Source organism: Pleurodeles waltl, chromosome 2_1 (assembly GCF_031143425.1).
Source record: "Pleurodeles waltl isolate 20211129_DDA chromosome 2_1, aPleWal1.hap1.20221129, whole genome shotgun sequence".
Taxonomy (NCBI): domain Eukaryota; kingdom Metazoa; phylum Chordata; class Amphibia; order Caudata; family Salamandridae; genus Pleurodeles; species Pleurodeles waltl.
The window spans coordinates 705,452,346-705,575,908 of NC_090438.1; the positions used below are offsets into that span (position 1 = coordinate 705,452,346).

Genomic DNA, 123,563 nt, shown 5'->3' on the forward strand with positions numbered 1-123,563 from the left:
TTAGATGACCATATTGACAGATTTCTGCCTGCCATATAATTGGCATTTTCACATGATTATTTTATTTTACAGTGTGATACGGATAGGATTACTTCTACAAGAACCTTTTTGGGCCGCTTTGGTGATGCCAGAGTAGTATTTCACGAGCAGCATTAATTATCACTATCCAGATCGTTTTGTGTGACCCTCCTTGGCCTCCTAATTAAAGTAACCCATCATCGAACTCTATTGCATACATGCTTAGGGCAGATAAATTACTAATCAATTTTTTTTGGGTGGGAACCGAAGGACTAATTATCAATAGATGCTTGGGGAGAGACAAAATGGACTATATAGGCAATGGCACTTTTAGCATATGTTATTATCTAGGATCTTGATTAGTTTACTAACCTTTTGTCAATGTGTTAAATCGATATTCCAGAGCTGAAATCTTACAGGTTTAGGATAGCCCCAGGACGTTTACTACTTACAACTGCTCTACTAATTGTAGAGCAGGAAAAGTTGGTAGGGGTCAAGTGAAATGACCTGCCAAATATAGATGATTTTGTATCGTACTGTAGCTCTAGCGGGTATTCAGGTGTCCGGCGGGGGGGAGGGACGGGGTGGGGGGGCGTTGTGGACAGTACTTAAAGCCTTATGTACACAAGCGCTTTTTAAAGCAACTTCCCTTGGGGTTTTTCTTCCCATGCATCTTGATGTTTTGTAATTCGAAACTTAATACAATTAAACAAAGACCAATCCTACTGTTCCAGTGTCACTGCAAACAAGAATTCAGGGGTACCCATGATCACCACTAGAATTTTCAGAAGGCGCACACAACTGACAAAGCAATGGTGCTCAGAGACTGTTTTGGATAGACAGGTTTAGGGTGCTTTTGTGGGATTCTGATTAGACTTGCATATCAATGCAACATCGCATTCCTTTCCTTAAAAATGTTATAAAATACAGTTATAACATGTAATATAATCTGTTAATCCTTTCTAACAGACTTGAGAACTTTAGTAGTTTGAGAAATTGACTTATTCATACTATCTGTATTGTTTTTCAGTATCTCTCTCCGCTAACTATCTTATAATTAAGGCTCCGCTCTTATGGTATTTATTTTAATATCTCCATTTGTATTTATCCATATTTATTTTTTAGCAATCTTATCAGTATTTATTTTGTGATTTGTAAATAAATTCAGTTGTAAAATCACATATATTTCCTCATTTAACTGTTAAAGGAGCACTCGTATTTTGATGCCTGTCGTGTTTTAGCAAATTAAACAGCGAAATATAACACATTTTAACTCCCCATGCTATCTATCTGTTCAGCTGTTAGCCTGGAATTCATGAAAAACGGCATAGAGAGGCACTTAAAAGAAGCCCAAGTGTCTGTATTTTTCTGCTTCTATAAATAAATGTAGACAGAAAACACATTGTTTTCTTTCTATATTTAACTGTAACAAAAAAAATCTGTAACAACGGAACACAGGGGCCCTTACTTATATTACGTACTAAGGAGTTGATTTCTTTTCATCAGAGGACGCAAAGAAGCAGAAGGCTTTTGCCTGGGCATCACATGTAGGACATCTTGGAGCATCCCAGTAAATACTCACAAATAGGAAGTAGTAGTACATCTTTTCAAAAAGTGATATTTTCTTTAATTTTAATATAATGTACATTTAATATATAAAAACATGTTGTTTCTGTAACATCTGGAGAGGTGCGTGAAGAGCAGCTGTCTTCCCCGGTATGCTGAAACATGTAAATCACAGGAAGAAAATTCAAATCAAAGATCATATTATGGATTGTGCGGCTTTTCCATCATCTTTAGCGCCAGTCTTCCAACCATGAACAAACTGCCAAAGAGACATAAAAACAAGTTTTTACCGACATACTGTACTTAAAAAAACATTTTCCCAAAAGGTAGCTATACAAAATGTTTCTTGAGATCAATAAGTGTTTACATTCATTTCCAAACAGTCAACTTTAGAAGCATTAGCCCCTGAAATTAATTACAACAAACAAATTAGGGTCTGGGTTTCAAAATATTCAACTTTACTTCCTTTAAGCCGTTTCTTCTCAGCTTAGACGCATCATTCATTGATAAAATTAACAGTTATCTAGCTACTGAGGAAAACATTCTACCATCTACAAAAGACTGATATAATCAACTGGAAAGACGAAAACCAATGATGTGACTTTTTTGAGCCTTTCAAAATGTGAGGTGTGGAATTACAGCAGGAATAACGTGGCCTATGGGGGTTTCAGTCTGTTGAATTTGATCTTTTAATGTGTTCGGCGTTTAAAGCCAGGTGAGGCGCTCGTGGTTTACTCTGACGTACAAATTACCTGAAACTGTGTCTAGATTGGTCAATCCATCCATGTGTGTTATTTATAGTACAGAATGAATCCAGGTACATGTGTAACCCCGGACCATGTAGCTTAAAAGGGATATAGATTCCCACATCTGAACAACCAAGCACTCTTTCTTTTAGCAAGGTAGTCACCTTTGTGTTCACAAACGTTTGACTACAACTTCTTTGTGTACAAGGACTCAAAAGGAGCATAGAACTAATATAATACTCCGGTGGTTAGATTGCAGAAAGCTTTCAATATCAATGTGGTTGTCAGACCCTATGCAGGTGGGCATGCAGCGGCTTCTGGCAACAAATGTGGTAGTGTGCCACTGGTATCATGGACCTTGAGCTACTATAGACTTGCAAGCTGGACGATGTACACCCTTTCTGTACTTTACTAGGGCAGCGAAGATTATCTGTCCAAGGCTTCATAGTGGAGATACTGTGTGTTGCAACAACTCCGAACTCAAACAATCAAGCAGACAACTACTATCCAGCCCAATATGTCTTAGTAAAATGAAAATACTTTAATATCACAGCATACTGGAATACTACTCAATGAAATGTTGGATATGACTACAAGGTTAACTTCTCTCACCTAAGGACACTTAACTAAGCAATAACCCCAGACTACAGTGATCCTTAAAGTCTGTGATCCTCAACTCGATTCTAGGCAAGATGAGGCAAGGTGCAAGTTCACTAAGCAGTCTTCTCACCAACAACTTGTGGGCCAAGTATAACAATCGTTAAAAGTCTCAATAATAAAGATTGGTTCCTACTTCAGAATTATCTTTGTATGTTCACAATACAGTCTTTCAATCTATGGATGCCAGGCTTTGTGTTTCCTGCTCTACGGAGACATGGCTTGGCTGGCACATGTGCTCAGAGTCTGCATCTTCTTGGCATCACTCAATCGTAACCACAGTCTTACTCCATTCTCACAAAACTAAAGATTTAGGGCCAGGGCAGAATGATTGCTTTGGCTACGATGGTTCCTCAGGTTTATGCCTCAAGTTAGCATCTGAAGCACAAGTCATTTCACCACGCTACAGGGGTGTCAAAATGCAGGTCGCTGTTGGGTTCAAACTTTCTTTACAGAGTTCAGCACAAGAACCACGCTCTAGGAGACCAAATGACCCCTCATGACTCAGTCTGGTCCAGGCACAACCCACCTTGTCAGTGGGCTTCCTCTGGCTGTTCCTCACACTTTAAACATAGCTGGACTTCTCCTCCCGAGCAGTTTCTCCTCACAGTTGGCTCAAGCACTCTTTTTCCCACCATTAGAAGGAAAACAGGCTTCTAGGCGCTAGGCAGACCCACAACTTTTCAAGCAAGTTATGCAGACTTCAGGTGGAAGGTTACCTCTGGAAAACTGGCTATCATGTAGGCACAAGCACAGTTCTCACACTAGCAAATGGAAAACTCTGTTCCAGTTACAAGGTCTTCCTAACCAAGGAACTAAGTGGTTGGTCTGGGTCCCATTTTTATACTTATTTTCTATGCAGGGAATGTGGATCCACCATTTAAGGTCAGTTTGATGTGGTTCCCTTTTAAATGCAATTTTCTAGCTAATGGGCAGATATGGCCCTTGCGCAAGGTGACAATTCTAACAGGAGGGACACATAATGCTGGCTCCAATTAGGAGTATCCAAAAACTGTCACAATAAAGTGTGAAGACTGTAATCAGCCTTCCTGAAGTAGCAAATGGAAACAGACAAAAGCCATGCCTAGAACCTTTCACACCTTCAACATACTCTGCTGACTCACCCTCCTCTCCCATCCACCGAATGGCAGTGATCAGGGAACAATCAACAATCCCTTGCTTAAAGGTTTTTATAGAATTTCGCTCATACATACAACTCACACTGTAAGTCAGCACAAAGGTCAGGAAGTCACACTGAATGGAGCCTATACTCCAGAAGTAGGGTCAGGAGGCCACACTCTCAACACAGAAGTAATTTATGTTAGTGATAGTCTTCAGCACTGACAGAACTCATTTTCAGTCTTTTGAGATATCAGTACTGGTCCTTTACTTGAATGTGCTCTAGCCGAGGTCAGGATCTTTAAAAGATTCCAGGAAAATAAATAATATGCATTGTCACATTTTAAAGATGGTTCCTACTTACCCCAACTCTAACCCATCTCTAACCTGGCTTCAACTAATAGATTTACTACTCATTCAAGAATGAGGTTTATAAACCTGTCCGTTTTACTGGATTTACTAAGTGACGGCTACAAAGTGCACTGCAGACAATAAAGGTGATCATTTTGGAGTTTACAAGTAGTCTTCTATGAAAGAAGCCTTTCACTAAGATGTTAATTCTTAGACAAAGCAAGAGAAATGCAGACATTGGCGGACTGCATACAGTTAATACCCATTATGAAATGTATTTCACAATGCTACCAGCTAAAAACCGATCCAAACAATCATTTTTTTTTAACTTTTCTTTGCCCACGGGGCAATCAGATTAGGATCTTCAATGTGAACTGTTGATTTAGACAAACTTGCCCCGGGTCATTTTACCACGCTATCTGCTTGGGAAGCTCCATCCACATCAATTCCAGGAGCTCTCAGGGGAAATAATGATTGCATTATTTTGCGCAACTAACAATAGTATCAAATTTGATTAAGTTCCAGCCTTTGAAAAATGAGAAGGTATAGAAGGAGTTGGGCGCTCTCTGGTTCCGAAGAATGATGTGGGAAAATGTATCAGCCCTCTGAAAATGTGTGGCTCTTAGATCTAGTAACTATGCAGGCGGCAGGGGCCTGGGAAAGGATACAGGCTACTTTCCGTTGGCACCAATGCTGCATAGGTCTCTCAGGCATTACTTGAGGACATCCAGAGTTTCTTTCAGGATATACACGATGCGGTCAGATGGAAAAGCAGATAGCATTCATGTCTGCATTGCCGGAGGTGGTCTAAAGTCAGGTGCCATTTCAGCTGATGGCGACTGCAGCTGCGCCCTGGCATTTCAAATGCAAAGCAGGAATTTAGAGGATGGGAAAAATAATACTTTTGAAGCCATCATTTATGGCCCAAAACCTATTTGGGCCTCATTTGGATGCCTTTACTTGACTATCCCAGCTTTCAAAGCTTCCTCCTAGCAAACTCGCTTTTTTTCAAGTTATAAAAGCTCAACACAAGGTTAGCTTCAAGCCACGTACATAAGGAGTCGTCCACAAAGCCAACCAAAGTCCCAGAAAGAATCACAGACTTCTATATGTTGGTGTTCACATTCCAAAGAAAGGTTACTAGGTGGGACGTTTAAGAACGTCAGCAACCTATTTCCAGTGGTTGGGTGATGAGCTTTGCAGTAGAAGGCTACCAATTAATCTGTATGCTGCGTCTTCCCAAGGTCAACATACTCTCGCCTTCTGGTCCTCCGCTGGATATGCTTCTCTACATTTAAGTTCCAGCACTTTGCAACCTTTTTTTAGGTGCAAGTTTGATAATTTACCACGGGGCCGCTGGAGGTTTTCTTTTGTAGCTCTTTATTCTAAAATGCACTATTGAGTCCAGCACTTCACTGACCCATGTGGTAAAAGGTGGTAAACTCCAAGGCATCCACTGTCAAATCATTTGTACTGTTGGTATCGGGAGGTGGTAGTTCACTAAGAACGCTTTAAGTAGGCTGACATAATTTTCGACCAGGAGCACCCTTTTACATGTGTCATTTGTGCTTAATGAGCACAAATTATTGACTTGCAGTCCGAATGCAATACTGTGGTGATCTAGCCACAGTACCTTGATCGGTCCACTAACCATTATTCTATCATTACTGGTAAAGATTAGTTCAATTAAATGACATTTATGTGTGGAGGTGATGCTACTCCCACAGTGAGGGCACACATCTAGTCTACCGTGAATTTACTTTCCCTGCGTTTATTATTGTCAGTACGAAAGAGTTGCAGGAAAACATGCAAAGTCTACTGTAAATTATGACATCTGACAAGGGCAGCACAGGGTTAAGGCGCAAGGAACTTAATATCCTCAACAGACCACACCCAATAAAGTTGAACCCCCCCCCCCCCCCAATTACTGCTAGCAACGTCAAAAGAAAATATTCAATCCAAAATGTTTCAAAGTCGATTTCTGATGCGAAGAAACCCAAACCTTTCCGTGTAAAAAAAAAAAAAAAAAAAAAAAAATAATAATAATAATCCAAGCAGGGCCCGTGTCCCGAGATCATGCATGTGATGGCATCATGTAAGCTCAAAGAGTCTTAAGTAAGCCTCAGCATCCATTCCTCCTTGAGTGGTGGAATAAAGACTGGAGACTTCTATGCTAATGTTACCAGACATAAAGGTAACAAGGTCTGTAAGTGAATATCAACAGGCAACCGCTGCAATAGAGGTTTTCAGCCAATAAGATCTGTGCCTGGCCGCTATTTGGAACCACCTCTTAAAATAGATTTTGCAAATAGCCCAAAAGACTTCAGTAGGAAGCAAACAGATGTAAACAAAAGTAGAAGCTAACTGCAAACACAACTGTCACAATTTCACGATTTTATCCAATGTAAAAAATAAATACCTTGCACCAGCAATTAATCCTGCAGGCATGAACTTTCCAGAGTTGTAGAACCGGAATCCCATAACACCGGATAGGGTACCGGAAGCAACTATAAAAAGAGAAGTGCAAAGTTTAAAAAAAAAAAAATAGAAAAAGAAAAATTGCATGCGGTACATGGCCACACACAAGATGCAGTAGTCTGTCTAAAAGCATAAAATTGGAAAATACAGTAGAATGTTTTATTTACAAATAAAAAATAAATCATTTTTTCTGAAATTATTTCTCTTTTTATGACTCGCTTATGTGGTTTCCAGGGTTTCAACACCTGGGTGGAAAGAAAAGTATATCTAGGATACTTCAAGCTGTGGGAAATTCTTCAAGAAGTATAAGATTTACTTACCTTACCCACACGCTAGACTGTGTATTGCCAAAAAGCTGCCTTTTTACCAATTTGGTTTAATAACAAACAGTTTAGAAGTGATGTGCTGACGACTCATTCTGCAAAACACAACTCCATATATGTCTTAGTTTCTTGCCACTGAAAGATGGGTCGGTTATGTCAATTTGCTCAACGTCCTAAGTTTTCCAACCATGTACGGAGTCGTGTTTTGCACTATGAGGAGTCAGCCCTTCACTGCTGTACCCCATCACTGATTCAATAAAGTCAAGTCAGCAACTTATAAAACTCGCAGCACACATAAAAATAAAACCACTAAATCATTTTAAACATGTTTGTGTAACCTCTGCCAGTTTCCTAATCTTCTACCCATACCTGATGACTACCTTCCCAGCCCTAGGTGCACCAGGAGGCAAATTGACTTAACAACCTCTACTGGCGTAGGGTCCAGTTGTGCTGACATAACCGATTCTAGAACTGCTTGAATAATCTATATTGTAATTCCAGTTCCATAAAGATGCTGCTTTTTTAAATGTACATTGTTTCTTTTTGTGGTTTCGTAACAAAACACATCAATACAACAAAAAGGTACCACGACTGAGAAACAGTTACTTCTCCCAATGCCTTGCAATAGCATGACTTATTAAACCATACAATACATGAGAGCCAATAGAGTAGTTGGCTTTTCCTATGTCTACATCACAGCTCCTGTAGACACAGAAATGCAGCATATTTCTTCCGGCCTTGGGTTGCATGCAAATATCCCTTCTGCACCTGCAGGTCTGTCTTACTTAAGAGAGGGTACTTCCGGTGAGTCAAATGCCCAGTAGGACAGTAGTATTAGAGGAGGGAAAGCAGAGGTCGACTGTAGTGCTCTTTGAAACAATGTATCCATCTGGATTCTAGACACCTCTGCCACTTTACAACAACTCGTATGCCTTAACCTCTCAAACCTCATTATCCAAACACCTGTGTTTCGAAGAATGGTTAGCTAACATGTCTGCAGATGAGAGGAATGGTGGGCAGATGAGGTGTCCGTAATATCTGTATATTAAGGAATTTGAGCAAAAGAACACCTGTTCCTCGTCAGTAACCTGTCCAATTGGAGCTCCATCCTGTTCCCGCCTACCATTACTACAATCAATCCAACCATACCAAAAAAGTTGCTCACTTCATGTTTTGGAATACAATGTATTTATTGTGCATGTATGTATGCAATATTTGAATAGCATGGAATCAGCTGAAAGACAGTAGAGCACTGTACATGGTCACGGTCACAGACAGTCAAACAAGTCATCAAAGTGGTAGGTGGTGAAGTGGTAGATGGCAGAGTGGCAGGTGGGTTCTGAGAGTGGAAGTACACTGTAGAATCTTTAAAGAGTTGTGTCTTCAATTAATTCTTAAATGAGATTAGGATTGGGCTCAATCTGGGAAAAAATGGATACTGGGTTCCTGTTCCAGAGACTTCTACCTAGACGGGGAAGACCTGTTGCAGGTCAAAACAGGATAACGTGAATGCTTTTGCATTTGACTCTTACTTTTTCCCCACATGGCATTTGGGCACCTAGCTGGCCACCTGCTGTGGCCTCCAGTTCCTGCTTGTTCCAGCCTGATCCAGTTGCCGCTGTTTGACCTAGTTACACACCTGCTGACAGGATTTTCCCTATTCACAGTTATACCCAACAGAAGCCAAACACCAGGACCTACTTGATGCAGGTTGCATAGAGACTGCGCAGTGGAACTACCGCTGACATGTCAAAGGCAAACCTCTCTGTGCCTCTCCATGCCTTGACCGTGCCATGGCCCCACGACTATCCAATGCAATACACCAACCACAGCTGCCACTGGAACCAACGAATGTTGTGACTGCTCCTCTACGCCCTCAACAACACACGCCGGCATACGCACTGCTGCTGCGCATCCCCAGGAACCACAGTATGATCTTTCTCCTGCACCCATTGCGATTTCAGCTGCAACACCTCAGATGCTGACACAACCACCTCTAAACAACTGATGCTTGCTGTCAAAACCCACCCCCAACCACTTATCTGTCATGCTACACAAACTCCAATCCCTTGAGAAACACTGCACCGAAGTTTGGGACCTCCTCAACAGCAATACACCAGACCATCTATTCCTGACGGAAACATGGCTCAACCTAGCCTCTAACCCAGACATTGCCGCAGGACCAACCCACACAGCAGACCACACCTTTCATCCCATTTTCTCCTCCAACAACAGTATCATCACCACCCACAGAACCTCACTCACATGGTGCGATCAGTACATCATACATTTCAAGATACCCGCCCACCAGGCTACCCCACCAGAACATTCCCAAAGCACCATCAAGAAACTAGGGCAAAATATCTGAAGAAAATTGGACCAAAACCCTACAGGAAAGCCCAGCAAACAACCACAGAGAACTTTGAAGTCAACTCCAGATTCCTCAATATATGGCTCACTGACTGCACCTACGGCAACGCTCCCACCAGAAGCAAGGCCTCAAAAATAAAAAATAAAAATAAACAAACGTCCAAGCTGTAACACAAACGACCTCAAGAGTCCAAGCGCCAATGCAAACAACTTAAAAAAAAAACACCAAAAAAAAAAAAAAAAACACTAAAAGATCCATTTATAGAGCTGCCCTCAACCTCTAACACCAACAACTCCGAGACACAAAGAAAAAGTCCCCAACTCTCAGATTCAAAGTCAGTCCCAGCAATGCCAATGAACCCTTCACCATCATTAAGGAGTTATCCAGCCCCATAGCAGCCAACAACTACATCATGCCATACCAGGCTCTCTGCAAGAACCTCTCAAACTTCTTTGAACAGAAGATTGCCAAGATCCACAGCATACCGATATGAAAACCCAGCAGGACACCTATCTCATCACCAAACAGCAGCTAAGCAACTGGAAGCCCCTCTCAAATGAAGACACAACCAACCTGATGAATACCATACACTCAGGAGTCCCCCTCAGACCCATGCCCCTACTTCATCTCCAACCTTGGGAGAACCATCATCTCCCTCACGGCTATCATCTACTCCTTCATAACCACTGCCACCTTCCCATCTTGCTGGAAAAGTGCTCTATTGAAGAAACCAACAGCTACCGACCCATCTTGCTCCTGCCTTTTCCAGATAAAGTCATGGAGAAAGCCATCAATACCCAACTAGCAAACCACCTAGAACTCCATCAACTCTCAATCTGGCTTTTGCACCAACCACAGCACAGAAACAGACCTCACTGTGCAGCCACAGATGACATCAGAAGCATCCTCAACTCAGAAGAAACGGCCACACATCCTCCTAGATCTCTCCGCAGCTTTCAATATTGTCTCCCACAATTCACTCATCGAAAAGCTTCAGCACCTGGTCCTCAAATGGACATCCTTCTTCCTCACGGACAGAACTCAACAAGTTAGACTTCTCCTCTACACCTCAGAACTTAAGACATTCATCTGTGGAGTCCCTCAAGGAACGTTGCTCATCCCAATACTCTTCGATGTCTACAGGATGTCCCTCATGGACATCGTCTGAGCCCATGGCATCAATACAGTATCCTACACCAAAGACACACAGCTCATCCTTTCCCTCCAAAGCAAACTTCGCCAAATGCACGAGCAGCTTCGCTTCTTGGATGAAAAACAACTGCCTCCATCTCAACACAGACAAAACTGAAGTCCTTATTTACAGTAAAAATCACTCCCCTGAGAAGCCTCTTAGTGGCCCTCGAAGCTTGCCCCACCCTCCCCATATAACCCCCCCACCCATAAAGGCCATGCCAAGAACCTCAGGATCATCCTGGACACCAACCTCTTCATGAACAGAAAGATCAATGCTGTTCCTTCATGCTTCCACATCCTGTGAATGCTATGCAAGATTTTCAAGTTAATCCCACTTAACACCAGACAAAAAAGTCACCCAGGCTCTTATCACAAACAGACTTGACTACAGAAACGCCCTCTAGTTCAGAATCCCAGCCCTTGTGCTATGCAAACTCCAAACCACCCAGAACACTGTCAGACTCATCCTGAACATCCAGTGATATAACAACATCTCTCCACACCTCAACAATCTCCCCTTTCTCCCAGTACAAGAAAGGTGTATGGTCAAGCTACTCACCCATGGCTGCAAAGGTCTTCACAACACCAGCCCAGTGTCCCTCACCTTCTACCAAGTCACCAGACACCTTTGATCTGCATCCCAGGCAGGAGCACACCTTCCTCGCATCAAGAATGTTGGGAGCGGAGGATGCTCCTTCTCATACCTCACAGCCAAGACCTGGAACGACCTCCTGCAACACTTTAGAACCTCCTCTACCTCATACATTTCCAAAAGAACCTAAAGACATAGCTCTTCCAGGCTAAACAAGCAAAATCTCCTCTGCCTGTCTAAGGCCGGCCCTGCTCAGTGCCTGAAAACCCTCCCAGGTGATTAACATGACAAACACCACAACACAACATTCTCTCTCCATTTAAATTCTGCTCCAGAAGCAGTGAAGATAAGAGAGAGAAGGAGGAGGAGGGCTGCCAGCTCACCAGCTCCAAGGTCACTGGTGAGTCTCAGTACAAAAAAACTGGAATGCATGGACGGCGAACTAACTTGTGGTCTTTTACATTATATAACATTTAATATTCCTGCATTCCTTCTCTGCCAAAAGTTCGCTCCAGTCTTTAGACACTTCACAGAGCTGCGAGTACTAAAGGGAAGATTTAAGGCACAAACTCAACAGCACCCACTGTGACTGCAAGAGTTTCAGCACCAAAGAAACAAGGAGGAGTAAGTGGCATACTGGTGGTGTCCACACTGGGTGTCAAGTGCAAAAACTAGATTGCCACAGTGCCGTCTGGCCAGCGAGCAGACCAAGCTACAGGTTTTCAATCAGAGGAGCACAACATATCAGTATAGTAGGAGATGTTCGCTCTGGGAAAAAAATAAAATGCACACAAGTAACTATCATAATATATTTAACACTCAGACAAAGTACAGAGCTAATAGGAACTCTTGCAACAAAATATTTTATTACCAGGGACTAATGTGAATCAGCAATTTATTTTCTAAAACAACAAGCTCAGTAATGCCATCATAAATTAAACAGCTAGCATTGTCTACGCTTTGCTAAAGAAGCCAGTTTTAATGCGAAAGCAGGTTTTAAATATTACTAGACTGTCATGGTTAAGAAGCCACTTTACAAGATATAAATACAAATGTCTGCTTGCTTTGCTCAAAACTAGAAGGGAAGGTTAAAGTCTTAGTTATACTGTGACAAATCAGGAGTCCAAATTGATATTCAAATGCTGGTCTTGTACACTTCTACTACTGACGGCAAGTTTGGAAAATAAAATAACCTGGTAGAAATGATTAGTGAAACAGAGGTGAATAAAAAGTATAACTGCACATGCTTACCAGTCCTGGATGAGTTAGCTACTAGACGGGCGCCTAACTTTGGTGGCCTGTCTTAAGTTGTTATGAAATGAAAGAGGCCTACCCTTAATGACCAAACCAGAGGTAACTTCTTTAACAGGCAGTAAGGAGGGCCACATTCTGTTGGACACTGTAACAAAAAGGAAACGTACAGGGAAATAGAAGAGTGGCCTGGTGTGTGGTGAGCACCTGTGGCATTATCACCTTATACCAGGTCCAGGTATACCCTGTTAGTGAAGTGTAGGAAGTGTCTACGAAGCCAGGGCTCTCTAGAGGTAGCTGTGGATGAACAGCCAAGACTTATCTAGGAAACATGCAAAGTTTATGCAATACCACTATAGTCACACAGCACTTACACACATGAAAGAACCACACAGTGTTACAAAAATAAAAAGGTACTTTATTATGGTAACACAAATAATAAAATACTGTATAGGCAATACTCCACTAGCAGGTGAGTAAACCTACTATTATATATGCATTAGTAATAGAAAACAGTAAAATAACAGACAATAAGGGAGACCCTAGGGTAGACCAAACCATATACTAAGTAAGTGGAATGCAAAAGGCAGTCCCCCACACAAGGAAGTGAAATCTGTAGAGAGGAGCTGGAGGAACTATGAAGCCAAAAGGTACGTACCTGGGTGCCCCGCCAGTGACCAGGACAGAAGAGGCAAGTGCGTGGTTTTTCCCCAACCCAACAGGTAAATTTTGTAAAAGGACTGTGTAAGACCCAAGCAAGACTGGGAGAAACCAAAAGGTGGATCCTGAGAGAAGAAGACCTGCAAATGAATGAGACCAAGTCCAGTTCGAGGTGGAATGGTTGGCTAAGGCAGGAGCCACTCTTCTGGAGTTGCAGGACCAGGTTGATGGTGAAGGCAAAGAGTCAGCTGTGCAGCACAGGAGCAGGAAAAGAGTTCCAGGAGTGATGCAGTCGATGCCCCACGTTGGAAGAAGAGTTGCAGTCTGTCAGTGGTGTAGAAAAACACAAGAACAACAAGCCTTGGCAAAGGCAAGAGTCATAGGTGAAGAGCTGCAGAGCTGCTGGGGACCAGGAATTTCCAAGGGGACTCAACCCAAGGAAGGGAGTTCCAGGCAACCCTCAGCAGTGAGGAGAGTCAAAAGTGAAGGGTGCAGCCCCCACAGGCAACTTACAGGCAGCAGGCACAGAAGTCGCAGTGAGGCTCACTCAGCACACATGGAGAGGAGCCCCAAGTTGCTGGAGCAGCAGGCAGGAGACTGTGCTTTGCACAAAAGATTGCTGGAGGTTGGAGCTACACGGAGCCTGAAGATCCCTTGAAAGAACAGCCAACAAGCCTTGGTAGCTGCAAGAGTCGCAGTGCACAGGGGTACTGTCCTGCAAGGAGAGGCAATGGCTTGCCTTCTCCCAAGTTGGAAAGCTGGTAGAGAGGACCAAGGGGACCACTCCAGACCACCACCTGTGTTGCAGGATCCAGACAGTTGTGCAGGAGAGAAGGTCTATGCAGCCAGCAGTCATTGCAGTTGGTGCCTGCGGATGCAGAGGAATGACTCCTTCACTCTAAGGGAGATTCCTTCTTGCTTCTTGTGCAGGCTGAAGACTCGTCACCCTCAGAAGATGCACAGTCAGGGAAATGATTCTGCTGCTGGAAGGAGGTGGTAAAACAATGTTGCAAAACGGAGTCATTGCTGGAGTTGCAGATTGTCGGTTCCTGGAGAGTCCAGTTGCAGTCCCGGTGGCCAGAAGATGAAGTAAACGATGCAGAGGGGTCCTGCTGGAATCTTGCACGTCAAATCTGAGGACCTACCCAGAGGGAGACCCTAAATAGCCCAGGAAAGGGGATTTGGTCACCTAGCAGGTTGACCACCTATCAGGAGAGGGCTGTGACGTAACCTGCCTGACCTGGCCTCTCAGATGCTCCCACGGGCCTCTGCCCATCTTGGATTCAAGGTAACAGAATCAACTGGCCACCTGAAGGAGCTCTGGACACAACCTCTGGGGAGGCAATGGACATAGGAGTGTTCACTCCCCTTTCCTTTGTCCAGTTTCGCGCCACAGCAGGGATTGGGGCTTCCTGGACTGGTGCAAACCGGTTTATGCAAAGAGAGCACTAAATGTGCTCTTAAAAGCATACCGGTGGCTTGGGGATGCTACCCCTCCCAAAATATGTAACACCTATTTCCAAAGGGAAAGGGTGTTGCCTCCCACTCCCAAAGGAAATCATTTGTTCTGCCTTCTTGGGCTTGAGTTGGTCAAGCAGCAGGAGAGCAGAAACCTGCCTATAGGATGGCAGCAGTGCGGCTGCCTGAGAAAACCCTGCAAACTAGTAGAAGCAAAGGGGGGTCCTCTAAGGAGCCCCAGAGTGCATGGAATCATGCAACCAATACTGGAAACAGTATTGGGGTATGAATCAGACATGTTTGATACCAAACATGCCTAGGTTCAGAGTTACCATTATGTAGCTGGACACAGGTAGTGACTTGTGTCCAGTACACAGGTAAACCGGCTTCCCAGCATTTACAAAAGTCCAGGAAAATTGAGCTGGAGTTAGTAGGGGCACCTCTGCTCATGCAGGGCTACTTGCACCCTGCCCTCTGGACTAGGAGGGCCTGCCATAGGGGTGACTTACAGTGACCTGGTTCAGTGACCTGTGGTGAAAGGGTGCATGCACTTTTGCACGCAGGCTGCAATGGCAGATCTGCAGACACATTTAGCATGGGATCTCATGCGTGGCATAATACATGCTGCAGCCCCTGGGGAACCCCTGGTGCCCCAATGCCCTGTGTACCTAGGTACCATATACTAGGGACATACCTGGGGGCACCAGTATGCCAATTGTGGGGAGTACTAAATCAGGAACAACCAAATTTAGTGGGAGACAGCACAGTCCCTGGGGTCCTGGTTAGCAGGATCCCAGTGAACAGTCAAAACACACTGACAGCATGCAAAAAGTGGGGGTACCCATGCCAAAAAGAGGGTACTTTCCTACAACTGGCACCTCTACTTGTATACCCTTCTGAAGGCAAAAGGCCCCGGTCAGGAACTGCCATGTTATTACATGGCACCCAGGTGAAGGACATGGTTTTAGGTATGCAATGCTGTGAAAAGACTAGTCTGACTGGAGATGGCTACCACCATTATTTCTGCATTAATGTTAATGGCAGTACATATTACAGAATTATGATGGTGTAGCAATTCAGAATCCATTCAACACAAATTGAACTGTGAGCCTATGATGCCATCTTAGGCCTGATGGAGATATGGTGCAGACTACCAAGGGTAGGGAGTGATGTCTTCACCCAGGACACTTGCATGTGAAGCAGCATAGTTGGCCAATGCCCTGGTCAGTACACTCTGAAGAGAGGAGTTGGGGAGGGTTGGAGAGGAAGGGGAGGGGAGTAAAGTGCACAGGAGGGGCTATGTCATTGTGAATCATGTTGCAATAGGTTATGCACAGCAGTCATCACCATTAGGGGCCTCCCAAAGAGTGGAGAGGTCCTAAACATATGCATCATGTCCACAGTGCGGGCGTGACAGCAAAGGCAGTCAAGAGGCACTGCTGGGTATATTTTGAGTAATTTGGCTGGTGTGAAGTAGGCTCTGTGCAGTATGTTGGAGTGGATGCAGGCATAGGGGATGACTTTCTACATGGTTTTCAGCACTCTACCCCATTCCTTCTAGGTCAATGTGGGTCCTATATCTTGCTTCCAGGTTTGCCAGACGGATGCCAGTGGGTCATGTGAAGGATGGCTTTTGTAAGCCAGCTAATCAAGTGGCGGCCACGGTGCAGAGTACCTCTGGCAGGCGATGTAGATCAGACTCAGTGTCAGTGATGCTCCACAAGCACTCCAGCTCTATTGAGAGGTGCCTGTGCATCAGGAACTGGCCCTCTGGCAGTCCCATTTGTTCTAAATCAAACCAAGAGGGTTTGATGTACAGCAGCTAGCTGTGGGACCTTCTATCTCTACGTATTCTTTTTAAAGATATTTCTTCCCATTCTGGGATCGCCAATATGGATGATTTCCAAGGTCTCAGTTACAACGATGAGATGGTGTCAGCAATTTTGCAGACACCATCCATTCTTAGCAACGATGGGTCAGCCCCTACAGGTAGCCTCAAGGCTGAGTGGGAGAAATTGTCAACTTTGAAAAGGGAATTGATAAAAACTGTTATGCACGGGACGATCATGACTGAATATCTACGTGCTAACATAGCACCTAATGGTCTCCTTGTGTCCGATATACCTCATATATTTTTACAGGATTTGGCCTTTAGAAAAGACTGGGCACAGATAGCATGGAAGTGCACCAGAGATTGGCTGGTCTTAATCATCAATACTTCCAAAGTTTAGCTGACTCGATTAACATCCAAATCAGTGCCATAGAGAACTCTTTAAAAAACACTGTTACCTTGACGGTCTTTAAAAGCCGTCTATCTGAAATTACTGCAGAGCTCAATGAAACGAGGGAGTTTGTGACCCAACAAAAGATCACTAAACTTCAAAAAGATATTGTTAAATTTAGTAGAGAGAAGGTATACCCTTACATAAAGGATGATTATGAAGTGGATAATCAGTCTTGGTCATCAGATGAATCGACTTCATCTTATAAGAAACCACGGAATCATAATAGTGGATCATCATCCGATGGGTGGAGCTCAGATGAGAATCAACCCCAAACCTTTTATAATTATCCTCCATACCCAGTACAACAACCAATGCCTTGGCATCCTCCTTATCCTTACTTTCAACCACGCCCCATGATGCCTTTCGTGCCTTTTTTAGGCCGGGGCAGAGGCAGAAGGAGAGGAAGAGGCAGGCATATTCAATGGTCCGGAGAACAACCCCAGATGGTGACCAGGAGCCAAGTGAAAAACCCTCCAGCGAGAACCTAGTTGTCAATCTGTCTAACCGTCGCCTCACGGAAGAAGAAACCAGTGTGTTGAATAGGGGTCTTGGTTTTGTTCCTACCCCTGAGGATGATTTCTTTCGTCTTCATATTGACCTGGACCAATTTTTTCGTAAAGTTCACTTGCACTTTTTCTTTAAGGACAAAGCTGAGGCACCACCAACTACTAATTCAGGTTTAAAAAAAAAAACTCTAGTTTTGTTCCTCCATCGACTATGATGCCCAGTGAAGTCCAAACTTTTGAAAAAGCAGTTCTAGCGGATATAAACAAACTGAGTCCGAAACACTTGTACATCAACTTACCTTCTAAAGAAAAGAGGGCTTTGCTATCTTTAGCTTCAGATCCAAACATCACTATTAAGCAGGCTGATAAAGGAGGAGCCATCGTGATCATGGACTCCACTAGCTATAGACATGAATGTCTACGTCTTCTAAGTGATACCACCTACTATGCAAAAATACCGAATGACCCCACTGGAAAACTACAGATTCAGATCAGAAGCCTCATTGAAGAAGCCAGTAACAATAGGTGGATTTCACCCAAGGAGGCTGAATTCCTCTATATATATATCTCATCCTCGCATTCCATACTTCTACTGTTTACCCAAGATCCATAAAGGGTAGCATTCCTCCCCCAGGACGCCCTATAGTATCCGGGTTGGGTTCTATTTTGGAACCCCTATCAATATTCTGTGACCATTTTTTACAACCTCTGGTACATAGTTCATCTACCTACTTAAAAGACACCAAAGATGTCCTGAACTTAATAGAAACGATTAATTTGACAGGATGTGTGCAGGGTATCATCACTCTGGATGTGGAAGCCCTGTACACTAACATTCCACAGACAGCTACTCTACAGGTTATTGAATCAGCCTTTCAGGAAATATCATCGGAATTATCCACTCCTGTTTCCTTCATTACACAATGTGTGAAAATCGCACTAACAGAAAACTTCTTCCTCTTTGAGGATCAATTCTACCATCAGATTCGAGGAACTTCTATGAGGAGCACTTTTGCACCAAGTCTAGCATGCTTATATATGTAGGACTTTGAAAAAAAGTACATACTACCGTCCAGTAATCCATTCCTAGATTCCAGAAGGTTGTGGCGACGCTACATTGACGACATTTTGATTATATGGCAGGGTCCATTAAGAACTGCAGATCTTTTTACAACGTGGATCAACACTCTTGACCCTTTTTTTAAATTTACTGCTACAATATCTGCCACTCATTTACCTTTTTTGGATTTGATGATCACTATCACCAATGGTAAATTATCCACCAGTATTTACCATAAACCTACAGACCGGAACTCCCTTTTGTTATATGAGAGCTACCATCCTAAATCTCTACGGGATAATCTCCCAGTAGGCCAGTTTTTACGACTTAGACGTAATTGTAGTTCGCCCCATGAATTTGGCTACCAGGCGGATGCACTTCAAGAGAAGCTTTACAAACGTCACTACCCCTCCAAAATTGTGAACCAGGCACGTAAAAGAGCTAGGAACAACAATAGGGAAGCCTTACTCACTACTATTGAGAAGACTCCCCAGACTAGATTAACATGTGTTTCCACCTATACTCCTCTGTCTAATCAAATCAAGAAATTGATTGGTAAACAATGGTCAATACTTACGAGTGGTGGCAATGATTTACCTAGACCTCTTTTTGCTTTTAAACGCACAGCTAACATCAAGGACATTGTAGTGCACACTCGACCACGACCCTCACGTGAAATTTCTACTCAAAGGACGCTTTGGGATCTTCCCCCAGTGGAGGGGCACCATCCCTGTGGGACTTGCAATATCTGTTCTCTCACGAGACATTTGAAAACATTGCAGTTGAATCCCATAGGCACCTGGCGCCTTAAAAAAACATACCAATTGTAATACCAAAAACTGCATCTACATGATCTCATGTCCGTGTGCATTACGTTATATCGGCATGACTACTAGACCAGTCAAATTACGTATTAATGAACACAGAAGCAATATTAGGTGCCAGAGAATTACCACTAAACTCAGTGATCATTTTCTCGAAGCACCCCACACACCTGACGATCTTTGGTGGGTAGTGTTGGACGTTCCCAAAGTCCACCCTAATGACCCAGGATACCTTTTCAAGACCGAACAAAGATGGGTTTTCAGACTAGGGACTAATATCCATGGATTAAATGACGATATTCCATGGATCTCTCTGTCCTGAGATACTACCATCCACTTAAAATACCTCCTTAGATGTTGATGGTATTTACTAATTAATACCTATATTAGGTCCCCCTTTCCCTTGAGCTCCGAGTTCATGATTCACTATATGTATTTTTGATAAGAAAGGGATAGGAACTAAGTTTTAGATTATTTCTTTCATTTGGTGACCCACTATTGTATAGTCATGTCTATACAACATTTTGCTTTACTCTTTTACTTGTGCTACATTATTCACAGCTTGAAGCACAATTCATTTATGACAGTTTTTGTTAACTCTCTTTTGACAAGACTCTTTTTCTTGTGATTTGTGACAATGCCGATCGTGTTCATTTGTGAGTAATCACTCGTATCGGCGGACGGTTTAGTTCCGGGTTTTCGAGTCCCTCTTATTTTTAGTCAGGGCTCCAGACATTAGTCCGTCATTGATTTTTACTCGCATTGGCGCGAGCCGGAAGGAAGCGTCTCCCGCGACTTCTTTTAAAAGACTCGGACAGCGCCCACCGAATCCTGATACGGGGCGCTGTTTAGAGGGTAGGTCCATCACCCAGGACCTCCGTCACAATTGTAAGTACGCTGCCACTTTAGCATCTACACCTAATTGAGGTGAATTCACGGCACGGGTTCACCTTCAGGGACGCTATTATTTTGATCCGGCATTAATGACTCCTGTCTTGTGTGAATGGACACTCGAATGGTCCTTGACATTATAGCAACTACGTAATGCCTGTACTAGCATTTTGTGCCACAGTTTTCTTCAATTTTTTTTTGTGTTTATATGACAATCGTTTTGTTATACTTATTATTATATCACCTGTGTTAATGATGACGTTTTATGCACAGTGATTACGAGAGTCCTGGCAAACGTGCGTCCCATGGAGCCTTTTCTCAATTTGGGGATGGTAAGTTGCGACACCCATGTGTGAATTCTCACTTTTTCACTTGGTGCTTGACCCATTACATATGCATTTCCTTTTCATTTTTTCCACTATATTGTTGGTTTCTCTGGCCTATGTATACGTATGTTTTTGTTCCCTAGGGCGACCTGACCAGTTCGACTTCAATGTAAGTGACAGTTTTTTTCCTAAAATAAGGACATATTTAAACTACTGCTGCATTTTGGAGAAGACACCTAACTTGTTGTATTTTTTGGTCCTGATGAAGCGTCAATGGATCCGGCTGGACCGTAAGGACGCGAAACATGTTGGCCTTGGTGTAGAGGTACTATATTGCCAATAGTCCCCTAGGTTTGTTCATTTTTGAGAGTCATTTGAGCATTGCACTCTAGTGTGACTTTCACCTCCTTTTTAATCTTGGCCTCCACCCACCCTATACTGATTAAAAGTTATGACGTTTGGTGTGATGAATAACCAATTTTAATTTTCCTTATATTTTCCTGTTCTCTCCAACCCTAGAAGACCTTAGCTGCAGGTTTTCACATCTATTAATACTAGTAGAACAGTACGGCGTAAGAGCCCCCTTCGGGGAGCCCGTCAGGCGTTGCAGTGCCGGCCTGGCGAGGAGCATTTCCCCGATGATGATGCCAGTCATCCATTGTGATGACTGAGGGCCCTTGCTCCTGAGGCCCCTGGTCTCCTTAGGACGCCAGAGTATTTTGGAACAGTGTACTCTAATTTATAGTCCCATTTGTTCTGTCTACAAGTGATACAGAATGACATTATATAAGTCACCTAGGGTGCTCACTCCTACGGATTCCCTGAGGGCAACTAAATATCGACCAATAGCTGCCCAGAAGGTGCAAACAGAGTACAGGGGGACCTCAGGCACATGATATAACAAGTGTGGGCCCCAGCGCCCACGATAAAACTTATAAGCCACAAATAGGACGCAATTGGAGACCACTGGCAGCGGCAAGCTGAGAAAAAACAATTCCTTCCCCAGTCTTATCACTCTGGTCTCCACCCCCTAGCACACTTGCATCAAGGTGTGCGCCCAGCTAGCCAGTGTATGGGCCACTGGAGCTGTGCTGCTTGATAACAGTGTTTAAATACAGAGTGCCCAACTCCCTAACCCTCCACTCTCCGTCAGTACTTGCAGTTTGGACGGGGCCACTCTACGCCTCTGTGTGCCACACAAAGCTACTCAGCATCATATTCCGTGTCAGAAATGTGCTGTGAGGAATACGGATCTGTAAGGTTTTGAAGTAGTACTGGGGCTGTGACAACATCACCATTTTATATACAGAGCCACCCGGGCCTGTACTGTGAGGGGGATGGAGCACCAGAACGCAACTAGAGGCGAAAGGCCAAAAGATTGCCCTTATAATGTTGCCATCTATTAAGTCTCAGCTCATGTGGAAAGTATTAAATGCCCAATTACCGTAAGGTGCCCGGCGCCCACCTAATGACATGTGCTGACTGCACTGTTATGCAGGTGGCAGTCTGGATATTACGGAAACAGACAAGTTTTAGCTCAGTTCACCTCCAACCAGAGATGGTTTTGAAATCACCTAGGATGTGAGCAATATTGACTATATGGTCACAAACCTCTTTTATATATACAAGGATGTCATTGGCGTACAGGGAGATGATGCGGATCTCGCTACCAACAGGTATGCCTCTGGTGGTGGCAGACTGCTAAAGACGCTGTGACAGGGGTTCCATCGCCAGAGCTAAAAGCAGAGGGGAGATAGGCCATCTCCAATGTGTGCCCCTACCGATTGGAGAAGGGCTTGAAATCCTGAGGCCTATTTTTACCATTGCCAATGGCTCAGTGTAGAGGAGTTTAATCACCTGTATGTCCCGGCACCTTATTCCCACCTTCTGTTAGGCTGTGGAAGTACAGTCCCAGTCCAAGGTGTCAAATGCTCTTTTGAGCTCTAGGACTAGGCAAGCCAAGTAGGACCACTGTGCAAGAGCTTCCTCCAACAGTCTGTGTCATCGATAGATATTGAGGGTCATGGATCTACCCGGTATGAACCCATTCCGATCATCAACACTGGCATGTTCCCCAGCAACCATGTCAGCAGTACCTTGCTAAGGATCTTATAGTCACTACCCATCATATACAGTGGTCTCTAGGAGGAAACCTCTAAGGGGTTATGTCCTGGTTTTGAGGGCAACACTAGGAGGGCCTCCGACATGGATGGGGGTAAATGGCCAGCGTATAAGGCAGCAGATTAAAGTTCCGCCAATTTTAGGGGCCTTCAAGGCTTCATATATTTAACAACATTTGATAGGCAAGCCGTCAAAGCCCTGGGTTTTACAGGTAAGGGATTCACGCATGGCACCTTTAATTTCTTGCTCTGTTATGTGGTTATTCTGCTCTTCCCTCTGTTCTGTAGGCATTGCTGGTAATGTAACAGGGAGGGGGTATTCCTGAATACTGGGTTGTCGTTACAGAGGTATAAGGTTGAATAGGGCCTAGTAGTGCACGCAGAATGCAGTGTGTATCACTTCCTGGGTGGTAACGACTAAGTTGGAAGAGTCGCAGATGGTGGTCACCACTTGATGCACTCTAGCAGCCATGCCAACAGATGTCCTGGTTTGTTCCCTTCTGCATGCATCTTGGCAAGCCTTACAGTCGAGGCATCGCAACAACAATCAGTTGGGCATGGCAGTCCTTTGCTTCTGTCAGTTTAACCCAGGCAGCATCATCCTCCATCGCATCCTGCTCAAGATACCTGGGCATGCTCCTGGCTGAGTCTGCCCCTCACCCCCACGACTGTATGTATGAGTGCGTTCGCACCCCAACTGTTAATGCGTCTCACTCCATCAAATGCGCAGAGGCCGTGTTGCTGATATCCCCTACATAATTGGGTAGTGTTGCGCGGACCGAGTTACGATTAGAGGGTCCTCAAGTGCTGTGGGCTGCAAGTGCCAGGTGGGTACTGGTGGGATGGGGGTCCCCCCCTCAACGCAACTTGTAACGGTAGCAGGTTATGATCTTCCAAGGTCTCCCCCAGGTACTCCGCTTCGGTGACTTTGAACTGCGTAGCGTGGTGACCAAGAAAGCGCGACATGGAGATTGTGCAGCAGAGAATAGAAGGAATATTTCCTGGCAGCAGAGTTCAAGGATCGCCAGTTGTCTAATAAGGACCAGTGTTTGAGCCACTGTGACAGGTATGGTGTAGCGCCTATGGCAGAGGTTAGCAGAAAGAGAGGTAGGACCTATCCAGTGCTGGGCCCAGTACACAGTTGAAATCTCCCCCAAGAATCCAAGGCAAATGGGGCCATTGGGTGAAGAGTAAGGATATGTAAACCAGAAACTCTGTCTCTGCACCATTCAGCAACTACACACTTCTTCTGGTCCTCATGCAGAAGCCCCAGTGCTACAGGATCAACCCTGCCCCCAAGATCCAGCTGAGATGCTGTAATGGCAATGATGATAGTATCCTACTTCGCAGCCAGGGGTTCCATGTCGGGTTGCAACTGGTCCACTGTGTTGGCAGGGATAGATGCTGCTCCCGCGGGTGGGTCCCCAGCAGTTGTCTGTGTGTCAAAAGATGTACAAGATGAGCTCTTTAAACGTAACTACTTTTGATGTAATGTGTCTGCAAGAGATGTGGGCAATGTAGTAATCCCCAGCAGAGAGCTACTGTAAGTTTCGATGCTTAGCATTAAAGGCATCTAAGGATGAGCTTGCTTGAGGCAGGATCACAATTTATTTTGCTTCTCATTTAAAACATCAAGGCAACAAAAGTAGACATGTGTAGGAAGTTGGCTCTGTATGCACTATTTCAAAGTAAGGAATAGTATGCACAGAATCCAAGGGTTCCCCTTAGAGGCAAGATAGTGGCAAAAAGAGGTAATACTAATGCTCTATTTTGTGGTAGTGTGGTCGAGCAGTAGGCTTATCAAAGGAGTAGTGTTAAGCATTTGTTGTACATACACAGGCAATAAATGAGGAACACACACTCAAAGACAATTCCAGGCCAATAGGTTTTTGTATAGAAAAATATATTTTCTTAGTTTATTTTAAGAACCACAGGTTCAAATTTTACATGCAATACTTCAAATGAAAGGTATTGCAGGTAAGTACTTTAGGAACTTTGAATAATCACAATAGCATATATACTTTTCAAATAAATCACATATAGCTATTTTAAAACTAGACAGTGCATTTCTACAGCTCCTGGGGGAGGTAAGTATTTGTTAGTTTTTGTAGGTAAGTAAACCACCTACGGGGTTCAAGTCTGGGTCCAAGGTAGCCCACCGTTGGGGGTTCAGAGCAACCCCAAAGTTACCACACCAGCAGCTCAGGGCCGGTCAGGTGCAGAGTTCAAAGTGGTGTCCAAAACGCATAGGCTTCAATGGAGAAGGGGGTGCCCCGGTTCCAGTCTGCCAGCAGGTAAGTACCCGCATCTTCGGAGCGCAGACCAGGGGGGTTTTGTAGGGCACCGGGGGGGACGCAAGTTAGCACAGAAAGTACACCCTCAGCAGCACAGGGGCGGCCGGGTGCAGTGTGCAAACACACGTTGGGTTTCCAATGGAAATCAATGGGAGACCAAGCGGTCTCTTCAGCGATGCAGGCAGGCAAGGGGGGGCTCCTCGGGGTAGCCACCACCTGGGCAAGGGAGAGGGCCTCCTGGGGGTCACTCCTGCACTTGAGTTCCGATCTTTCAGGTCCTGGGGGCTGCGGGTGCAGGGTCTTTGCCAGGCGTCGGGATCTGGGAGTCAGGCAGTCACGGTCAGGGGGGAGCCTCTGGATTCCCTCTGCAGGCGTCGCTGTGGGGGCAACTTTGGCTACTCACAGTCTCGTAGTCGCCGGGGAGTCCTCCCTGAAGTGTTGTTTCTCCACAAGTCGAGCCGGGGACGTCGGGTGCAGAGTTGCAAGTCTCACGCTTCCGGCGTGAAACGCAGTTGTCTTGAAGTTGCTTCTTTGGAAACAAAGTTGCAGTCTTGGGTGAACAGAGCCGCTGTCCTCTGGAGTTTCTTGGTCCTTCTAGAGCAGGGCAGTCCTCTGAGGATTCAGAGGTCGCTGGTCCTGGGGAAAGCGTCACTGGAGCAGTGTCTTTTCGAAGTGGGGAGACAGGCCGGTAGAGCTGGGGCCAAAGCAGTTGGTGTCTCCGTCTTCTCTGCAGGGTTTTTCAGCTCAGCAGTCCTCTTCTTCTTAGGTTGCAGGAATCTGAGTTCCTAGGTTCTGGGGAGCCCCTAAATACTGAATTTAGGGGTGTGTTTAGGTCTGGGAGGGCAGTAGCCAATGGCTACTGTCCTTGAGGGTGGCTGCACCCTCTTTGAGCCTCCTCCCTGAGGGGAGGGGGGCACATCCCTAATCCTATTGGGGGAATCCTCCATTTGCAAGATGGAGGATTTCTAAAAGTCAGAGTCACCTCAGCTCAGGACACCTTAGGGGCTGTCCTGACTGGCCAGTGACTCCTCCTTGTTTTTCTCAGTATCTCTCCTGGACTTGCCACCAAAAGTGGGGGCTGTGTCCAGGGGGCGGGCATCTCCACTAGCTGGAGTGCCCTGGGGCATTGTAACACGACCTGGCCTGGCAGTTCGGGCTGGACTGTTCCCATGAGGAACAGGGTCAAGACTGATTTGCATATGGCTGGGTTCAAACTGGGGTGGCATGGTGAGCAAAATAATGGATGGATTAAACCCAGATCTGTGACTGGGTGTGAATGTTTGATTGGTTCTGCATTCCGTCCATCCAGTTACGCTATCACACAGCGTTTGTTTTGCTTTGCATTGTAACACGAAGCCTGAGCCTTTGAAGATCACTGCTAGGTGTTACAGTTCCTGCAGGGGGGGAGGTGTGAAGCACCTCCACCCAGAGCAGGCTTTTGTTTGTCCTCAGAGAGCACAAAGGACCTCACCACATGGGGTCAGAAACTCGTCTCTCAGCAGCAGGCTGGCAGAGACCAGTCAGTCCTGCACTGAACAATTGGGTAAAATACAGGGGGCATCTCTAAGATGCCCTCTGTGTGCATTTTTTTAATAAATCCAACACTGGCTTCAGTGTGGGTTTATTATTCTGAGAAGTTTGGTACCAAACTTCCCAGTATTCAGTGTAGCCATTATGGAGCTGTGGAGTTCGTTTTTGACAGACTCCCAGACCATATACTCTTATGGCTACCCTGCACTTACAATGTCTAAGGTTTTGCTTAGACACTGTAGGGGCATAGTGCTCATGCACCTATGCCCTCACCTGTGGTATAATGCACCCTGCCTTAGGGCTGTAAGGCCTGCTAGAGGGGTGACTTACCTATGCCATAGGCAGTGTGAGGTTGGCATGGCACCCTGAGGGGAGTGCCATGTCGACTTAGTCATTTTCTCCCCACCAGCACACACAAGCTGGCAAGCAGTGTGTCTGTGCTGAGTGAGGGGTCCTTAGGGATAAGACATGCTGCAGCCCTTAGAGACCTTCCCTGGCATCAGGGCCCTTGGTACCAGGGGTACCAGTTAGAAGGGACTTACCTGGGTGCCAGGGTTGTGCCAATTGTGGAGACAATGGTACATTTTAGGTGAAAGAACACTGGTGCTGGGGCCTGGTTAGCAGGGTCCCAGCACACTTCTCAGTCAAGTCAGCATCAGTATCAGGCAAAAAGTGGGGGGTAACTGCAACAGGGAGCCATTTCTTTACAACATGCATGCCCCTTTTGTAGCAGCAGGGGGGGGGAACCTGTAGGGAGAAGCGAACAATAGAACTTTACAGTGTTTATGTATATCCTGGATGACATTAGAAAAGCACCTTTTAAAAGGGCTAACAGAAGTATTACGTCTATTGCAAGAGGACAGGTGGCTAAAATATGAATTTATTCCAGGGGATCATCTAAATGCTTTTTTTAAGGTCATGTGAAATGGAACATCTCTCCATCCCTCCCATATCTAGACTGAAACAGAGTTAGGACATAGTGGGAACTTCTTTTTAGACACTCTACATAGCATGTGCATGAGTACTAAAATGGGCACTTAAAAAGGGTTTTCCACATTAATTTACCCACACATTAAGTCACAGTGGACTGTATTTCCAATGGGTACTCGATTTTGGATTAGCAGAAGAAGCAGTTAGTAATCATAATCGTCCAGCTTCCATCTGCACGTGGGAGGCAGCTGAATTAGCCCTTAAAAAATGTATCAAAACGTTATAAAGGATCGAATGATCAGACTACACAATGTTGTGTGTACATCATTAGGAAAATATCATAAAATATCAAATAATATATAATGGTCAACGGTAATTCTAGGTTTGAGAGATGAGTTACTTCAAAAGTGCACTGAAAAACAAAGTGACAGAAGTGGGTGATTTAGGAGGGTGAAGCACAACACCTAGTTTTCTAATGAACTTCAACAGCATAAACAAATCTTGAACACGGTGGTCAAAAATGTTTATAGAGACCACAAAAATAAGTGTGTAGTTAACAATGTTAGACAGCTAAGAAAATAAAGCAATCACAGAAACAGAAGGTAAACCCTTTTATGCCTGTAAAGGGAAGGATGTTCGTAAATTATTCCCATATATGAATAATGTAACAAAGGAATGGGGGTGTTCTATAGCATAGGTCCAGATGAATGGAAACAGTATATCAAATCTCTCTATATCTCCGAAAGGATCTCCACTGTTAATGTTAATAGCACTGACAACTGAAGGAATGAAAGCCATCTACCACTGATTTAAACACTAGACGAAGATCGGACAGGGTTTCGGGAACTGATAGGGTCAAGGCTTTAATATTTAAGCACAATGCAGATTTATGGGCCACAGTGTTAAGCTGCCTCTTTACATACTGTCTTCGCCTAAAAAAAAAAAAAATCTGGAGGGTTGGAAGGGGTTCATATTCTTTGCCTCCACAAAAATGGGATGCAATCTGACTCACAAATGACAGAGTAATTGCTTTGTTAGTGGTGGATGCGAACTGCTAAACAAGTCTTGCTTCAAGAGCTAAAGGCTGAGTTTGAAGGAAAAATGTGTATCAAACTGGTTCAGATCACAACTTTGGTATGGAAGATAATCTCATGGATTTATCTTTATGTATCCATGAACTAGTTAACAGAAATGGTTCTTCACTATATGCCACATTTATAAACTTTAAAACAGCTTCTGATTTTATACATTGTGGTTGGCTATTATACAAATTGTCCAACTGAAGAATTTAATCCACCTCTTATTGGCGTTATCATTGCATAGTCACAATAGGTGCCTTAGTCGCCTCTTCTAAAAATAAATTACACAACCAGAGATTTGAAGCAGGGCAGCGAGTTGGAACCCCTGCTTCTCAATCTTGCTAAAGCGCACGTTGGTAACTGTATTATTAAAGCTAAAATATCCCCAGTAAAACTGTGTGATGCCCACAGTCCAATCCTCAAAGCATGTTGTTGATCCCATCTTGCGATAACATGGTCATTGGCCTTTAGAAGCTTATAATAGTGTACTATAAATAGTGCTCTATTTACAATATTGCAATAAACAACAAAACGATAAAGATTTTCAGAGAGAAACTTAAGCACACAGATCAACTAGAAAAGAAGAAGTTAGCATGAGTACTCGCATATAAGTATGCGGGAGTCTGGTTTCAGTGGATGGATGTGAGGACTGGTTTTCTGGAGTAGGTGGGACAGAAGAACGAGAACTTGCTGACGACAGAGAATAGGCCGCACTGCCATCTGCACAGGTGGCCCACTCTGATGCTGTAGGAGGTGAGTCCCCAGGCGTGCTGTAACAGTGGTTACAGATGGACACGCTAAATGGTCTGACACACCGGCTGCACCCAAGACCAAAACGAGGGAAGTTTGTTAATTGTTGATTTAAGGAACGAAGATGCTGTGTTCGGAGTATGCAAAGGAATCATTAATGCAGACTGCAAAATAATTTATATAAAGAGCTACAGAGAGACATGAGAAGAGTGCATTTACGTGAAAGGGTGGGCTACGAACCACAGGAGAAAAAATGGCAGTAACTATAATGGAGTATGTGATGTACTCTAGTAATAACATGTATGCAATGTATAACTGATGTTATATGATGTTAAATGAACAAAATCCAATAAAGACAGTTATGGGGGGGGGGGGGTGAACCTAGAAGGAAAGCGGGGAAACTAGTCCCACTTGTCCTTTTTGAAACCTAAACCTTCTGCCATGAACTCTGCTTTCTTTACAGTTCTGTCAACATCTCTCAGGACCATTCTCAACCTCCATGCTTTGTGCAATTACTTCTAAATTTATGACCACACTGAGCTATGGAGTAGCATCGTTTGCCAGTAAAATGATGAAAAGAGCAAAGGTAACACAAAACCAGCATTAACGATTAATATTCAGCCTTTCAAATGGCTTTCAAATTCCATTGGAATTTGCTTGGCAAAAGCAAGATTGTGCGCTCATGGCAAAATGTGGTAATATTTGTTAAAAATCAGAGCAGCTCCAGACTTTGCACTAAAATCATTAATTTGGTAAGAAATTAGTAAATTATCAGCGTATGACTAACTACTAGCTGGCTTATTTAAGAAAAACCTTACATCATCTACAATTAAGCGATGCCTGGGGTAATAAATTACCATCACTTTACTGGCAAAGATCTCTTAAAGTATTTTCAAAACTTAGCTGAGAAGAAATATGCTTCGGTTAAAGCATCCTCTTTTACAATTGGGTATCCACAGGAATATTTTAACATTCAAGTCTACATTCTGGAGCAACAGAGAGGGAAAATAAATACATTTTAAAAACAACAGAAAAAACCTGCACAGGGTGGTGAGGAAAGCAGCAGACGAGTTAGGGATGCAACTGAGCAAAACAAAGTTTGCAGGGTGTGGATTTGATGGGGATTTTTTCTGTGAAATTACTTTTCCCACCCCTTTAAAACATGAAAATTAAAAAAATTAAAAAGTACAGATTTTGGCAGGCAGAGGCAAGGGTCATGGACAAAGTCCCCCATCCACTTTGACAGACTTTCTTTCATGATCCAGGCGAAATTGCTGAAAGAAGATACTTCCTGTTCAGTAGTTGCACCACACCAGGCAAAGCCAATGCCTCAAGATGTTTTCTAAGAAAGCAATAGTCAAAGTCACAACTGCAGAGGAGAAGTTGGTGGCATCGGTGCACGCCGCTCAAGACAGCAACTCTCCTCTCCCTTCAGGAAGTATCAGACAGTCACAGAAGCAGTACTAGATTATCTCGCTTCAGTAGAGCATACTTACTCAGAGAAAGCCACACATTCTTGGGATCCTGCGACAACTGATAAGCACCGAGCCCAGCTAGACCCCCAAAGAGAAGTCCGGCAGCCAACGAGGGCACGCTACCTGGAAGAAGTGAAAGCACAAGGCTGAAACATACAATGAATTCTGATATCTGCATGACTGTAGATATTCAAAACAACAAAAGGAAACAAGCATTTGCAATCCAATAGGTCTCGCATTTACTTGAGTTAGAGCTATTGGCATTGCAAATGCAGAACTGGACTTTGTGCCAAATAAATTGGTCAACCCTGCTGCATAATTTGGTCCTCTCTGCCACATAATTCCAATGGCCCTGCATACAACTAAAGCACTTCCATTTACCTTCTTCCTCTAACTGCAGCGCAAAAAATGAAAATATTGTCATTATTTATTTTTTTTTTTATATTATTATTTTGGGGTCCTCTCCAACCTTGTGTGGGGACTCAGCAATGATCTAGAAAGAAAGAGCATGTCATGCAGTGAGTTATGGGCAAAAATGTTTTGTGAAAGGAATGCCCAGCAAAGCATTATGGGGCTATGGCCAGTTTTATTTTGAGGCTGAGCTATTTTTAGATTCGACACTCTGGCTTCAGGGGAGTGGAAAAAGAACAGGGGTACTGTTCAGTCAGAAACTGAATTAGCAATTAAGATGCCTTTAAATCTTATTCTTGTCACGTTTGCTCTGTGTTGGAGACAGAGGTCAAAAGTCAGTTTGTCTCCTTGCAGTGCAAATAATTTTCCTCCTGACAGCAGAGTTCCAGGATTTTGTAAGGTGAACTGTGTGAAGCACTTGTTGGGGGCGTGGCCAGGACTCCGATCATGGCGGTCGCATGAGAGTCCGGCTCCGGAGGGGCCAGCTCGAGTACCCCGGCCCAGCGCGCCGGCACGGACCGCCCGAGCATTAAACCATCTGGCTGTGCTGCCGAACAGTGGGCGGAGCGGCGGGACCCCCGCGTCGGGCCCGGTGAACGTTGCGGCCCGTGCGGGCCGCCCGGATTGTGTTAAGGCCTGCGGCCCCTCCTCCCCCTCAAGCCGCGGCCTCGCGTGAGTAGCGGGCCGCGGGGGGAGCTGCCGGCGAGAGATGGCGGATTCGTCCAAGCCCCGGACTTTGGAGGCAGGACCCAGCGACGCTGTGGGGGCACCGTTGGACCCGCTGGTGCCCCCCCTGAAGGGGCGCCTCGCCCAAGCCTGGAAAAACAGGTGCGGCCCTGCTCCCAATGGGGCCGCCCTGAGAGCACAGACACATGCCCCACACGGACACCCTGAGCGGCGGCGGTTAACTGCGGGCGGCCCTCCCTGGCAGCAATCAGCAGGAGGATAGCCGGAAGGGTGAGTGACACCCCCTATCTCCCCCCTTGGAGGAGGCGCAGATAGCTTCGTACCGCCACTTGGGGGCCAGCGTGATATCCTGGTACACCACCGGCCACTGTGCGCACGTGTTGCGCAGGCGAGCGAGTACACCCAAGAATACACTGGTGCCACTGGCAAAAAGGTGGGTACACTGAGTGGGGGATCGACTTCGCCCCGCCGGCATTGCGCGCCTGATGCCAACTGACACTGCGGGCCCTACCGACGGGGGCAGGCGGGGGGGTTGACACTGCCAGGGGCGGCAAATACTTGCGACTGGCTACGCCAGTGCCCCCCGCCCCCTGAAGCTGAGTACGACCGGCGGAGCGCCCAGGGCCCTCCCAGCGACGACCAAGAACAGCACCAAGGCTGCTGAGACTAAAACGAGGGGCCAACCTCGGCGGCGACTCCCACGACAGTGCCCAGATCGGCTTCCAGCCCCCTCCCCGGGACAAACCTCCTGGTTGGACCGATGCCCCCCAAGGGCCGACATAAGAGCAGAGCCATGGACCCCCCCCAACACCTCCTGGGGACGGCGCAGCGGAATTATTGAGCCAGCCACACTCCAAAGTTCAAGACACCCTAGACAAAATACTGGGGGCCATAGAGGACACAAAGTCAACACTGCAACGAGACATCAACCAAGTCGCGATTGAGGTGGGTCTCCTGAGTGCCGAACATCATAAGCTGGCCGACAGAGTCAAAGAAACGGAGACTACGTTGGCGGACATCACCCCAAGGCAGAAAGACATGGCGGTGGAAGTAACCTCACTGGCTGACAGAGTAGCAAGACTTGAACAACGCGCCGAAGATGCAGAGGGGAGGAATAGAAGGAACAACGTACGATTGGTGGGCCTTCCTGAGGGGTCTGAAGGGGAGAACATGGTAGAATTCCTGGAGAAATGGTTGAGCACGGAGGTTGCGCCGGGATGCCTGATTCCCTACTACACGTTAGAACGCGCTCACCGTGTGCCATCAAGACCGCTGGCTCCTGGCAGACCCCCCGTGCCGTAATTGCTAAACTACTGCATTACAAGGACAGGGATATTCTCCTACAGAAAGCCAGAGAAACGGGCCTGTTCAAGGTAGCAAACGGAGAAGTAACACTATTCCCAGACTTTACACTGGAGGTCCAGAACAGGCGAGCCTCATTCTTAGCGGTCAAAAAAGCATTACGAACCGAAGGGATCCAATACACGCTTCTATACCCTGCAAGGTTGAGAGTGATCGTAGATGGAAAGACCACTTTCTTCCAATCCCCGGAGGAGGCATGGGACTGGCTCGAGGGGCGCGGAGCCCAAACGCTACGACCAGCGCGGACGGACACTGGAGCGAGCGGGACCCGCCGAGCAACTAGGAGGGAGAGGCCCGGGGATCGCCCGCATCTGGCCCGATGAAAACGCAGAGGGAAACAGGCAGAAGAGCGGCCCTGGAGGCGGCGGCCCGGGTCGGTTGCAAGGTGCCCTCCCGTGAGGGCTCGGAGGTGGACTCCGATGACACGATAGTGTCCTCCGCCGGGGGCTTGGGGAGCCCGTTTCGGGCACCTAAGGTGACTCCGCAAACAGCCGACAAACTTGGTTGACCAGGCTGCGCGACTGGGCCTGAAGTCATAACGAACTGAACGAATGATTGGCCCCTCCGGACCTGGCCGCTTCCCCCCTGACTATACCTCTCGCCTGTCTGGCTTGGCTGGCGAGTACTGTAATTATGTGTTTGGAAAAGTTGCACCGTTTTTTTGGGCTACCCATAGTTCCGTGGGCGCATGGGTAATTGAATTTCATCACAATGTAGGAGTGAGCGCAGCAGTGGGTAGTTTGAAATGCCGGGCGCACTGGTCCTCCAATTGTCAGATCCCAAGATCAAGATGGCAGATTACAATATCATAACCTGGAATGTCAGTGGGATGGGTACCCCGGCCAAAAGACACAGAATATTGTCATTCCTAAAGAGAAGGGGGGTGCAGATAGCAATGCTACAAGAGACCCATCTGGCCCCAGGAGAGGGAGAGAAACTCAGACGAAGATGAAGAGGGCGAGTGTTCGCTACGGAGTACTCAGCCTACGCAAGGGGCGCAATGATATGGATCAGAGCAGGAGTCCCCCTGACAATTGGAACCGTAAACATAGACAAGGAGGGCAGGTTTGTGATACTGGAAGGTAAACTGCATGAACCCCATTAGTTTTGAGTTGCATCTACGCCCCTAACCAAGATCAGGTTTCATTCATGACGAGCCTATCGCAACACCTTACCCGCCAGCATGCAGGGGAGGTACTAATAGGAGGGGACTATAACGCAGTACTAGACATAAACATGGAAAGATCCACCCTGCCCCTACAGGGAGCTACATCAATTAAGACAGCACAAAGCTTGGTCAAATGGCTTGACTCATGGGGGTTAGTGGACATATGGCGGGTGCATCACCCAACCGAAAGGGACTACTCGTACTACTCTGGCCTCCACCACGTCCACACCAGAATTGACAGGGTGGTCTGCACCCCGGGCCTGGCCCGTGGGATGATACGTTCTGAATACCTCGCCCGAACAATCTCAGACCACAACCCACTATTATTAACACTGAGGACATCGCAGGATAGACCCCCCCCATACCGTCATGGCGGCATGCCCCCGCGGCGCTCGAGGATCAAGCGTATAGAGAGGCACTACGAGACTACCTGTCAGAACACATAGAGATCAATAAAGGATCTACCTCCTCCAGGGCAGTGGAGTGGGAGACACTCAAGGTGGGGACGAGGGTTTTTTGCCTGGGGCAGTCAGCAGGGGTGAGGAAAACACTAGAAAAGGAGCTCACTGCATTAGAGAAGGTCATTCACGAGTGCGAGCTAAGTCTGGGCCTTGCAGCACACGAGGAGGAAGAATACAACGTGCCCGCAGAGAACACTCCCAAGCCGAGGAAAAGCTTAGATGTCATAGCATGCAGAAATACCTAGCATCCCTGCAATCGGAGGAGGGGAGGTCGGGCAGGCTTCTGGCATGGCTGGTGCGCCCGGGCGGGAGCAGCGAACCCATCACTAGTGTAACAGACAAAGAGGGAAACCGTAGACTTAGCCCAGTCCCCATCAATGACGCATTCAGAGATTATTACATGCACCTGTATGGCAGACCTAGCAACCTGGAGCCAATGACCTTTGACAATTATCTGCGACAGACCCCGCTCCGGGAACTGAGACCAGGGGACAGAGACAGCTTGGGGGGGGGGGGGGGGGGGGGGCGGTGACTATAGAAGAGATCAACGATGCCATAGCGCATCTAGCCCCTGGGAGGACCCCCGGAACAGACGGTCTCCCCATGGACTTTTACAAAAAATATAGATCCTTGTTAGCCCCAAGCCTGGCGGAAATGTATGCGGAGGCGGTGCGGCGTGGAGAGTTACCAGGCACGATGCGCGAAGCACTAGTAGTGCCGCTCCCTAAGTCCACCAACAGTGAGGCCTCGGTGACAGACTTCCGCCCACTATCAATGCTGAACAGCGACTTTAAGATCCTTAGCAGGATCTTGGCCTACCGCCTGCTCCCCCATATGCCCACGCTGATCAAAACGGTTTCATTCCGGGTCGCAGCACCTCCCTAAACCTTAGGCGTCTTTTCTCTATCATGTATATGCCCCAAGAATCGATTCCACCGACCGGGCTCCTGTTAGCGGTGGACTTCGAAAAGGCTTTCGATTCAATTAGGTGGGACTACCTGAGGTCGGTGATGATGAGAATGGGCCTGGGTGAGAACTGGGTGAGGTGGGTTGACCTACTATATTCGTCCCCACTAGCAAGAGTGAAGACGGGTAGAATTATATCCAGAGCATACCCGGTATTTCGTGGAACCAGACAGGGATGCCCCCTCTCCCCGCTTCTGTTTGCCCTGGCTATTGAGCCCCTCGCGAACCGACTGCAGGAGGAGGGAGCAGGACGGGGGTAATGTGCGGACCAACTGAACATATTGTCTCCCTGTATGCTGACGACATACTAATATACCTCGGGGACGGCAACAGCAACCTCCCCTGGGCCCTCAGGGTCTTGGAGAACTTTGGCGAGGTCTCCGGACTTCGCCTAAACCGCGGCAAAACGTATGTGTTCCCCCTGTCTCCTGGTGGCGTGCGTCCAGCCTCATGCCCGACAGACGTGAACTTGGCCCCCCGAACCTTCAGGTATCTGGGCATCCAAATATTCCACGAGCTGGGAGATCTCAGGGAGGGTAATCTGGGCAGGGCACTGCGATCACTGAGTTCCTCTGTAGGATTCTGGCGTTCTTTGAAACTTACAGTAATGGCCAGAGTGGCACTGTCCAAAATGATTAGGCTTCCCCGACTCCTCTATTACTTCGCAAACCTACCGTTGCTGATCCCCCCATCATGGTTCCGCGACCTGAACATGCTGCTAAGAGAACTAATCTGGGATGATGGTCGTAGGCGCACCGCACTTACAACCCTCTGCAGACCGACTCAAATGGGAGGACTGGGTGCCCCCGACTTTGAGGCTTATTACTTGGCATCCCAACTACAATGGGTATCTGGTTGGATGACGTGCAGAGGACCACTGGACTTGTGCACACCTCAGGGGACAATAGAAGCAACATGGATTGTGGCATGCATGATAGGTATAAAGATAGCCCTACCTGGTAGCAACATAATGATGAGAGTTGCATTGGCATGCTGGGAGAGGTGCATGAAAAGAGTGGGAGTGGGCCCCCCCTATTCTCCGGCTCTGCCGATTTCGGCACTGGTCCTGGGAACTGGGGGACTGGGCCCGGGAAGCCTCGGACTTGGCCCATGGACAAGAGCAGGGATCGAGACCGTGAGCGGCCTCTTTAACGGGGGGTACTGAGGGAATTCTCTGCCCTAACGGAGGTGGGTGTTCCCCGGGGCCAGTTCCTACTGTTCAGGAGGTTGGTTCACACCCTGAAAGATCATTGTTGCACGATAAACGCAGAGCCCGCAGTCCACGGGGTACTGCACCTCTTGTTGACATCGGGGGATGAACCCCACCTGATAGCTAAAATTTACCGGGCCCAGTCCCACGCTGTATTAGACCCCTTACAATCCATGAGGGAGCGATGGGGAGGCACCATTGGGAGGGAATTGACTGAATCAGAATGGAGCAAAGTACTAGCATACCCCCGGGTGGTCTCACGTAACACGCGATTACGATACATCCAATATAATTACCTACACAGAACGTACCTCACACCGCACCGACTATTCCGAATATACGGAGGGACCACCAGGACATGCCCAAGATGCCAGGGGGGCGAAGCGGATTTTGACCATATGGTGTGGGGGTGCCCAGTGCTCCAGATCGGCTGGAGGGAGGCACTGGCTGCCCTCTCCCGGCTACTCGGAGTGGAGCTAAGGCCCACCCCGGACCTGTGCTTGCTGGGACTCAGGCCGACTGAGTTAAAGGGGAAAGTAAGAGGGCGTTTTCTAGACCGAACGCTGGCCCTCTATAAAAGGCTGATCTCAAAAGGCTGGAGGGCCCCGGTCTGCCCATCGCTTACCGATTGGAAAAGGGATGTCACAAAATGGTCCAGGGCCGAACTACAGGTCCTGAAGGCCGAGGAAGCCAAGGGCATCCGTCTTGTTCCTACCGCCCCGTCCTGGGAAGAACTGGTGACGACATGGGACGAACTAACCAAGAGAACAACAAACACTGATATAGGGGTGGCCGGGGGACGGCATGCCTCGGGGGGGTGGTCCCGAGCGGGAAGTTGCCCGGGAAATGCCCTGAGGTCCCTGTACTGACAATCGGACCACATGGAGAAACGATAAAAAAGCCACACAAACCGCCACCAGCTACAATGCCTCAGGAGTAAGGGGGTGGAAGAGGCGGATGGAGCAGACTCCTGCCCCAATCACACACTGGTGCGCCCCGGACATGGCCCTCACAAGGGTGTCACTGCGCGCCAGCTTCTTAAAGAACTTTAACCACAAGTTTCACCCACACAATGCTGTAAAGTTGACCTTTTGTTTAGTTTGGCTACCCTTCCTATCCCCTCCTAGTCTCCCTTTCCTCCCTTCCACCCCCTTTCCCTCCCATTATTTCCGATGTTCACTTCCCATGATCCCTTCTCCAAGTTGCAAATAAGAACGGGCTTTTTCTTCATAAATTTGTTACGTATAAAAATGGCATAAAACCAATACTTTAAGACCAACGGTGAGCTCGGCGCAGAGGGTCTAGGGACTTAAAGCACCAGAGTCAGGACCCGATAAATGTACAAACAATACTATGGGCGCCACAAGAACAAACAGTGTAACACGAGTAATGTATGCTACAACTGTGACCAGCTTATGTGCTCATGTATAACTAGAGCAAGTGATTACTCTGAACTGACATACAAATGTATAATAACAAAATGTTAATAAAATATATATTTTTTAAAAACTGTGAAGTAAAATGCTTTTGGTATCTGGTCTTTCCTAACACACAACATTTATATAACTAAGTCAACTTTATGAACATTTCAAAATATATTTCAGTAGCTGTGAAAGACCCTTTCTTTTGTACTTCTGTGTGATGAAAAATATATTTTAATAGGATGAAAAAATTCAGAACACTTTATTTGGTGATCTGCAAATTATAAATATTTTCTGAAACCCAATTTTCACAGATTATTGTTAATACACTAAGGAGTTTTATCAGTAAAGCTTCAAGTTAGTGGGAAGGTTTTTGGACATTCCCTGGAAATTTACTGTCTGTAAATGAGAGTGTGCCACCACCTAAGGCTTTAGTAATATATTTATTAAAAGTGAGTGTTTAAACAAAGTGAGAAACACTCCTTTTCTGATGGCAAAGCTATTAGTTAACTAAGAGGCAAGTCATGCATGGATCATGTGTACCCTATGTGTGGGCTACATTTATTATACATGGAGCACACGTTTAGTGTATTTAATCGAACAAAATAGATTTTTTTTTTCCCATACAGCAGAAATGCTGAACTCAAAAATATTTGAAGGTGCACTCATATGTGAGAATGAAGAAAAAGGCGACTAAGATACAATATTTGCCTAGGATCACACAATTTGAGACCCTTTTCCAGGTCCAGTACATTACAGTTAGGTCGAGTAGATTATTCAAGCTACTCGACCTGCAGTTCTAGTAACATTTTTATGATTTTTCTAGACCTGACCTTGACTGTAATTCTCAGAACAGCCCCTAGAAGGCACTACTAAAAAAATAACATTTGTAAGAAACATGGTCATGTAATCATACAGGTAGGCCCAGAGGGCATAACAACATGGAAACAGAATGGCAGAAAATAATGCAGTGTAACCAAGTGTATAGCCCCTAGCGGGCATAGTGCCTTACACATTTTCAGGTCTAGCAGGCCTACTACAATACTATCACAAACAAGCCCCTTAAAACACAAACTATTCCTAGATGTAAAACAAAAGTTCCAACCAAGAGAGAGCATTATAAGACACTGAATGGTGGGAGAGGTTACTATTTTAGGGTCCGCCCAACCTAGTGTGGGGACTCAGAGATGCTCTTGGCAGAAAGAGTATGTCATGCTGAACATTTTGATGGTAGTTCCATTATCCTAGGACCACCCGGTGGGTTATTTGCAAAAATGTTTTGTAAAAATATTGCCCCGCAAAGCATTTTGGGGTGATTTTCCGAGCGCAGCCAATATTGTAGTATCTGGATTGTAATGCTCAGAACAGCCCCTAGAAACCCCATAATAAAAATAGCATTTGTAAGAAACATGGTTGTATAACCATATAATCAGCCCTCAGAGGGCATAACAACATGAAAACAGAAATGCAGAAAGTAATGCTATATATCCATATATCTAGACCCTAGAGGGCATAGTACCTTACACATTTTCAGGCCTAGCTGGCCTACTGCAATACTATTACAAACAAGGCCCTTAAAACAAACTATTTCCAGCAGTAAAACAAATGTTCCAGCCATGAGAGTACTTAAAAAGACATTGAATGGTGGGAGAGGTTCCTATTTGGGGGTCCCTTCAACCTGGGTGGGGACCCAGAGATGACCTAGACAGAAAGAGAACGTTGTGCTGAGCAGTTTGGTGGTGGTCCTATTGTCACATGTCGAGTTATGGGCAAAAGGTTTTGAAAAAGAAATGCCCCACAAAGCATTATGAGGCCAGTTTCCCTGAGTGCAGTGAATATTGTAGCATCGGCTTTCCCGCTGTGCCAGGAGAGCTGCTTTAAGGATTTGTGTGTTTGTATCGGTTTTAAATGTTCCAGTATGTATATTTTTCAACTGCTAAACTTGTAAAGTGGAACTCATGTAAAGCGCCCCTCTGATTGAGGTCGCGCTATATGAAACTTCATGTAGTCATGTAAAGCGCTCTTCCAACAGAGTTTGAGCTATATGAAATTTCAGCGCTCCTCCGATCGAGTGTGGATCATATGAACCTCTTTAAAAATGTATATAATAAATTAAAAAGGAACACCCCTTCAGCTTTCAGCCTTTGTGCATAGACACCACAAAGAAAGAGAGCATGCCCCAAACAATCAAGAGAAATAAACACATGACCATGCAGTGCAAAGTAGTAAGGCAAAAAAAAAAAAAAAAGTGCGCCCCATCAAGGTATCTGGCCAATCGTGAAATAATCCACTTAACAGGGTCAGTCTGCAAGGCATAACAAAGCAGCCTCAAGGCAAGACAAACGTAAAGCATTCACCTACGAAATTTACCAACTTCACAACTGCTCGTTATCCAGTCCTCCCCAGGTCTTACTCAACCACTCTCTAAAACCATGTACATAATGATGTACTCCTGACCCAATCCATTCTTCCCCTCTGGAAGCATTGCCTTCTGTAAAAATCCATTATGTACGGTGCTCCCTTGCTTTAGGACTAGTTTTCTGCTAAATAAATCTTGTACCTACAAAGATCACAAAAGGCCAGTGCCTTCAAAACAAGTTTAAATAAATACAGTTTGACATTTGTTTTAAAAAATGAAGTTTAGTCGATCACTGATAAGTTACCAACCATCTTTAACACAACGTGCTCCATGTTATCAACAGAACACAATTTTGAATAGTGAAAAATGACCCCCTAGAGGCCCTAGGATACACTGTTTAATGTCAGGATAGGACTTTTCATGGCTAACTTAAGACCAGCACGAGCATCCTATCCTCAAATGCATGACTGTGACGTCCAACATGCACCTCACATTCATTTGACATAATCAATGGAAATTAACGTCCATCAGTTACTTACCTGCTTTTGCATAACCAACTACTCCCCCGGAAGCCACCAATGCTGCATAACCAAATCCAATCCAATCGAGGCCCATCCTTAAAATAAAAAACAATTACGAGTTTTATTAAACATATGTGCTGCGCTTTCAATAATTGCTGCAAGTCAGTAGGAGTGACTGTTAAGACGTGATAATTTCCAGCATTGTAAGACACAATTTGTGGGGAAATGTTGCTTCTCAAACGACTTCTGAGGTGCATTTCATGACCACCTAAAATTCAGCCCGAATATGATTTTGTTTCAATTATAATTGCTGAACAAAACTCTACGTTCCGCTTTGAAGCCTGACAACTTGGGGCAAGATTGTAAACTGTTTCTGAAATCTCTAAAGCAGCACCACATAGCCCAGAGACCGTGCCCCACCACTCCAGTGACCTAGAAGGGCAGAAGCCATATAAGATTTTCAACACAATATCCGAGTATTGTTGTTAGGGAATCATAGACATTTTCTTCCAGTAAGCAGTAGTTGTATATTTAGACAACTACCCTGCCGCGTCAAGGCCAGGCAATACAGTTCCAAATGGCAAGGTCAGTTTCAAGATAAAAAAGCCCGAAATTCCATGACCCCCAGATTCTATTACATAGTAAACAGTCCTTCATGAAGTTAATACACATGGCGGGGATAAGATCCGGCTGGAGTTTTATCAAGTTTGTTTTTTTGTGTTTACAACAGGACCTGCTCTCTGTATTTGAGCAGATTCAGAAGGGTCAGCTTGCTCCACATACATGGTCGTGAGCTAACATTATAGTGTTCTCCCAAAAAATGGTAAACCCCGCAAGACCCAGGGTCATATAGGCCAATAACCCTTAGTAGCAACACAAAAATGCACGCTAAAATCTTAGCCTCTCGTCTGAGTCAGGCCATTGGCCAATTAGTCTCCCTCTGGCAACACAGGTTTATCTCCGGGAGGGGCACTACAGACCACACCTGCCATGTTATAGCGCTTTTTGATGGCGCTGCGGTCTCTGGGAGCCCTGTGACTTTGATAATGCTGACTCAGAAAAGTCTTTTGATGTGGTTTTCTGGGACTCTGTGGCTAGTTTTGGGCCATTATAGAATCAGGCCAGGTTTAATTAAAGCAGTGTGACCGACTAATAGACTATTCCTGGGGGGTACATTCAGGCATAAATCAAATTCCAACGTGGCACCAGACAGGGGTGCCCCTCCTCCCCTTTATTATTTGTACTTTATATCAATCCCCTTATTTTGAAACTGGAGCAAAATCTCAATTTCATCTATACTTTTATGGGGTGGGACACTAAAGTACTTGCTTATGCAGACGGTGTTGCAGTGGTGACACCATGTCCCACAGAGGCTTTAAGGCAAATAGAAGACAATGCACAGGCTTTTGGAAGTTTCTCAGGCTACCTGCTTAACCAAAGTAAAACTCAGGTAGCCGTAAATCGCTATAGAGGGTTTAACGATGGCAGGATTGTGGAAAGTGCTACGTACTTGGGAGTCACCATGACAGCAGAGTTGGGGCAGCTGGATGAGCGTAATGTGGCTCCCGTTACTGGGAACACAATGATTTGCATAAATTGGATAAACTTCACTTAAATAGAGTGGATCGCAGTACATTTTTAAGATGATTTTCTTATTGAAAATATTGTATTTCTTCCGAGCTATCCCCTCAAATTAAAAAATTGTTGGTTTCAAGTTAAGAGTAACAATGATCATACGGTTTATTTGGGCATTTTCAAAGATAAGAACGGCGCTTGTAGGAAGTTGGCTCTGTATGTGCTATTTCAAAGTAAGGAATAGCATGCACAGAGTCCAAGGGTTCCCCTTAGAGGTAAAATAGTGGTAAAAATAGATAATACTAATGCTCTATTTTGTGGTAGTGTGGTCGAGCAGTAGGCTTATCCAAGGAGTAGTGTTAAGCATTTGTTGTACATACACATAGACAATAAATGAGGTACACACACTCAGAGACAAATCCAGCCAATAGGTTTTGTATAGAAAAATATATTTTCTTAGTTTATTTTAAGAACCACAGGTTAAAATTTAACATGTAATATCTTGTTTGAAAGGTATTGCAGGTAAGTACATTAGGAACTTTGAATCATTTCAATTGCATGTACACTTTTCAAGTTATTCACAAATAGCTATTTTAAAAGTGGACACTTAGTGCAATTTTCACAGTTCCTGGGGGAGGTAAGTTTTTGTTAGTTTTACCAGGTAAGTACAACACTTACAGGGTTCAGTTCTTGGTCCAAGGTAGCCCACCGTTGGGGGTTCAGAGCAACCCCAAAGTTACCACACCAGTAGCTCAGGGCCGGTCAGGTGCAGAGTTCAAAGTGGTGCCCAAAACGCATAGGCTTCAATGTAGAGAAGGGGGTGCCCCGGTTCCAGTCTGCCAGCAGGTAAGTACCCGCGTCTTCGGAGGGCAGACCAGGGGGGTTTTGTAGGGCACCGGGGGGGGACACAAGCCCACACAGAAATTTCACTCTCAGCGGCGCGGGGGCAGCCGGGTGCAGTGTTAGAACAAGCGTCGGGTTCGCAATGGAAGTCAATGAGAGATCAAGGGATCTCTTCAGCGCTGCAGGCAGGCAAGGGGGGGGCTTCCTCAGGGAAACCTCCACTTGGGCAAGGGAGAGGGACTCCTGGGGGTCACTTCTGCAGTGAAAGTCCGGTCCTTCAGGTCCTGGGGGCTGCGGGTGCAGGGTCTTTTCCAGGCATCGGGACTTAGGTTTCAGAGAGTCGCGGTCAGGGGAAGCCTCGGGATTCCCTCTGCAGGCGGCGCTGTGGGGGCTCAGGGGGGACAGGTTTTGGTACTCACAGTCGTAGAGTAGTCCGGGGGTCCTCCCTGAGGTATTGGTTCTCCACCTGCCGAGTCGGGGTCGCCGGGTGCAGTGTTGCAAGTCTCACGCTTCTTGCGGGGAGATTGCAGGGTTCTTTAAAGCTGCTCCTTTGGATAAAGTTGCAGTCTTTTTGGAGCAGGTCCGCTGTCCTCGGGAGTTTCTTGTCGTCGTCGAAGCAGGGCAGTCCTCAGAGGATTCAGAGGTCGCTGGTCCCTTTGGAAGGCGTCGCTGGAGCAGAGTTCTTTGGAAGGCAGGAGACAGGCCGGTGAGTTTCTGGAGCCAAGGCAGTTGTTGTCTTCTGGTCTTCCTCTGCAGGGGTTTTCAGCTAGGCAGTCCTTCTTGTTGTTGCAGGAATCTAGTTTCTAGGTTCAGGGAGAGCCCTTAAATACTAAATTTAAGGGTGTGTTTAGGTCTGGGGGGTTAGTAGCCAATGGCTACTAGCCCTGAGGGTGGGTACACCCTCTTTGTGCCTCCTCCCAAGGGGAGGGGGTGCCATCCCTAATCCTATTGGGGGAATCCTCCATCTGCAAGATGGAGGATTTCTAAAAGTTAAGAGTCACCTCAGCTCAGGACACCTTAGGGGCTGTCCTGACTGGCCAGTGACTCCTCCTTGTTATTCTCATTATTTTCTCCGGCCTTGCCGCCAAAAGTGGGGGCCGGGGCCGGAGGGGGCGGGCAACTCCACTAGCTGGAGTGTCCTGCGGTGCTGTGACAAAGGGGTGAGCCTTTGAGGCTCCCCGCCAGGTGTTACAGCTCCTGCCTGGAGGAGGTGTTAGCATCTCCACCCAGTGCAGGCTTTGTTACTGGCCTCAGAGTGACAAAGGCACTCTCCCCATGGGGCCAGCAACATGTCTCTAGTGTGGCAGGCTGCTGGAACCAGTCAGCCTACACAGATAGTCGGTTACGTTTCAGGGGGCACCTCTAAGGTGCCCTCTGTGGTGTATTTTACAATAAAATGTACACTGGCATCAGTGTGCATTTATTGTGCTGAGAAGTTTGATACCAAACTTCCCAGTTTTCAGTGTAGCCATTATGGTGCTGTGGAGTTCGTGTAAAACAGACTCTCAGACCATATACTCTTATGGCTACCCTGCACTTACAATGTCTAAGGTTTTGCTTAGACACTGTAGGGGAACAGTGCTCATGCACTGGTACCCTCACCTATGGTATATTTCACCCTGCCTTAGGGCTGTAAGGCCTGCTAGAGGGGTGTCTTACCTATACTGCATAGGCAGTGAGAGGCTGGCATGGCACCCTGAGGGGAGTGCCATGTCGACTTACTCATTTTGTTCTCACTAGCACACACAAGCTGGTAAGCAGTGTGTCTGTGCTGGGTGAGGGGTCTCTAGGGTGGCATAATACATGCTGCAGCCCTTAGAGACCTTCCCTGGCATCAGGGCCCTTGGTACCAGAGGTACCAGTTACAAGGGACTTATCTGGATGCCAGGGTGTGCCAATTGTGGAATCAAAAGTACAGGTTAGGGAAAGAACACTGGTGCTGGGGCCTGGTTAGCAGGCCTCAGCACACTTTCAATTCAAAACATAGCATCAGCAAAGGCAAAAAAGTCAGGGGGTAACCATGCCAAGGAGGCATTTCCTTACAGCGCTTAAATACCTAACTTTACCCAGGGATAGAAGTGGCTGAGAAGTGCTGGATTTTAAACTTTATTTCTGGGCTGCTGCTCTCCGGTACAAGTCCACTCTTTAGAGACGGAGTGGTGGGGGAGGTTGATGATACGGTGGGTGGAAATCCATCTATATATGAGGTTTTGCTGGGAAAAGAGGCTGCAGAAAGTTCTCCTTGAACCCATCTACTTTAAGAATACAGATATTCAGACATGGTATTTGGCTTTCGCTCCACATAAAACTAGGTTTGGGTCGTTATCATTACACTCCTTTGCAAACAAATCTTCAGAGGCTCTCGGGTGTCTGACTGGGATCTATGTGGAATAAAGAGGTTGGGCGAATTTCTGGGCAGGAGCGGTTAATCTTATCTGAAGAACTGCAGGGTAGATTTGAACTACTTTTTTTTTTTTTTTTTTTTAAGTATTTACAAATCCGGGATTTTCTAACCCGCAAAGGGGATGATGCTCGGTGTTTTCAGAAGACAGCGCTGCTTGATCGGCTGGTGCGGAATCAGCCTTCCTCCATTCACCAACTGCATAGTGATTTATAACACTCTTCCCCCAGACGATCCTGAAAGACAATTGGAAAAATGGCAGAATAGGCTGGGGGCGACAGATTGTGCTGTTCTTGAATCATTAGAGTTGGCCCGCACTACATTCCTTTTTGCTAATTTACAGGCACAACAATACAAGACAATCTATGATTTGTATTAAACACCCCGTAAAATCAGCAGCTGGGGAGGGACGACTGCTATTACATGACCCTGCTGCCAGTTTCCAGAGGCGGACGCCATGCACATGTTCAGCAGCTGTCTGAACCTAGTTTCATTGTGGACAAGGATTTCTGAATTCTTGACTCTCGCTTGGGTATTCATATTGAATTAACCCCTCAACACATCCTGCTGGGTGTTTATAGCGAAGTTGTTCCTGGTGATGCACAGCGGTTTGTGTTTATTGCTTTGGCAGTGGCCTTCTTGGGTACTGCATCACTATGGCTTGACAAGGATCCTTTCCAACAGTGGCTGCCCCGGCAGCTGGCCAACTTCAACATGGAAACGGCTCCATATGAAACTAGCATTTGCAATGCAATGGGTCTCGCATTTGCTTGTGCTAGAGCTGTTAAAATGGTAAATTCCTAACTGGACTTTTCTTGCCACGTAAATTGAAAATGAAAAGTAAAACAGTTGACGTAAGCGAGCTGATTCAAAGTGCCACGGCCGCCATGAGTGCGAAGGAGAGAGACAAAAAGAAAAAGAAGTTCTCTCAGTCAAACAGATCGGCAAACATGCAATTATCCATGTAACAGGGTTGATGTCCAAGGCGGTAACCAAACTGCCCAAGGAGGGACAAACAAAACAGTTACCAATGATGATTAAGGATTATTGAAAGGCAAACACACAAACGCGTGATAAGTGATGGGCGTGATTAAAAGCCCACAGACAGAATGCTGTGCCCTCCAATTAAAAAGTTTATTAGTACCGGAGGTGTTTCTAAGCATATAATTTATTTAAGTTTGAGTATAAAAAAGTAAACTGTGTTTATAATGCCGTTAAGTGAAGCATAAAATGCAACCATGGTAAAGCCTTACCGATCGATTTCAAAAAATAATTTACAGTTGCTAACTAATGGCATATGTATGTAATAGTAACTGAACACAAGTGCCCAATTAAAATTAAACAACAAATTTATATGTAGCGCAAATTAAACCTGAAGGTTTTGGAGCGCTTTACTTAAGCACCTATTTTGGTTATATAAAAAAACATTGTTTGTGCTCATAAACCTATTCTGTTAATTCAACAGGAACCCGTAAAGTATTTTTTTTGCAAATAAGTTGTTTTTTTGGCTGTTATGACATATATCTTTTCTTTTTTTACTTTTGTGATGGTTTGCTTTATTAGGTGGAATACAAATTGTAGTTATCAGCTAGGTCCTACGATGTAGGAGGGAAAATAAAAAATAAAATACCTTAACATAAGACTTGAAGCTGTAGTAAGGGAGAGGAACTGTAGCACTTTAGTTAATATTTATTTTGTTTTAAAGGGCAGTGCTTGTAATTTATTTTAAATGTATGTGCTTTAAAGAAGGATGCAAAGAAGGTGTATGTAAAGTAGATGTAGATCAACGAAGAGATAGGTGTATATAGAGGCTGGGGTACATAAAGTAGGTAATAGTAGAGGTAGGTAAAAATAGAGAAAGATAGAGGTAGGTGTATAAGTACGTAAAGCTAAATTTAGGTAAAGCTAGGTCTATGCAAAGGTAGGTATAGGTAGTGTAGGTGAAGATAGAGGTAGGTTCAGGTGAGTGTAGCTAGAGGTTGGTGTATATGTAAGTAGAGGTAGGTGTAAGTGTTAATAAAGGTAGGTGGTGAGTAAAGTTAGGTAGAAATAGAGATAGAGGTAGGTGTACTTAGAGGTAGGGGTATATGTAGGTAGAGTTATGTGTAGATAGAGGTAGGTATAGGTGAAATAGGTGTAGATAGAAGTAGGTAGTGGTAAAGGTAGGTAGAGATAGAGATAGGTAGAGTAAAAAAAATTACTAAAAGTACAGGGATTAAATAGAATGGAGACTATTACAATTGTTGGTAATTCTGCAGTTCTACTCAAGTATCTTCTGTAAGAGATTTACTGACTAAGCTGGAGGTAGTTATTGAAGCTACAGGAGAAGCACCAGTATATGTGTTGGATACTCATTCGCCGTGTGTTTCGTTTTATGCAACTTGAGAAATCAGGCGTCTCCGTTCCAAGTGCAGAGATTGTTACACAGAGGTATGTTATTTATTTATTCATTCACCATTACAAGTTATGCATAGAACTTTTAATGCCATGTTATTGAAGATATCTTTCTGGTTTGTAGATATCCACTAAACAGAAAAATAAATCCTAACAGAAGTGATTAGTGAGACTGTTGGAGTCCTGCGTCTCTGTTTTCTCTCATCCCATTTCTCTGTCACACTTGAACCAGTGGCCCTCATACTATTGTTTATGTGGTAAGTGGTGTGGTGGGAAACAAAATTCATTGTTCCCATAGTGTTCAGAGCAAAAGACCCCTGTCAGAAGAAAGATTCACTGTGGAAATAGATTACAGAGACTAATGTGGTTCAACATTAAAGAAAGAGAACGTACTGAGCAAAATCGAGCTCAAGAGGAGGAGCGTCACTGTTGTGACCTAAACTGTAAACTGTAAACTTCATACTTATATAGCGCACTACTCACCCGTTAAGGTCTCAAGGCGCTGTACGCATACCGCTGTGGAACCCCTCCTGGCTTTTCCCTGTGAGGTGCCCACTCCTGGACAACCTCCAAGGTAAAGCCAGGCATCCCAGCGCTGTTGGGGCCGTTGTGGAGATTAAGCAAGCTATTGCCCAGAGTTACAGAGGGGGACCCATGAATTAGATTAGGCACCGATGCGAGAATTATCAGGTCTGAGGAAATTGAGCCCAAGACCCGCTGAGGCGGGAATTGAACCCTGGTCCTGGGCCAGATTTCTGCATCAGGGTCTGCCGCTCTAACCATTGAGCCACACTTCTCCACTGACCTAGGGTGGGCACTTGCTTGTTTGGGAGTATGGTTTTGAGTCTGGGACTGAGGAAGACTCAACTGGACAGCCCTCTATTGACTGCAAGCTCTGATCCTCAGCACACCTCCGTTTGAGTGGTGGTGCTGCTGCTATGACTTAGCGGGAGCTCACTGTGTACAAATATCCCATCAGCTGGGTTGGAGTCAGGCCATACTGTCTGCACATTGTGGGCTACCAAGACTGAGACTAGGGGAAAGAGTAAACTCTACACGATTCACTCCATTAAGCACCATTCTGATTCTTCCCATTTGGCCATAGACCATTCCCACTACCTAAAAAGACTGCCCCCCCCCCCCCAAAAAGGCATGGGTACTGTTTCCCTAGTTGTACTCCATAATTAGTGCTCTATGCGTTTAATGAACAGTATATTTTTCCAGTGTATCATGAGACCAGTCAGCAATTTGAACAGCCTTTTGCTAAACATTGCAGCAGAGCATTGGGCACGCAATGTTAAATAATATCTAGCATGGTCTAGCCGTTGAGCTGAGACCATCTATATTTTATTTACATAAAATGTGATCTCTAGACTGAACATTTGGTATTTGTAGTGTTTTCCTAGCAGAAATTAGCAAATTGGGGGTTTTATCCATATTGCACTTTAAATTAAAGCATTGCAAGCTACCATTGCAACCTACTTTAAGAATCATAGGCATTTAAATAAGTTTTGTTTAAGGTGTGTTAGACCTGCCAGCCTTAGGGTGGTCTTTCCCCAAACTTTTTTACCTTTACTATCTTATTTTTCTGAATTAATTTTTGTTAGCATTGGGACTCTGAGCACCACAAATAGTGAAGAGTGAGATAGTGGTAACTGCACCCCAAGTGAAGCGAACCAAAAACATAAGACAAGCGTTAAATATTGTGAAAATGACTGGTTTATAGGTAAAAAAAATATTTAGACAGCCACATTGGTGGCCTTGGTGGTGTTTACTATACATGGGTAAGCCACATATACCTTTGACAGAACCACATCAGCATTGGTTACTGCCTTCCTTTCTCACAATGCAGCCCTTCCCCTATAGGTTACATCCTGGGACCCCTCTAGAGCAGCTGCCATAAGCAGACTGAGATTACATGGTCCTCGGACCAATTTATTTTTGCAACAAGTATGTACCCCCGTAATTCAGTTACTTTTTTAGGTCAATTACAATTTTTCATATTTACATTATTCTCACCTCCATAATCAGTCCCCCAGGATATTATATGTCCTGATGAGACCCTGGTGTCTTCTAAAGTGTCAAAACGCAGACACCACTTGGATAGGCAGAACTTTGTGTAGTTCATTCTACACTGGGAAATTACCCTGTGTGATCATTTGTATTTAAATAATTGTAGTTGTCTAAATATTTCTCTGGGTCACATGACTAGGTATTAGTGGCAGTTGGCCTCTGTGTATTCCTTCCAGACAACCGCACAATAGGGGGAAATAGGAGGTGGTGGCAGAACGGGCCCTCTGGCAGGATAGGGAGAGCTCTGCACAGCCCCACTTGCACTTTTAAGACACTGCCTCAGCACACTCAGAAAGAACTTCACACTAGGCTCCAGACATCCTGAGACCGGGGCAGGGATGCAGGAACTTCAAGAGACTTCTGTAGAGAGAAGCCTACAAAGCTGGCATCAGCTATGAAAACAGGAACCTCACACTCACTCTTCAATTTACGTCTGGACCTGCGAAAGGACTCTCAAAGATTGCCGTCTTGTCTGTAGCCTGCTGTGTACTTCTGAGGACTGCCCTGCTACTACAAGAGGACTGTTTTGTTGCCTGAAGTCTGTCATGTCCCCTTGAAAGACTGCCCTGCTGGTTGAGACCTACACTTGTGTGAACTCAGGAGTTCCAGGGTGACTCCAAAGGCTAGTTGGCTGGCCTCCTGACATGAGCCTCAGGGACAGAAAAGGCTCCAACCATTTTGAACCCATACCAAGACCCAGCTTGGGTGAGGACTAACTCGCCAAGTGGTGTCCCTCCAGTTCTATGCCCTTGGAAGTGGTGCTAAAGATGCCCAGACAGCCCAAATCAAATATGCGGGACTTGAAAAATGTTCTACCATGAAGTGCTCTGAAAAACAAGAGGAGACCCGGGACCTATCTGCTCGCCGATCTGCCAATGGTACATCACCTGTCGGCCTGACTTTGCGGTAGCTCTAGCTACATTCTTCTCTCTGGAAGAGTTTCTGGCGTCCTGGAGCCCTTATCGGATACAGCCTAAAGCTTCATCCTGCTGGGGATATTTAACTTCAGGTAAAAGAGACCAAGTCTGAACATAGAATTCTTCACCACAAATTAATCAAGCAGCTCCCTAACGGCAACAGCAGTCTTGCCGTACTGAACTTTACCTTTTCAGACATTTTTCTTCAAAAATTATTTTAACTCCGAAGCTAAGTGGTGACCGGGCCCAATTCTTTTTGTATCTCGGAACCACACTCCATTGTGATCGGCCAAAATGGTCTCGCTAGAGTAGATATCCACGGTTGGTGCTTTGGTCTTCTATGTGCTAGATTTTACTAAAAACTTTATAAGTTCATAGCTCCCGTTCTACTGATTGTATTTTTGTTGTTTTGAGGGTCAAATTATTTATTAAATCGTACTCTATTTTTTGGTTTGGGATTTTTATTGTGTTGCTTTTTCACTGTATTACTGTTTAAGTGCTGCACACATTCTTTACACATTGCCTCTAAGTTACGCCTGACTGCTCTTGTACCAAGCTACCCAAGATTTAAGCACTGGTTAATTTTGTGACTTTTTGTGGTTCACCTGGACAAGGATTGTGGCCGTTGCTTGGAAAGGGCTCACATCCCCCTCAACCAACAACCCAATTTCTCACAAGATGCACCTGGGGAACACTACTTTAACTTTTGTACCCTTTAGTCGGACAAATGTAACTATGCAGCATTGGATGACCAAATTATGAGGCAATAAAAGGGAAATTATTATTATATGAAATAATGTGACACATTTTGCTGCAGTATTATTTCGCTATTTTGTGGTTTTAAATTACATTGATTCCACCTGAACAAAAGCTTCACTTCATTTGGACCAGTTTAACCCCAGTTTGTAATACCCAGTAACAGAAAAGTGACCAGTTAACCTTTATAAATGGTCTGCCACTGTGTAGCACCACATGCTATTATTCATTCAGGAACTTTGGCATTGTTGAGCTGGAAACTATTTTTGCATTACGAAAAACTGGAATTATGCAGATGATTGTGGATTATGTGGCAACTGCTTCAAATCCAAAATGATGTGGAAAATGCTGTAGCCTCAGAGTTGCATAATTTCAGCGGCCCTGCCCATAGTTCAACTTTGGGCAACCTTTGTGCTCAGAATAGCAGTTGGCTCAGGGAAAAGGCCCCATAAAACTCAGAAATACAAAACGACAGGGAGGTACAAATCGATAAAACAATAACAAACAATTCAATACAATAAAACACTAGCAATTAGTGTTTGTACTCACCGTAAATGTTGCTGTCTCTTCCTAATAAACTAAGCAGCAAGTAAAAATGTGTTCACACTAAAGACTATGAAGGCACTTGTGTCTGATTGGAACACCCGAGATGCCATAAAGTAGTGTTCCATGCCCAAGCTCACACATAACTGTTTCATCCATTTTGATATTGGTAGTTTATACACTGGAAAGAAAAATACTATATTATGCGTCTTCAATCACACTGGTGCAAATTTTGCAGGATGTGTCATCTGCATTGTGAACCCTCCACCTAAGTGTAAAACTATTGGTGAATAAATTAGCAAATCTGAAACTAACGTAAATAGTTTTGGCTAATGGTGGCTTTCTTACATCCAGATAGGATTCAAAAGATGGTTTCAAAGAAAGGGAGCACCCTGCCTACACTCCAGCAACAAAGTATGACCCCCAATGCATCATGGTGGAATTCGTAGTCCATTCAAAGAGTAATAAAATCTTTCACCTCCGTAGGTGAAGCAAGTGCTGTATATCCCTGTATACGTGTTTCTGGGTTCAGCCAGTCATCAGCAAGGAGCAGCATGGTATAGGGGCTTGCTTGAAATGCCGCCAAATGTCTTCTCGAGTTTAAGTACCACTCATGGCGCACAGGTGCCTCCCAATGCTCACCAGCATTGGAGTTGGACTTTGTTGCAGGAATGTAAGCAGTGTGCTCCCTTGCTTTGTAATTTTGTCTTTAAGACGGCTCCCTTGAGCCACGGCTGACGAGCCTTGGGAGGCACCAATGCGCCAGGAGTGGTACATAAACCTGAGAGGACATTTGGCGGCATTTCAAGCAGGTCCCTAGGCCATGCTGCTCCCTGCTGGTGACGGGCTAAACCCAGCACTTGCTGCGCATACGGAGGTAAAAGACTATTACTAGGACTACGAATTCAACTGCATTTACCATGATGCATTGGACTTTGTTGCTGGAGTGCAGGCAGTGTGCTCCCTTTCTTTGTAATTTTTGTCTTAAATGTTTCAAAAGATGGAGTGCACTTCCGAGTCAAAATCATCAGTAAAACTTCCTCCTTTAATGTTCCTCGATGCCCCATTGATGGGTAAGGGTGTAAGCACTCACTTCAGTAATCACTTAGATGTAAAAATCCCAGCCACGTTTTATATGTCCAGGACAGGGGATAGAATGGGATTTGTCAATATTCAGGATCTCAAATAAGCCATTCCTATATGAGACTAAATCAGTGGTAGACCACAACCTGGCCTAGTAAAGAAGAGGTCTCAAGGACGCTATACTGTCAGTAAACCCAGGCCAGCGTTGTACAAAAGGCCTTAGAATAGGAGTACTTTGGGGCAGATTGAAATGTGATCTCTCAAAAAGCTATTCTCCCTCTGCCTAAGACCTGTGGCGGTGCCCACTCCCTATATTTCCCCTCGTGACATTCATATTCTAAAGGTTAGCAAAATGGCTTGATCCAGGATTTGGACATGATGCTTCAACTACAGAGATACGGCTTTTAGGCCACCTTCCTGAAAGAGCCAGTGAGCCATTTCTGCTTTTAAGTAGGGCAGGCAATGCGTCTTACACTGGTGCGCGAAGATTAGGCAGTAGTTGAAAACCTCAAATGCGGTTTAAACCCACAATTCCGATCTGCAGAAAGGGATCGGGAAAATACCATACCATACATTGGAAACGAATATAATAGAAAGGTACTAAGACACGCGTATGCTGCTAAAAGACTGAGATAGTAAGCAGTACATCATGTCAAGCTAGCAATGCGAATACTGCTGCTATCACAGAGACCGTATCAGAGGATTTAAAATGACACGTTTGGCTAAAACAAGCCGAGGTTCCCGGGAGTCGACTAGCATAAACAAGTAGTCGCCCTGTACATCGTGCGCCAAGTCTCAAAGGACACAACGAACGACTGGCTGGCACCCTTCTGATTGCTAGAAAAGGGAATTTGTTGTTTTATGTTAGTTTATAATCTATCTCTGGCAACGTTCGCCCGTAAATGCGAACTCCTCATGTTCCATACAGGCAAAGGCATCCCGAGGGGTAGCTGGAGGATAGGTACTCCTGACTTGGGATATGGCCCACTCCCACCATTACCGGCACTGTGATCTTGATACAAATACTGCATACTTGTGCAAGCGCCTGGCAATCGCAGTCACTTAAATTTACGTGCTATTATTTGAACCTTGCTATACTTACACTGGAGCTACTAAATGACGACATTCATTGAAAGAATTTTTCTTCGCTGGTTTGGTTTTATTTTTTTCTCAACACTCACTAAGGAAACAATCTGGCTGACAGCCAAGTGTTACTCCGTCAAAAAGTTAGTATACCTCTAGGAGTTCAATAGCAACATTACGGAAGAAAAAAAGCTACATTCTTCGCAATGCTTCGGTGTCTCAGTGGATATACGCTAAGCTGATGGGGTGCCTTCTCGAATTTAGAAGATTTGGTTGTAAAAGCCCAAGTTTTCGGAAGTGGTTTTTTGGGGGATGTCAAATACTAAATGGACACACATGTCCATTTAATCATGAGGTCTGTAAATAAAACGCATACGAGGAGCAGATTATGAACATAACAGTAAACCAAAACAATTGCCAGGCTCTATGTTAACAGTCTGAAGTAGACAAGTTAAGGCTATGTTTACGCCTCTAATGGTAACCGTGACCCAAACTAGCCATTAGGCTATCACCACACACATAAGCCGCACTGCACCAAAGCAGACAACCTTTGAAGATTAACAGATCCCCTGGCAGGCACTGACAAGAACAACGTCAGGGTCGGCCTTTAGCATGGGCAGGCTGGGCCCACGCCCAGGGCGCAGCCCTTCAGAGGGGCACAGGGGTTTCCTGCGATATTTACCCTAATACCAAGCGACAAACAAACGTGTGCTTACACACTTTTAGGAAGGCTGCCAACAGTTTCATAATAAGCAGCTAGCGAGCCCACAAAGAGCATCTAAATGGGCCTAGCACCAGTGATGTTATAACACATGTCAGAAGCTCCTGCCATGCCTTTCCCTCCCGTGGAGTCTGTTTTGTGTGCACACATCCAGCTCCTGGGGGGCATTCTGTAGTGCTTAGGTGTGACGACGCCCGAAACCCTGCAGCACGGAACACCCGAGGAAGCATGCTCACTAACGTCCGGAACACGCAAGAAACCATGTATTATTTCATTTCCCAAGTGGAGTGCTGCAGGTGACGTGCACTAGCTGACTCCGCGACTCATACTGTGCATGACCCAAAAAAATCGCAGCATGTGGGGTGGTGCTTCCCGGCGCGTGGTTCACCGGTAGACTCCTGCATGGCTTTTGTACAAAAAAGGAGGCACCTTATAGCGCATGTTCCCTTACCTGTAAGTGATCTTGGGCACGCGTACTAGATGGAAAGTCCACGCTCACCTGGAAGCAGCACCCGTAACAGTAACCTCAGTCGTCCTGCTCCAAAGTCACTGTGTGTCCCCACGCGAATCGATCCTATGGGGGGGGTGTTTAGACTGTTTGCGGGGCGGGGCGGGGCCTCGGGGGGGGGGGGGGTAACATGATGTCCGCCACAAAGAGGCGGGATCAGAGGCGTCACCGAATCAGGAAAACGAGAGCGCGCATACTCACTTCGTCAGAGGTCATCTAAAAAGGTACACTGGGCGTTTCCTGCGCATATATTGTCAGTCAGCGTTACAGCCATCTTCGAGTCAGGCAATATGTTTATTACAGAAGAACAGCGCTGCGAATTCTATGTGAATGCCTGGCCGCTGCACATACTTGCCCAACTCCAATATTGGCATGGCGATTTTTTTTGCTAGTTGGCTGTCGTTGTACGTGTTACATTGTATATGCTGGAGATCCGCAGAGCGCAACAATGTAAAATGTTTATAAAGGCTAATAAGTACCTTGGCGGAAGACCCAAAGAGTCAAGGAGCATTACATAATTTGTAGTGACAGTTAAAAAAACAGAATCGAGTAAGGCCAACACTAGAAGGTATCACTTGTTTCAGAGGGAGAAATGGAACCATTACATAATTAAACCTCAAGGAACATAGTATAATAACGTAGATATCACTCATATAAATAAAATACTGAGTGAAAGCATGCACAACTCACCTCAAGCTAAGAGCTAAGTACACAGATGCACCATAAAGAAAATGCGCGCTTCAATGGCAGAGCTTGAAATATTGGTGCCTGATACTGAACCGATAAAGAGTTATGCTGCACATAACACATCTCACATATTATCTTCACGAATACTAATAAGGCTGCAGTGAAACCCGCCCCAAACTTCTTACTAGGTAAAGTAGGCGTTGCCAAGGGCTCAATCGGCTGCTAAGCTTGGTAACACGAAAATGTTGATGATTTCTTTATGCTTACCTGTGTCAGTTAACTCCCTTTTAGCAAGTGTAATCCTCATAAAAAGCAACACACCTCCATAGCCTGCCATTAAACCATTCTCTTTACAGACCTGTATCACGCCCAAAGAATACTTTTTTTCTCCATTGAAAGGATGGATGGGTTAATGGATGGGTAAGTGAAATGATTGAAGGATTTAAAAAATGAAGGGTAAAAAAAATCTTCTAGGAAGATTCTAGCTTCACTCATGTGATGTCCAGGGATCTCCAACCTTTTCTGTAACAACAGCTATTTATGTTCAGTAAAAATCACCCCGAACTACTAATTATCAGTCATGTAGTATTGGCTGGCAAGATTGTCAGCAGTGTTGACATCAGTGCATTAGTGAGGGGTACCAGCAGTATTCCCCTCTACCTGAGTAATACATAACAGCCATAGCTGCACTGTTCTGGCACCAGAGTAATAATGGGAGTGATAAATCTCTCTAACTCAAATAACAGCTTTAAATATATTTTGAAAATTCAAGTATTTGTTTCCCAACAGCAGTTTATGAGTTCTGAAAATACACTCATTTTAATCTCAAGTGCACGTTTTTTAATTAATATGGGAAACAGCGCGCCTTGATGCAATAACACACTGCACACTTTTGCATTATTCTACCCCACAATTGCAGCTAGACTTTTCCTGGTGGTAATGCCACATGGGCTTTTGCATGTCTTGATGTGTTTACTGTGCAAATAATCACAAGTGGTTTCACCAGTAAGCTTAGAGGACTCCTTTGTGCCAAGGTTAAATCAGCAACAAGACTAACATGCTGTATGTAAGCACTAACATCAACACAATTAATCTAAACGTCAATAAAACAGGCCATGATCTTGGCAAAACACCACCTTAGATAAAAACCAAACCAGTTGAAGGCCAAGTCCCACAGTTATCAACACATTTACATGACCATGGCCACAAAATAAACTGATCACTGCAATAGGGAGAAAAGAAATGATGACACAAATGCATTATAATTTTCCTCACATACTAGCACATTCACAAGGACTCAAAATTTTAGTCATTCCACAAGTACACTTATAATACCAAACCGTTGAGCAAATGAGCGTGTGCTTGGACATAGATTCTGGTGCCCCTTATGAGGCTGGCCCAACATTGGATAAGAGTGTTTGGGCTGATGCAACGTATTTTGGATTTATGCACTGATATGGTTTCTATTGAAGAACTTAGAATGGAAGAATGTACTGTGATCGTATTATAAAATTTATAGGAAAACTACATAATTTGAAGGCTCCGAAGTTCTCAGTGGTGAACGAAACACACTGGCTGTGGTTGTGGCTGTAATGTTTGGAATTCGAATAACAAGACTTTACAACTGTTTGGAACATAAAATAAAGAATAAATCGAACAGTCTACAGTTTTATTGGACTTTTGTGGCGTTTGGTGCACCACTGTATTTTTGATATGGTATTAGAGAGTCCATTCATGTTTACTTTAGATGTAGCGTTTGTAGATTAATGTGAAAGTAAATGCAGTTTACTCTTCAGAGATCTTTAAGAGACTTGTGGGCGTATATGTTGTACCAAATGACGTTGCTGTTTTTCCTTTTGACTTAGTGATTGATTGCCCAGTGCTGGAATCATTTTGAATCTAACAACCACTCCAATGTTGACATTTTTCTATAACACTGCTATGTGAATTGTGGCTATTATACGAGTAGTGTACATTTTTGCCATAATGATGATGAGTTTGTCCAATTCCTGACGTAGTCAAAATATCGATGAACTAAATAACCTAACTGTTTGTCCTAACACTTTAAAATGTCTTTACAATTGCATTCAGATAAACGGTCTGTTATCTGCTGATCATTCATATATGTGTGTCCTTGTTTGCACGTATTCATTTTTCCACTGCACCTTTTACACTATTGATTCACACTAACCACCATTTGATTGACACTTGGATACTATGACTAATAATGATTAGGCATCTGTTCAACAAATCAATTTATGGTAGTAGTAGCATGAGTGGGTGCATTCTATCTGTATCCATACTGTCACTGAGCAAATAATACTGGGATAAAGCTTTCTAACTGGCTACATATTTTTGTCAAATAACTAGAACATATTATTGTTTTCACATGCTGTACAGAATTAAAAGACCACTCTCATTTCCATTCAAATAACTGTTTTCTTTGGGGACATCCACAGTATCACAAAGCCTCTCGACAGCATGTGGGTCAGTGAAACTTGACAGTTTGAACCGATAAAAGCAGCACCTCATGTTGTTCAACTGTGTGTATATTTTATTGTACAGATATTAAAATCCATTACAATTTAAAACCAAGAGCAATCAAATAATACAATACACAAACTGAGGACCCCAAGCTACAGGTAAAACAAGATGTTAATATTGGACATTAAATACACAATAATATACTTAATTAATTTATATACATGAACATTAAAATAAAAACAATCCCATAATAGCAGGGGATCCAGCAACAAAATATAACATTGCACATAATTATAACTAGGATTACTTCCGGGCCTCCCTGCGAGCCAAACACCCACCTCATAAACAATAAATGTGGAACCAACGACTATCTGGACCCTTAAAGTGCTTACATGCATTAGTTGTTCCACCATAAAATGGCAACCAGAAAAATATTAAAATCCATAATAAGAAATTAGAAACTCGTGACTGTGCAAAGTTAGTTCAAAACCCAAAGGAGCAAGGGCAGAATATAATTTTCATACACCATTAATCACTGCTTGCAGTTCCCCTTAATGAACTAGGCCTGAGCAGCATTAATAAATGCAGTCAACACAACATTCAGCATTGTATTCTCAGGGTCCAGGGACATAATAACAGCCTGCCAACAGGAGCGGACCCCTAAAGCATTCCACTTATTCCTCAACAAGGATCTACGCTCCTTAAGCAGAGATGGATACAGACAGACCATGTGTTCAAAGGATTATTTCCAGCTACCACAACCCCTGCACATGACACCCTCCCCTGGATTGGGCAGCCAGGTGGGTAAATTCTTCAAAAAAGCCCAATCACCCATCCTTAGGGCGATTAATTTTTCTTTCAGACGAATGCCATAAGAGCAAAAAAAATAGTCAACTGGGGTAGCTGGCCGGAATTAATTAATAACCGACCAGGCATGTTCATGCTTGGCAAGGAGAGCTCGATGTGAGTGGTAGGACCAGAGTTGAACTCTCTTTTTAATACCCAATTTGAAAAAGGGTTGAGAAGGATTGTTAGTCCAAAGGTCCTCAACTCTCAGTAGTCATTTGCAATCAGTCAAAAAGCAGTAGTGAGACCCTTTCACCTTGGCCGCACTGATTTCAAGCCAAAGAAGTGACTCCAAACTACCCGACTTAGCCCGCCATAGCTTATGACAGAGTTTCAGGAAAGCACCTGTAGCTACTGCCTGTTGATCTAAAAGGCCAAATTCCAGCTGAACCTGCGGAGGAGATGCAGGTTGCGGTAGGTGAAAGACCCTCTTATAAATCTTAATAACCAGCCAGTTTAGAAGACATGAGCCTCTACCCCACATAACCTCCTGACCATAGGACAGTTTACTGTCATAACTTCCATTAAAGGGAGCAGGTTGGGTCCTCTAAGGATGTTAAGTAGTTTGGAAAAAGCCACCGGCAGGGCCACCACTTTAACTTCAGTCTCCTTCCTCTGCTTAACAAAGCTGCCCATGGCATCGAAATGTACCCCTAAATATTCATAGGAATGCTCTGAAATAAGTTTACTGCTCTTATAATACCAGTTGCTTCCCAAAGGCCCTTTCCTGCCAAAAGAAACCACTTTTGTTTTTAGCAGATTTACTTCCAAATGATTCACAGCTGTATAAAGTGCAAGTTTGGTTAACCCCTTCTGTGCCCAGGACGTAATGGTTACGTCCTGAGGCACAGTGCTGCTGTGCCCAGGACGTAACCATTACGTCCTGTGCACAGAGCCCAGAGGGAGCGCTAGCGCTCCCTCTGTGGGGTTCTCCCCCACCCCCCCAAGTCAGGGATGGAAGGGGAAGCCCTTCCCCTCCCACCCCCGGCCCCCCCAACCCCCCCTGTGACGTCAGCGCGCGAGCGTGCGCTGATTAGTCACAGGGTCTCCCCCATCGCGCTGGAAGCAGAGCTTCCAGCGCGATTGAAAGAGAAATGCTTTTGCATTTCTCTTTCAATGCCATGGGGGAGGCCCAGAGAGGCTTCAAAGGGAAGGAAATGTATTTCCTTCCCTTTGAAGTCTCTCACAGGTTTCAAAAGCCGGATTGCTTGCAATCCGGCTTTTGAAACCCCACTAGACACCAGGGATTTTTTTTTTTTCAATTAAATTGGCAAAAGGGTGCGACCCCTTGGGCAAGGGTCGCTCCCAGGGGGGGCATTTTTTTAGGAAGGCCTTTTCTGCCCCCCCTGGGAGCACATTGGCCTATTATTAGGCCGATCTGCCCCCAGGGGGGGCAGAAACCTCTAGGCACCAGGGACCTTTTTTTTTTTTTTTTTTTTTGATGTTTTCTTTTTTTTTAGGTGGGGAGCGACCCCTTAGGCAAGGGTCGCTCCCCTAGGGGGCAAATTATATTTAAGCCATTTCTGCCCCCCTTGGGGGCAGATTGGCCTATTTTGATGAGGCCAATCTGCCCCCAAGGGGGGCAGAAACCATTAGACACCAGGGAGTTTTTTTTTGCGCGCAAATTTAACGCAACGGGAGCGACCCCTTGGGCAAGGGTCGCTCCCAGGGGGGGCATTTTTTTGGGAAGGCCTTTTCTGCCCCCCCTGGGGGCAGAAACCTCTAGGCACCAGGGAGCTTTTTTTTTTTTTGTGATCTCTTTTTTTTTAGGTGGGGAGCGATCCCTTAGGCAAGGGTCGCTCCCCTACGGGGCAATATATATTTAGGCCATTTCTGCCCCCCTTGGGGGCAGATTGGCCTATTTTGATGAGGCCAATCTGCCCCCAAGGGGGGCAGAAACCATTAGACACCAGGGAGTTTTTTTTTTTGCGCAAATTTCACGCAATGGGAGCGACCCCTTGGGCAAGGGTCGCTCCCAGGGGGGGCATTTTTTGGGGAAGGCCTTTTCTGCCCCCCCTGGGGGCAGATCAGCCTATTATTAGGCCGATCTGCCCCCAGGGGGGGCAGAAACCTCTAGGCACCAGGGATCATTTCTTTTCTTTTTTCTTTTTGTTATGTTTTCTTTTTTTTTTAGGTGGGGAGCGACCCCTTAGGCAAGGGTCGCTCCCCTGGAGGGGCAAAATGTATTTAGGCCATTTCTGCCCGCTTTGGGGGCAGATCGGCCGATTTGAGGTCAATCTGCCCCCAAGGGGGGCAGAAACCACTAGGCACCAGGGATCTTTTTTTTGCGCCGTCACGCAATGGGAGCGACCTTGTAGGCAAGGGTCGCTCCCCGGGGGGGGTGGGGGGGGGCAAAATTATTTTAGGCCATCTCGGCCTATTGGTATTAGGCCGATCTACCCCCAGGGGGGGCAGAAACCTCTAGGCGCCAGGGCAAATTTTTTTTTTGTGATTTTTTTTTTTTTTTTTTTTTTTTTTTTTTAGAGATGGGGAGCGACCCATCAGGCAAGGGTCGCTCCCCTGGGGGGCAAATTGTATTTAGACCATTTCTGCCCCCCTTGGGGACAGATTGGTCGATTTTAGGTCAATCTGCCCCAAGGGGGCAGAAACCACTAGGCACCAGGGATTTGTTTTTTGTCGCCAATGTCGCGCAGGGGGAGCGACCCCGTTGGCAAGGGTCGCTCCCGGGGGGGGGGTGGGGGTTCGGGGGGCAAATTTATTTTAGGCCATTTCTGCCCCATCGGCCTATTATTAGGCCGATCTGCCCCCAGGGGGGGCAGAAACCTGTAGGCGCCAGGGCAATTTTTTTTTTTGTGTTTTTTTTTTTGTTTGTTTGTTTTTTTAGAGATGGGGAGCGACCCATCAGACAAGGGTCGCTCCCCTGGGGGGCAAACTGTGTTTAGACCATTTCTGCTCCCCTTGGGGGCAGATTGGTCGATTTTATGTCAATCTGCCCCCAAGGGGGCAGAAACCACTAGGCACCGGGGATTTGTTTTTTGGTGTCAATGTCACGCAGGGGGAGCGACCCTGTAGGCAAGGGTCGCTCCGAGGGGGGGGCGGGGTGGGGGTTGGGGGGGCAAATTTATTTTAGGCCATTTCTGCCCCCCCTAGGGGCAGATCGGCCTATTATTAGGCCGATCTGCCCCCAGGGGGGGCAGAAACCTCTTGTTGCCAGGGCAAATTTTTTTTTTGTGTTTTTTTTTTTTGTTTGTTTGTTTTTTTAGAGATGGGGAGCGACCCATCAGACAAGGGTCGCTCCCCTGGGGGGCAAACTGTATTTAGAGCATTTCTGCCCCCCTTGGGGGCAGAAGTGGTCGATTTTAGGTCAATCTGCCCCCAAGGGGGCAGAAACCACTAGGCACCGGGGATTTGTTTTTTGGCGCCAATGTCACGCAGGGGGAGCGAACCTGTAGGCAAGGGTCGCTCCGAGGGGGGGGGGGGGTTGGGGGGGGCAAATTTATTTTAGGCCGTTTCTGCCCCCCCTAGGGGCAGATCGACCTATTATTAGACTGATCTGCCCCCAGGTGTGGCAGAAACCTCTAGGCGCCAGGGCAATTTTTTTTTTTTTTTTTTTTTTAGAGATGGGGAGCGACCCATCAGACAAGGGTCGCTCCCCTGGGGGGCAAACTGTATTTAGAGCATTTCTGCCCCCTTTGGGGGCAGATGGGTCGATTTTAGGTCAATCTGCCCCCAAGGGGGCAGACACCACTAGGCACCGGGGATTTGTTTTTTGGCGCCAATGTCACGCAGGGGGAGCGACCCCGTAGGCAAGGGTCGCTCCTGGTGGGGGTTGGGAATGCAAATTTATTTTAGGCCATTTCTGCCCCCCCTGGGGGAAGATCGGCCTATTATTAGGCCGATCTGCCCCCAGGGGTGGCAGAAACCTCTAGGCGCCAGGGCAATTTTTTTTTTTTTTTTTGTTTGTTTGTTTTTTTAGAGATGGGGAGCGACCCATCAGACAAGGGTCGCTCCCCTGGGGGACAAACTGTATTTAGAGCATTTCTGCCCCCCTTGGGGGCAGATGGGTCGATTTTAGGTCAATCTGCCCCCAAGGGGGCAGAAACCACTAGGCACCGGGGATTTGTTTTTTGGCGCCAATGTCACGCAGGGGGAGCGACCCCGTAGGCAAGGGTCGCTCCTGGTGGGGGGGTGGGGGTTAGGGATGCAAATTTATTTTAGGCCATTTCTGCCCTCCCTGGGGGAAGATCGGCCTATTATTAGGCCGATCTGCCCCCAGGGGGGGGCAGAAACCTGTAGGCGCCAGGGCAAATTTTTTGTGTGTGGCTTTTTTAGAGATGGGGAGCGACCCATCAGACAAGGGTCGCTCCCCTGGGGGGCAAACTGTATTTAGAGCATTTCTGCCCCCCTTGGGGGCAGATTGGTCGATTTTAGGTCAATCTGCCCCCAAGGGGGCAGAAACCACTAGGCACCGGGGATTTGTTTTTTGGCGCCAATGTCACGCAGGTGGAGCGACCCCATAGGCAAGGGTCGCTCCCGGGGGGTGTGGAGGTTCGGGGGGGAAATTTATTTTAGGCCATTTCTGCCCCCCCTGGGGGAAGATCGGCCTATTATTAGGCCGATCTGCCCCCAGGGGGGGCAGAAACCTGTAGGCGCCAGGGCAAATTTGTTTTTTGTGTTTTTTTGTTTGTTTTTTTAGAGATGGGGAGCGACCCATCAGACAAGGGTCGCTCCCCTGGGGGGCAAACTGTGTTTAGACCATTTCTGCCCCCCTTGGGGGCAGATTGGTCAATTTTAGGACAATCTGCCCCCAAGGGGGCAGAAACCACTAGGCACCGGGGATTTGTTGTTTGGCGCCAATGTCACGCAGGGGGAGCGACCCCGTAGGCAAGGGTCGGTCCTGGGCAGGGGGGATTTGGGGGGGTGGGGGTCAAATTTATTTTAGGGCATTTCCCCCCCGGGGCCGGCTGAGCTAGAGGTCAAAATCCACAGGTAGGCACTTTGCAAAAAACACCTCTGTTTTCTGTGAAAAAATATGTTGTGTCCACGTTGTGTTTTGGGCCATTTCCTTTTGTGGGCGCTAGGCCTACCCACACAAGTGAGGTACCATTTGTATGGAGAGACTTAGGGGAACGCTGGGTGGAAGGAAATTTGTGGCTCCTCTCAGATTCCAGAACTTTCTGTCACCGAAATGAGAGGAAAAAGTGTTTTTGGGCCAAATTTTGATGTTTGCAAAGGATTCTGGGTAACAGAACCTGGTCAGAGCCCCGCAAATCACCCCATCTTGGATTCCCCTAGGTCTCTAGTTTTCAGAAATGCACAGGTTTGGTAGGTTTCCCTAGGTGGCGGCTGAGCTACAGTCCAAAATCTACAGGCAGGCACTTTGCAGAAAACACCTCTGTTTTCCTTCAAAAATTTGGCTGTGTCCACGTTGCGCTTTGGGGCATTTCCTGTCGCGGGCGCTAGGCCTACCCACACAAGTGAGGTATCATTTTCATCGGGAGACGTGGGGGAACGCTGGGTGGAAGGAAATTTGTGGCTCCTCTCAGATTCCAGAACTTTCTGCCACAGAAATGTGAGGAACATGTGTTTTTTTAGCCACATTTTGAGGTTTGCAAAGGATTCTGGGTAACAGAACCTGGTCCGAGCCACACAAGTCACCCCATCTTGGATTCCCCTAGGTCTCTAGTTTTCAGAAATGCACAGGTTTGGTAGGTTTCCCTAGGTGGCGGCTGAGCTACAGGCCACAATCTACAGGTAGGCACTTTGCAAAAAACACCTCTGTTTTCCTTCAAAAATTTGGCTGTGTCCACGTTGTGCTTTGGGGCGTTTCCTGTCGCGGGCGCTAGGCCTACCCACACAAGTGAGGTATCATTTTTATCGGGAGACGTGGGGGAACGCTGGGTGGAAGGAAATTTGTGGCTGCCCTCAGATTCCAGAACTTTCTGCCACAGAAATGTGAGGAACATGTGTTTTTTTAGCCAAATTGTGAGGTTTGCAAAGGATTCTGGGTAACAGAACCTGGTCCGAGCCACACAAGTCACCCCATCTTGGATTCCCCTAGGTGTCTAGTTTTCAGAAATGCACAGGTTTGGTAGGTTTCCCTAGGTGGCAGCTGAGCTACAGGCCAAAATCAACAGGTAGGCACTTTGCAGAAAACACCTCTGTTTTCCTTCAAAAATTTGGCTGTGTCCACGTTGCGCTTTGGGGCGTTTCCTGTCGCAGGCGCTAGGCCTACCCACACAAGTGAGGTATCATTTTCATCGGGAGACATGGGGGAACGCTGGGTGGAAGGAAATTCGTGGCTCCCCTCAGATTCCAGAACTTTCTGCCACAGAAATGTGAGGAACATGTGTTTTTTTAGCCAAATTTTGAGGTTTGCAAAGGATTCTGGGTAACAGAACCTGGTCCGAGCCACACAAGTCACCCCATCTTGGATACCCCTAGGTCTCTAGTTTTCAGAAATGCACAGGTTTGGTAGGTTTCCCTAGGTGGCGGCTGAGCTACAGTCCAAAATCTACAGGTAGGCACTTTGCAGAAAACACCTCTGTTTTCCTTAAAAAATTTGGCTGTGTCCACGTTGCGCTTTGGGGCGTTTCCTGTCGCGGGCGCTAGGCCTACCCACACAAGTGAGGTATCATTTTCATCGGGAGACGTGGGGGAACGCTGGGTGGAAGGAAATTTGTGGCTCCTCTCAGATTCCAGAACTTTCTGCCACAGAAATGTGAGGAACATGTGTTTTTTTAGCCACATTTTGAGGTTTGCAAAGGATTCTGGGTAACAGAACCTGGTCCGAGCCACACAAGTCACCCCATCTTGGATTCCCCTAGGTCTCTAGTTTTCAGAAATGCACAGGTTTGGTAGGTTTCCCTAGGTGGCGGCTGAGCTACAGGCCAAAATCTACAGGTAGGCACTTTGCAAAAAACATCTCTGTTTTCCTTCAAAAATTTGGCTGTGTGCACGTTGCGCTTTGGGGCGTTTCCTGTTGCGGGCGCTAGGCCTACCGACACAAGTGAGGTATCATTTTTATCGGGAGACGTGGGGGAACGCTGGGTGGAAGGAAATTTGTGGCTCCTCTCAGATTCCAGAACTTTCTGCCACAGAAATGTGAGGAACATGTGTTTTTTTAGCCACATTTTGAGGTTTGCAAAGGATTCTGGGTAACAGAACCTGGTCCGAGCCACACAAGTCACCCCATCTTGGATTCCCCTATGTCTCTAGTTTTCAGAAATGCACAGGTTTGGTAGGTTTCCCTAGGTGGCGGCTGAGCCACAGGCCAAAATCAACAGGTAGGCACTTTGCAGAAAACACCTCTGTTTTCCTTCAAAAATTTGGCTGTGTCCACGTTGCGCTTTGGGGCGTTTCCTGTCGCGGGCGCTAGGCCTACCCACACAAGTGAGGTATCATTTTCATCGGGAGACATGGGGGAACGCTGGGTGGAAGGAAATTCGTGGCTCCCCTCAGATTCCAGAACTTTCTGCCACAGAAATGTGAGGAACATGTGTTTTTTTAGCCAAATTTTGAGGTTTGCAAAGGATTCTGGGTAACAGAACCTGGTCCGAGCCACACAAGTCACCCCATCTTGGATACCCCTAGGTCTCTAGTTTTCAGAAATGCACAGGTTTGGTAGGTTTCCCTAGGTGGCGGCTGAGCTACAGTCCAAAATCTACAGGCAGGCACTTTGCAGAAAACACCTCTGTTTTCCTTCAAAAATTTGGCTGTGTCCACGTTGCGCTTTGGGGCATTTCCTGTCGCGGGCGCTAGGCCTACCCACACAAGTGAGGTATCATTTTCATCGGGAGACGTGGGGGAACGCTGGGTGGAAGGAAATTTGTGGCTCCTCTCAGATTCCAGAACTTTCTGCCACAGAAATGTGAGGAACATGTGTTTTTTTAGCCACATTTTGAGGTTTGCAAAGGATTCTGGGTAACAGAACCTGGTCCGAGCCACACAAGTCACCCCATCTTGGATTCCCCTAGGTCTCTAGTTTTCAGAAATGCACAGGTTTGGTAGGTTTCCCTAGGTGGCGGCTGAGCTACAGGCCAAAATCTACAGGTAGGCACTTTGCAAAAAACACCTCTGTTTTCCTTCAAAAATTTGGCTGTGTCCATGTTGCGCTTTGGGGCGTTTCCTGTCGCGGGCGCTAGGCCTACCCACACAAGTGAGGTATCATTTTTATCGGGAGACGTGGGGGAACGCTGGGTGGAAGGAAATTTGTGGCTCCTCTCAGATTCCAGAACTTTCTGCCACAGAAATGTGAGGAACATGTGTTTTTTTAGCCAAATTTTGAGGTTTGCAAAGGATTCTGGGTAACAGAACCTGGTCCGAGCCACACAAGTCACCCCATCTTGGATTCCCCTAGGTCTCTAGTTTTCAGAAATGCACAGGTTTGGTAGGTTTCCCTAGGTGGCGGCTGAGCTACAGGCCAAAATCTACAGGTAGGCACTTTGCAAAAAACACCTCTGTTTTCCTTCAAAAATTTGGCTGTGTCCACGTTGCGCTTTGGGGCGTTTCCTGTCGCGGGCGCTAGGCCTACCCACACAAGTGAGGTATCATTTTTATCGGGAGACGTGGGGGAACGCTGGGTGGAAGGAAATTTGTGGCTCCCCTCAGATTCCAGAACTTTCTGCCACAGAAATGTGGGGAACATGTGTTTTTTTAGCCAAATTTTGAGGTTTGCAAAGGATTCTGGGTAACAGAACCTGGTCCGAGCCACACAAGTCACCCCATCTTGGATTCCCCTAGGTCTCTAGTTTTCAGAAATGCACAGGTTTGGTAGGTTTCCCTAGGTGGCGGCTGAGCTACAGTCCAAAATCTACAGGTAGGCACTTTGCAGAAAACACCTCTGTTTTCCTTCAAAAATTTGGCTGTGTCCACGTTGCGCTTTGGGGCGTTTCCTGTCGCGGGCGCTAGGCCTACCCACACAAGTGAGGTATCATTTTCATCGGGAGACGTGGGGGAACGCTGGGTGGAAGGAAATTTGTGGCTCCTCTCAGATTCCAGAACTTTCTGCCACAGAAATGTGAGGAACATGTGTTTTTTTAGCCAAATTTTGAGGTTTGCAAAGGATTCTGGGTAACAGAACCTGGTCCGAGCCACACAAGTCACCCCATCTTGGATTCCCCTAGGTCTCTAGTTTTCAGAAATGCACAGGTTTGGTAGGTTTCCCTAGGTGGCGGCTGAGCTACAGGCCAAAATCTACAGGTAGGCACTTTGCAAAAAACATCTCTGTTTTCCTTCAAAAATTTGGCTGTGTGCATGTTGCGCTTTGGGGCATTTTCTGTTGCGGGCGCTAGGCCTACCGACACAAGTGAGGTATCATTTTTATCGGGAGACGTGGGGGAACGCTGGGTGGAAGGAAATTTGTGGCTCCTCTCAGATTCCAGAACTTTCTGCCACAGAAATGTGAGGAACATGTGTTTTTTTAGCCACATTTTGAGGTTTGCAAAGGATTCTGGGTAACAGAACCTGGTCCGAGCCACACAAGTCACCCCATCTTGGATTCCCCTAGGTCTCTAGTTTTCAGAAATGCACAGGTTTGGTAGGTTTCCCTAGGTGGCGGCTGAGCTAGAGGCCAAAATCTACAGGTAGTCACTTTGCTAAAAACAGCTCTGTTTTCTGTGATGTGTCCACGTTGTGTTTTGGGGCATATCCTGTCGCGGGCGCTAGGCCTACCCACACAAGTGAGGTATCATTTTTATCGGGAGACTTGGGGGAACATAGAATAGCAAAACAAGTTTTATTGCCCCTTGTCTTTCTCTACATTTTTCCCTTCCAAATGTAAGACAGTGTGTAAAAAAGACGTCTATTTGAGAAATGACCTGTAATTCACATGCTAGTATGGGCACCCCGGAATTCAGAGATGTGCAAATAACCACTGCTTCTCAACAGCTTATCTTGTGCCCATTTTGGAAATACAAAGGTTTTCTTGATAGCTATTTTTTACTCTTTATATTTCAGCAAATGAATTGCTGTATACCCGGCATAGAATGAAAACCCACTGCAGGGTGCAGGTCATTTATTGGCTCTGGGTACCTAGAGTTCTTGATGAATCTACAAGCCCTATATATCCCCGCAACCAGAAGAGTCCAGCAGACGTAACGGTATATTGCTTTCAAAAATCTGACATTGCAGGTAAAAGTTACAGAGTAAAACGTAGAGAAAAAGTGATGTTTTTTTCACCTCAATTTCAATATTTTTCTTTTTCAGTTGTTATTTTCTGTAGGAAACCCTTGTAGGATCTACACAAATTACCCCTTGCTGAATTCAGAATTTTGTCTACTTTTCAGAAATGTTGTGGTTTCTGGGATCCAGCGTTGGTTTGATGCCCATTTCTGTCACTGACTGGAAGGAGGCTGAAAGCACAAAAAATCATAAAAATGGGGTATGTCCCAGTAAAATGCCAAAATTGTGTTGAAAAATTGGGTTTTCTGATTCAAGTCTGCCTGTTCCTGAAAGCTGGGAAGCTGGTGATTTTAGCACCGCAAACCCTTTGTTGATGCCCTTTTCGGGGGAAATACCACAAGCCTTCTTCTGCAGCCCATTTTTCCAATTTTTTTGAAAAAAACGAAATTTTCACGGTTTTTTGGCTAATTTATTGGCCTCCTTCTGGGGAACTCACAAAGTCTGGGTACCTCTAGAATCCCTAGGATGTTGGAAAAAAAGGACACAAATTTGGCGTGGGTAGCTTATGTGAACAAAAAGTTATGAGGGCCTAAGCGCGAACTGCTCCAAATAGCCAAAAAAAGGCTCGGCACAGGAGGGGGAAAAGGCCTTGCAGCGAAGGGGTTAAACAACTGTTATATGCCAAACCTAGTGTGGCTGAACATTGCCAAATCATCAGCATATAGCAAATGGCTAAACCGAAGACCACCAATCTTAGGGGGATTGGGAGTTAACGGCGCTAAGAGCAGGTGACAGGTCTGCAATAAACAGATTAAAAAGCAAGGGGGCAAGCAAACATCCCTGCTTCACACCACAAAAGGTGGGAATTTTCCTGGAGAGGGAGCGTCCATCTCCTAATTTAATGTGGACCCAGGTGTCTGTGTGTAATTCTATAATAGCTGCCATGAGCATAGATGGCATTCCCCAATTTTATAGTTTGACCCACAGGGAACTCCTGGGGACCAGATCGAAAGCTGCCTTAAAATCAACAAAACAACAATGCAGCACAAAGCCTAATGAGTTTGCCTTGTCCATCAAAATGGATAGGGCTAATAAGTTGGTGGATGTTCCCGATACAGCAGAGAACCCTGTTTGGTATATAGGAATTAGGCTCTTCAACGCAGCCCAAGATCAAAGATCTAGCAAATGACTGGCATAAAACTTAGCCTCATTGTCAAGCAAGGCTATCAGCCTAAAAATGGCTGGGTCAGACCTTGAGCTACTTTTGTGTTATGAGTGAATTATAGCACCACACCAAGACTCGGGAATTCTTGAGGACAAGACACAATAATCAAAATGGTTTGCAAGATGATCTGCCCAAAAAGATGTATCCTGCATGTGTGGAAGGCCATTGGGACCCAGAGGTCTGTCCCGTTTTGCCGTGGAAATAATACGACAAAGACGGGGCGGAGAAAAGGTCATAACTTCTAATTGGAGGGGCAGGGACACTGATGGCTGAGGCTGAAATTTAATCAGTGCTACCATAGAAGGGTGAGCCCCTGCACCTGACTGGTTATCTTCAGATGTACTTACTGAGAAGTGTCTGACCAAAAAGGAGATCCAGTCACCTTCTGAGATATTAACAGTGCCAAGTCTCCCTTGATTGTTTGTTAGATTGTTAATAAGGAGCCAAAACTTTCTTGAGTTCGAGTCCTTACTGGCGCTTATAGGTTTTGCCAAAACAAATTAAAGCATCTCTGTTTTTCTTCAAAAACAGCCTTCCTCTAACCTTCCTGCAATTCCTTAAACTTGATTAATAGTGCCTTGGAGTTAGGACTCTTCCTAATTGCCCTAGCAGCTTTGTTGTGAGCTTGCTTTAAATTCTAAGTTTGCCTTGAAATGATGAACTGCGTGGATGCAATAGGATTTCTTACAGGTTGATGAAACCTTGACCATAAAAAGGAGACAAAATGTTCCCATAACTTAATTGGAGACATGCAGCCTGTCACATCAGGATCTACGAAGTTAGCACACTCAGCCATTGCTACACCACTAGAAGAGCTCCATGTTATACATTTTAAAGACTCAAAGCATATGCCACCACCCATGGCCCAAACCACAGCATGATGATGAAAGCTGGACTTTATAGTTACAGTCTGTGGGCAATGGTCACTCTCACACCGAGTGGATATCGAAAACCTTTTGATAAAGGGTAACAGATCCATATTACAAATAGTGTAATCCAAGAAAGAATAGGTTCGCCCATCTGATCTCATCCAACATGGAGGGGAGTCTTGTGGCAAACAACCATTCAAGACTTTGAATCCCATGCTATTAAGGTGCATTACCATATACTCACCCAAGGGGGTATGTGGACAATCCCTAAGTCTCAACTGTTTGGGGACTAACTGGTGGTTATAGAGGTCAGGAACCTCAAGAGGTTCAGAGGTATCCTGAAAGAAATTCGTATTAAAATCCCCAGTTACCAAATATTCAGCATAAGGATGTTCCCCAGCGAAGTCACCCAAGATCTGCATTAGGCGGGTCAATTTCCTTCTTTTTTCCTTTGTGCCTGGAGAAATGTAAACCTTTATCATTAAGAGGGTTTGCTGCGAACTCCAGTTACTAATCATAATCCTTTGGACCCAGTTCTCTTCCCAAACAAGTGTTGTAATACGGCCTTTTAGTTTAGGGGCAACATAGATGGATAACCCCATATAGCACGGCCACTACTGCTCTCTCTATGGGCAGATTTCCTGACTTCCAGAAACCCTAGCAGCGGGCAGCTAACCTCAGCCCACGTTTCCTGCAAAGTAATTATTTCATAACAATTTAGAAACAACACTAAGTCGACCGATTCAAACTTGTGAGCAACCCCACTGATTTTCTAAGAACATAATGACAAACGTTCATACTTTGACACAGGAGACGCCTCCCGCAAGGGTCATTCAGAATGCCCATGCAGAAGAGCAGATGGCAGCCAATCCCAATTAGACCTCATATGGTTGCCAACATCAATCCTTCCTATACCACTGTGGGTAGTTGTGGTATAGGGACGACCTATACCACAACTAGTCATAGTGGTATAGGAAGCACCTTTCAAAATTGAAAAGGGCTTCAACGCAAGGGGAGCCTTTGGACTAGAAAGTTCGGACAATAACGTGGGATAGCCAGGTTACTTATGGGGAGTGATTGTAATGCCCCAAGAATAAAATATGTCTTCTCTAGCGAGAATTGACTGTGCTAAGGCAGCAGAAGCCAATGATATCAAGGTGGCTTCTCCTGTCAGTGAACCCATTTGAGGGACAAATTTGATTGAGACGATATCACCAAATCCAATATCTCCCATCTCTGGGATAGCTTTAAAAAGTCTTAAAATGTTCCTTCTATTCAAGATATCATGAGCACCCCTACAGCGGTATTCTGGTATGAAAAGTAATTTAGCAGTAGGACACTTGGATGAGGACATTGAAAAACAGGATGATGGCCTTAGATGGCCGAGCTAGTGGGCCCCTGGTAATCTCTGGCCCGTCACCAAATGGTCGGTCCCACAGTATCACAACTGTGGCTATTTTGTGGGCCACCGTAAGGTTTGACGATGTTATTGTAATGCCGACAGAGCCATCTCCCCGGAGCTTGTGACAGTGGGTACAGGAGAACTGTTGACTTTGCCTTTATTAGAAGGGCCCAAGGATTCTTTGCATGAAGTTCCATCTCTTTAATTTGTGACACTGGTCAATAAGCTATGCACCGCTGATCTTCTTGTTCAGCTGATGTTTCTAAGATCTGGGGCAATAGTGACAACATTGTAAAATCCCTCACCACACAGCTGTAAGACATAATTAGTATGCAACTGGCATCTTCTGTACACAAACAATAGAATTTTCTCTTTCAGGGTCCGAACCATGTGTACATAAAACATTGGATCTACTGGCTATATAAAATGACACAGTCCTTATCAGGAAGGTTTTGGAGATTTCACATTTAAACAATTATTCTGAAATCAGGAGTTCAGTTATACACTCAGCACCCTGCTATGGCATCCTCTTGCTTTGTCTCCATTCTCTTCCACATGTTTTGCTACACACCCTATAGGTCTGCATAAACTTTTAACATCATCAAAAAGTTATTTTCCTTGAAAAATATAGTTGTTTTTTTGTTATGACCAGAGAAGAATGTGGGGCCCAACCAAGGTGGCGGTGGCTGCCTAGTGCCGGAGCTCCGAGCCAGCCCACTTATAATCCTGGTATTCATTGGCTGCTGGGGGGGCCCCCATGACATCGCAGAAAGGAGGGGGCCCGCCTACATGAAGTGCTGCGGAGGACAGAGTCTGGAGGGATGCTGGGTGCTGCTGCGGGCTTCGCCGGATGGATGAGTGCCTCGGCCGGTCAGAGTGGTGTGGCCTGGCCCTGCCTGCCGCGCTGGCTGTTAGCCTAAGGAGCAGCTGACGGCGAGAGGAGCCTGTGGTGCGGGTGCACACCCGAGTGATAGGCGGTCTGCTGACTGCAGGGGTGGTGTTTTGAGGCGTGCTGCGACACCCTGAGTGCGGTTGGTGCAGCGGTGGCGGTGTGGCCCATAATCCTGAGGGGCGAAGCAGAGGATCTTGGCTGTAGGTGCCCCGTCCCCCCCCTGAGCTGACCACAAGACTCGTGGGGACCTGAAACCCACGCCCGCGGTGGTGAGGTGAGAGGGCTTCGGGGACATCACAGGGGACCCCCGGCCTAGCTGGTCCCCTGGGAGATGAGGCATTGGAGAGGGGGGTCCCCAAAGAGGAGCAAATGAGGGTGTGTGCTCTTTGCCCCACCCTTCACAGACATTAGCTGGGAGTGCCAGCCTGGGGTGCCTCATGTGGGGCCTGGCGCTGGAGTGGCCTGCATATCTCCCCCCTGCTTGGAAGACCTATCTACATGAGCGATGACAGGGGTGGACTCTGTTGAACCAGCTGCAATGTGATAGCGCCCTGGCGTGGATGGCGTAACTGAGGGCTCTCTTGCCTTCTGGCTTTTTCAATTACGTATTGATTGGAGGACCTGTTGGTGACTGTCGGAGCGCTAGTGGGGGTGGAACATCACTGGTGGCCTGAGGGGACCCCCTAGTACATGAGATGTGGCTGGATTGACCCTCTTCTGCTGAGCTGGACTGGGGGACTCTCTCACCACGTGAAAAGGCCTACGGGGCAGATAGCTACTAGTGCCCTGCGCTGAGGGGTCAATCCATTCCATTGGTCACTGGACGTGGGGTGGACGGCTGTGGGTCTCGGCTGCTTCCGGATCTATGCTGGCTATGGGGAAACTCAGACCCAAATCGCAGGGGCATCCCAGGCGGCTCTGACGCCCGCCCGACAGCTGACTAATAATGATGATGGGGAGAGCTTGACGCCTACCACTATGCAGGACACCCTGAACAGGATCCTTGGGGCATTTTAGGATACCAAACTGACTCTGAGCCAGGAGATCGAAAAGGTCTCCGCCAAACTAAGCCACTTACGAATAGACCATCACAAACTGGTTGATAGGGTGAAAGCTACTGAAACAACCCTGGATGAGCTACAGCTGGCGCACTGGGGTGGGTCCAGGTTACCCACCTCTCTGAGCAGGTTCAGGAACTAGAGCGCCGCACTGAGGATGCAGAGGGCCACAGTCGGTGCAATAATATGCAAATCATTGGAATGCCGGACGGCGCCAAGGGAAATGATGCAGTGGCCTACCTGGAGACCTGGTTGCGCATGCTGATGGTCGAGAGACCTCTCACACCATTCTTTGCACTGGAAAGGGCACACAGAGTCCCGACTCGCAGGCCGGATCCGGGGAGGCCACCCTGACCAATAGTGTAAGAACTTCTGCACTACCAAGACCATGACCTGCTGTTGCAGAAGGCCCACGAGGCGGGCCCATTCCAGGTAGAAGGTGGTCACGCCACCTTATTTCCATATTTCACAATGGCGGTCCAATCTTGGTGAGTCACCTTCCTGGGAGTGAAACAGACCCTACGAGAGGAGGGACTCCGGTACTCTCTGCTGTACCCATCGAAGCTGAAGATTATCTTAAATGGCAGCACTCACTTTTTTCAGGAACCTGATGAAGCATAGGCTTGGCTTGAGTCATACTGCACAGGCACAATGGGCGCCAAACACGTGGAATGCAAACCAACTCAACGGCGTGGCAAGAGAAGACACTCCCGAGATTCCACAGGTGGCAAACGGGTGACAAAACCCACAAACCAGCAAGCTTACCAGAGGAAAAGGGCGGCGCTCCAGGTGGCGGCCTCCCTGATGGAGGCAAGAAGTTCGGATGACGGCCAAAGGTTGGGGCCTGAGACTTTGGACAGGGGAGACTCCTGCGATGTAGACTCGGTGGCCAGTGTGATGGAGGAGATCCTCCACGTGACACCTCAGACGTCTGTAGTGCTTCTGTTCTTATCTCGTTTTCAGCACTTACATAACATATCAAGAATGCACTTCTGAGTTCAAAGAAGACTTTTATTGTTGTTAATTCTTCCCCAACCGCAATTTCGTAAGTGACGGATTAGTAGATTTCAAGCACACGTTCAATGAAAACAAAATATATTTCAATTTGCAATATACACAGCAGGTTATATTTATAAGATATTGAATGCAAAGCAAAACAAATACTTCACCGTGTGAGAAACTATTTACAGCTTCATCTTTCTAGGGTCTGCAAGTTGATGACTCCAGTCAGCTGCGAGAAAGAGATATATCTACCCACACGGGATGCTGGCAACTGGCGCCAAGTTCCAGCACGAAGTCAGGCAGATTCTAATCTAATTCTCTGAAGCCTGTGACATCCGTTACAAAGGTGTGCCCCCTCCTCTCAGACTCGCGAAAACTACGCAAGCCTTTGGAGATTGGCCAGATCTCCTAGACTGCTCCTCTTCCCAGGCTCGAGCAGAGAAAAACACCCAATGTACCCTCTCTTATCAGGTCTAGTCTACTGTGAGAAGAAAACAGCTTGGTTCATCTTGTGCAAAAACACAGCTTGGAAAAATACAGCTTGGATTCTCAACTGCAATGTCTAACTTCACATTAAAGGCAATAGGCAGCTAACCTAAATATCAAATGCAATATCTAATGTCATGTCAAAGCCAATAGGCAGCTGAGCTGAATACAAAATGTAATATATAATATCATGTCAAAGCCAATAGGCAGCTAAACTGAATACATCATGTCAAAGCCAATAGGCAGCTAAGCTGGATACAGAATGTAATGACTAATGCAATGTCAAAGCCCATAGGCGGCTAAACTGAATAAAACATACCATGTGCTACTGGTGAACATTGAGCAACTAATATGCGCAGTGGTGAAACACAAAGTCATTGGTCAAACAAACTTAATCAATGGCAGGACAACGTCGGATGAAATTGTCTGAATCCATTGGGCCTACCCACTTTCAGCCCTGTTGGTCTCATAAGACTGCGATGCAGGCAGCCTGGAGCACAGGCAGCTCCTGAGGCCTTTCCCCCAATCAACCACCGCATAATCAAGTTGGATGATGATTCAACATGTTTATATATTGGTTACGATGGTTTGGGCGGACAGCAGTTGCTTGTCTGCTCTTGGGATGGGGAGTTGGGGGTTGTTTGTATTGCTTGTTTTAGCCCGTGGTCACTTAGAAATCCGTGATGTGCTATTGCAGTGTTCTGTGGGGAACTGCGAAGAGGGGAGGTACATGTTCCCTGATAATTCTCTTAGATGGTATGGCAGCGACGCACCCTTTTTCTAAAATAATGACTTGGAATGTCCGGGGCATGGGTTTGATTGCAAAGCGACACAAGATACTTTCATATATGAAACGTAGGGGGATACAAATTGCCATGTTACAGGAATCTCACCTCACCCAGGTGGAAACAGACCGCCTTCGAAGGCGTTGGTGAGGGCAATTGTTTGCAACTACATACCCAGCATATTCAAGGGAGCGGCAATATGGGTTAAGAGTGGGTGTACCCTTTGAGGCCACTACCATTGACGCAGATAAGGAGGGCCGTTATGTTTTAGTAGAGGGGCAACTTTATGGTAGACCGCTGGTCCTGGGTAGTGTCTATGCCCCGAACCAGGACCAACTCCAGTTTCTGCACTCATTATCTGCCGGGCTAGCACACTTTACTAACGTTCCATTTCTACTTGGAGGAGACTTCAATGGAATGTTAGACCCCGATCTAGACTGTTCAACCGCATCACTTCAAGGGTCAACAACTATTAGAGTGGCAACGAGTATGTCAACCTGGATCTCCCATTGGGAACTAGTAGATAACTGGTGCCTTCAAATCCCTTTTAGTAGAGACTACTCATATTGCTCACACCTCTATCGCGTGCACACCAGAATAGACAGAATCCTCTGTTCGTCCTCTCTTAGTGGTACGGTTACACACTCAGAATACTTAGGCCGGACTATATCTGATCATAGCCCGCTGTTGATCCACCTGAACACGATGGAGACTCGCCAACCCATCCTGACTTGGCGCTCACACCCTGCAGCATTGGAAGATGATGTATTTCGCACAGTGCTACTCCATAGGTTGACGGAATACTTGATGCTGAACCCAGGGTGGACGTCCAGTAGAGGCATCGAATGGGATGCCTTAAAAGTGGTAGAGCGGGGTCATTGCCTCGGACAGATTGTGGGTATCAGATGAGACCTTGAGCAGGACATTTCGCGCTTAGAGGATGAATTACACAGACATGTTAATGACCTTGATGGCACCCTAGAAACACAGACAACATTAATGGAGCTCAGGGAGAAATATCAGAGAGCGTTAGAACATCTTAGGTGTCACAACTACAAGACTTATATGGCCAAAGTGTATGAGGAGGAAGTAAAGGTGGGGAGGCTACTGGCATGGTTGTCCGCTCGGAGGCTGGAGGGACACCAGTTACTCGCCTGAGGACCAGGGTGGGTGACACTATCAATGCGCCTACCCAGATCAGTGCTGAGTTCACAGCTTATAATAAATCCTTGTAAGGTCCATTACGAGTGGACTCATCCGACAAGAGGCAGAGCTTCTTGTCTGCACTGCGTTGGAGTGTCCTCGCTGACGTGGATAAAGAGGCATTGGGCACGGGAATAACAGTGGGAGAGATAAAGGCAGCCACTAAAGCTCTGGTAACAAGCAAGACACCGGGTGCCAATGGTTTGCCCTCAGAGTTCTATAAATTGGGCTGTGATGTCCTGGCACCAAGACTGATGGAGATGTACACCGAAGCCTATGAGACCATGTTGTTGCCGGCCATGACCAGGGAAGCCATAATGATCCCCTTGCCCAAATCTAAGCATGCTGAGAGGAGGGTTACTGATTTAGACCCCTGTCCATGCTTAACACTGATTTTAAAATCCTCAGTAAGGCAATTGCTGCAAGATTGCTACCCTGTATGAAAAACCTCACACACGGGGACCAGAATGGGTTTATTCCAGCCCGTAACACCTCCAATAACCTCTGTAGGCTGTACTCCCTGCTTTATGATGATTTTCATCCTCCTGATCCAATGGCAATGATTGTGTTGGTGGATCTTGAAAAAGCCTTCCACGCGGTGAGCTGAGAATTTCTTGAGGCTACTATGTCAAGGAAGGGTTTGGGCGATGCCTGGGGTGATTGGGTTAGGTTGCTTTACACGAACCCTACTGCACGGGTCAAAACAGGATGGACAATTTCCTGTAGCTATGTCATACACAGAGGAACCTGATATGGGTGTCCTTAATCCCCATTACTGTTCACCATTGCCATAGCACCACTGGCGGCAAGACTGCGGGATAAGGCCCGAGAATGGGGAATATGTCAACATGGACAATTTCACATAATCTCCCTATATGCAGATGACCTCCTTATCTATCTTAAAAATGGTCCAGCAACGCTGCCTCAGGTATTCCAACTGCTGGACGAGTTCAGTGCCTTTTCTGGTCTTCGAATAAATAAAAGAAAGACTTGTGTCTTCCCGGTGATTAGTGGAATGGGCCGTCCGTCTTCGTGCCCTGAGGAAGTGACTTGGGCTCCACTTACCTTCCACTATCTGGGCATCCAGATTTATCATGAGCTGCAGAATCTCAGGGAGGGCAACATGGGAAAAGCAATTCTGGCATTGCGGTCCAGCGTCACCTTCTGGCGCTTCCTTTGTTTTCCTATTATGGTGCGTGTATCTCTCATTAAGATGATAATACTTCCCAGGCTGCTGTATTACTTTATTAACCGGCCCATTACTCTGCCGGCCTCTTGGTTTCGTGCACTAGACACGCTACTCAGGGAATTGCTTTGGGATGGTGAGTGGTAGCGAGTGGCCCTGGCCACTCTACACCTACCTCTGGATGCTGGAGGGCTTGGAGTCCCCGACTTTGAGTTTTATTTTCTAGCGGCCCAGCTACAATGGCCCGCGCGGTGGCTCAGATGGGTGGGGCTTATAGAACTGACAGTAGATGGGGGGAACTCCGTGGTAGCGGACTGGTGGCTGGGCTGCATGTGCCTAAACCATGAGGCACTAGGTGGGGAATATTACTGGCAACAGCCCTGGCCAACTGGCGGAGAGTTCTCAGAAGAACAAACACAAAAGTACCCTATGCACCAGATATACCATTGGTAGGGATACCCAATGGAGACCCACTCTCCTGCTTCACAAAAAGACAATTTGACTGCTGGACGGCTACAGACTTACATACACTAGGCATGCTCTATAGCCAGGGAATGCTGATCCCGTTTGAGGATCTTGCGGACCAGATTGGATTGCCTTGCGGGCAGTTTCTGACATATGCAGCGATGGTGGGGGTTATTCGGGACCTCTGGAGAGAGGTAGAGGGTGAACCACCCACACACAAGGTCTTACAAACTATGCTGTCTATTGGTGAGGGCTCACACTTGGTCTCCTGGCTTTATAAGGCGATATTGGCAATGGGTTATAACCTGCTAGATGCTCTTCGGGCTAAGTGGGAGGTGGACTTGGATAGGCCCCTCACTGATGCAGATTGGAGCAGAGTTCTGGCATATGCACCGTCGGTCTCCCAAAACACTTGACTAAAATATATACAATATAACTACACTTATAGGACTTACCTTACCCCACATCAGCTGAAGCTCATATATTGGGGGAGTGAGATAGGTTGTCCACGGTGTCGCTTACCGGATGCAGGAATCGATCATATGACAAAAGGATGCCCACAGCTGCAAGAATTTTTGGAAGGGGTCATACAAAAAAGTAACCATGTACTGAACAGATGACTAGAGACCACGATGGAGACGTGTCTCCTAGGATTATTTGCCAAGCCACACCCCAAAAAAATAGGTAACAGCTTTGCTGACCTGGCCCTTTTGCTGGCTGTCGAAGAGTGTTGATGGCATTGAAACATGATAAGGGACCTAGCCTACAGGCCTGGACACTAGATGTAGCGAGGTGGGGTACGGCGGAGGACAGAGCCTCTGAGAAGGGAGGAAGGCAAAGGGATGAGGTGCAGGCCGCCAGCCCCGCTGTGAACAGAGGTCATTGATAGCTGGGAAAACACTGCTGCAGGAGTAGAATCGGACTCGGGAAGTGATGTAGGGAGCACTACGACAAGTTAATAGAAGTGGTGTGGGGGACAGGCGCCCTTCGGACAACTTAAGGGCCTCAAAAAGATTGAAGCATGAACAAACTGCTGCCTCCCCTACACACCCACTCACTTAAGGAACTGTCCTCAAGGATCGACTCAAAGATGCTGCATAAATGGTGTTACACATCCTTGATGTTGTTAAACAGCTTGTTTGCGCATATACATGGACCACGGGCTAATTTCCAGTTTCCTATACCACTGGTTTAGTGTTTAGTTGTTTTTAAAAATTTCAACTAGTGAAGTTGATTGGTAATCTTTAGATGGCATGTATATTTACCTATTGGAAAACTGTACACTGGCCATACACGACATGCTTACTTATATCTTCGCTCCCCCGACCATGGTTACTAAACAGTTTTAGTGAACAATTGACTGACACCTGTATCCTAACAGAGGAGTGATATTCTCTGCATAAGGTTCAACAATACTGTAAGCTTAAACTTTGTTTCTTGTACAAATGCTAAGATTTGTGCAAAATAAAGAACAATGTATCGTGTTATGCCTGCTTAAGCCTAAGCTGAAATGCCAATAAAATAAAAGTGTTAAAAAAAAATCATAGGCAAGCAGAGGCGACAGGGCCGACATCAATGGGGAAGCAGCTAGCCATGGTACGAGACATCCGACATGGAGGGACCCAGTATCCCGGGGGGGTAAAGGGAGTGCCACAGAGGAGAATGGTTCCACATCATATTCTTTGGAGTCAACCTCCAGTGGACACTCTCTAGTGGTGGCTGAACTTTCAGGACCTGCAAATGCTCCATCCTTGTTCCATCTCCACCCTACCTGTAGCTCCTCACCCAGTTGGCCAGGCCCGCTCCCCCAAGAGGGTAGTCTCTTTCACGCCAGGCACCTCACCCCCTGCCCTTGTTACCACTGCTGTCCTGAATGAAGAGGCTTTTGATCTCCTGAGGAGCATCTCTCTGGGTCAGACTGCCATTCAGAATTCGATCCAGGTGCAGGGCACCCAGATCCAACAGATAGTTGTATACCTGGAAGACATTCACAGTGTTATGTCTGTCTTTCAGAGTTCTTTTTGGGCTCTGGCCTCCTCCCTTACGGCAGCCTTCTACCCCCCACAATGCTCCCCCCAACACCTTCCTCTTTCTCATCCAATTTCCCTATTCCCATTCCTGTCCAAAGCACACTCACACATACACATGCACACTCATCAAGAGCAACAAGCAGCACATATAAACACAAACACCACAAGATACACAAGCACTCAACTGTCACTCACCCCGCTCACAACCACCACCACATCCGTCACACCCCCAGACACCACCCCAAAACACACATACACAGCTACCATATTTACCATACCCTCAGACACACCTCAACACCCACAGACACAGCCAACACACCCACCTTATCCTCAGACACCACCCTACACCCACAGACACATCCACCACATCAACCATACCCTCAGACATCACCCCAACATCTATAGACACAGCCAGCACATCCACCATACCTCCAGACATCACCCCCACCCAAACAAACACATCCACCATGCCCATCACATCCACATCACAGCCCATCAAGAAACACAAACAACCACACTTACACAAGCAACAGATACCAACTGAACACAAACATAATTTAGACCCATACACACCATTACCAACAACACCCAAAGCCACACCTGACACAAGCACTTCCTCAACCTCCTAAGCCCCTAATCCCTCCTGTACATCCTCCTTATTTTCCCAAAGAAAGTTTTATGTTTGCCCTTGGCAATGCTCCTATGGCAAACCCCCCCACCTTCCATAAGAATCCTGACCACACCCCAACTCATCCCTTCCATGTCTCAGTGCTCCCCTGTAGCACCAACCCCCACCAACCCCCACCGGACTCTGCCATACTCCACCCAAACACAAGAAGAAACTCACCCTCCCAAAGTGAAGCACACCCCTCCCAAGACCAAACCCACCCATCCTAAACCTGACCCCACCCTTACCCCTACCCAAGGGAGATCTTGGTGGTGTCTGGAATGCCCACTAAATGCCCCTTCCTGTGGAGGTTTTTGTAGCAGTGATCTGTGAGGCAAATTGTGGGACACAACAGTGTTCTCAGCACACCTTTCACCAAGGACTGGCCATTGGCCTCTTCTCCATTTTGGGAAGCTTGTAAATAAAGTTTGGTTGTTTGCTTTGCTAAAACAAAAAAAAAGACCAGAGAAGAAAGCTTTCTGTATAGGCTTTATGATGTAAGTGCCTTGTATCTTACTCTGGACCACCAGATGATTCTCCCCATTCACATACCTAAACTACTGCCTCTCAAAACCATGTTTGTTGATTTAACTTAGATTTAATCCAAAAGGCAACTAGATTTGAGACAGATGAGGTGGTATCAGCCTAGATGTGGGGGATTCACAGTGAATACATGAATTCGCAGTGTACTGTGATTAGGTTGAGTGTTCTTAACCATTTGTTTCAACTGTGTTCTGTGGTCAACGCCACATCAAAGAATTGTTGAAGCAATTGTGTACGATTAGACTTGGTCATGTCTGCATTTGTTTGGATTTCTAATATCCCAAACTCTTGATTTCATTGTTCAGCACTGGGAAGTACCCTTGAGGCAACAGTAAGGACTAAACAATACTCCCAAATACATAACATTGCCCATCCGAAATGGTCAGAAAATTGGTCATACTTGAACAGCCAAACATTGGAAGCAGGCACTATTAATGATGAGGATTAATAGATAGAAAGTGTAATATGCTGGCCCAAGGTGACCTTATTTAGCAAGCGTGGCACTACTGTCAAATTAGATGTATTGAAGGAGAATGTGGTGCCAAGTATGACTATGTATTTCTTCACTTTGTATCATTTTGTTTTTGCAGTAGCATATGCACTGTCAGCTTTTGAGATCTGAAATAGGGTATTTTTGTATAATGGAGGCCACATTCTACCAAAATTAAAAAGCTTAACCAGCAAGGAATTGTGATTTTACTGGAAAGTTAGGCTGAGTCAGCTGCGTTCTGAAACATCAGAAGAGGGGAGAGAAGAGGTGAAATGGAAGCAGCCTCCATTATTGCTCAAATGTTGTCATGTATTATACAGTACTGTAGAACTCATATAGTGCTTCTCTCCCTAAGGACAGTAAGCACTACAGGTTTGTAGGAATATGGGTTCTGGTTGCAGTACCCCTCCACACACTCACACACACACACACACACATTTTGCCTAGTTCTTGATGTAACTTTGTCTGAAGTGCTCTTGGTTCCTGATAATCAGATCTCGAGGGCCAGTGTTCCTACCCCAAAACAAGAGACCTGGTCACTTGATCCCCAGGTGGCCAGGCCATTTAGCACCTCTGTAAGTACCTATTAAATGGTACCTTTGGTACCTCGGGCATGGGTACTGAAGAGGGTCCCTAAGAGCTGCAGCACAACATGTACCACTCTAAGGGACCCAGCACCAGCTTCATGAAAATTACCATTGCAGACAAGATGCTCCCAAAAGTGAATACATAACATGGTACACAGCCTGTGTGCCATGCCCCCTAAACAATGCATGTAATATTTGTAAGTCACCCTTGTAGCAGGCCTACCAGCTCTAAGGCAGGGTGCATTATACTACATGTGTGGACATACCTGCAAAAGCAGATATGCCCCTGCTATGTCTTTGTCGATTCTTAGACACAGTGAGACTACAGGGAAGCCATTCTTAGTAAATGTGCTGGACACTGGTCAGTATGAGTTCCCCAGCTACATGATGGCTTCACTGAAACTAGGGATGTTTAGTATCACACATGTTATAATAATAAACCCTCATTGATGCCAGTGATGGATTTATTAATGCACCCACCCAGAGGGCACCGTAGAAGTGCCCCCTCAAAACCTACCAACTACCGGTGTGCTGACTGACTAGTTTTAGCCAGCCTTCCACCAACAAATGAGTCTCTGACCCCCAAGGGTGAGAGCGTTTGCTCCTGGGATGTCAGGAACAAAGCTTACTCTGGGAGGGGTGATGCACTCCCCTCCCAACAGGATGACCTGCATATCTGCATTCTAAGGCAGAAGGCTTCAAAGAAGCCCACGACCTTTGGTATGAAAATCTGGCCTTCCTCAGAAGGGAGATGCTGCCCCAGGGCCCACTTGGCACCTGGACAGGTGGAAAAATTAGCTCTACAGGAGGCGTGTTGCACTGCAGGCTGGACAACACACTTTTAGGATGACCAGCCTGAAGTGAACCAAGCCTTAGGAATTCCACAATCTTGTGTGTGATGGAATTAGGGACTCTGGGATAAGGTGATGCCCACTCCGCAAAGGAAGTGGTCATCTAGGGGGTGGCTACTACCCTTCACCCCCCTTAGTGCCCCCTATATTGTATGTTTAGTAGATCCTCTGATACTGGGACCTCAGACCTTTGCTGGACACAAAAGAAGGAGTGGACATGAAGCCTGCTGACCCAAAAATCGAGGAGCACAAAGGACTTAGAACCAGCCCTGCCAGCCTCCCTGCTGCATCTGACCCTGAAGGAGCAACTGAGCTGACCTGCCACTGCAGCCACCGAGAAACCGGGAAAACTGCCAGTGCTTTGCAAATCGGCAAGACCAACTACCTTGGAGCAGGGGAACTGCTTCCCTGCATCTGCAGGCAACCAAAGAAAGAACTGTGAGGACCAGCACCACCAAAACACGATGCCAGACAGCACTACTGCACCCGCGTCTCCTTGCCTGGTTGAAGTGGGCCAGCAGGGCCAAAATGGTTCATAGGCCCTCCAGAGACAAAGCCCACCTTAAGCTTGCCCACTGTGGGCTTCTCGATGGCATCTGGTGCCTGTTTCTGCAGACCCCTCACCATATCGTGACTGCCTCCGGTGCAGAGGTCCACTGCACCTCTACACCTTGACACCCTGGATGGAGGAGAAGAGGACCACAGGTGTCCCTACATCCCTGAGACTTGTGAGACCTGAGTCCACTTGTTGGTTTGGTTGGACTGGACCCCCAGTCCACGCCTGCAGCCCTCTACTGTGACCATCTCTAGTGATGGAAACCCGATGCTCCATATCAATTGTGCACCCGGATGCCCCAGACCGAGAAGAACAGGACCACTGATGTCCCTATGCCCTTGAGCATCATAAGACTTGACTCCCCTTGGTGGTTCATCCCGACTGGACTCCAAGTCCACCCCTGCAGCATTTCTGTGACCGAATCGATCCCCATAGACTTACACATGGCACCCGACGCTGTACTATACCTGCATGCAGTACTTGTTCTTCCTCTATAGAATAACATTGCTGTATCTGAAAAATGCAGTCATCTTTTGCAAACTCTAAAAACTCACAACTCGAAAAGTACTCATCTGACTCTGGTGATCTTGGTGTCTAAATTTATATAAAAGTATGTGTTATTTTTATAAATTGGTGTTAGATTTCTTTATTGAATGTGTGTCTCACTTACTACCTATGTGTGTGCATTACATGCTTAGCACTACCCTCTGATATGCCTAACTGCTAAACCTCACTACCACAAAAGAGGGCATTTGGGATGTCATTTGTGCCTCTGTGATACCTTTGGGATTTGATTTGACTCTGCACAGTTTACCTATTTTTGGTCCAATATATAAGGATCTAGCTTCCTACAGGGTTGCATCACGTTTTTGTTAAACGTTTTGCAGTGCACAGTTGATAGGCTTTTGGTTGAAGTTTGGCCTACATGAGAGGTTTTCCATGAAGTTCAAAGCTGTGCTTCAAACATGGTGCAGCAAACGTTGCTGCATACATATGCATAATATGTTGCTGAGAATGTGAGAACAGAACAATTATTGAATACCTGCCTTTGTTAGTAGTGATCATTATCCTAAAGTTGAGACCGGCATAGAGTGTGTGCGCATGGCTCATTGGAGACCAGCACATTGTAAGTGATATGGACTCTACTCAAGGGCAAAAAAAGGACCAATCGTGGCCCTGCTATGCAACCAGGTTTATATCATATGGAGTTAACTCAGAGCAGCAGAGGCTCAGTCCGCTGGGTGCACTGTTATGCAACAAGGTATATACCAAGGGTGACCTAGGGGCCAGATGTATCATCAAGGCCATTTGCGATTCGGAAATAGCGATTTTTAAGAAATCGCTATTTCCAACTTGCAAAGTGCCATGTATCACATTTGCGAATCGGTAATAGCGATCTCTTAAAAATCGCAAATGCTATTACTGATTTGCAAATTGCGATACCGGCCCTATTCGCACCTATGGGCCTGTTGGCCCATATCTGCGAATTTTTTGCATTTCCAAAATTGCGATTTCTTAAACAGAAATCGCAATTTTGGAAATGCAAAATCCCAGGGTGCTGGGGGCCTAAGGCCCCCTCTGCTGCACCCCAAAAATGTTTGGGGGGACATGTAAGGTGCACACATGCCAAAAGGGCATGTGTGCTTAACATGTACAATTTAAAAATGCATTTTAAATGCATTTTTAAATTTTGCACATGGTTACCACCAAGTTCAACTTGGTTGTAATTAGCGATTCCTAAATGCCAAAATCACATTTAGGAATTGCTTCATACATGTGCTAAGGAATCGCAAATAAGCAATCCTTATTTGTGATTTCTAATTTAGAGAGTCGCAATTTGCGACTCTCTAAATAGGGTCACAATTTTAAGGAATCGCTATTTTAGCGATTCCTTAAAATTGCGTTCAGAATGTATTTCATACATTCTGAAATGACATTTTGCATTCGCGAATGCAAAATGCTTTCATACATCTGGCCCAACATGTCTTCCCATCTTCTACCATCATTAGGTCAGGTGTTTTTCAAACACAATTTATCACGTTTCGCTGTTTTTCAAACACAATTCATGCCACACGAATCGTCTAAAGTAAAGCCAGCCAGGTATGCATACGAGTTGTAGGAGATGAGGGTGGAAGTTGCACATTTCACAGTAGTTTACTGTCATTAAATGACACCCATCAGCATTTCTCTTAATCAGACTTTATTCTTGTGTGAAATTCAGTGCAGGCTAGTGTGTTCGGCTTCCTTATCACGCCTGTTGCACCTTTAAGCCAGTCTCGACTGGGTGGGGTGAACCCACAATTTCGTATTATCATTAATGATCCTGGAAAACCGCTCAAACTGGCGTGGCAGGTCCCTTATCGAACAGGACCCGAGAAGCAGGAGGAGTCACGACGGGTCCTGCAGGAGTAGATCACAAGCAGCTGACTTCCCCTAAATAATGTTCAACATTTTTGTTGGCTAGACAAAAAAAAGCTTGCGCCATGTTTATAATTTCCTTTATGTGACGGTGTTAAAACGTATGCGACTGTAGATTACTTTTATTTGGAGAAGCAGATATAATTAGGTGTGAACCATAGGCATGCATATAGTTACTAAGACTGTATCTTAACGGGTCGCTCAAAAGATCTGTGGGCTTTTTTTCTATGACTGATGTTTCAAGCCAGAGGTAAAAACCTGTTTACTGCCCGCGGTTCATCTATTTCAACCATTAAGTGCCTTTACATTTAAACTATAAATAGCTATTATTATTAAGGCGGTCTGCTTTTTATTTTTGCAGATCTTTACAAAGAAGATTGTTTTGGAAATCAATCTTATCTTCTTTAAAAAAAAAAAAATTATGGAGCATTTATTATTTAAATACATTAGAAACAACAATAAACCTGGGAAATTGTGTCTTCTTCTGAGGATCTCGGCGTGCTGTCACTTCATGACCACCAGGCCTATAGCTGTAGATACTATAGCTGAAGACCAGCACATAAACAAGTACAATGTTAATGTTTTCAGGTGAGTATTGTTTTATTATAAACAAATGCCTGGTAGTGGATGGGGTAGTGGGTGGCTGGTGTTGGTCATTCCAAGAGACACATGATCTTCAACGAGTAATGTCAGTCCTAGAAATAACAGGCACATGGGGGCATATTTATACTTGTTTTGTGCCGAATTTGCGTCATTTTTTTGCGTAAATTCTGTGCAAAACGAACTCCATATTTATCCTTTGGCACTAGACCCGTCTAGCGCCAAATTTATGGCGTTAAAGTAATTTCTTGGACGTGGAAACCTACTTTGCGTCAATGAGATGCAAAGTAGGCGTTCCCATGCAAAAAAATGACTCTATGGCCTTAGCGTCATATTTATCCCCGTGCTATAATCATGCACGGGGGCAGGAGGAGTCAAATGATGGTGCAAAGCTTGCTTTGCACCATTATTTAATCCCTGGGTCAGGATAGGCGTTAGAGGACCTCTGGGCCTATTTCTATGGTGGAACACCATGGAATAAACCCACAGGTGCCCTCTCCAGGCCCCAAGGACACCCCCACCCACACCAGAGGGACAGCGGAGGATGGAGGACCCCATCCCAGGTTAGTAGAGGTAAGTATTTTTTTTTTTTAACTGGGTGCAATGGCCATGACCAGGGGAGCCTGGTCTCCTGGTCCCCTGTGCTGGCCATTGGGGTGGTGGGCATGACCCCCGTCTTTTGTAAGACAGGAGTCCTGTGGTATGGATGGTTTTGCGTCAGAAAATGACTCTAGGCGGGTTAGAGTCTTTTTTTTTTACTCTAACCTGCCTAATGTAATTTTGGGGTGCAAAACCCACTTCTTCCATACTGCCACCCCACCCGACTAACGTCATTTTTTTTCGCTAGCCTACCCTTTGCACCGGCTTGCACCATTCCATAAATATGGTGCCTGGCTGGTGCATAGAAATGGTGCAAGCCGGTGCTAAACACTTTTGGTGCAAAATTGCGTTATAGATCAGTATAAATCAGGGCCTTTGTTCGGTATTTCCCCGAGGCAAATTTTCCTCCCCTTTTCGAGTTTTACATTTCAGAATGGGGGGTCTCTGCGATCCTTGTGCATGATTTACAATCCTGATTCAGGTGCAAACATCAGTTTACGCCTAAATCGCTATTTATGAAGCAGTCATAGTGAGACTTCAATACACACTAAAATCCTAGAGATGCTGAAGAGAAGGTAAATTAACAAAGGGCCCTGTTAAGCCTCGCAAATTTGCAAGATTATCGTTCAATTAGAAGCCCAAGGGAATTCCTATTTATTGATGGAGATGATCAGAGTTTACTAATACATTAGTGGTATAGAAGTTAGCATATGGTGAGTTACAAACCTTTACTAAAAAGTCTAACAGATAAATTAACATGGAAATGTAAAAGGTGCACGTTTGAAATATGGTGGAAAATGTGGCCTCCATTCTTGTTTTGACATCACGCTTAACATGAAAACATTGGGCATTTATATTTGAGTAAGCTACTGACATGAATTAATGCTGAGTGTTTTTATTAGATGTATATTAGAATTTAAATATCAAATGAACATGAATTAATCTTATTTATATTGGATTAAATGGAATTTATTAACATGAGTTACATGTGTGCAGAAAAATAAATGCACATTTAAAATTGTGTTCTAACATGTTGTAAATAATCCTTGTAGTAAATTAATTTGCTTTGCATATGTAATTCAAATTGTAAGGTGCACAATAGGGTTTATTAATATTAAATTGCATTAGAATGTATGTAGGCTTTCTTGGCTTGACTAGGCCTGAAAGATTCATTCTTGCAGCAGTAGAGGAAAATTACTTGCATAATTCTGTTCCCTCTGACCTGAACTCTTTCTCTAGGTTGCTGATGTGAGATTGAATGTCCCATTGTATTGAAGACGAATAACATGTTTCATTGTTAATTATGTAACAATATTAGTTATGTCTGTCAAACAAGACAAAAAACGTATAAGTTTAATGTGAAAAATGTTTAGTCCATCCTGTGTACCTTGAGAGATGATCCTGGTATAATAATTAACTAGAACATGTAATGTTATAGCAGAACTGTATGAAATGATTTAAATAACTACATACTTTCTTTGAGAAAATCCAGAATAGTTGCAAACTTGATGGTGTCAGTGGAAACCACAGGATGATGAATCTTGTGCGTAAGTTGAGCACACCTGAAGTACCAATCAAAGGACTATGGATATTTCTAATTAGTGAGAGACTTTAAAACTTTGAGTTAATCCATTTATGCTCTCTGCTAGAGCCAGTTTTGATGTGCTGATGATCTCAGAAGTGGTGCTGCTCTCTGCTTCTTCTGACTCCCTTTACCCTTCAGCCTTCTTCTACAATACAATCTTCTGATGAATAAACTTATATTCTTCTATGCCCCACTTGTCTATGCTGTTCAGTACTAATATGCCCAAATAATTCTGAACTGCTGATCTTTCTTATGTGCAGCCTGTGTACTACACCACTCTGATGCTGTTGCCTTCTGACGTCGTGAGAAGTTGAATGGTCTGTTGGTGAAACATTCCTGTCTGCAGTCCCATGAGGAGAGGTATAACTAAATGTGGTTTCTTGTTTCCTTTTCAGCTTAAATAATTCCACCAGCATGTGAGTTTCCCTAGTAAGATGATTTTTCCAAGTTATTTTTACCTTTCTTTTTGCTTTTGTCTGCATGTGTTACCCCGTTCCCACATATGCAAGTCTAAAGTCGTGTTAGAGATAAGGATGGCCCAGTCTGGAAACTGATTGTTAGGATTCTACTTTGATGATTTACTGATGTCACCATTAACTGCTTTGAAATCTGAAATTATTGTGCATATTGTGGTTTTGCTGATATATGCCATCATTTGGAGTGTCTAACAGTATTGATGTTTAGTAGGTTAAAACTCTTTAGACGTTTTGGTCAGCCAGTGATTTTCATGTATGTTTATAACTTAGTTTTCAGTCTGGAGTTTGATTTAGTAATTAAATTGTTCATGGTGACAGGGATTATTATGGTTTTTATGTTGTCAATGTGTGTTGAATGAATCTGCCTACAACACTCCTCACTAAGTCCAAAGATCCATTTGTCTTCTGAAGGTGGAATAAGGTATGGTGTCTCACCAACGCGCTTGTGGTTTATGAACCCAAGGTGGGAAGAAGACTTCCACAGGCCTACAGCAGTTTTGGTAGTAGAGTTATGGTTTTGTCATGTGAGGAAAGTCAAAAATTGCCCACATAGTGAGTTGTTCTTGGTTTAGTGTAGGGGTTGATGAAATTCCAGCGTTGTGTCACAGGTGTGCGGTATGTGTTTTGAATAGGGTTTGCGTTTGCAATGCTTTTGGCTCAACTGCTGCGAAGAGTAGTGTATAAGTGAGTAGGGAGTTTGCATACTCCAAATAAATGAGTAGGGAGTTTGCGTACTTCAAGTAAGAGAGTGGGGTGTTGGCGTACTCCAAGTGAATGTTGCACTCTGTGCTCAAAATTGCTCACATGGTTGTTCTTGTTTACGGGTCCTGAGAGGCCTAAGACTCCGGAGTATTGTACAAGTGCATGGAGACACACCTCATTAATTTAATGTCTGCAGTGAGGTGTTAGTCGATTGAGCACTGTCTGCAATGCCAGTAGATTTCCCTTGAGTGTGTGAGTTGTTGGTCTAAGGTGAATCCTGAGTGCATAGGGAGAATCCGAATCAACCAGAGTGAGATTTGTGGGGCAAATCTTATTTGCGTTTCTGAGAGAGCCATAGTCGGAAGATTATCTGTTTGTGCGAAAGGCCACAGTCAAAAGTTTCTTACAGCTTTCAAAGCGCTTGCGTCCTACCTGTATTGAGCAGGCAGGTTTTTTTGTGCTTGCAATTTTTGCATTTAGATGTTTTACGTGAGAGGTGTATGAGACGGCTCTCAAGTGAGTCACAGCTGCTGAGTGAAGTGAGTGTGACATCATTTGGTCCACGCTGGGATAGGACAGTTGGTGAGAAAAGCTGCATACGGGTTGGTGAACAAGACTGCACTGCTATTGGTTGAGAACAGCTTGTGAAAAGGATTTTAGGATTGAAAATTACTTCCTGGTTTCGTATAAGGAGTGCGCCGAGCGGAGATGTTTTTATTCTAGTTAGAGAGGGTGAGCATACTCCACCTGAGGGTACTCCAGTATTTGAGGTGATGGAGGAAAGAAGAGTTTCAGTGTGTCTTTGGGTAAATCAAGGTGCAAATTAACTGAGAAGGAAGGTACCTTAGCTTTTCCATGTTATGGAACGTTTGGCGAATTTGAGGAGGGTGTTGTATGAGTCAAAACCCCTTCCTAGACCTGCACAATTTGAAGCACTTGCCATTTGCTAATTATTGCGAGACTGAAAAAGGCTCAGAAATTAGAAAGGATAATGAGGAAAGCAGAAAAGACGTTAGCAGAAGCTATATGGGATGAGGAGCAGAGAATATGGAGAGCAGATACATTAAATGCAGTGAAGTTATTCCCAGCAATTACATAGGAAGGAGATGAAAGTGTTAAACCACAAGCCAAAAAGAAATTTGAAGAAGATCCAGAACAGAAGATAGGTGAAAATAAAAGGTAGCAGACATCAAAAGTGATTTAGAGGATGAATGTATAATCCAGTTGTTGCAAATTGGCCCCCCCACCAAATAATGCAGTTGAATCAGTAAAACAGAATGTAGTCCTGAGTATAGCCACAGCTCCAGTTGCAAATAGTCAGGTTCAGATGACTCTAATGTTCCTACTACAAACATTACATAGATGCCAGTGGCTTATCCAACAGTTCCAATTGTTAATACAGCCCAAAATGTCACAGTTCTAATTATGCCACAGCCAATTCAGAATGCAGGAATGTCTCGATTTGAGTCAAAGTCTAACGTACAGACACCTGCACAGATTGTGAACCAGAGACAGACAATGCCTACATATTTCCCAGTAATGGCACCACAGGTGTTGCCCTGAATCAGTCAAATCAGACTTTTGGTACAATATTGATTGGCCAAGGTAAAGGACTAATGTTTCCGCCAAGTCAAACTAATTTGTCAGGACCAGATGCATTGACAGTTCTTGTAACGATGGGTCCAGTTGTCCTGTTGTATGGCCAGGGTAATAACAAGAGTGGTCCCCAGATTCCAAATCCAGTCTCAGCAGTGAATTCACCTTTTGGAACTAATGCAGAAATGGAGAGACTGAGCACTACGGTGCCAGCTATGACCTCTGTGAATTCTTTTGGTTCGAACCAGAAATCAGATAGGGTAGGTTCGCTGATGGATGTGACATGTCCCCCATGATCTACAGACTCATCTGTATTAGTTAAGGAGCAGGCTATGAGAGCATCCTGTATTCATCCACAGCCTCTATCTCGAGATAATAACATTAGTTTACAAGGGCTACCAGCACAACAATTGACCAAATTGTTAGATGGTTTAAATGAAGAGTCAGGTTTGAAAAGCACCCCAGAGGGAGAAAATACATGAACATGGAGAGATTAAAATTGGAATTGAAATGATTGAGGGAATACTTGAATTAGACAGGTGAGATTCTTACAATGAAAACAAGTTGCCCTTTATGTGCAAAGACGTAACTTTTAGAGCAGATCAGATTTATGAGAAATATACTAATTTAGCCAAGAAATATGAAATTGAGATGAATAAATCCAAACAGCTAAAGAGAAGGTACAGATTAGAATTCGATTTGAGAGACATTGCAAATATGCGATCACCTGGAATGAAAATTCACATTAAAGAACTAATCCAGAGCATCCAAACAAGGGGAGCCTTAAATAAATGAGAAGGCAGATGGGTAAAGAAAAGGGAACAGAAGAAAAGCTGACTGCATCTTCAAATGATATACAACCGGCTGAGGGAACTGTTAAAACGATGCCAAGGTGGGAAATTCTGGGAGGACTTTCGTCATGTCCCATGGAGCAGACATGACAAACTGACATTTATAAATCACTACACCACGTTGAGGGAAAAACCAATGGAATAGTACCAGCAAACTGAGAGGTTTGTAAAGACGGAAGAGAGGAGACTGGGACCTCCATAAAGGTACCAAGGCAAGGAGGACCGGCGCAGACAAAGGAACGCAAGGGACAGAGAGACATGAAGTACTCCAAAGAGGAATAGCATGACAACAGACTCATGCTCCCGGCCACGTTCTATTAGGGACATGGCTGTCCAGGGTACTGTCCCTATTTGGGTGTGGCCGTCTGGCAAAACCCAAAGACATGCCGTGAGAGAGAGAGAGGGAAAGGGGAAGAGAGCGAAACTAAAAGGGAGCTGTAGGGAAGGGCACAGAGATACTACATGTCACCCTCAATGGACCCAGCAATTGGGGAGCACAGAAGAGCCAAAAGTAAGCACGGGTGAACACCTCTCAACTCTATTCTCCCCTCACAAGCACTATACCCCTCCCTAACCCAAAGGAAAAAGAACACTTTCCTGATTCTTTTCTGTACTGTTCTGACCAAGGTATGAAGGCGTCCCTAAACCAACCAATAACTCCACCTGGAAAGAAAGAAGAGAAGGCGCTGAAAGGGGATGGGAACCAGAGAAGACTCCATACAACCATAACAGTTATAAATATAAATTTCAAAAGCGCACCAAATAAAGACGAGTGTGACTTCTAAACCCTTATGCCTTGTCATTTCCATTGAAGAGAAAACGGACGATCACAAATCAACCGTTCACAGTGGCGAGCCAGATAGGATTGTGATGAACCGTAAGAAAACATGGAAAACCAGTTTACCTGGATGATGTGGTACTCCACTTAGCAAAAGGACAAAGACACTTGCAATTGGTGATGGAGGAACAGGTCCGAACCTCACAAAAAGAAAGAGACCAGTTGCAAGAAGCCTTGAAATCTCAGTCTACAGTAATAGTCAATAACCAACTAGTGCTCAAGTCATCCATCCAAAAACTAATGGAGACTATTGCGAGCTCTGAGGTCCATCCAAATGTACCCAGTTCTGTGCTTCAAAAATACCAAATAGGTGAAGGCCTGGACTCTTTTTTTGTTAACTTTGAAAGAGTGGCCATGTCAGCCACCTGGCCATGAGAAAGATGGGGTCAGTATATAGCCCCTTACTGACTAGTGAACTGCAGACGGCTTACCAAGCTGCTAATCCAGGGGGTGTTAATGCCTTATGCCGAGGTAAAGAAAGCTAGTCTTGAAAGACTTGGGTGTGATTCCAAGCACTACCGCTTGAAATTCCAAAAAGAGAAATGGGGTGCCCAGGATAATCCCAGAGTCCTGTTTTATAGAATACAGGATCTTGGTCTGAAATTGTTAAGGCCCAGTGACTCTACTAAGGAAGAAGTGATCAACAAGATACTATTAGGGCAGTTCTTAGAAGCACTTCCGGAAGCTACCCAAAAATGGATAAGGCAACACCTAGTTGTAACCGTTTCCCAGGCCATCAACTTAGCCTGGGCTTATCATCGCTTGACTGAGTCTTGAGGGTCTCCCCCTCACAGTTCACCCTTACCCCTACCAATTGTGAAGAATAGTGTACCAACAAAACCCACCCCGCCGAGCAGAATGTCCCCAAAAATTCTCTACTTCCGGCAAGGGAGATGGGACAAGTTTCACAGTGGTTCCACAGTGCAGAATGGGGGCCACATAGCCTGTAATTGCCCACAGAAAGTACAAGTTCCCGAACCCGTGGAAGTGGGACTTTCACAAAGAAGGGTCTGTTGTACGACCTCTAATGGACCCCCTTGGTTATAGAGATGCAAGTAAATAACAAGTGGGTTAAAGCATTAGTGGATTCAGGGTATAGACATTCGGTTATCAGAGTGGCAATGGTATCATCAGACCAGTGGAGGGAGGGTGAAAAAGCCACCATAACCTGTGTACATGGGTACATGTGTACATGGGGAAACCCAGATAGACCCTGTTGCTTGTGTAGAGATTGAACGGAGGGAATATAAGGAACCACTTAGGGTGGGTGGCATTCTTCACCTCACTAAAGATCTTGTCCTGGGTACAGACTATTATGGTTTTTCCCTACTATTGCAAAAATTGTTCCATCAGAAGATGCACACGGAGGGCTAGTAAAAGTCCCTTGTCAGACTGACATAATTGAGGGAGGTAAAACAAAACAAAAGCTAAGTTGCAAAGGAAAAAAAGAGAGTAAAATCCAAGTGTTCCCAACAACCCACCATGCTAATGTCTTTTCTCTCTTTCCCATAGTATGCCATAATGAGTAAAACCCAGGAAGCTTTCTAGCCTGTCAGAGGGAAGACCCAGCACTAAAACATGCATGGGCCCAGGTTGTTCCTGATACTCCCGAGATGGTAGGAGTGTTCTTTTCCATATGCGGGGACTACTCTATAGAAATACTAAATTACAGGACACAATATGCACCCAATTAATAGTCCCAGGTCCATACTGGGCACAGGTATTCCACTTAGGTTCCAGTCAAACAGGAGGGGGACATTATGGCAGAGAAAAGACTGAAGAATACTTCCAGACTAGTTTCTATTGGGCCGGTGTGTATTCTAATGTACGGAAGTATTGTGCCTCTTGTAGTCGATGTCAGCTGGTCAACCCCCACACAAACCCTAAAGCACCATTAAAACCCCTTCCTAATATTGACGTACCATTTTCCAAAGTGGGCATGGACTAATTGGGACCCCTAGTAAACTCCTCAAAAGGATACCAATATATATTGGTACTGGTCAACTATGCTACAAGTACCCCAAGGCGATTCCCCTAAAAAGCATGACCACCAAAACGGTGGCTCAGGCTATGACTGAGTTTTATTTAAGAGTTGATTTCCCTAAAGAACTAGGCTCCACTTTTATGTCTAAACTCATGGTACAGATCTGACACATTCTAGGTATAAAACACCTACGGACATCGGTCTACCACCCACAAACAGATGGTTTAGTAGAAAGACACAACAAAACAATCAAAACCCTATTGAAAAAAACATCTCTGATGCTGGGTGAGATTGGGACAGAAAACTCCCCCTTGTCTTCTATGCTATCCATACTCACTTACAATCTTCAACCAGCCATGGTCCTTTCGAATTAGTGTTCAGGAGGCAATCCAGAACATTGCTGGACATGGTGGCTGAACATTGGAAGGAGGAAGAGGATGAGGAAAAAAATCTGCTGGAATATACCCGAGCATTAAAAGACAAAATACATACTCTATGGGGGGAGATCCACCAATAAATGGAAAAAAGTCAGGACCAACAAAAAAGATGCTATGATCGAAACAGCAAACTAAGACACCTACCGGTACGCAGTAAGGTACTCATACTCCTTCCACCTCCGATAATAAGCTCCTGGCAAAATGGCAAGTTACTCTTGTCACCTACAGGATTGTAATCCCACAGCCTAGAAGAGATGGGCAAATCTTCCATATCAATCTCTTGAAAGATTGGAAAGAAGCCAAAAGAAGTTCCATAGAGGCACAACCTGCCTCGCTTATCACTGATACACATCCCTTCAAATTCAGTTACCATCTTACGATGAAAAAAGAACCAGAAAACATACCCTCTATAGGTCCTGCTTTAGCAAAAAAACAATGAGAACAAATAATAGGATTAGTTGAGCACAACCAAGATGTATTTTCTCCAAAACCAGGACTGACTTCCCTCATACAACATACCATTCAGACAGAACCAGGCAAGGTCATCATGGTTACTACCATAGAGGATACTGGAAGCTCCCGGTGTGGTTGTAGAAGAAGAGGTAAACAAAATGTTAGAAGATAATGTTATTGAGCCCTCTAAAAGCCATTGGTGTTCACCCATCATACTGGTACCTAAACCTAATGGGACTGTTAGATTCTGCATAGACGTTTGCCAACTAAACTCTATCTCCAAATTTGATGTGTACCCCATGCCACGGGTGGATGAGCTTATAGAACAACTCAGGAGAGCCCAGTATCTCCCTACATTAGACCTCACAAAAGGATACTGGCAGATACCTCTGTCCACAAGGGATAGGGAGAAAACAGCTTTTTTCCACTCCTTCTGGGTTATATCAGTTCAAGGTAATGCCTTTCGGGCTACATGGTGCACCTGCCACCTTCCAATGACTAATGGATGCCATTTTACAGAAACACAAAAGTCACACAGCTGCGTATCTTGAAAATATTGTGATTTTCAGTCCTTCTTGGGATTCCCATTTAGTCGACTTGGAAAATGTTCAAACTACCTTTCGAGAAGCTGGTTTGACAGCCAATCTGGAAAAATGCCACTTAGCAAGAAACTCCATTCAATACTTAGGTTACAACATTTGGAATGGTACCATCAGACCCCAAATAGAGAAAGTAAAAGCTATATGCAGCCTTCCCTATCCCACCACAAAAAGAAGGTGTGATCCTTTCTAGGGCTGATTGGCTATTACCAGAGCTTCATCCCACAGTTTGTAGACAAGGCCCCCACTTTCACTGATCTGTTGAAAAACTCGTGCCCCAACAAAATACTGAGCCTAACACCCCAAGAAAGGGAGAAGTTTGACTTTCCTAAAATAGTTTTATGTTCTTCAATGTCTGTACTTTTCCAAGCCCTGTGTACTACAGACCTATGCCTCTAATCTGGGACTCAGGGCAGTCCTCTCTCAACCTCATGAGTCTAACCATCTTCATCCCATAGCATACATTAGTTGTAAACTGTTACCTCATGAAGTACGATACCCTACCATTGGAAAGGAATGTTTAAACATCATATGGGCAATTGAGGCCCTTCACTATTACCTGCTGGGATGGTCTTTTACTCTACTGACTGATCATGCCCCTCTAACCTGGCTTGTGCGCAATTAGGACACTAACCCCAGGGTCTTACGATGGGTTTTGGCTCTTCAACCTTTTTCTTTTCAGACCGTACATATCCCTGGAAAACGCCAAATCATGGCTGACTTTCCCTCTCGCATGGCGATTTCTTCATTGCCTGAACGGCCATGCCTGGAGGGGGAGCAGAGTAGCTGTGGTGAAGGAGGACGAGGAGTGACCCTTGCCCATTGACAGGCTGCTTCCTCGGTTCCCCTGGGGGATTGCAGACAGGCTGTTACTCAGAAGTCTCTATGACGTCAGGATACAGAAGGCAGTGTTAATGGCAACGGAGAGGGAGGATGCCACAGGGAGAGAAAGAAAAGTGTGACGGGAGGAGCACCACGGGTGGATGGAGAAGAATAGACTGGGACCTCCACAAAGGTGACCGAGGCGAAGAGGACCGACCCAGAAAGAGGTGAAGTACTCCAAAGAAGAATAGCTGGACAACAGACTCACGCTCCTGGCCACGTTTCACGAGCGACATGGCTGTCCAAGGTACGGTCCCTATTTTGGAGAAGCTGTCTGGCAACCTCCACAGACGTGCTGTGATAGAGAGAGAGAGAAGGAAGGTGGAGGAGAGCAAAACTAAAAAGGGGCTGTAGAGAAGGTCACCAAGATACTACATGTCACCCTCAATGGATCCAGTAATTGGGGAGCACAGACGAGCCAAAAGTAAACACAGGTGAACACCTCTCACCTCCAATCTCACCTAACGAGCACTATGCCCCTCCCTAGCCCTAACCCAAAGTAAAAAGAACACTTACCTGATTCTTTCCTGTACTGTCCTGACCAAGGTACAAAGGTGTCCCCAAAACCACCAAGAACTCCACCTGGAAAGAAAGAAGAGAAGACACGGAAAGGGAATGGGAACCAGAGGAGACTCCATACAACCATAACAGTTATAAATATAAGTTTAAAAAGAGGACCAAATAAAGATGAGTGTGACCCTTAAACCTTCATGCCTCATCATTTCCGTTGAAGGGTAAACAGACGATCACCAATCGACTGTTCACAAAGGGATAGCAATTCAAATAGTGATGATAAGACTTCCAGTCAAATTGATGAGATGTATGTTCTTATTGCATTGCTTCCTGCCATGACAGCCAAAGACCTGCCAGATGAATTACAAGACACAGTAAAATTGAGAGTTTGGGATCTCTCCGGTAAAGATATTGGACTCATAAAAGTTGTTGAACCAGCAAAAGTGACTGTAAAGCCAAATGCAGTTTTTTCCAGAACACCACAGTATAACATGACTCCAGAATGGATTGAAGGAATTACTACAATATTTACAGACTTTGTTGAGCAGGGAGTTCTGAAAGAAGTGATGGGTAGCCAGTGTAATTCTCTAATTATGGGATTGTGAAAGTCAACTGGGAAACACCACATAGTTCAGAATGGTTTTCTGTTACTGACTTGTTGCAGGCTTTCTTTTCTGTGCCTTTACATGATGATAGTCAATTCCTTTTCTCAGTCAGATTCGGCAGTCGTCTGTAATCATGGTGCTGTACTCCACAGGCGTTTTCAGAATCTCTGTCCATTTTTAATCAAATTCTGAAGAACTTAAGAGTCTCTAAATATGCCATTTCAGTCTGCTTAGTGCAATATATTGATGACGTGATGGTTGCATCTAATACATGTTAAGCGCGCAGACAAGACACCATGGCATTATTGAATCATTAAGGCAAAAACAGACATAAGGTTTCCCCTACCAAATTACATTATTGCCAGAAAGAAGTGAAGTATTCGGTCACCAAATTGAGAAAGGTGCAAGAAATGTGTCTCGAGAGAGAGTGGCAGCTATAATGCAGATTAATGCCCCAGTTACGCAGAGAGATGTCAGAACGTTTTTGGACATGGCGAGCTACTGTCGCCAATAGATCACACATTTTTCAGTGATTTCCAAACCACTGCAGAAGCTAATGCACAAAGAAGTTACATACCCAGTGCCCTATAGGGAAGAATATATGAAAGCTTTCACTGAGTTAAGAGAGAGTTTGTGCATAGCTCCAGTGCTGGGAATGCCTGATTACATAAAAAGCTTTTCACTGTTTTGTCATAAACGTGACAGATATGCTCTTTCTGTTTTGACATAGTTGCATGGAGGAACAAACAGACCTGTGGCATATTTTTCCACCAGGCAGTGGCAACCAGTGTTAGCATAGTTCAATGTGAAGGCATTATGATGGGACACCCTTTAATTGTTTATGTTCCACATTCAGTTGAAGTTATTTTAACAAGAACTAAGACCCAATAATTGACCAGTGCCCGTCTCACCCATAATAAGTTATTGATTCATGGATCTGCTAATGTGATAATTAGGAGGTGTTCTGTACTAAACCCGGCTACATTGTTGCCTGTTAGTGTTAATGATTCAAATTATGTTAATGAAATGGAACATGACTGCCTTGATGTCACTGAACTGGGCACAAAACCCAGACGTGATATTCAGGATACTCCCTTGGAGACGAATGATCAGGTTGTATTTGTTGATGGCTTCTGTTTAAGGAAATATGTGAGCTGGTTATGCAGTTTGCACCCTCTCAGGAGTAGTCAAAGCTTCATGGTTTCAAGGAGTCATATCAGCCCAAGTAACTGAATTAGTTGATCCTACAAGAGCATGCTATGTTTCTGTCAATATGGATTTGATGTTGTGCATGGCTTAGGGCAGTTATGACACCAGAGGTGTTTTATGACCTCGTCAGGATGACCCATTCAAAATGGTGAAAGAATTCACAATTTGTTAATTGCTTTGCTTTGTTGTTGTGAAGTGTACAGCCCATTAAAGTCAAATGATTATGTATCATCGGGCAATTGCTATGCTGAGCAAATTGCCAAATATTGTGCACTCCATTGCATCACCTTCAATGAAGAGTGGGGTAGTGAAAGTGACACCGGTGAGACAAATCAAAGTTTCATGATGTCAGTGATTGATACCTGGGATGAAATCAAGAGAGTGCAGGAAGTAGCAACAAAGGAAGAACACAGAGGTTGAAATAGAGCAGGTTGTGTTCAAAGAGAGGAAGATGATGTCTGGATTTCAAATGAAAGGAAAGTTGTGTTGCCAGATTGTTTGCTGAACTCAATGGCTAGATATTACCATGGTCAAGTTCATCTCAGCAGAGATGCAATGATTCACACATTCAAACAGACATGGTAGAACCACAGATTTAGGTTGGTTGAAGAAGTGGTTTGACACAGATGTGTGACATGTCAACAAATTAATGTAAGGAAACACACAGTGGTTAATTTGAGCCTCATAGGCAGAACAGGAAGTCTATTCAACAGAATGCAGCTTGATTTTATTGTGAGGCCTTCCTGCAATGGATTGAAGTATGTTGTGGTTGTTGTGTGCATGTTTTCCAACTGGATAGAGGCCTATCCAACACGTAGGAATGACAGTCTTAATGTAGCTAAGCTGCTACTCACTGAATTAATACCGAGATTTGGGTTCCCGGCTTCTTTGGAATCAGATCAAGGAACTAATTTCAATAATGAGATCACAAAGTTATTGTGGGCAGCACTGAACATTGATCAAACGTTGCACTGCAGTTACAGACCAGAGGCATCTGGATTGGTGGAACAGATGAATGGAACACCAAAAGCTTGATTGGCAAAGGCAGAGGTGCCTCCCTAACATTGAAATGGCCTGATGCATTACCACTTGTCCTGATGAGCATACGTAGCATCCCTGACAGGAAGACAGGACTGTCACTAAATGAGATCCTTATGGGGGTGCAATGAGGTTGCCAGCAGTATCTGCAAATGCACTTGTGAACATGACAGATGACTTAGATCTGAATTATTGCAAAGATCTGGCTGATGTGGTTTGCTCTTTGTCTCTTCAGGTTGATGCAACAACATTTTAAAGGGCTCAAGAACAGTGTCACAGCTTGAAAGCTGGAGAGTGGATTCTTGTTCTGACTGTGAGAACCCAGTTAAACATTCTGGGACTTGAAATCACATTTGAACTGCGTTTTGAAATAACCTTTCCACTTGATTAAAAGCTACATTACACTCTGGAAGTGACCATGAGTGATCATCAGACTGTGTTTTATTGAAAACAAACATTTTAACTATTTTTGAGAACTTTTAGTTGAAACTTGATGAACTTTCAGAAGATTGAGAACTGCTGTAAACAATGCAAAATCACTTTGAAAAGCCGCTGTGGGCTTGGTTTTTGCTCGCTTTTGCTTTTTATATTTGTCTTTTTCTTTCTTCCCGCTGTGCCTGGAGTACATCACATCTGTGGAAAGAACGCTTATTACAAGTTACCGAAAGGTTGATATGTCACATGCTATTTAGAAGTGTTTTTTCCCAAATATCTACCAAGTAGACAACATTGACAATCCAGCAGGGACTGAGAGACTTAAAATGAGATTTAAAAGGGAAGCAAGTAGTTCAGAAACTACTGGAGATGTTTTTTGGAGTTTTTATTCCATCAGTGGGTGTGATCTTGAATGACATAAAAAAGGAAGTTATCAATGATTGTAGATAAGATGTTGACTGATTTTTCAGGTGCGATGCTCCTAATGAACACGGAAATGGTTGCGGTAAGACCTATGGTTTTGCAGAATCGTCTTGCGTTAGACATCCTTTTAGCAAAGGAAAGCGGAGTCTGTTGAGTTTTAAAGTCACAGCACTGCGGCACATACATACCAGGTAACAGTAAGGAGATAAGGAAATACCTTTCTAATCTGACAAGTCGGAAAAACGACTTGAACGACCTGAAGCAGACAAATGTTTGGGAGAAAACAGGTGAAGGATTCTCAAAGGTTGGATCATGGCTTGGAGATTTGGGAAAGGGATTTGTGAGAATGGTCCTGAAACCTTTTTTGATTAAGACAGTGTGCATAATGTGTGCATTTGGGTTTTACAAAATTTACAATTTCTGGAAAAGACAAAGGGTACAGAGTAAACACAGGAGGGAAGAAAAGGAATGGAAAATATGAGAAACAGATATTACCAGACTATGAAAAGAATGTTCAATTATCACAGACCTAGGCCCATGTGTTATCAAACTACAAGATTTTGATTTGTTTCATTATAAATGAGAAAAGTTATTTTGTGACGCAGAGATTACCGTCAGAGGAGGGACTGATGAAGATCAAATTTTACTAATGCATTAGTGGCATAGAAGGTAGCATATGGTGACTTACAAACCTTTCATTAAAAGCCTAACGGACAAATTAACATGGGAATGCAAAATGTGCACGTTTGAAATATGGTGGACTATGTGTCCTCCATTTGTGTTTTGACATCACTGTTGGAAAATGGTTTATTGGTAAGGGCAGGTAGGTACCTAAACTTAGCAATAGGCCACTAACCTCCACTAAGGTCCAGTTAGGTCTCAGTAAATTAAACTCAGCTCAACCCTTGGTAGCTTGGCAACGAGCGTCAAGGCTTAACTTAGGAGACAGAGTGTAAAGCATTCAAATATCACAAAACAGTAATTAAATAAAACACAGGAAACAGTTTAAAAATCCAAAACCAATTTATAAAAATAGATCATATTTCATCTTTAAAATGACACCAAAACGAATAAAATCGGATAAGGGGAACCGGAGATATGAATTTTTAAAGAATTATTATTATTTTTTTAGCGCCTAGAAACAAAAAGCGCCAATCGGGTCATCTGGTTGCACCTCGACCGGGGCAAAGTCAAGGTTTCAGGCCGACTGCGATGGAGCCCTGCTCGGCTACAGGCCGCGGGAGGCCTCGGTTAAAAGTTTACCTTCACACTTAGGGGGTGATTCTAACCCTGGCGGTCGGTGATAAAGCGGCGGCCAACCCACCAACAGGCCGGCGGTCCAAAAAATGGAATTCTGACCCTGGCGGGAACCGCCAGCAGAGACCGCCACTTTAACACTCCGACTGCCACGGTGGTACAAACAAACAGCGCGGCGGTCACCGCCAACAGACAGGCGGGAGACAATGTACCACCCACCCTATCACAACTCACCAATCCGCCACCTTTTCCGGGGCGGGAGCACTGCCGATAAAAACACGGCAGAAACAGACTACGAACAGGAAAACGCTCACCTCTACGCACTCCACGAGGACGGAGGACAGCATGGAACCCGAATTAAACATCCTACCTGCTCTCTACCTGCTCATCTACCACGAGTACGAACTCCGGCGCAGACGACAACGGTGAGTACTGCACCTACGACACAGGGGAGGGGGGAGGAGGAAAGGTTACGGCACACACATATGCGACCCCCCCCCAAACTATGTACACACCAATGCAGAGCAACAAGTCACAGTGACACCACCCAAACCCCCGTGAAAAATGCAAAGACATAATTAAATTGTGAATCAAAATTTATGTAAAAAATAGCCTCTGATAAGTTATGGTCAAATAGCAATAAATTTTTTAAAAAATAAATTCAATATTTAGTGCAATCGATAAACCGAGGCAATTAGTCCTGCACATTTAACGAAATTCCAAGTGTCCGTGGGCCAAAGTGTATCAACACAAGGGCAAAGCCCACACAGGAGACCTGAGTCCTTTGGAGAGAACACTGCAGGGGCATCTGATGACAAAACTACAGGCACCTCAGGGGGAAGGGAAGGAGGGGGCACCACAGCCACATGAGTCCACGACGCCAGATCCACGAAGGGGCCACCATGCCCACTGTGCCATCCTGGGGAGTGCAAAGCCACAGTCTCTCAAGTCTCTACAGTGGGTGGCTTGCCCACTGGACCATCCTGGGGAGTGCAAAGCCACAGTCTCTCAAGTCTCTACAGTGGGTGGCTTGCCCACTGTGCCATCCTGGGGAGTGCAAAGCCACAGTCTCTCAAGTCTCTACAGTGGGTGGCTTGCCCACTGTGCCATCCTGGGGAGTGCAAAGCCACAGTCTTTCAAGTCTCTACAGTGGCTGGCTTGCCCACTGGACCATCCTGGGGAGTGCAAAGCCACAGTCTCTCAAGTCTCTACAGTGGGTGGCTTGCCCACTGTGCCATCCTGGGGAGTGCAAAGCCACAGTCTCTCAAGTCTCTACAGTGGGTGGCTTGCCCACAGTGCCATCCTGGGGAGTGCAAAGCCACAGTCTCTCAAGTCTCTACAGTGGGTGGCTTGCCCACTTGACCATCCTGGGGAGTGCAAAGCCACAGTCTCTCAAGTCTCTACAGTGGGTGGCTTGCCCACTGTGCCATCCTGGGGAGTGCAAAGCCACAGTCTCTCAAGTCTCTACAGTGGGTGGCTTGCCCACTGGACCATCCTGGGGAGTGCAAAGCCACACTCTCTCAAGTCTCTACAGTGGGTGGCTTGCCCACTGTGCCATCCTGGGGAGTGCAAAGCCACAGTCCATCAGGTGGATAACAGTCTCCACTGGTCAAGGAGGAGGCATGGTGGGCACTGTGAACAGTAGCTCGACACAGATCCGGCACTGTCATTGTGCCAGTGGTGCTTGAGACGGCGGGGCCCAGCGGAGCGGTGCTTGAGACGGCGGGGCCCTGTTCAGCGGTGCTTGAGACGGCGGGGCCCAGCGGAGCGGTGCTTGACAGGAAGGGCCCAGCGGAGCGGTGCTTGAGACGGCGGGGCCCTGTTCAGCGGTGCTTGAGACGGCGGGGCCCAGCGGAGCGGTGCTTGACAGGAAGGGCCCAGGGGAGCGGTGCTTGAGACGGCAGGGCCCAGCGGAGCGGTGCTTGAGACGGCGGGGCCCTGTTCAGCGGTGCGGTGCTTGAGACGGCGGGGCCCTGTTCAGCGGTGCTTGAGACGGCGGGGCCCAGCGGAGCGGTGCTTGACAGGAAGGGCCCAGCGGAGCGGTGCTTGAGACGGCGGGGCCCTGTTCAGCGGTGCTTGAGACGGCGGGGCCCAGCGGAGCGGTGCTTGACAGGAAGGGCCCAGCGGAGCGGTGCTTGACAGGAAGGGCCCAGCGGAGCGGTGCTTGAGACGGCGGGGCCCAGCGGAGCGGTGCTTGAGACGGCAGGGCCCTGTTCAGCGGTGCTTGAGACGGCGGGGCCCAGCGGAGCGGTGCTTGACAGGAAGGGCCCAGCAGAGCGGTGCTTGAGACAGCGGGGCCCAGCGAAGCGGTGCTTGAGACGGCGGGGCCCTGTTCAGCGGTGCTTGAGACGGCGGGGCCCAGCGGAGCGGTGCTTGACAGGAAGGGCCCAGCGGAGCGGTGCTTGACAGGAAGGGCCCAGCGGAGCGGTGCTTGAGACGGCGGGGACCAGCGGAGCGGTGCTTGAGACGGCGGGGCCCTGTTCAGCGGTGCTTGAGACGGCGGGACCCTGTTCAGCGGTGCTCTTCTGCACGGCGGGGCCCTGTTCAGCGGTGCTCTTCTGCACGGCGGGGCCCTGTTCAGCGGTGCCTTCTGCACGGCGGGCCCTGTTCAGCGGTGCTCTTCTGCACGGCGGGGCCCTCTTCAGCGGTGCTCTTCTGCACGGCGGGGCCCTGTTCAGCGGTGCTCTTCTGCACGGCGGGGCCCTGTTCAGCGGTGCTCTTCTGCACGGCGGGGCCCTGTTCAGCGGTGCTCTTCTGCACGGCGGGGCCCTCTTCAGCGGTGCTCTTCTGCACGGCGGGGCCCTGTTCAGCGGTGCTCTTCAGCACGGCGGGGCCCTGTTCAGCGGTGCTCTTCTGCACGGCGGGGCCCTGTTCAGCGGTGCTCTTCTGCACGGCGGGGCCCTGTTCAGCGGTGCTCTTCTGCACGGCGGGCCCTGTTCAGCGGTGCTTGTCCAGTAATTCAAGGGAGCCAGACCTGGCCTGGACTCCCTGCTCAGTCGCCCTCCGACCGTGCAGTTGCAGGACCCTTCGGTGACGGAGTCCTGGGCCCTTTGGTGTCCTCCCTTAGAGCCGGGATGGGGCTTGTGGGGCCCTCCTGCTCCGCGCTCCTGCTGGCTGACTTCTCCGCCCTGCTGCCCTTTCGCTCCTTAGAAGACGCTCTCTGGCCCTTGCCTCCCCTGGATGTTGTGGCAGGTGAAGTGGCCGAACTTTGGTCCTTGGGGGCAGCCGTGTTAGTCCTCTCACGGCGGCCCTTGACTTTCCGGGTCCTCTTGCCTGGGGGGGGTTGGCTGTCCCCTTGCTGCTGATAGAAGTGTCACTGCTGCCAAAGGGTGGACTCCAGAACCCATGCACCACAGTGACACTCGAAGCTGGGCTGGTGGTGGCTGAGGTGCTCTTGGGACTCTTAGCAGATGGAGGGGGTGGGTCAGGGGAGGGAAAGAGGTTAAGATTGGAGAGGTAAACTTTTTTAGGACCAAGGTAAAGGGTGGGAGTAGTGGTGATGGGAGTGGAGGAAGAGGATGTGGTTGTAGGAGAGTCAGGTGTGCTGTCTTTGGGTGCAGGTGATTGTGACGTAGGCTGTCGTGAGGTGGATGGCTGTTGGGTGGGTGGCTGCCTGCGTTTGTGTGTCTTGGAAGAGGGGGTGACAGACACAGTGGGAGAGGACACAGGGGACGTGTAAATGGCAGTGGGGGTGGTGACTGCACGTGTGCGGACTGTAGTGGAGGGTGTGCTGGTGATGGAAGCACTGGTTGATGGTGGTGTGCAGGCAGGTGTGAGTGTAGACGTCACAGGGAGGGAGGAGGGAGACGAGGAGGAGGGGGACACAGAGGTGGTAGTGACTGTTGGCATGTCTGCATCTGGGTGTTGCTTGGGTGAGTGTTTGTGGGATCTGTGGTGCTTGTGTCTGGATGAGCTGACCTTGGGTGTTGACGTGTGTGCAGGCTGGTCTGATGGTGTGGATGGGATAGGCTGAGGAACAGGAGACAGAGACAGGGTGGAGGCAGTTAGAAGAGGGAGGCTGGAAACAGGGACAATGGCTGCCGTCAGTGCTGAGGCCAGAGCATTGAACGATCGTTGATGGGCAGCCTGACCCGAATGAATGCCCTCCAGGTAGGCATTGCTCCGATGCACCTCCCTTTCTACCCCCTGGATGGCATTCAAAAGGGTAGTCTGCCCAACAATGATGGTCTGAAGGAGGTCAATGACCTCCTCACTGAGGGCAGCAGGGGTGACAGGGGCAGGGCCTGAGGTGCCTGGGGCGAAGGAGATGCCCGCCTTCTTGGGCGAGCGGGCACGGAGCGTAGGCTGAGGGGCTGCTGGGAGGGCGGGGCTGGTGCGCTGGGTGGCGGCTGTACCTGTAGAGGCGGGGGGCCCGGATGTTGCCGCCACCGCTAGGGAGCTCCCATCCGAGGACGTGTCGGTGTCACTGGTGTCACCACCGGTCCCCGTTGTGGTGCTCCCCTCGCCCTCCGGATCACTGGTGCCCTCGGTGTCTGTACCACGGCCCACCGGGGCCTTGTGACTTGCAGCTCCCTCGTGCTCTGATGCCAAATCTCCTCCGTCTGATGATGCTAATGCACACATGCACAAGAAGATAAAGAAAAAGGGTGGCGGGAGAAATAAAAACAGGTTGAGTGCATGCATTGTCAACACCGTTGGCGGAGAGGACAGACACAGGAGCCTCATGCACTAAGCCGCGCAATCGGGGTACACTACTCAGTACTTCTGACTAGGCCAACAGGTATAGGGACAACAAACGCGCACATGGGTGATGCAGGACCATGGATAGCTGTACTTGGCACCCTACAGAGGTGGGGGGCGGGGGCACAGGGCCATGCCTAAAGGGGAGGGCTACACTACAGAAAGCGCCCTGGCCTAATGACACCCACAACCCTCCTCCCCCACCCAGACGCCTCCACTGCGCATAAAGATAGCAGAATGTGCTGATACTCACCCCCTTGTGTCTGCTGTGATGTCCTCAAGCGCCCATCCAAATCAGGGTAAGCCACCGCCAGGATCCGGGACATCAGGGGGGTCAGGGTACGACTGGCACCCCTCCTAGGTTGGGAGGCCATCCCCAGCAGTGACTCGGCTGTCTTCCTGGTTCCGCAGCGGATGTCCTCCCACCTCTTGCGGCAGTGGGTGCCCCGTTTGATGTGGACCCCCAGGGCCCGGACTTCCTTGGCGATGGCACGCCAAATGTCGACTTTCTGATGGGCGCTGACCTAGTTGACATGTACAGGGTGGGAAATGAAATTCCATCATTTTTCTGCATGTTAGAAGTGAATGCCCCCCCCTCCCCAACTTTGCCATGTGGCACATGCTCTCATCTGTCGTGCGTTGCACTCCTCATTCGCTCCCCATCCCACCAACTTACATCCACCCCACTCCACACAGGCATAGCCCATTCAATGTGCACCCAGTGTACTTACCTGTTGGTCTGGAGGACCGTAGAGTAACGCATACTGGGGGAGGACCCCATCCACAAGTTTCTCCAACTCTTCAGACGTGAAGGCAGGGGCCCTTTCCCCAGTCGCAGCAGCCATTGTCACTTCCAGACCGAGGTCACAGCAGCACTTGCAGTATAGGTCCTCTCCTGTGGAAGATCAGGTCTCGAGTGATTAATCATGTAGAAAATGGCTTTCACGCCCGCGGCGGTGCGTACCGCGACCGCCGGCGCACATCCTCATTGGCTCCTGAAACCCATAGGGTTCAATGTTAACCAATGCGGCTTCGTACAGCGGTCTTCGACCGCCTACCGCCACGGTGTGCCACGCCAGCGCATTGACCTCACATCCCATTGTCCCACTTCACAGGTCAGGCAGCCGCCATTTCAAGGGCCCACATGGCTTAATTTAAACTGCGTCACACAGGCCTAGGCCTTGCATTGCCACACATACACGCCTTTCAATACATAGATAACCGTGTGCTATGCAAGCTGTGGTGAACGTACCTGTGATTTGCTTGACTCCATACTCCATGTTGTCCTTCCTAGGACTTGCGAGGAGAAGGATGAATCCTCGCGTGTACCGACCGCTGGTGGACCTGTCGACAATGGAAGAACGCCATATTATACTACAATACCGACTTGACCGAGCCACTATACATGAACTGTGTGCCCAGCTGGAGCCAGCCCTGATGTCCCCCATCCGCCAACACACAGGGATTCCCCCTTTGGTGCAGGTTCTGTCAGTACTCCATTTCCTTGCAAGTGGATCATTCCAAACAACAGTGGCCATGTCATCTGGGATGTCTCAGCCTATGTTTTCTAAGGTTTTGTCAAGAGTGTTGTCTGCCCTGCTGAAACACATGCGGAGCTACATTGTATTCCCTGAGGAGGATGATTTGGCCACTGTGAAGGGTGATTTCTATGCCCTTGGACATATCCCCAACATCATTGGTGCCATTGATGGGACCCATGTGGCTTTAGTCCCCCCAAAAGACGATGAGCAGGTGTACAGAAACAGGAAAAATTACCATTCTATGAATGTGCAGGTGGTCTGTTTGGCAGACCAGTACATCTCCCATGTAAATGCCAAGTTCCCTGGGTCAGTGCATGACGCGTATGTCATGCGAAATAGCAGCATCCCTTATGTGATGGAACAGCTACAGAGACAACGTGTGTGGCTAATAGGTGACTCTGGTTACCCCAACCTGCCTTGGCTATTGACCCCAGTGAGGAATCCCCGGACCAGGGCAGAGGAACGGTACAATGAGGCCCATGGGCGAACTAGGAGGATCATAGAAAGAACCTTTGGGCTCCTGAAGGCCAGGTTTAGGTGCCTGCATATGACAGGTGGATCCCTGATGTACTCACCAAAGAAGGTGTGCCAGATCATCGTGGCCTGCTGTATGCTTCACAATCTGGCATTGCAACGTCAGGTGCCTTTCCTGCAGGAGGATGGTCCAGATGGTGGTGTAGTAGCAGCTGTGGAGCCTGTGGAGAGTGAAGAGGAGGAAGACGACGGGGACGACACAGACAACAGGGACACAGTTATCCAACAGTATTTTCAGTAGCACACAGGTAAGAATCACCCACGCCATTTAACATTTCCTGAAAGCCTCATGCATCTTTACTTTGTGTATTTCCCCCCAGTTCTTTTAAACTGATGTTTGATTTTCCCTTCCCTTTTCAGTGCTGTATGACCCACTGCGTGACTTCTGCTTGGTTAGCCCATGGACTAATGCTTATTGACATCGGTATGTTTTCATCACAAAATTAACTGAACATTATTGATCAGTAATGTGTTATACATTTGTAAATAATACAGGCTGACTCCTGAATGATTTCAGTGCAATGAGTGATTTATTTTTAGTGCTAGATATTGGTACATGATATTAAAATGGTGATGGGTGAGGGTGGAGTTATGTCCATGGCAGAGTCCAGTTCTCAGTTTCACAGGTGCATTGTCCATATGCCTGTGGAAGGATGGAGCAGGGGCAGTTCAAGGTTGGACAGGGTGACAATGTGGGACAGTGGGATGACATCAGGGGGTATCTTATGCTGGCGGGTGTCTTGGCATCCTACTCTGTCTTCCTGTGAGATCTCAGGTTCCTCTTGCGGGGTGGTTGTTCTTCAGCAGGAGGTGGGGTTCTGGTGGCCTGTCGTTGTGGTGCGGCCTCCTGTCCACTTGCGCCGGTGGAGGTGGTAGGCTGTTCCTGGTCCTGGCTTGTGACAGGGGCCCTTTGTGGTGCCACATGGTCCCGCAATGTGGTTTCTATCCGGTTGAGGGCCTGGACTATGGTCCCCATAGCGGTACCGATGTTCCTGAGTTCATTGCTGAACCCCATGTAGCGTTCCTCCTGCTGTGCCTGGATCTCGGTGAACCTGGCCAGTACCGTCGCCATCGTCTCTTGGGAGTGGTGGTATGCTCCCATGATGGTGGTGAGGGCCTCTTGGAGAGTGGGTTCCCTGGGCCTGTCCTCCCCCCCCCGTCGCACAGCAGCCCTCCCAGTTGCCCTGTTTCCCCGGGCCTCTGTCCCCTGGACGGTGTGCCCACTACCACTGCCCCCAGGTCCCTGTTGTTGTTGGGGTGTTGGGTCAGCCTGGGTGCCCTGTAGTGGCGGACACACCGCTGATTGACGCGTCCTGGAGACAGAGGCATGGGCCCGCTGGGTGGGAGCTGTGCTGGTGTTCCCAGAGGGGGTTGGGTCTGCTGTGGCCTGTGTCTGTGTGTGGGGAACCGACTGTCCAGAGGTCCCCGATGGTCCGGGCTGGTCATCAGGTTCTAGGTCGACAGAGCTGCTGTCCTCACTGGGTGCCTGTTCTGGGGGTGGGATGGACAAATCTGGACCCTCCGTGGCGGTGTGTTGGCGTTCGGGCCCTGCAGGGGTAAAATAGTGTGGTTATTGTTTTTGTGTGTGCCATGGCGTGCATTTTGAGTGCCCTTGTCCCCCAGTGCTGGCATTCCCTTGTGGGAGGTGTTGTGAGGGTGGTTGGGGAGGGGGGTGTATGGGTATGTGCAATGGTCATGCTTTGGTGATGGCTGTCTATGGTTTGTGTTGGCATTCAGGGGTTGGTGTTGTTTAGGGTGGGTTGTGCTGGTGAGACATTGGCAGGGAGGATGTGTGCTGGGGGGTTGAGATTGGGGGTGAGGGTGGGGGTGTGGGTTGGCATGCTGGTGGTTGGGGGGGGTGAAGTAGTTGAGATTCGACTTACCAGAGTCCATTCCTCTGTGTACTCCAGCGAGGCCATCAGGATGCAGGATGTTTACTACCTCTTGCTCCCATGCTGTGAATTGGGGTGGAGTGGGTGGGGGTCCGCTGCCAGTCTTCTGCACAGCGATGTTGTGTTGCGACACCATCGAGCGCACCTTCCCCCGTAGGTCGTTCCATCGCTTTCGGATATCTTCCCGATTTCTGGGATGCTGTCCCACAGCGTTGACCCTGTCTACGATCCTTTGCCATAGCTCAGCCTTCCTTGCTATAGTGGTGTGCTGCACCTGTGTGCCGAAGAGCTGGGGCTCTACCCTTATAATTTCCTCCACCATGACCCTGAGTTCTTGGTCCGAGAACCTGGGGTGTCTTTGGGGTGCCATGGGGTGGTGTGGATGAGGTGTGGGGTGGTGTTTGTGGTGATGTGCGTGGTGATGTGTGGTGATGTGTGCGTAGATGTGGTGTGTGTTGTGCTTTGCGTTCCCTGTGCTCTCTCTCAGTGTATTGCGCCTTCTCTCAGATATTTGAGGTTGTAGGGGTTTGTGGGTGAAGTGGGTGTGTGTTTTATAGTTAATTGGGTGTGTGGGAGTGTTGTGTGTATGTGTATCAGGTGTGTGTATTTCAAATTGTCCAATGTGGCTGTGTTTTGTATGTGTGTGTGTATTTTGAGCGCGGCGGTGTGTACCGCCAATGGAATACCGCGGTTGAAAGACCACCGCGTGGATTCGTGGGTCAGAATGGCATGGGCGTGTTTGTGTTGGCGTGGCGGTGGAGGTTTGGTCATCTCCAGTTTATCGCTGCCCACTGATGAGGCGGCCTTCCGTGGATGTCGGGTTTTTGGCGGTTTCACAGTTGGTGGTCAGAATGACCGTGGCGGTTTACCGCGGCCGCGGCGGTAGAATGGCAGACTTCTGACCGGCAGTAAGGGCCTTTTACCGCCGAGGTCAGAATCACTCCCTTAGTCTCTTTTTCGAAGATTTTCTTCAGCGGGACGAACCTGCCAGTCCAATCTGACCTCCTGGAGCCCTTCTCCGGATACACGATGCTGGAATCCTCGGTGGAGATTTTTACCTTCTGATTTTTTCGAGGTGAAAATCCTTCGACCGGGGTAAACCTGGATCTTGATCCGACGTCCATGGAGCCCTCCTTGGATACGCTGGCTGGGAGGTCCCGGTCAACTTTTTACCTTCGGACTTAGTCTCTTTTTCGGAGATTTTCTTTACCGGGACGAACCAGCAAATCAGGCCGGGTCGCGGTTGAGGCAAGCCGGCTAGAGTTGCAGCGGCAGGTCGGTCCCTCTATGGAGCTTTTTTACAAAAGTTGTCCAAACTTCTCCAAACTTCTGGGGCTTCTCCCAGATGTCCTTTTAAGGTTCTTTTGGGGTCCACAGCTCACCCCAAGGGTCCAGAAGTTCTGAGATGGTCCTTGGGGGGGTGCAGACTACAACTCCCAGAATGCACCTGGCTCAAACTCCTTTCTGGCCACTGGACAGTGGTCAGCTGGTCGCTTTCTTCAGGAGTTGGTGCAGGGGACTCTGGATAGCAATTTTTCACCTGTAGCAAACAGGGAGTCCCTCCTTGAACCAGTTGAAGCCAGGCAAAGTCCCTCTTGTGGTGAAGCCCAAGTGTGCAGCTGGTGCAGTCCTTCTGAGTGCAGGTTCCAGGTGCAGGCTAGGGGTCCAGCAGGGCAGTCCTTCTTCTTCTGTTGTTCTTCCTTGTTGGATGTGATAGGGAACTGAGGTGTAGGTGCAGGTCTGCCAGTTTTATCCTTGCTCCTGGGTGAAAAGCAGGGGGGTCCTGGTTCTCCAATCAGGTGCAGGGTCCTTCCCCCTGTGATGACCACTTCCTGGGAAGTGTGGCAAAAATCAATTCCAGGAGGCAACATTCTCCAAAACTCCATCATGGCTGAATCTGATTTTTGGAGGTTACACCTGACTGAGACCACCTACTGGTGTGGCTAAAAATCATAAACACACCCCTCTCCTGCCCTCTCCTGATCTAATCAAGGGGGCTCCTAGTTGTCTGGGGTTGCAGGATGTGGGGGTGTTGCTGGTTGCTCCAAATGTCCTTCTCTGCCTTTGAAGACCAGTTTGGCAGCCCTCCCCCTTCCTGCCTCACCATCTGCTGCGGGGAGATTCCCTCCCACAGGCACATTCCTTTGTGTGAAGCCAGGCCGCTTCACACCTCATCAAGGCAGCCTGGCTAGGCTTGCTAGAGGCTGGCCAATCAGAGCACAGCAGCAAAAACAATACTGGGCTGAAATTGGCAACTTTTCAGTTAAAGTTTAAAACTCTTTACCTGAACAAGTTATATTAAATCCCACAACTGGAAGTTGTGGGATTTATTACAACAATTAATTTGATACCAAACTCTTGGTATGCATCATTTAAGGAGACTTTAAAAATTAAAATAATGTCTCCCCATTCTAGCCTATGAAGGCCATTTACTACAATGAGGGAAAAACAAATGTGGCTGTTTTTACCTCACCAGGGCTTATAAAACTATTTTTATAAAGTCCCTGCTTATAGTTACATGGCACCCAGCCCTGGGGGCACATAGGGCACACCTTAGGGGTGACTTATATGTAATAATAAGGTAGTTTAAGACTTTGGAACTACTTTTAATTCCAAAGTCGAATTTGCATATAACTTTAATTTAAAAGCAGCCAACAAGGCAGGCCTGCCTTTAAAATGACATTGGGCACCTCAGCAGGTGCACTACCTATGCTGTGGTCCCTAAACCTACATGCCCTACCATATTCTAGGGACTTATAGGTAGGTTGACTTACCCAATTATAATTAGCCTAATTTGCATATCCATTTTACACAGAGCACAGGCCCTGGGACTGGTTAGCAGCACCCAGGGCACCATTAGAGTCAGGAAAACACCAGCAAAAAGTGGAGAATGGGGGCAAAAAGTTAGGGGGCCTCTGCAATCAGCCCTGTTTTCTCACAATCACATTTAACATGAAGACATTGTGCATTTATATTTGAGTGAGATACTGATATGAATTGATGCTAAGAGTGGTTTTATTAGATGAATATTATAATTGTAATATTAAATGAACATGAACTAATCATACTTATATTGGATTAAATGAAATTCATTAACATGATTTACTTGTGCAGACAAATAAATGCATGTTTAAAATTGTGTTTTAACATGTCGTAAATAATCCTTGCAGTAAATTAATTTGCTTTGCATGTGTGATTCAAATTGCAAGGTGCACAATAGGGTTTATAAGTATTAAATTGCATCAGAATGTATGTAGGCTTTCATAGCTTCACTAGGCCTGAAAGATTCATTCTTGCAGTAATAGAGGAAAATTACTGTATTCATTCTGTTCCCTCTGACCTGAATTCTTTCCCTAGGTTGCCGACCTGATGTTGAATGTCCTATTGTATTGAAGACGAAGAACATTTTTCAATGTTAATTATGTAACAATATTAGTTCTAGTTGTCAACCAAGACCGGAAACGTATAAATTTCATGTGAAAAATGTTTAGTCCATCCTGTGTACAGTGAGAGAAGACCCTGATGTAACAATTAACTAGAAAATGTAATGGTTTAGCAGAACTGTATGAAATCATTTGAAACATTACGGGGGTTATTCTAACTTTGGAGGAGTGTTAATCCGTCCCAAAAGTGACGGTAAAGTGACGGATATACCACCAGCCGTATTACGAGTTCCATAGGATATAATGGACTCGTAATACGGCTGGTGGTAAATCCGTCACTTTTCCGTCACTTTTGGGACGGATTAACACCTCCTCCAAAGTTAGAATAACCCCCTACATGTTTTCTTTGAGAAAATCCAGTATAGTTGCAAATCTGATGGTGTCAGCAACAACCATTACATGCGGAATCTTGTGGGTAACATGAGCCCACCTGCAGGACCAATCAAAGGGCCATGGATATTTCTTTTTAGTGAGAGACTTTTGAAACTTTGACTTAGTCCATCTAGTCTCTCTGCTACAGCCAGTCTTGATGCGCTGATGATCCCAGGCGTGGTGCTGCTCTCTGATTCTTCTAAATCCGTGTACTCATCTTCTGATGAATAAAGTCATACTTTTATATGCCGCACTTGCTTATGCTGTTCAGTACTAATAGGAAACAAACTCAAATGATAGACGGAATGTGGAACCAATAAAACATTCACCCCCAGTCACCCATCATCTGTTATGTTTGTGTTGAGTACTAATATGCCCAATCAACTTTGAACTGCTGATCTGTCCTTTGAGCAGCCCTTGTTCTGCACCGTCCTGATGCTGCTGTCTACTGATGTTTGAGAAGGTGAACAGTCTATTGGTGAAACGTTTCTGCCTGCTGTCCCATGAGGAGAGATATAACTAAATGTGGCTTCTTGTTTCTTTCTCAGCTTAGATAATTACACCAGCATATTTCTATAGTGAATTGCAAAAGTTAGATGATTTTTCCAAATTATTTTTGTCTTTTTTTTTGCTTTTGCCCGTTCCCACACATGCAAGTCCAGATTTGTGTTAGAGATAAGGATGGCCTAGCCCGGAAACTGATTCTTAAATTGTATTTTGGTGATTTACTGATGTCACCATTATCTGCTTTGAAATCTGAAATTAATGTGCATAGTGATGTTTTGCTGATATATGCCATCCTTTTGGTGTCTAACAGTATTGATGTTTAGTAGCTTAAATCTCTTCAGACGTTTGGGTCAGCCAATGATTTTAATGTATGTTTATAACGTAGTTTTCAGTCTGGAGTTTGATTTAGTGATTAAATTATTCATGGTGTCTAGAATTATTATTACAGTTATGTTGTTGATCTGTGTTGAATGAATCTGACTACTACAATCCTCACTAAGTCCAAAGATCCAGTTGCCTTCTGAGGGTGGGATAAGATATGGTGTATCACCAGCGCGCTTGTGGTTTCTGAACCTGAGGCGGGTAGAAGACTTCCAAGGGCGCACTAGCATTGTACTGCATTGCTTTCCTTCAACACTTCTGAAACATTCTGATGGGAGCACTAAGTCCTTGTACAGTGAAAATATCAGATTCTCCACAACTGAGGACATTGGTTGCCTGAGAAACTCTTAGGATATAAAAAGCTACGTGGTGCTGTAAGATGTAAACCTGATTTTGGAATGGATATCCTTGGCATGGTATTCCCTAAAATGTTTTGCCTTTACCACCTTAGTTTGCTGAACTCTTTTTTGTTGGCATTAGAACTCTGTGCACACTACCCCTACAACCTGTATGTAAAGTGCTTGAGCTCTGTCCCTAAAACATTGTAAAATTGGCCTACACCTAATTAGCATGTTTTTAATTTACTTATCAGTCTCTAGCAAAACGTACTGTTTACCCAGGGCCTGTAAATTAAATGCCACTAGCAGGCAGCAGCACCCCTTGTGCCCCCCCACTAAGGTAACCCTGTAGCCACTACAGCCTGTATTGTGGTTTTAAATTGCCATTTTGACTTGGCAAAATAAACATTTTGCCAGGCCTAAAGCTTCCTTTTTAAAATGTATGTCACCCTATGATAGGCTCTAACTTTTGGGGCATGATGCCTGGTATAGAAAAAAAAGGTAGTATATGTATGTTTGTTTAAGTTTTAGATGTCCTGACAGTGAAACACTCCTAAAGTCATTTTTAACTGTTGTAAGGCCTATCTGTCCCATAGACTAACACTGGGTTACTTTATTACATCTAAGAGGTGCTGTTCACACTCAAATTAATTGTAATTTAAAATAGTTTTTAATGGCGAAGTCAGATTTTACGTTACAATTTTGAAAATCCCACTTTTAGAAAGTTGGCATTTTCTTATCCAAACCAAAGGTGCCTTCCTCCAGTGTACTAGGTCAGAGAATGGCTCTGCTCGTGGGGTTTGTGTATGGCTTCCAGACAGTGAGACAAAGGAACTGTACATGTGAGGGGAGAGGAGTTTCCCGACAGGCTGTCTGGGGAGGAGCTTCCCCTTGTCCCGTTACATTTCAAAGGGCTCTGCCTGCAGTACACGCAAAGGAACCTAACACCAGGACAGCTCTGCCATTTGTTACCCTATGCAGTTTGGAGCCAGGGCCAGAGGATTGACTACCCAGAATCAGTTCTTGAGGTAGTTCAGGGAATACCTCCAAATAGGACACTCCTGGGTTTGTCGAAGATTCAGTAGATGGACTGCCCTACTACTGCCCTGCTCCTTGATCTGGTCCGTGCCCGGCCTGAACTAGTGACTTTGTCCTGTCCACCATGACCAAATATTAGCAGTTGCTGCTTTGTGCTTTCTGGTGCTATCTTCACCTGAAAATTGAAGAACTCATCTCTCTGGTTCTACTGATTGTTTTATCATTTTAGTGTCATTTTATTTAATAAACATTACTCTTATTTTTCTACATTGGTTTGGAGTTTTTCTTGTGATGTGTTTTCACCTTATTACTGTTCATGTGCTGCATAAATACTTAATGCATTGCCTTTGCTGATGCAAATATGCTAATTAGGAATTATTAATGAATGTTTATTTGTTTTGCTTAATGAAAAGCTTGTAGAGAAAATTAATTGTAGAGAAAATACAGTGCACATTTGAAATTGTGCTCACGGGGAGTGGCAGCCATTAATACAAAGTTATGCTAAAATAACTAAAGATATGAGAAATAATGAAAATGTGAAAGAATAATGTAGTAATATGTCATATTAAGATGTATAACCTATGTCTTGCATTAATTTGTAGAAGTAACTTAGCTGAAGTTAAGGTCTAGTATTTTCCAGGCCTCACACAAGGAGCTGATATTCTAACGCAGTGCATAAAAGCTGATGCATGACCTGTCCTTGAGCCACCCGATGTTAAAGTTGCTTAGCTAGAATTTTCTGCAATGTACCGACGGATAGGAGATGATGAAGTCAAATTGATACAATTATGTGTAGAGTAGGCTAAATGTACTTCCCAGGACTTAAACAATGAGAGCACTGAATGAAGAGGAACATTCAACATTTTCGATACCTGAAGAACCGGACGATGAGGACATCGTACAGTGGACCAATCTGTGTGGTGTCAAAGAATTAATATTATAATTCATAGATTTGAAAAATTAATATTATGGGTTAGAGTCATATCTGCTGACTGACTGACCAATTGGAAATTAGGGGGATGGACTAAAAAAACTCTAATAAAAAGTCATGACAAGGGGCTAAAACTTGAGATGCAAGGGGAGACGTTGATGACGTCAGGAGATGTGGTTCGAGATTCTGTCATTGGGCTCATACTCTTGAGAGCCTGAGGCGTTGCTGATCTATTGATGACATGAAGACGAAGACCGACTTTGTTGCCGATCCATTCCATGGATAGGTAGCTATAACAATGTGACCGATTAACTTGTGCCTTTACTTCTAGGTACCAACTGCGCTGTTTTATAGTTTTTCTCGTAGTGAGATGTTTTTCCAAATTCACGTTTTCTAAATTGTTTTAGCATGAAACCCCACATGCTGATGCTAATCTGAGTTAGGTAGTCTTCCTAGGGGTGACGTTGACAGTGAAAAATGACTGACGAACTGCTTGCTGAACTCTGCTATTAATAGTGTTGTATTCATCTTTATTTGCCTGTGTTGAAATATTCTATCATGAGTTTTTCCAGTTTCTGATTTGTTTATGATATTGATGGTAATCAATGGACTAATTCTATGTAGATTAAATAAAGACAAGCTAACATTGATGATTTAGTATTGTAACTAATAGGGAAATAAAAATTGTTAACACTTATTGAGTTGTGGTTATTTATGAATTGGTGGTTTTAGTTGTATTGATTTTAAATGTATTAATTGGTTTAGCTGATTATTGATGTCACTATTCACTACATAATTAGGACATTCCATGCGATCCAAAAGGTCCATTCGCCTATAAGCGTCCCCTTGTAAGTTTACTTACTAAGGACCGGGTGAGCTAGCAGTTTTTGGTAGCAGCTTGATGATTAGTTTCTTTGGGAGACTGGTTATGTGGTGATTAGTGGTTATGGTAGTAGTTTAAGTCAGGGTTAGTTGTTCGTATTTTATGAGGTTTGAATTTTGTTTTTCTGAGATGGCAAGTGTAGCAAAGATGATTTCTCCTTAAGCCCAGAAATAACTTTCCCAGATCCTGGATCCCGCTAGTAATGCTGGGCATGTTCTCTGTGTGTTTTGTGATGGTGTGAAAGTGGTAGGTCGCGCTTGCAAAGGCTTAAGCAAATTGCAAGTGAATTGTGATGTATGAGAGGTAAAAGTAGGGAGTTTGGTACTCCAGTTGAGGTTAGTAGGAGTGTGCGTACTCCGCAGTATGAGAGTAGGGAAGTCGTCGAACTTCACATGTGTGTGGCGCTTTGTGATCAAAAAATGTCCACGTGGTTGTTGGTGATGTGCGGACCCTGCGTGGTCTAAGAATCCAGAGTATATTGACGAGTGTAGGAGGCACTTGGTTATGTGTTTAGAGGGTTGATCGGGCGTGGTCGACAAGTCAGTGTGAGAGTTCAGTGAGTAAGGGAAATTTTCGATTGAGATTTGGCGAGTCCTATGTGCATCACGATAGACCCATTGATCAGTTGAGAGTGAAATTCGCGTGGTCGAATTTTGCTTGTGAATGTGGGAGACTGAGAAAGAGGAATAGCTACATGAGCGAAAGGGCCATTAGTGAAAATCCGTAAGGTCTCTGAAGCGATTGTGTACCTTCCTGTAGTAAACCAGCAGGTTTGTTTTCTGTTATT

At 46.0% G+C, this 123,563-nt stretch overlaps 1 protein-coding gene across 2 annotated transcripts; it reads right to left on the reverse strand.

Moving 5' to 3' along the window:
* Positions 1-1,620: 1,620 nt before the first annotated feature.
* TMEM14C (transmembrane protein 14C) lies at positions 1,621-56,444 on the reverse strand. Of its 2 annotated transcripts, none has more exons than XM_069217009.1 (5): positions 56,309-56,444; positions 41,439-41,515; positions 30,876-30,977; positions 6,877-6,964; positions 1,621-1,843 (listed from the first exon to the last, which is right to left on the reverse strand). In XM_069217009.1, exons 2-5 carry the CDS (start codon positions 41,512-41,514, stop codon positions 1,786-1,788), a joined length of 324 nt encoding a protein of 107 aa, XP_069073110.1. In that variant the 5' UTR covers position 41,515; positions 56,309-56,444; the 3' UTR covers positions 1,621-1,785. The 2 variants fall into 2 exon arrangements, with proteins under 2 accessions (XP_069073110.1, XP_069073102.1); XM_069217001.1 differs by having other exon boundaries at positions 56,261-56,427.
* Between the last annotated feature and the right edge of the window lie 67,119 nt (positions 56,445-123,563).

What these genes read in the sequence shown, in the direction of transcription:
- TMEM14C (XM_069217009.1), bottom strand. Translation starts at nt 41,514, where the DNA reads ATGGGCCTCGATTGGATTGGATTTGGTTATGCAGCATTGGTGGCTTCC. An exon ending in AGTTGGTTATGCAAAAGCAG is followed by an intron (nt 30,978 to 41,438) that starts GTAAGTAACTGA and finishes CACTTCTTCCAG; the next exon opens with GTAGCGTGCCCTCGTTGGCT. An exon ending in GAATGTGTGGCTTTCTCTGA is followed by an intron (nt 6,965 to 30,875) that starts GTAAGTATGCTC and finishes CTCTTTTTATAG; the next exon opens with TTGCTTCCGGTACCCTATCC.